This window comes from Dryas octopetala, chromosome 1 (genome assembly GCF_963921425.1).
Source record: "Dryas octopetala chromosome 1, drDryOcto1.1, whole genome shotgun sequence".
NCBI classification, from domain to species: Eukaryota; Viridiplantae; Streptophyta; class Magnoliopsida; order Rosales; family Rosaceae; genus Dryas; species Dryas octopetala.
Window position 1 is genome coordinate 29,049,379 of NC_141366.1, and position 110,639 is coordinate 29,160,017.

General features: G+C 36.7%; 4 protein-coding genes and 1 long non-coding RNA gene across 5 annotated transcripts; 2 read left to right on the top strand and 3 right to left on the bottom strand.

The window, feature by feature from the left end:
• Positions 1-33,452: 33,452 nt before the first annotated feature.
• LOC147299571 (uncharacterized) lies at positions 33,453-35,326 on the bottom strand. Its single transcript, XR_015120015.1, has 4 exons — positions 35,155-35,326; positions 35,022-35,067; positions 34,491-34,574; positions 33,453-33,897 (listed from the first exon to the last, which is right to left on the bottom strand). It is a non-coding gene; the product is annotated as an uncharacterized LOC147299571 (long non-coding RNA).
• A 10,449-nt stretch (positions 35,327-45,775) lies between these two features.
• Positions 45,776-57,932, bottom strand: LOC147299572 (Adaptin family protein). The gene is made up of 10 exons (XM_086250888.1): positions 56,881-57,932; positions 56,526-56,741; positions 56,310-56,420; positions 56,024-56,221; positions 55,769-55,900; positions 54,635-54,691; positions 54,408-54,524; positions 52,106-52,183; positions 50,211-50,354; positions 45,776-47,422 (listed from the first exon to the last, which is right to left on the bottom strand). Exons 1-10 carry the CDS (start codon positions 57,667-57,669, stop codon positions 46,334-46,336), a joined length of 2,931 nt encoding a protein of 976 aa, XP_086107014.1. The 5' UTR covers positions 57,670-57,932; the 3' UTR covers positions 45,776-46,333.
• Positions 57,933-80,210: 22,278 nt separating this feature from the next.
• On the top strand, positions 80,211-80,772 carry LOC147299573 (Photosystem II 5 kD protein). The gene has a single exon (XM_086230136.1). The coding sequence runs from the start codon at positions 80,302-80,304 to the stop codon at positions 80,635-80,637; it is 336 nt and encodes a 111-aa protein (XP_086086262.1). The 5' UTR covers positions 80,211-80,301; the 3' UTR covers positions 80,638-80,772.
• Positions 80,773-83,240: 2,468 nt separating this feature from the next.
• On the bottom strand, positions 83,241-88,317 carry SIR (sulfite reductase). The gene is made up of 8 exons (XM_086255976.1): positions 88,026-88,317; positions 86,391-87,173; positions 86,013-86,309; positions 85,608-85,805; positions 84,403-84,537; positions 84,171-84,287; positions 83,903-84,061; positions 83,241-83,731 (listed from the first exon to the last, which is right to left on the bottom strand). Exons 1-8 carry the CDS (start codon positions 88,200-88,202, stop codon positions 83,525-83,527), a joined length of 2,073 nt encoding a protein of 690 aa, XP_086112102.1. The 5' UTR covers positions 88,203-88,317; the 3' UTR covers positions 83,241-83,524.
• Positions 88,318-90,877: 2,560 nt separating this feature from the next.
• On the top strand, positions 90,878-92,349 carry LOC147299575 (uncharacterized). The gene is made up of 2 exons (XM_086231190.1): positions 90,878-91,826; positions 92,147-92,349. The coding sequence occupies exons 1-2, from the start codon at positions 90,878-90,880 to the stop codon at positions 92,179-92,181; spliced, it is 984 nt and encodes a 327-aa protein (XP_086087316.1). The 3' UTR covers positions 92,182-92,349.
• Positions 92,350-110,639: the final 18,290 nt, after the last annotated feature.

Below are 110,639 nucleotides of genomic sequence, written 5' to 3' on the forward strand. Positions count from 1 at the left end.
GTGCAGTGTAGTTATTTATGTTTTGCAGGTTAAGCAGTCTTAGGAGGCAATGAGGAGAAGTCGAGGTAGTGGAACCCATTTTAATTTGATTTAAACCGACTTTATATCATGAATTTTATATAAATGTTTGTGGGCTCGTACTCTGATTTATTATAAATATTTATTTATTGTGTTAAGTGTATGGCTCATTGTTTTGAAAAAGGGCTTGAAAGGCAGTGTTTCAATATTTTTACGGGCCCGAGGTTCGGGACGCTACATGCACATGAAACTTCATGAATATCCATATAAAAATCGGGACCATCGGTAGCCAGAGTTGGCAAAAATCGACGAAGGAAGTTTCAGCCACCTAACCTTCTCGGCTTCGATCCATCATATATGGTGGTTGTTTGGATAATCTAAGTTAACAGAGAGGTTGACGCCATTGAGAGGAAGAGATCCATGTGGTAAGAGGTCGCAACGTTGCCGAAAAAGGGAGATCGCCGCTGGTGGTGCCGCGATTTTTAACAGGACCGCCCCCGGATTCCACCCTGAAACCCAGAGTAGTCCTGCGGGATCCAATGTCAAGGAAAAATCCTACCGAAAATTTGGCAGAACCTCCCATGAAAATGGACTAACTCAAAATTTATGAAACCTGAAAAAAAAAAAAAAAAAAAAAACCACTTCTAATATTCATCAACTACCTCTACTGCAACCAATAGGGAGTCTTAGACTCATCAAATAAAATAATCCAATCAGAGTCCAAGTATGGTTATCAGAGCTACTATTACAACAAGTTTTACAGTAAAATTAAAGAAACACTCTTAATGGAAATGATGCCTACAAGATCCGAGGAATGAGAAGAGAAAAATATGCCTCGACGTGTATGGCTCAACCTCCACCACCGCTACTACCTGGGGGGAAAAATTTAAAACAAGATATAAAGGAAAAACATGAGATAAACTCAGTGAATGGACGAGTTAAGAAAACGAAACACAAAAATTATTTATTCTTTCAGAAGTCTTAAAATAATAATCTCTAAGACCTCACATCGCTCCTTCAAATCCCCTAGTTTTAAAACTATTTTCGATATCTCTTCTCAAATGTCAAAGAAACTATTTAAACACAAGATAGAAGGGTTAAACAAGTAAGATGTCATTCTTTGAAAAATTTCTAAGTAAAAGTATTCTGTAGCACTATATACTTATGTAATAGAAAATCCTTGGAAAGAAGAATGAAGTTTCACCGTACTCACACCCGTAACTGCAAGCAATTTCCTAGCCACAATCCCGCGCATGGGCAGACTCATACCCTAGCCACAATCTTGTATAGAAAGGTTATTTCGCACGAGCAGACTCATATCCTAGCTACAATTCCGTGCAATTTACATAGGCATGCTCATGCTATCATACATGCACGTAGAGGGGCCCCCAAAGGGCGAGGCATCTCATCACACGGCTTAAAGCCTATGTGTATACCGAGATGGGTCCCAAAGACCTATCTGTATCTCAATCTCGGAAACGGGTACTTATACGATAGTTTTAAAAACACCTTTTACATCCTTAAAATACTTCTGAGATAAAGATTTAGCCATTTTTATTTCCTTCCAAACTCTCTTTAACAATCCAAACTCCAAAGTGTCATTTCTTAAATCACGACGTCAAAATCAACATAAATATTCAAAGGAAACGAATATCCAAGACATATGTAATCTTTTCACAAACTAAGTAGAAATTAACACACGCCCATTAAATTAAAAATTTCTTCAATAAGAAATTTACATATAAAAATACATTTAAATATTACTTGATCACTTAAAATATGAAATCCAAGATAGGCGCAATCGGACCTACATGAGTGATTAATTATGAAACTTAGAATTTAAAAACTCAAGATTGACTCCAATTTAAAACATAGAGATCAAATCACATAGTAAAATATAATTTAATAAAAATCAAAGTCCACTCACTAATTGGGAAATTTAGCTTCGATCCTCCACCGAATCAGCCACGGTTGTCTCACCTATAAAATAGAACCATAAAGATATACCATTAGTCTATACTCAGCCACAAAAGAGTGTGTGTGTGTGTGTGTGTGTGTAAACGAACCTAATGTCCCACCCAATTTACATTCTTTACAATGGTTAGATAAATTGCTTTCTCTAAAGCTATAACACTCTCAAACTTATTCCCAAAACCTGCCAGGCTCAACCTAGCGTCACCCAAATATCCAAAATTAGTCCTATACTTAAAAGAAAACTGTTTGGGGCTTAATTCAATTGACACGTTCATCCTAGAGTAAGATCGGTATCAATGACGTCTTAAATCTTAGTCCCAAAACCACTTCGGTTTCTTCGACCACAAACCCTAAAACCAAAACCAAAACCAAAACCAATAATTCACTCAAATATTGCCCAAAAATGATCCAACAATCATGAAATCACAATGTGGTTAAAAACCACTGTGGTTGCCGCCCAAGGTAGCTGCCCCAAATTTCAAAATTTAGCCAAAATTGTCAAAATTTCTCAAACCCACTCAATCCTTCAATCTTAAACCACAATTGAAGTTCCTAGGGATGAGATTGTTAGATAAGATAACAAGAACAACCCTCTAATCTGAAAATTTAAGAAAAACCCAAAATGACTACAAAATCCCAAATTTCAACTTTCCACAATCACTCAAAATAATCAGCCAAGACATAGGGAAAAGGAAACTCATACCTCAAGGAGAAAACTTAGTAAAAATCTTGGAGATTAGAGTGACATTTGACCGGAATTTTTGAGAACAATGCCGGCAGGTCTGGGGGTTTTTGGGTTGTTTCCGTGACCCAGAGGAACTGCTCGGTGAAGGAGGAGGGCTAGGGGTGTCGGCCGGCCTGAGGGGAGGTCACCGACGGCTGGTGACGGTGAGAGGTGGCCGGTGTTGGTGATTGGTAGTCGCGCACAGAGAAGCTGGAAAAGAGAGAGAGAACACAAGGAAGGAGAGAGAAATGAGGTGAAAACAAGGAATAAAATTTCGGGTTTCGAGGAAATTTCGATGGAAATTTCGACGGAAATTTCAAAGATTTTTAAATTTCGACAGAAATTAGACGGAAACGATGGAAATGACTATCAAAATATGAAAATTTTGAATGAAACTTTACTATATGTTTATTTAATATATTATCTACTACATTGATAAAAGACATTGAAGAAACCAAATTATATAGTAAGTTTCATGTGATATAAGATGAATATAATACGCGCTGAAGGTAAATACTATGAAATAAAATTAGTATAATGAATAAATAAAATTAATATATTCTTTATACTTTATAATATATACACTAATCCTATATACTTTATAATCTATACTCTATATTGTTTAAGATATCGTATAGGATATTAGGGTTTAGGCCCTTTAGAATATTTTTAATTATTTTTTATATAAAAATGTATTAGAGTTTATTGGTTTAGGGTTTAAAAACAATTAAACGAAACCCCAAAACGGCCAAACGAAACCCCAAATCATTTTTTTTTTCAATTGCCCAAAAACCTCAAACTATGATATGGTATATGATATTAGGGTTTAGGCCCTTTAGAGTATTTTAAATTATTTTTTATAAAGAAATATATTAGAGTTTTCTAATTTAGAATTTAAAAACAACTAAACGAAATTCCAAAACGGCTAAACAAAAACTCAAACCATTTTTTTTCTTTACAATTGCCCAAAGGCCCAAAACCCCAATCAACCCTAAACCTTTTAATTTTTTTCTCTTTTTTACTTTTTTTTTTCCTTTTTTTCTTTTCCTTTTTTCTTCTTCTTTTTCTTTCCTTCTTTTTCTTTTTTTTTTTCTTCTTTTTCTTTCCTTCCTTCCCTTTCCTTTCTTTTCCCCCGAGACTCCACTCTCCAGTTGCACTGTTTTTCTTCTTCATCTTCTCTCTCTCTCTCTCTTTTTTTTTTTCTCTCTCTCTCTCTCTCTCTCTCTCTCTCTCTCTCCAATCCATCACCAACCCACCCTCACCCTCACCACTTTCTCCCTCATCTTCCCCTGCCGTTGCCCCCCTGCCATTTCCCCCTCTGTCGCCCCCCCTGTCTACCTCTTTCTCTCCCTGCCGCCCCCTCTTTCTCCCTCGATCTCCCCATGTCGCTCCCTGCTGCCGCCCCTCCTCTTTCTCCCTCGATCTCCTTGCTGCCGCCCTGCCACCGCCCCATTTTTCTCCCAAAACCATCTTTTTCTCCCGAAACCCAGCCTCTTCTCCGAAAACCCAGCCTCCTCTCCAAAAACCCAAAAGTTCAAAACCAGATCACCGGCAAAAATTTAACAAATCTAGGTTTCGATTTTGACACCCCACAAAATCGAAATTTAACACCTTGGGTGAAAAAGAGATAAAGGGCTCGGGCCGACTTGAAAAGAGAAAAAGGAAATTTGAAGTTTCCAGAATTTGGGAACTTAACATTTTTTTTATTTGTATAAAATACTAAAATAACTTCAATTTTTTGCGGAAAATCTAACCGTAACTCCAAATAATGAACCGTCTTCACCTACGCGTCCATTAACTCGGGTTCTGTTTAGATCATCCATAATTTATTGACCAAAGTTTTTCTTTTTTAAATCGCCCCTCTAAAATACTAAAATTCTCTTCCAATAATTTTAATAAAACTGACAATTAAACTTGAAAATTGAAGTTCAAATTAAACTTGGGGTTGGGTCGTTACAACTTTGGTGGCCTGCTGCGTCGTCATGGGTAGTTGAATGACTGATCTGAGACCAATGGGAAGGTGTTGTTGATAGCTTTCCAGCGATACCAAGATCGTCAGAATCAGAGGTCGGATGAGAGAGTTATGGCCGGTCAAGGCTTAGCCAAAAAGAGAGAATTGCTAAGAGGGAGAGAGAGAGAGAGAGAGCTGCAGGGGGTCTGAAGGAAGGAGAAGGAAAGTGATAAAGTTCCAGACTTTTGGGTGATTTAAAACCTTTAAAATGCACATTTACCAAAATGCCCCCAACTTCAATTGTCCGTAAATTCATCTACACAACTCTGATTCGCGATACGTTTTCGCCATGCGCTGTGAGTTTAAGTTCTATCCAACCATGTCCGAAATAGAATTTATAAAGATACCTTCCAATTATTTTCCATAAAAACCTAACTTTTATATAAAGGGCATAAATGTCCATATTCTTAACTAATTCACCAACCAAGAATCCGGTTTTGAAAAATGTTTCGACAATTCCTATGCGCTCCTCTCGCGTTGTACCATTTTTCTATTGCTTTCAAACTTTGGGTTCTCAAAATATATTCAAATAAATATCCAAGGTAACCAAATAAATCTAAAAAATTCCAATATATCCTTAAAGGCTTAATTAATTCACTAAAAATCATTTTAACCTCAAATAAATTCTCTATAAACTCCAAAACGTATTATTGTCTCCTAATTAATTTACAAAAAATTTCTTAGGTCCCACAATTCAATTTTTTTTCTTAGGCCCATAAACATTAAAATTTTAAATTCCTAGTAAAATTTGGGATGATTGTTATAAATTCTCCCTTTAGAAAGCCCACAATTGGATCTGTTGACCAAAAAAATAGAACGTATTTGTCCCATGACCAAAAAAGTAGACTGTATTTGTCCCTTGACCAAAAACTGTATTTGTCAAAGCACATAAATATTGTGATTTTCAAGCAGCCCATAAAGGCCTGCTTGAAATCTATTTGAAATGCTTGGGTTGTCAAAAAAATATGCATCAAAGCCACAAAGAAAATCAGAATTTCTTGGAGCTCATTTTCCAGTCGACGAGAATTTCTTGGTCAGTATCTCTCTCTCTTCTCTTAGTGCTTAAGCATGAGAACGTTGCTATATGACAAAGATTTACATGAACCACAACGATGAACTGTGTTTTGGGTCCTAACCGTTGGGGTTGTTTCCGTGATATGTCCAAATAATATTTCTCTTTGTGCGTGTTCATGGAAGTTTCACAAAACTGAAATTATTCAGTGTTGTAAACTTGTAGAGTGGGTTAATTGAGAAAAGTGGCATTTGCAATCAGTTTCTGGGTGTGAAAACGTAGTCAATAACATCTATCTTTAAGGTTCAAAATGATTGGAAACTCTCAGACCCAAATAGTATATTATCAAACTCGAAAGATTCATTATTATTATTTTCTTTATCAGGATTGGCACAAGAGGATAATCCATATGTACCTTTTTTGATTATTTTAAAAAAAGAGTCAGCTCTGACTTTCTGAGAGATCTATTCCTTCCTTCATCACCCCATCACATTATTAATCCCCCTCCCCCTTTTTCATTTACAATTTTAGAAATTTGAAAGCAGAATTGTAGTGGTCGGATTGAGCCTACTTGTACTTTTTATCTCATTAGTAGTTAGTTTAAAACCTACTTGACCTCTTGTGTTCGGAACACAATGAACACTTTTATCTCATTTTCGCTGTTGCAAAGTCCTTCAATCTTCATTTTCAACTAGATAGTTATATGAATGATGTATAGGTATGGCTCTGCTTGATGCTGAGGATACACCTACACGGTCAATATTAATTTATAAAGTATTCAAATCTGAAAACTGATTTCTTTTCGTTTTTTCTTTGATGATCCGGGACATAGTGGCTACATAAAGGCTGATAAAGATTAGATTTCCTCTTCTATGTTTTGCTTCTATTGGTTCAATCTTCCTTCTTGAGTTTTCAATTTTGTCAAATTCGATGTTATTGATTTTTTTGAAGTCTTTTTGTTAATGCATCATTCCAGGATCATTAGGAAAGGATAAGTAGTTAATTCAATGGTTCTTTTCATTTAAGGTGTTTAGTTATGGCTTTTTTTAGACTTCAATGCCTATGACTTGTTGTTGCTCTCATAGTTTCTAACTCATGTATTCACCATGGAGCTTTCCATTTTGTGAACATTTTCTATTCTTTTGTATCAAAGAATGGAACTATATTCTTAGAAAATAAATGTGTGTATTCGTACACTTAGCATGAAAGACTCATTTTTCTTGCAAACGAAATTGAACATGTAATAATATATAGCAAAATTTATGAACTAAAAGACACCAAGATTCTGAATGAGGTAGGCATGCACTCTTCTTTTGTAACATAAAACACTAGAGGTTAGATGGAACACATATGAGAAAATATGATAACTCTTGTCATAATTTTCTTTTTCATTAGATGGGGGCTCCAAGACCCAGGAGCTTGTACCACTCCTAGATCTTCCTTTTTCTAATTTTTTCATGCTACATAGACTAAAGAATGTACATAATATAGCTATTACTTGATTTAAATTTGAGTTGCATGGACACCAAAATAATGGGTTAGGGTGGTAGAAGACGTTATAGTTTCCAATCAAGGAGATGGCTGATTGTACCTACCACTTGTGCTCTTGTTGTCTCTTTTTAATCTCACTTTGGCTTGCTGTCAGCTACATTTTAGTTTTCGTGCTTCCAATTTAGCCTCCTTCTATGATTAAATAAGAAATTATTCTTGGCTTGTTAGGACATTGTTTGAATTATGGGTATGGATCACATAATTTGTAAGTCCTTTGGTCAAAATGATCAAACATAATTCTGTTTTACTGTACTGTATTTCTTTCTGGCTTTATTTGATAGGAGTTGAGCAAACCCTGAAGTTACTTCTAACAAGAATTATTTGAAAGTTTATAGACAAAAAAAGAAGTTGCAGTTCAATGGAACAAAGATCTTTTGCTTCATTTTAAAATTAAATGATTGACTTGCATAATTTATAAGCTTGCCTTTATTTTGGGGGATATTATTCTTTTTACTGATAATCATATAGAAATAGTTGGCATTTTTTCTGTTAGGTTGAAGGGATTTTGGTTTGATTCTTGTTGTTAAACCAACTGAAAATGAATTTTTTTAATCAAATAGAGTAGTATTATTAGGCCATGCTATTACTGTGCATAATATCTTGTTTGTTTCAAACTTGTACGTTAAGGCTCATCATGTTATTTGGTAATTCTTTTTATTAGTTTTGATTGTTATGTTTATGTTCAATGTAAAGTGTCTCTCAAGTTTTGGCATGTTTTGTCGCCATCTTTCTATTTATATTGTTCTTTTTTCATGTTGCCTTCTTTCCATTATATTATTGTCCCTTCTAGGTGTGCAATTTGGTTCTTGGGTACCCAAAGACTTCAACCAAACTGACGAATTTGGGTTGGTTTGGTTTGGATATTTACGTGTGGCTTCAGTAATATGTCTAAAAATACTAGAACCAACCAACTCTTTTCAATTCTTGATTTTAGAGGTTGGGCACCCAAACTCGAAGATAATTAGACATTTTATTTGTATTTTTATATAGTTTGCTAAGTTATCTATACTGTGGTTATTTAAGATATGTAAGTGTGACATGTGTTTATAATTATATTAGTTATAGTTGGAAGACTATAGTTGGCTTCTTTATCTTTGATTAAGTCCATGTTTAATACGAATATAATAATTTTGTCTATATATAATGTTAATAAAAAAAATGAAAGTTTGGAAAACCGTAGAACTCGCACACAAAGACAAATCCCATTTGATCTTGTTTAGATTTTATGTTACTATGGTGTGGTTCTGGGTCCAAAATTTTGAGACTCAAATTAGTTTAGCTCGATTCCAAATTCTCCAAGAACAGAACCAGTTCAACCCAGGTTACACGCCTTTCTTGTCATGTTGGCAAGTCTTTTGGATTTTGGATTTATATTAATTCTTTCATGGATTTATATGTTCTTATAGTTATATAACTTTATGTGTTTCCTTGAAGTTATGGATTTTGGTCATTAAAGTGAAACCTGATTAAAAAAAAAAAAAAAAAAAACTGTTTCTACATTTTCAATCATTTTTGTACTCTTATGCATTATGATGGAAAATATTGTAAACTACGCATGAATCACCACACTTGAATAATTGCATGTTTTTTATTTTTATTTTTTTGGGTAAATAGAATAGTTCTATGTTTCTATTAGAACAAGTCAATGAATTAAATGGCAATTATTAGCATGGATTTTCATAAAATTTACCCTCGTTGTTGATTGGCATAATAATAACTATGAGTAGCCAACACTAACGGCCTATGGGCCGAGTGACACCTCCTCCCTCATATCTAGCAATTCGGGATTTTCTATGGACATCATTAAGGGGATATCTGGCCTCTGCCAAAATCTCTCTCATTTATTATTTTACCTGCCCAGTCCTCTAATGTTGAAGGGGTGCATTCAAGCTTAGTGATTTTAAGCATTTGTCAAGTGTTGTATGGTTCATGATAGGGAATTTCAATGAAAAAGGCTGGACACTTTGATTTCTGGAAGTCAAACATGGCCATTATAGGTACACCCTCAAGCTTACATGGACTTGACCTTATTGTATAGTATCTCGTCTTAATTATGGTATTGGACATGCTTTATGGCCATATCAATGTGGGGAGACCAGTAAGCCTCTATAAGAATGTCATCCTTGACTCAATTGTTCATATAAACTTCACCTCCAATTCTTGAAGATAACCAAATAGCTTTCTTTTCTACTACGATTGACTAACAAGCTTTCTCTTCATCTATGGATGGCCAGCAAGATAATGCTTTTCAACCATTTGGTGAAGCATGGTTTGATGTCGCCAATCCATGTGGAAAAGAATTTGAACTTCCGAGTGTCTGTAGTCCTATCAATCCACGATGGAGTGACAACAACAACTTGGTTTTCTTGCAAGACCAACAACCTCATACTTCTGATCTACTTGATAATTCTTATGAATTAGAGATGATCAGTCCATCTTGTGCTGGAAATCAAGTGGATTCTTCTCCTATCATGGAAATGGTGCCTTCACTCATCAATTGTGTTCCAACGGTTGATCAACAAGAAGGTAGCTCCACAGGTAACCATAAGGTACAATTTCCCCAATTAACTGGTTTGCTTAAATCTGAATTTGAAGGTGCCTTTCCAGAGAGAAATCAACATGTTCATGTGCCCACCTCTGCTAGTTATTCTTGGAAGGGCTTAGATATCAAATTTTCTATGAGAAATCAGGAGTTTCTCGTTGGTAACTCTTCCAACTCACCATCCATTAGTTCAACTGATTTGTTGTGCTTGAAAAACAATCCAACCAATGCTCCCAGATTTTCCAACTCTTCACCAAATGCATGTCAATTAGATTCAGATGGTTGCATCATCAATAATCATGTCTGCTTTTCTAGCTCTGGATGCTCGTCGTCTTTTGGATCAGGTGGCTATCTTCCTGTGAGAAGCCTGGAAATCAGATCTTATAACTTAGCCGATTCACCATCCTTTCTCCCCAATGGCTCTTCTGTTTGGCGGAATCAAGTGGCTTATGCTCCTGTTATGACTAACACATCTGGGACTGGTGCAAATGGAGATATAAATCACGGTCCAAACCCCCTTCTGAATGCTATCCACAATACAAGAATTAGATCTAATGTGTCTGTCCCAGTGGAAAACCATGTAGGACCATCAACCTATGCTCGGTCTAATTGTCACAGTTCAGAAAAGAACCAAGCTTTTGGTTCCAGCTCAATGACTAATGGTCGTTGTAATGTAAAATACATATGCGAGTTGTGTAATAGTCAATTCCCTAACTATAATTCCTATGGAGAGCATATGAGTTTTCATGAAAAGACAGAAATGGTGTGGAGAAACTTGGCCAGCCAAACACATGCCTCGCACATAAACTCCCTGGGGTCAAGTAATTTATCAAGGGAAATCACAGATAAGAAAATTGAAGAAAACAACTCCCAAAATAAGGCGAAAGAGAGGTTGGAGAAGAGTTTTAGGGAGAAACGTTCTCCTTCTGATGAGATTTTGAAAAATGGATGCTATCAATCACACAAGAGATTTAGGGAAGTAAAATCCCCACCAAAGGACATTGTGGAGAACAAAAACTCTCTACTTTGCAAGGTTCAAAAGACAGAATTGTCTTCACCTAGGATTGAGCAGAATGGAGACCAGCCAACATTTGATGCCTGTCAGCAAAATTCTTCTAAATGATTCAACAAGACTCATTAGTGAAGAATCGAAGCAGTGAGCGGATTTTAATCTTAGTGAACATGCTTTTCTTAGTATTTTCTTGTCTTTAGATTTAACGTAGGATGACTTGACTTTAGGTACTGGACCATAATGCCAAGTAACAATCCTTTGTTGTCTTTGTGAACTTTACCTATTTCCTTAATTTAGTCGAGGTTGCTCTTTTTTCCCCCTTTCCCTTTTTGTTTTAAGTTCTTTGGATGGATGTGAAAGTTAAAAATAGATCTTTTTGTTCCAGTTGAAGTTTTCAAATAATATATATTGATTGGTTTCACATTTGAACCAACAAGATAAAGTCGTTCTAGATTCAAATTCCATTTAATATTTTGATGTTTAGACCTGTTTATACTGTGAGTAGTGCATATGATAATATAGCTTGATTGGTTCAGAACCAAAGTAATTGACAGTGTAGCTGATATTATTGTAATTTAATTTTGTATCTATAGTTTGTGTGCATTTTATTCAAAATAATGGTAACCTGTCATTATGTCACATTATTGAGCCCTGTTAATGATATAAGTTGCATATTCCATGATAGCCATAGCAGAATGTTAGTCATAATTAAGACTGGTTCTTATTAACATCTTCTCATAAACTGCATAACATTGTCTTGCGATGGCAGTGCTTATATAGCCTTCCGAAATAACTCATTGCATTTCTTTTCGAATTCATACATGCGTACCTTTTTCAAGTTTTAATATCAGTTAATTTATGGGATTTGCTGACTAAAGTTTTACACTAATGTGGGTTTTTACATAGCTTTTTGAAGAATTTATTATATATTGTATGTTTGAAATGTGTACACACATGTATGCTGTGTGTGTGTTGTCCTGCACAAACTTCAGGTTTCTGAATATTGAAAACTAAAGGTGTTTGTGGTTCTGCACAAACTTTAGGTCTCTAAGTATTGAAAAATAAAGGCTGGCCCAAGCAGAAGGCATCTTCCCTGTACTCAGATAGAAAGCTCAAAATGTTTTGATAGAAGATGACAAGTTGGAAAAATGCTGAACTAGCTTACTGGCATAGATGAGTAAGTGTTGCTTTAGCTCTTCCACTATATTCAGTTGTGAAGGTTTTTTCTTTATGTCAATAGAAGTAGCCTTATTCGACCTGACTGCTTATTAACCCTCTGTTATTAGTGCTTATCCTCTGTTTTATTGTGTATGTGTTATAACAATGTAACTAAACTCGATGAGTTACAGATCTGTCATCAATCTATATTAACTTGGTTTCCATTATTTTTCCCCTGATAAATATCAATATGAAATATTGATTTGAATTTTTCCGTTAATTATGATAATGCCAATTGAAACTGGCTTCAACTGTGCTTGGACAAAATATTTAGTACTCACAAGTCTTGCTCAATTCTTTAATTGGATAGTTCACCCTGATACATACAAAGAAATATGCCCAATATGTCATAAAAATTTATTCTGCTAAATCTGCCAATTAACCCTACTAGAGTTTATCTACTAACATTTGTGTTCAAATCTCATACTATGGGGATTGGTGGGGTTTTAAGCCATTTGCACGGTGGACCGTCAATTAATAAATATATATGTTACTAAAATCTTGAGAAAAATAATTTGCTTGTTTAAAGTTGCCAATGTTTTTTAACTGGAGAATGACTTACCTATTACTATTACGGGAATAGGAGAGGTGGTATCCCTCTTTCTCATTTCTGTCTCTCTCCCCCTCTCCCTCTCTCCTCTTTCTCATTCTCTCAATTTTGTCTCTATCTCTTAGGAAGGATGCCACGTCGCTATCACGGGGACATCACGGGGACATGTAAGTTTTATTCTTTGTAATTTTTGTCAGAGCTAATGTTTAAAAGTTTGCTTGAGATTTGACCTGTGACGAAGTCTCACTTTTAACTATTTTTTGGTTTTTTGTCAAAGGCTAAAAACACTAATGTGGCGGTTGTTACATCTTGCTGTTTCATTTTAATTGGGATGGACATGATTGGACTGGATTTAATGATGTCCTATTTTTAGAATAGTGTTAGCCTAATTTTGGTGTAATGCTAGACTAGACTAATTATTTTAAAATTTATATTATGAAAAAAAAAATAATAATATATTTTTTAAAGGAATTTTTTTATATAATTATTATATTGCCAAGTATTCAATTGAGTAGGTAAATGCTAATCAATTGTATTTTTTTTCTTCATGAAATTTCATTATGAAACTTCAAGATTAATTTATTGCTAATCCTTAAAAATAAATTCAAATAAATTAAACAGATAATGATTCTAAAGTCCATCTTTGGACTTTTAATGATAACTAAGCTCATTTAAAATGTTGCAATGATAAATAGGTTCACTTTGTACAAATAAAGCTCACGTTATATTTTCTTTCGTGTTTTTGGTGTCGAGAGCTTGGCGTGTTTTTTTTTTTTTTTAATTAGGCAAATTGCTACTGCGCAGTGTCAATTAGTAACAGTATAACACAAATGTTTTATGCAATTCAAATAGTTCTGTCGCACAATGACAATAATTGTCATTGCCTGACAGTAACAATTGTTGAGCGCTCAATGAACTGTATCGAGCGCTTGACTCATTAAAGTGGACTGGCTTGTCACCGTGTTATGCAAGTGGGCCACGCCATCATGGGCTTTTTCGTCAGTTTGCCTTATCCTTACAAAAATAAACCCTAAATTAAAAGAAATCGACAATAGGTACACTATAAAATATATGAAATTATACCATACTTAAAATAACATTTCCAAAATAAGAATTCGGCTAATATGAGAACAAATTAAACTACCAACAATACATAACTAGACATACTAGATAACATAATCATAACTAGACATAACCAATATCCATAACTAAGTCGTATTTAGATAAGAACACAATATAAATAGTTAATATCCTTCACGAGCCCTTCTCAGTAATCTCTTGACAAACACATCTCCATCAACAAACCTTTGAGTAAGTTGAATTAGTTTGTGGTCAAAGACGTCAATTTGATTCTCTTAGAAAACGCCATTTTCTGAAGTTCATTGACAAGGCTACCACCATCTACATTTTCATTGAAGAAATTATTATGTATAACTGATACAATGCCACGTAGTATAACCAACTTACATATTATAATATGAGCAGAAGTTATTAATACTATATCCTACAAATATAAACATATCGTCCAATAATATCCTTACATGTTAAATTGGTATATCGATTATACATTATCATTGTTGCCTAAAATATTGTTTGTAGCAATTCGGCAGGTTTAAACATGTTTTGCATTGTAACAACCACATCACCCATATCACTTCTTCCTCTTTTTCTCACTTATAACCGGTCTAGATATTCACAATTTGGAAAGTGATTGATTTAAGAAAAACTTCCCTGCAACAAGGATATGGTGTTATCCCAATCCAATAACATAATGACACCTATGTTTTTATACTTCATCATTGTTGGAACCAAATTTATCTGAAGGTGACAATTTGCAAACGAAGATTATTCTTGATGATTTTGAAAAGCCTAGACTCCATCTTCATTAGTTGCTCGCGATATTTGATGGGGGGTGTACTTGCCAAAAACAGTTTGATGCCAAAGTCAGTAAAATTCCATCAGATCCCCCTCCGATCTTTCCTCCTAATCTCAAGGTATTTATAGGCTGATCATGCCTTATTTTTCCCCCATCCCACACCTTGTCTTTCCACTTCCCTTGCCCATTAATCATGGCTTTAGTGGAGATTTTGGTGGGATTAATATGTTGTGGTGGGAATCCCACGTTCCCACTCCTTTCAGCCTTCATCAATCATCATGTATTAATTAACTTACCTGCTTAGTGACTCTAGACCTAGCTAGGCTCATCCCTTGGGTGGCCTAATTGGTTCTAGTATGATTTATTTCCTGGCCTAGAGGGATCATAAAACCCACCTGGGCCCTAGTACATTGTGGATTATTTTGGGTCCCACAATGCCCCATTTTCTCTCTTCATACACACTCTCAAGTATGGAGAGAGAAAACCACATATGAGTAAAAAATAATTCGTAAATAAACGAGTACCTTCTCGAGCTTGCCTCCTAGCATTTGGGCATGCACGTCATTTTTTTGGACTCGGACTCGGGCCGATTTCTCCAATCGATACCCTATGTATCTTTCTCCATTCGATGCTTCCTTTGTGACTAATCTAGTTTGCGAGCTGTTCGTATCTTTTTATGTTCGTACTTTCCAACTTTTTTAGGGCGTTCTCTCACACCCTTGAAATCAATCTTTAACCTTCCTCCGTGCCACCCGTCAAGGTGTAGGACAATTTTCGTTTATTCCATGCTTCGCTTTCTCTTCGAAGGTGAGCTTCTCGCCTCTCGAAGTTGCTTTCCTCTTCGAAGGTGAGCCTCTCATCTCTCGAAGTTGTCATTCCTCTTTGAATAATAAATAAAGATGCATGTTTATTTATTTTTATCGTTCGTTCCGATTCGTCATTCCTTGCATATTTTTTGTGACACTTAACCTGAAATATCATTAAAATTTTTCTTTATTGCATATTTCTTCTGACATTAAACCTGAAATGTCATTGAAATATGTCTTTTTCTCATTTTTGTACGATTATTATAAAAAATAAGTCTTATTAATCAACCTTCCCAAATAATCATTTTCCATGCCACTTAGCCTGAAGTGTCGGTCAAAATAAATGTTGTAGGGTAATATGTGTTTTCACAATATGATCAGACTTGGTCTCCATCTCACTCGTTTATGCAATTTAATCAATTGAGGCTTGTTATATCAATCCTAACTAATCGAATAATTAAACACTCCTGTATTATGCTATTAATCAATCCAATAACATGCAATATATATCAATCCGATAATTAATCCAATAACTAGTCAATTAATCATGTATTATGCTATTAATCAATCGAATAGCATGCAATATGAATTCAATAATTAATCTAAAAGCATAGAATCATGTCTATGAAAAATAAAGAAATTCTTAGCTCTTGGATAAAGAAATTCTTAGCTCTTATTTTCTATCCTCGTTGAGATTTCAGTCGATCCCACCACATGAGCTCTCTGGGATGCGCTTCAACCATTTGCTTTGATTCTTCCTCAGCCATAATTTCATAACCACAGGTATGCCCCATGTCTAGTCAAATGTTTTGTGAAATCTGTACTCAGCTTTTGTTTAGTTTCACCATCAATGTAACGCCCTGAACCTCGGGTCCATAAAAACCATGAACATCAAACGTTTAAACCTCTTTCTCTTTTAATGAGCCATGTACATAAACATAAATAAATACATTTCTTTTAAATAAAACATTTATGCAAAACCACTGTATTGAAAATATTTAATCAAATCAAATGGGTCCCACTGCCTCCTCGGCCAGCTTAACCTGTAAAACATCAACAACCACACTGCACCATATCCATGGTACACTGAGTCATTCAAACAAACAATCTAGTAAGCTCACTAGAGCTTGTATGAGTGAAATGACCTAACAATCATCCTCAATAACTATAATCAGAATAAACCATGAATAGAAACACTTAGGCATAAATAAACAATCCTCATATGTCCATACTTCCTTAATCACATAATATTTCAATCATCACTTATTCAAACATCAAGATAATCATAATTCCTCAAATTCACATAGAATTCCACCAATAATAATAAATCATTTTGGCAATTCAAATGCCCAAAAGTCAACCATTAATCTCAACATCAACCATTCACATCCTAATCAATAACCTCTTTGCATAATCACCATCATTTTCATCTTCATGATTCAAGCCTAAACTTTACCAAATCCTAACAAACAATGCATACAAGTAACCAAACAAACAATCAAACTATCTAATTTCACTCACAGTGCAACCACGTGAAAAGATTGAAATGCCCTTGGACGGCAACACGCTCGGATTCCCAATCCGGCAGCATAACCGCATCGAAAATAGAATTCTCGAGCCATGTACCTGTTAAGATCAGACAACCAACAATTTATTTCAGATTTCACAAATTGGCCGAGTCGAGCAGTCAATCAGAACACACGATGGCTGCTCGGCCCCAAACAACACACAAACATCAACAAAAACTCACCAAAAGAACATAGAAAGGTTCTTAGGACTTCAATTGGGCAAAAATTGGGTTAAACAACCACTAACCCATCGTCAAAAATGGCGGTTCCGATGGTGGCAACAGTGACGGAGGGTGCGGATAACCTGGAAATCAACAAATCAAGTCCCAATCAACTCCAATTTGATGAAAAACAGATCAACTTGGTCCAATTTAAAGAAAATCCGAAATGGGCATAGACCCTAGAAATGGTCCAATTTCTCAAAATTGACAAGCAAGACCAAGGGGGAAAGAAAGCCCATACAAGGAGGATCAATTCTTGTAACTGGGTCGACGGCCAAATCTCGCCGAAAACGGCCGAAATCGGCGGCAGAAGCCGCTAGCCTTGATGGCTTCGAATCGTCGTCGAGGAGCGTAGCGTAGTGAGAGGAAGAGGATCCAATAAGTCCGGCGTCGCGTCTTGGCCAGAAAAAGCAGATCGCCGGCGAGAGTGTCTTTTCTATCTCGCGTCGATTCTCCGTCTACAGTGGTCGGCCGGCAAAGGGGAAGGCTGCTAGGGGTCGGCAACGGCGAGAGGAATTCGCCGGTGCCATCGCTGTTCGTTGGGTGGCCGGACGGTGAAGCTGGCGAGGAAGAAGGTGGGCGGAGATGGAGGAGAAGAGAAAGAGAAGGGAGAGGTCGGGGAGAGATAAAGGGCTGAGTTGTTTTTTTCTAAAAAACTTAAACATAAAATTACGCAAATGCCATTTACTTCTAATGCCCGTAACTCTCAAACCGTAACTCCGATCGACGCACGATTCACGTCTATGGACTCGTGGACTCGAAATTTTTCCAATAGGCCCAAACTCGAAGTCAAAAGCCCATTAAATAACAAGTCAACCTTTTTGGTCAAATCCAATTTAAAACAAAAATTAAAATTAAATCAAAACCTTTTTATTTCTCAAATAAATTCCCAAAATCTTTAAAATATTTTTCAAAATAAACCTTGGAAAAATACGGGGTTTCACAATCGACCATGTGAGCTGTAAGGTACCCAAATATAAACAGCTAGTATCTCCCTAGTTGTAAGCCATGTAATTTTTTTCCAGCAATTTTCTTGTCAATAAGACCAAGCAAGATATTATCATAATCATATGAGACTCATATATGAGAGTTTAGCATGCGAAATTTAAAAATGGTTGCTCTAACCTAACACTCTATTCTTCATTCCGAGAGTTTGGTTATATATTCTTGCAATGTGCTTTAGGATTCTCGTAAAGCCTTTAGACAATTTTCTATCCTCACACAGTATTGAAACCTAACTTATTCATAATGCAACAATAAATGCATCAATTCTTCCTTCAGATGCCGGAGAAATTGAAATACTAGGCTATGAATGTGATAACTTATACTCGATGTATTCATATAGCGCCATTAAAGAAAAGAGTATAAAAAATTCTTATTTGTATATACGGAGGCATCAATCCGAGAGGAGGTGCCTTGACACCATGCCTTGCTCCTTGTAAAGCTGCAACTTTATTGTTATTTGCACGCTTCATTTTTGTCTATAAGAGTGTTGTCAGTCCCTCAAATTATTTCCAAACCTTCTCGGTCGGTTCTTGGAATAATGGCCATAACTTGCATCTAATGACTATGCTCTTGTAGCAAAATATTGCTACGTTAGATCAATCAAGGCAATTTAATTTCCTTCCCATATATTGTTATGTATGAATATATATATATATAGGCTCCTTTTATTGAGATATACCTCAACTTATTTATGTTGAGGTATACCCTATTAGGGCCCACACGAGTCGTTTTGTGTCTATTCGAACTGTTTATTTTTTACATCTCCATTGATAGATCATCCTTGCAAAAAATTAGCCAGATCAGAAATCATTGCCTATCTAACTTTGATCAAATAAATGGATGAACCAAATATTTTTGATGAAATCGTCTATTTGTTTTATAAAAGTTAGATAAGCAAATGATTTCCGATTTGGCTAATTTTTTACAAGGATGATCTATTAATGAAGATGTAAAAAATAAATGGTTCGGATTGACACAAAACGACTCGTGTGGGCCCCAACAAGGTCATACCTCAACATAAATAAGTTGAAGTATACCTCAATAGAAAGAGCCTGTATATATATATATATATATAACAAAAAAATGCAATCCATAAGAACACAATATGCGTTTTGAAGCCCCTGTGTATTTTTTATTCCTTGGGGAGCTACCTCATGTTGGCTCCAGTGCATGCTTCTATAGCATCAGTTTTCCTTCTCCTGCCTTTCATCTTCATGCTTAATTTTAAAAGCATACAGGTAGATTAAATCAAGAATAAAAATGGAGCTCAAATTTCAATTGGCTTGTTATTCACTCCCTATCATATGCATATTTATGTGGTAAGACACCAATTCTGATTTTGGCACCAAGAAAGTATATCTTTCGTGTTTCATGCTATATTCCACTTTATACCAAATGCCTTTCAATCATAAATGCATGTTATTTTTTCTTTTCAATTTTCAGAAAAAGAAGTAGCTGCACAAATTAATCATGCATAGGTTCTCTACGACCAAACATATATATTCATCATGTATAGTCATGCACACGATATACAGAGAAGTAAGGAAATTAACCATTTTCTTGATTCAATCCCATCCAACAATTCTTGCTAGGCATTTTTATCAAATGTCTTTGTAACGACCCGAACCAAATTCCACTAGAAATTAAATTTTTATTTAATTATGGTTTTAAGAGGTTTTTAAAGGATGTTGAATTGTGAAGCCCGTATTTTTTAAAAAAAGAGTTTATTTGAAAAGTATTTTAAAGATTTTTGGGATTTATTTAGGAAATAAAAAGGGTTTTGATTTAATTCTTGGTTTATGTTTTAAATTGGACTTGACCCGAAAGTTGACTTTTAAAATTAATGGGCTTTTGATTTTGATTTTGGGCTTGTTGGGAAGGTCTCGAATCCATGAGTTCATAAACACGAAGCACACATCATTTCGAGTTACGGTTTGAAAGATACGGACATGTGAAATGAAGGGCAATGTTGTAAATTTATAAAACTGGGATTTAAATACCCAAAAAAAAAAACAATCAGATTTTTCCTCGATAAGACCCATGTTGGACTACATAGACTAATCACTTGGAGCCAAATTTTTTGTTCCTTCAGATAAGGCGAAGGGTTATATGGATTACGACGATTAATAGCGAAAAGGACTGACATGTCAATACAAGTAAATTAGCTAGCACTTCAAGAGTATTTGTCATGGACACATAGAATAGTACACGATCATGCACTGATAACGATCTTGACGTCTCATCTTGATTTTTTTATGGACACGTAGACGCTCTCTCGTTACCTATTCGTGACGTATACTTCCGTGGTACAATGATGAAACTTTTAATGGATCACCTAACGAATTTCAGGGCACGTCATCACCATAATTTCAAGACAGGAGCTTGTGGCTCACCTTTGGATATCGACATAGCGACAACCTACCTCAAATTTGTTTGGATCAGAGAAGCGAGGTACTACATATAAGGAGAGATTAACTTTGGTCAAGTCTCTGGGTTGGATCATATATTGGAGGAATCGGCTTTGAAACTGGATAGAAGATTTTGAATTAGAGGGTCACTTATCTTTTATGTTTATACTAAATTTCGAGGATGAAATTTTTGTAAGGGGGGAAGGTACGTTGTAACGACCTGAACCAAATTCCACTAGAAATTAAATTTTTATTTAATTATGGTTTTAAGAGGTTTTTAAAAGATGTTGAATTGTGAAGCCCGTATTTTTTTTAAAAATGGTTTATTTGAAAAGTATTTTAAAGATTTTTGGGATTTATTTAGAAAATAAAAAGGGTTTTGATTTAATTCTTGGTTTATTTTTAAATTGGGCTTGACCCGAAAGTTGATTTTTAAAATTAGTGGGCTTTTGATTTTGACTTTGGGCTTGTTAGGAAGGTCTCGAGTCTACGAGTTCATAAGCACGAAGCACGCATTATTTCGAGTAACAGTTTGAAAGATACGGACAAGTGAAGTGAAGGGCAATGTTGTAAATTTATAAAAATGGAATTTAAATACCCAAAAAAAAAATCAGATTTTTCCTCACTCTCTCTCTCTCCTCTCTCCAGAAATTTCCACAAACTTCTCTCTCTCTCTCTCTCTCTCTCTCGCTCTCTCTCTCTTATTTTCACTCCTCTCCCTGCACCCATTCTCGGCATCTCTCCCTTTTCTCCTGCACCCTTCCCGTGCGCCCACAACCCAGCTCACTGTCGACCACCCCTCGCTGACGCGGCCTCACCGGCGTGACCCCCCCAAGCGCTGACCACTCCTGAGCATTTTTTTTTTCTCTCTCTCTCCCGCACATCTCTCTCTCCTCCCTCGATCTGCGTGCGCACATACCCACAACAGCCACCATCGCCAACACCTCCCGCCGACCCCGACCACCGGCGACCTCCCCCTTTGGCCGACTAGCTCAGCTCGGCCTTCCTCCAGCCAGCCTAGCCACCTCTGCGCGTGAATCCAGCTCGGAAAAGGCAGTTCTAACCGCTGACTTCTCTTCCATTCTCCAACCAGTTTTTCGGCGCCAATCAGCTCCATCCTAGGTGGGTTTCGTTCCTCTCCCTTTGGGCTTTCATTTCTTATGGTTTTGTAGCTCAGAAAACTTGAAATTTGAAACTTGAAAATTTGAGAATTTCAGGCCATTTCGGGTTTTTCTTTAATTTACGGATTTGGGGGCTGTTATGGTGTTGTCTAGGACAGATTTCGTCCCTAGGAGACTCAATAGTTGTCTATGACTGAGAAAATTTGTGGGTTTGGTTGAAATTAAATTTAATTGGTTGAATGTTGGACCGAAAACAGTCACATCGAGCGGCACATGTGGTGACTTCGAACTGTCACTACCTTTTTGCCACTGTAGGTTTATATTAGGACGACTTTAGAGCTGGTTTTGGATCTTGGTTAGGATGTTTTTGGTTAGGCTGAGCCGGGGAGCTTTCGGAGTGTCTATGTAGAAGTTTTGGGTCTACGAGTGGATGTTGGGAATCGTCGAGTTAGATTGAGAGTCGGGTGTGACGTAGGTTGAGCACACATTTACATTTAAGTGTTTTGAGTCGGAAGTAATTGTATTTCTTTGATTGTTTGTTCTATAGGCGACGCGGCTGTGACTCGTGATGATCCGGCAGAGGATTGAAGCTAGGGCTATCTCTGTGAGTGGACTTGGTTTCTTGAATGTTTTTATAAATTCATGGATTTGTTAATATTCAATATCTTGAGTAATTGATTACTGAGTAGTGAGTTGGATTTTGTTTTCTTTAAAATGATTTTCATGAACTTCGAGATTTAAGTCATAATTTTTATAATGATTTTATCCAAATATGATGACTTGTGAATTTGACCTTGATTTGAATTGAATTATGGGTTTTAAATGGTTATTTGCCTATTTAATTATTGGAAAACGAAATATGAGATTTTATCTAGCTTTGAAAATTTGTAAATGAGATTTCCATGTTGAGTATTGACTTAGTTAATTTGGGAATTTTCGTTGTGGAGGATAACTTATTTTGAATTTGAAATTTATGCAATAAGTTCATGGATTTAAAGTTTCTTGGGAAAGTACAATAATCTATTATTGATGGAAAAAATTTTATTTGGATTATGGAAAAATGGTTTTCAAACCACCACCCTCTAGGTTATCAGATTGGATAGGTCTTTGGGACCCATCACAGCACACATATAGGCTTTCGGCCGTGTGTCGGGATGCTTCGCCCTTTGGGGGCTGCTCTGCGTGCACGTGTATGGATTTTACTCCGCACGTGTGTATTGCCAGGATATTGCCTGCACGTGTATGGATTTTACTCTGCACGTGTGTATGGCCAGGATATCGTCTGCCTGTGCGATGCAGAAATTCCGCATAGGTGTATGGCTAGGTTTTTCAGGGTATAAGCATGGTGGAAATGAAATTGTTATTTTCAAGAGATTAAGTATGGATTTTAAGTGAGAAATATCTTTCGAGTTTTATAATGACTTCGATTTTTATTATTTTTATGACTTTGTTAATTTAGATGGTTGGCTATTGAGAAATGTGTTTGATTTATCTTTTCCTTGAGTTCCAATGGTTTTATAACACTCTTCAAGATTACCATTTAAAACTGGGGGATTTCAAAGAGTGACGTGAGGTCTTAGTGCTAAACGTAGTTTTGAAGGACTTTCTAAAACAATAAGTTACTTTTGTTTTCGTTTTCATAAATCTTTCCACTCACTGAGTTATCTCACCTTTTCTCTATTTTGGTCTAAATTTTTCCCCTCAGGTAGTAGCTTTGGTGGAGGTCGAGCCAATCACGTCGAGGCATTTATGTCTATCTTCCTACTCGGACCCTATAGGCGCCATTTTACTTTTGTAAAAGAATTCCTTGTAATAGAATAGTGGCTCTGATAATCACTTTTAAACTTTAAGTTGGTTTTCCTTGAAACTGTTGGGTCTGAGATCCTTTTTTGTTGTGGTAAAGGTGGTTGAAGTTTTTAGAAGTGTTTTTACAGGTTTATAAATTTTTGAGTTAGTCCATTTTAGGGGAGGTTCTGCCGAATTTTTGGTAGGATTTTCCTTGATTTTGGATCCAATACAACTTCTCTGGGTTTCAGGGTGGAATTCGGGGGCGGTCGTGTCAGTCTTTGTATGGTGGGTTGCCTAGTGTTTTACGGAGACGACATCTTGATCGGTTTTCATGCATGCTTTCCACGATTTGGACTCCAAGTTTGCAAACCCGAAATATAATTTTGCCAATTTGCGAGTAAAACCACTTTCTTGAGCTGTCTGCACTCAAATAGCCATAAATTTCCCTAGAAAAATGAAATCTTGAACTGTAAAATTCCTCAAAAAGCTAATATCCATATCTTTCCAGTAGTATATATAAGGCTCATCATCTAGTTTTTTTTGAGGAGGTACAGTTTAATTCGAGAAGTTGCACATGAATTTTTGCTCCAAAAATATCAAAGTGTCATTTTGCTTTGTTTTATTTGGCTTTTTGCTTTGTTTTATTTGGCTTACTTCAATCACAATACAAATGTCAGAATGCACACCAAAAGTTTTATAATCCAAAAACATGGTGCTTTGATTTCACGAAAGCGCGCATGACCCAAAAGCTAATTAATTTCAATCAAATATCCTGCTGTTTAGAAGCCTTGAGCATGCTGTGTGGGTTTTGGTCACAAGTTCTTCTAACAAATATTCAGATGCAGAGATTGCATGTACAAAATCCAAAATTTGTTTTTTTAACATACATATATGATAAAACACACCATGAATTAGATAGTTTGCCATGCACCCATGTCCCATTTTCTCTCCTCATACACGTTCTTGGGTGTGGGAGAGAAAATTGCAAATTTCCATAGAGTTCTCATGTATGTGCAATGTGCTTCCTGGAACAATAAAATAAATTCTAGCAATTGAGAATTAAATAAATTCTAGCAGTACATTAATTCACGTAGCAACACATTGGTTAATCGACCTCTAATATGAACAGATGATAACTTTCATTGTATGACAATCGGATTTGCATAGAGCAACATTCCAAATAGCAGAGATGCATCCATAAATTGAAGCAGTACACATGCATTAATAAATGAATTACCAATCTAAGAACGAAAAAATATGAGAGGTTCTTATCTTTTTTGGAATGCTCATATTGCCTCTTTGTTCTTGTAAAAATCCTGCTCCTGCAGCCTGGGGTGCTAAGTCTTTACTTGGGCTCGGTTAGAGCTGTTCGAGATTGGGCTTTCCCCATTTTTTTAATTCCTTGTGGAGTCACCTAGTGATGAGTTATGACTCTAGTGCATGCTTCCTGATGCGCAAGCTTGGTGTGAGCTAGGTCTAAGGCGTAAGTGCATAAAACTATTGTCCCTCCAGATGTGCTCATATGTCAAGTAATGTAAGGCTGCATATGGAACAATTTGATCAACACTGGCTCCATTTCCTTTGTAGAATCCTCGATCGAACACCTTCATTCTTTAGTAACCTCTTCAAAGATTAACATACTCCGAGAGAACGGAACTTTGTTCTTGTCTGCAAGAGTATTTTGGTTCGTTCTAGTGGTGCAATATATAGTAGTCTTGGCGAATGCCCCAACTGCACCACTGACAATTAACTCCTTAACATAAACAAGCATACTATCAATGTATGAGACCTCTGGGCCTGTCGATGAAGCATCAACTAATTTTGCCACATTTGTTGACAAGCTAGACTTTTGTGTAGAACCCATCTCAAATTACTCCAAATAATAGCACTAAAACAGCCAACACCTTTGTGGTCTCAATATGTTTTTATTATTGTTGATGCTGAAAAATGGTAAAGCAGTCAACGTCGAATCGAACCAAGTGGACCTGTTGACCTCCCACTGAGTAAATGACACGTCGAAGTGGGGTAGGAACAGGTAGCTAGGTCTGACTAGTGAATAGTAGAGAAAGAGCAATATTCAAAGCACCCTGCGCAAGTACACAAAAGTGAGCGAGAAGGGCACCGATGTGGTACCGGCTGAACCTCCTCCGACGCTTAAGTCAGTATTCAGAGAATCTTTGAGCAGAGTGAGTGAATAGTATAATATTGATTGAATTGTCCTTTTGTGACAAGAAAGTACCTCTTTTATAGTACTTTTGGAAGAGTGTCAACCAATCCGGTGATGACACATGTCCCTTGTGATAACTCGCACTGTAGGAGCGCCACGTGTCACCTGTCTCAAGGATCCGAGTGAGTTGACAGGGGTCGGGGCCCATGAGGCTTGAGCTTGGGAGGCCGGAGCCTAGGGGGCCGGAGCCTAGGAGGTCAGGGGCTAGAAGCCCGGGAAAGGCTTAGCTTTTGGGCCTAGGAAGTCGATGCCTAGGAGAGGCTTAGCTTTTGGGCCTAGGCCCAAACAACATGTTGTTAAGTCTTGTGTGACTTGTCGTTATGCCCAGATGATTCATCATACGAACAATTACCCTTTTTGCAGCTTGAAGAACTTTTTATCCCATCTATCTCTCGAAAAGCAAAAAGAAAAAGGCCTTTTGTTCAAAGGGCAGGTCAAATGGCCTGAGAACACCTAGAAACGATTTGGTTACGTTCACAAACCGATCCTCCTCTTTAGTGATAACAAGATACATTCAAAGATATACAGCTGACCAAAGCAAGCAGGCCAAATGCTCAAAACCTCCTTCAATTATAACAATGCTCCCTTGAACCAAATGAAGGAAAGAAAGTGGCGTTCTTATCCTTTCTAATGGGTCTGCCTCTTGCTCATTAGTGAGCTCAAAGGTCAATCGAGCTCGTTCTGAACTCTCCCTCTGGGCTCGTTGCAGAGGGCGAACTCGCAGCTCGTCGAGATCGGCGCACAGTGGATCGAAGCTCGCAACTCGTACTTCACCACGACTTCTTTCATGTCAAAGATCGGAGTTCGTCATGGTTGGAGTGCGCTAATCGGGCTCCTCGTTCTTTGGGTCGAAGCTCACGGGCTGGAGCTCGCATAAGAACTATGTCGAGCTCGCAGGATGGAGCCAGTCACGTCAGAGATCCTCTCTTAGAGTTCGCGGCTCCACGCTGAGCTCCTGCAAATTCGGAGTTTGCAGGACAGGGTCACGGGTCGAGCTCGCAGGCCGGAGCTCGAAGTCAGTCACGCCAGAGCTTCTTCGGGTCAATATTTATGTGAATATTTATTACAAGCAGCCACCAAGTATATTTATTGTGCGTCACGATTCACGAACATAATATACAATTGGAGGATAACATATATTGCAAGCAAAATATATTTATCCCGAGCAGACTATCCTTTATTTTATGTTTCCTTAATCAAATATGGTACATAAACATGTGCTATAAATTGACGAGCCTCCTGTTTTCCTCCTCCCGTACCATTTGTTGGAGCCAAATTTCTCCGAAGGTGACAATTTACCAACAAAGATTATTCCTAATGATTTTGAGAAGCCCATACTCCATCTTCATTAGTCATCCACGAAATCTGATGGGGGTTGTACTGCCAAAAAGACTCTGATGCCAAAGTCAGTAAAATTCCATCAGATCCCCCTCTTTCCTCCTAATCTCGAGGTATTTATTGGCTAATTATGCCTTATTCTTCCCCCATCCCACACCTCGTCTCTCCACTTCCCTTGCCTGTTAATCATGGCTTTAGTGGAGATTTTGGTGGGATTAATATGTTGTGGTGGGAATCCCACATTCCCACTTCGTTCAAACTTCATCAATCATCACATATGAATTAGCTTACCTGCTTAGTGACTCCAGACCTAGTTGGGCTCATCCCTTGGGTGGCCCAATTGGTTCTAGTGTGATTATTTCTTGGCCCATAGGGATTATAATACCCACATGGGCCCTAGTCCATTCTGGATTATTTTGGGTCCCACAATCATATAAAAATTTTTCTAATTTCAAAACAAAAACTCTCTTGGAATGTCAAGTCAACCCCTATCCTTATTATAGGTAAGTTTTTCTCTATTGATATTTGTGATCCCTTTACAAGACTTGCCACATGTCACAATTTGACTGGTGGTAATTTTTCGTGGTCATCAATTGCCCCTTAGTCCCTTAGATAAGTTTGTGAATCTGTGGGACTAAATTGTCTTTTTCATTTCTACCCATTATTAGCTGCAACATTTACCTTTTCTATTGAGAAGAAAATCGTTGGATTTTCGAGATGTGACTCTGCATATTCCATGAAGTTTCTTTTTCATTCTCTATAAATAGGAAACATCAAATATGTTTTTCCTTATCAAAGGCTTTTACGAATTTCTGGATTTGAGATATTTTTCCGTTCACTTGCATTCTTTCTCACTTTTGATACCTTTGCACAGTCACAAATTCAAAAACTTATTGTGGTCTTAAATTTAGTCACTATCACAAAGTCATTGATTTTACTATTATTTTTTGAAATTGAAATTGAAATTGTTAATTTTCATTTTGACACTTTATAGGAACTAATGACAGTGTCAACAAGATAACAAGCAGAAATATTATTTTTAAAATTGAAATCTATAACCATTATCGTTTAACTACAAACTTAAATTCAGTCACTGCATGCAGTCACTATTTTGGATTTTCATTGCTTTGGAATATGAGCTTGTTAAGTTACGTTTGTACACTTTTAGCATCTAAGCAAAAGTCAACATAAAGTATTAAAATATAGTCATTTTAGCCATTGAGTGTTGATCTACTTCGAATTGAAAAATATTGGATTGAAGTTTTATATGTGTAATTTTATTATTTTAGCATACTGTCAAACAATCACAAACTAGTTTTGTTGTTTTCGTACACTGTCATACAGTCATTGTTTCGGTTTTTTATACAATCACGACTTGTTGTTAATGTTTTTGCATTTTTTTTTTGTTGGTTTCAGACACTATGATACAGTCATTTATTTGGAAAAAATGAGTTTATAATTATGACTATTTGATCATGTTAATTTTTTAATTTGTAATTTAGATTTAATTTGTTTTTTGCTTTTGATTCTAAGTCCAATTTAACTTCATTTTGAGTTTATAAGGGTTTTAGTGGTGGTTGTAGGTTTTGTAGGGTATAGAATATGCATGTTAGAACTTATGGCTTAGGGTTTAGGTGAAACACAAACTTAGTACAAATTTAAATAATGTCTCTTTAGAATTGGGGTTGAAGGTTTAGAAATGAGGTTTAGGGTTTATAAATGGGGTGTAGAGCTTAGATTGAGGTTATGGAGCTTATGGCTTAGGGTTTAGGTCTCGAGAAATTTATCTATTAATTTTCATGTATTGCCATTGTTGGACAATGCCTGTTTTTTTATATGCCTACTTTTTTTAGTGCTTTGTGCATGTTATTAAGTTTTTTTTAAGGGTTATAAATTTACTTTTTGTGAGCTTTTATTTTAGGGTTTATCTCCCAGCTTTTGGACAAAACCCAAAACTTTAGAGCTAAACCCTTATTCAAAAGTTACACACAGTCACAAATTAAAAAAAATTACATGCCTTTTTCTATTGCATTGGTTTCTTAATTAACAATGTAGTTTTGGATGCTAGATTTTACTTGACATAGAATTGGTTGGTTTTTTCTCTTTTCATTTTTGGATATATATTATGTATCCATTGTCATTTTTAATTGGTTTTATGCTTACATAGTTTCAGATTATGTCGCTTGGTGGAGAAGAAGCGAACAAAGGTACGCTCACTTGCTGTCTTGTTCTCTGCCGTACTGGTGACTGATTGAGTTTATATTAGAAATTAATTTTAAAATGATTCTGATGAGGCTCAAATTCACGTAAGGATGACACGTCAGTAAATTTGGTGGATTAACTTGTCCAATTGCTACTTGGTCTCTTTAGCATTCCCTACAATCATCAACAATTGAGTTCTACGCACTCTCTGTGAGGTTGTCCCTCAAAGGGTCTCCGATGCTTAAGTTAGTAATAATTTTACTGTTAGTTTGGATCTGTTACCTTTGTAGTATTCTAGTTTCTGCTTGACTTTATACTGCCAACTTTGGGTAGTTAATCCCCGAAAAGATGAGAATAACCTCCCATGAATGAACTATCGAGGCAGTTAGTTGTTTAAACCTTTGAATTTGCGAGCCATTTTATGGCTGTGCTGAATACCAATCGGGCTCTAAAGAATAGTCAAATGGGCTTTTAAGTACTTAAATCGCCCACTTAATAATAAAAAAGAAATATGGCCCATTAGTTACCCCCCCTGCTTCCTTAATGCTCGAAGCTTTAAGGGAGGAGTTTCAACAATTGCAACATTAAACTCTCATAAGACAAAATACCAAACTTCAGTCTTCCCTGGATTCATCCAACATTCCCTCCTCCATTTCAATCACTCCTCCAAGACAATCCGACATCGAGGTTTTAGTTGTGTCGAACGCAATTCGACCTAAAAAATATCCGCTTCTAGGAATAGATGGAGTGTTGAGCCATGTGACAAAAGAGGATTGTAAAAACCTCAAACGTCTTCACCGCCCCTACAAAATCATCTTCTCGACCCCCGGTCTAAAAGCCAGGTGCCTTTATTTTTATGAAAATGCCATATGCTTTTTTAAACAACCTTTTGATTTCAGACTTCGCCTTCCCCTTCATCGTAGAATTTTTGTGGTACTTCGACCTTCCTCCGACCCAACTTGTTACCAATAGTTGGAGAATTTTCCTTCATATTTTAACTTGTTGGAACCTATTTAAGGGTAGATATAGGGAGAATAGGAAATAAGTAGACCTTACCATTAGGGAGATTATGTACTTTTATAACCTTAGCCCAATGAAGAAGGCCGCTGGATGCTTTTGGTATCTAACCCCTAGAAAAGGTCGGTCTCTTATCATAGACAATCCACCTTCAAACCACGATTGGAAAGAACACTTTGTTCATGTGAATGGTGATTGAGAATTTAGGGATGATGATTTAAGGATTTTTTGATCCCTCAAAAATGGAATTTCGAGGGGATTCCCGAATGTAGGAGAGCTTGCCCTGTTATCAATAAGGATGAAGAGAAAATGATTCAAAAAGTTACAAGTCTCAAGGAAATTTCACCTGTGGGGAGCAGTGTTAAGACTGTGGTTGCCCAAACCAGCCCTGGTTTTAAGGACATTGCTGAAAAAACTGAAGCTATAAGCTCGAAGACCACTGGTTCTCCAAAAGAAACTAAGGTTCCAATTCCCCTTTCATTCACCACTAAGAGACTTATGGTCCTATTGAGTTAAGTGTTAAAGAGAGAAAAGGAACTCCAAGAGGATCCCAGCCTCCTAATGCCCTTGAAAAGGTTTAAAAACCTACCTACGAAGAAGATCGTAGCTCAGGAACCTTTTCCCAAGGAAAAGAGCCCTGCAATGGATATGCAATATGTGGGTATGGAGAGCAACCCAGCTAGCCCCTATCCATTCTTCAATCGAGGAAACTCTAGATCATGCCAAACGTAGTCCTAAACGTAGCCCCTTTACCATTGACACCATTCACAAATAACACAGTCCTGACATTATCAGGTATGGGGTACATGCCTACCAACTTGACAGAATTGGGCTCCATTGAAGATTGCTATATCTATCATTACTATACGGCTTGCATGTTCCTGATTGGGAGTACTAAATTCCTACCGATTCCTCCTCTGTTCCAAAAACATTTCAGTAAGTTTTGATCATTTCTTAATTTTTTCCTTAACTTCTCCATAAAATGTTGTGACTGACTTTTTCGATTTTATCTCCATTTGGAAGGTGAAATTTGGAGTAAGGCCGGGGTGAGACAGGACCAGCTTGTAATGTTGTTGGGATGATTGATAGTAAAATATTGGGTCTTCAGCATTTGTATAGAAGACCAATATATACACAAACAGAGCAATGCAATATCAACTCCCCATATTATGGCCCATTACCTACTGATGCTCCTACGTAGTGCCAAGCCCCTTTTGACCTTGAAGGACTTTTAAGGTATATCTTTGCAGTTTTTTCTTTAATTGTTGAATCCCATTACATCATTTTCTTGAAAATATGTCTCAATTTTGTGCTTACCTTCGTGGTTGCAGCTCGATGATGGCTATTGTTACCAACTTGGTTGGTTTGCACTATGGCCACATCACTAGTCCGAATTGGAGGAGGATGTTTATGAAGATGCCGTGTGCAAGAAAAAAAGTGTGGCTTAATAGCCTATAATCTCTTTTTATGGAGAAAATGTTGTTTGTTTATAGTTTTAGTGTTCTAGCGTTGGACTTTTGGGTTTGTAAATGGGATTTTGGATTGTTAGGGTTTAAATTGGTAGTCCAGCTTTATCTTATAATGCAAATTCCTTTGAATTGTAAAGCCAAATTGTTCTTGTTGACCATGTTCTTGGGTTCTACTTTTTAATGTAATAGGTGTTGAGAGGTTTTTTTTTTTTTTTTTTTTTTTTAAATGTTAAAGATGTAGCTGTCGTTATATTGCACTATGTTTAGAATTGCAGAACTTAGGTAGTCGTCTTTTACTTGTTTCATTGTGACATGGTTCTTGAAGTTGAAGATGATCTCATTATTTAAGTTGTACATTATGTTTCATAAACAGCATATATGCATGTGGAAACTATTGATGCAACCTGGGAACCAAACCAGGCCCTGGTTTTTGGATTTCGGGCCCCGAGAGTTGAGTATTGAGTCTTGAGTTCAAACTCTAAGTTTAAATCCTAATACAAATAACTTATTGAAAACAAAAATATATTTTTTAAAAAAATCAACCAAACAAGTTTTCTAAAATTTAAAAATAGTTTTTAAGTTACATACCAAACAAGTTTTTAAATTTTAAAAACTAGATTTAAAATTTCACATTTTAAAAATGGATCCATATTTTTTATTTTTATTTTTTATTTTTGAATTGGATACCAAACAGGGCCTTAATTTCATCAATCAAATTTTGATTTGTGCACAAAATCATTATTTGGATCCTTTACATAAATCATATTTTGCCTCTACAGGCCCCATCTGAGTGGGCTAACACTCATGCTCTTTTCCTAGGAAAAATCTAAGGGCCTGTTTGGTATCTAACTCAAATTTTTTTTTTTTCAAAAATTAAGATTTTTTTTAAAAATGTGAGTTTTCAAAATCAATTTTTTAAATTTGAAAACGTGTTTGGTATGAAATTTGAAAACAATTTTTTAATTTAAAAAATGATGACATCTAAAAAAAAAAAGGAAGTGTAAGAAAAAAAATGACAAAAACGATGTTTTATCATTTTTAAAAAGAGGCATTTTTTGAATTTTCTTTCTAAAAACTGTTTTTAAAAATGGTCTACCAAACACGTTTTCTTAACTAAAACTTATTTTTTTATTTTTAAAAACAAAAAATAGTTTTTAAATAGAATACCAACCAGGCCCTAAGTTTTAACCCAAGTTAAGCCCAAATAGCTGAGCTTTATTCAAAGCCCATTTTCCTTTTAGGCGGGAATTATTTCCCCATTTTAAAAAAAATAAACCGACCCCTTCAAAGATAAAACGTGGGTTCAATGTTTAAAACCGTCACACCTTCAAGTGGTTTTCATTGGAATTTAACGTTACCTCGGACGTTTGGCGAGGAAAGAGGTGATAGTTAATGACCGCACCCTTTTTGTTTCAAGTGAGAGATCGTGCCTTGGTATCTATAAATACCAAGCTTTACAGTTCATTTTTCTTCAATCAGTCCTTCTGTTTTTGGAGAGAGAACTTAAGAAAAGCTTTGAATGGGCAGTTCCTTAAACAACACATCCCACATCCTCCATGCCTGGAATCCTAAACTCTACTTCCAGCCTCTCCCATGAGGTCTTTGTAAGCGAAGTTCCACCTCACCCCGATGCGCCGCCTCTGACACGACAGGTCCTACAGGACCCAAGTGTCAAACTCTAAGAATGACGAGGATTGGATCCATATATGGTTTGGCGGCTGAAAAAGCTGCCACCTTGGACTCGGTTCTCAAAGCCTCGAGGAACTGGAGTGACATGGTGAACAGTGTCACGCCCCGAAACCCAGGTACGTAACAGAGGCACCTATCTTGCGAATACCAGAGACTACAACAACCAATCCCCCGGTGTTATAATCCCAAATATCCACAAAATAGGTTAAGCCTTTTGGTTTAGTAAAAATGGGTTGGATCAGAGTGCTTGAGTTTGCAGCGGAAAATTTATTCAGAAATAGTTAATTCATAATTAAACCAACCCTCGGAGCTACTATTGTTTAGAGTAACTTCAAAGAAACTGTTTATATAGACTCGATAATTCAAAAGTAGACAACCCAAGGACTCAGTGTATATACAAGATATGACCAAGGGTATATAAAGATAGTAAAAGGACACCAAGGACCTGCCCAAGGAAATATACTGACTAAACAGGAACACAGGAGTTGACAAGCTCGAGACCGCACCACCACCCCTCAATCGAGGCCGTCAAAGTCCACACGCGCAGCACCTGAGAGGGAGAAAAACAACAATGTAGGGGTGAGCATTACATACGTTCATTGCTCCCCCTCAGGGAACTCCCTACTAGGTTTGAAAAATAGTTTGAGATAATTTAAAATCAAATGCACAACACAAACCAGTTGTCAAGCTTTGTAAAACGAGTAGCATGCTCATACAATTTTCAAAATACTGTTTTCCGGGCCCAAGTTCGAAATCATACCTGTTGACCAGCCGTTAGGGCTAACTACCCTCTCACAAAAACATAACAAAGTCCTGCAGTCACTTGACCGGGACAGGGTAGCGAAAGTGGCCATTTCATGGTTATACCGCCTAGACTGGCCTCCCAAGAAGGACAATCGACCAGTCCGTCCGTACAACCCCTCATGAGGTTTTGGGGATCGAAACCCAGGGTCTACCGTAAGGGACCTTTCACTCTCAAGTCAAACACAATAACAATCTCACGAGAATATGCATAACAGTCATCATTCCCATCATCATAAAACCAAGCAGATATGCCAATCAAAAACATGCATCTTTATCACACAGTATTTATTATATAGTACATGCAGGAAATCCACTAGTCAGAGTGTGTTGTCCCCCTACCTAGGGTCCAAAGCGTTTGCTTGTTTTCGAGTACAAATCACAATTTGCCACGTCGCAACGATCTCCTTTAGGTAACTGGAGTTCCTAGTTTGACAACAACTGGTGTTAAAAACGGTCTTCACGTAAATCGATGACCTTGTCTGTTAAGACCAGGTATAATTCAGAGGTTTGGTACTAGCGTAACTGCTAGGCTTCTCTAAATTCTTAATCCGATATGACCTTGCACCCCGAGGCAAACAGTCATGTCAGACCGTGTGGTTTCTATATCTATTTTAATTTATTGTCGAGGAGGTTGATCAGATATGAACCTACAACGTGACCAGGTCAGTGCATGGGGAAACTGAGGGAGCTCTGGCTCAGTACCCAACGCCTGTATGCTCATGGACTGACCTTAGTCATCACGTTATTTGGTTACCACTGATATGGCCTCAATATTTATTAAGTTCATTTGATAACAACAGTTAAACGGCGTTTCGTCTATAACCACAACTTAAATAACAGTAGGTTAAATAAGCTGGGTTGAGGGTATACCTGTTGAAGACTTCCCACGGGCAGAGTCTCGGTACTACTAGACTTGCTAAGTAATAAGATTAAAATAGCCTAATTAACAAGAGATTAATTTAACGAAATTTTGGCAGAAATTCGACAGGGATCAAGAAATTACCTATGGAGCTCAGAAATGATTTTTTTAAAACTTCACCAAAACATAGCCTTCACACTACTAGAATTGAAGAGCTCGTCGCCACGATCGCGTAGGCGAAATCGGATCGTCGATCGGAGCTCCAGAACTCAAGATAAACTCAAAACAAGATTGAAGAAGAGAGAAAGGAGGAGAGAGGAGAGAGAAGCTCTCTCTTGGGAAGCGTGCGGCTGAATTGGTGAGGGATCAGCTGGGATGTGCGGCACTATTTATAGGGAGAGTGAGTGAGTCAACTCGGTTGACTCATCCGAGTTGACTGGGTTGACTCAAGTCAACCGTCACAAAATGGGTCAATGGGGAATTGACACGTGGCATGTGCACTTACACTTGGCTGCACATGCAGCCATCAGATCTTGCTGCCATGCAGCGATGGATGCTCCAGATCGTGCCACGTGGCGCGATCTGGTGATTTCCTATTTTATTTTCTTTTTCCTATATTCTCCAACTTCAAAAATTAATTAAAAAATAGCTCGGGACTCAGAAAAATACCCCGAAAAATACTACGGACTCGTATCGACTAGTACTAATTAACTATGAGGTCAAATTACCAATTTGCCCTTTAGAAAAATTTCAAAAATTTCAAGCTCCACAAACTAAGAAAATTTAGGAAATTCATAAAATAATCTCCCGGACTCGGAATAATACGAGACTTGCACCGTTGGGTTCGTGAGTAAAAGTACTACCTTTTAAAGTTCTAACTTGGGTCAAAACCCTAGTCAGAATTGGTCAAACAAAATTAAAGCTCAAGGTGAAAAAAATTAGATTTTCTAACAGATAAATTCTATAAAACCTTTTTTGAAAATAAGGAAAAATCACAAAATAAATTTGAAAATTTCCGGGTCTCACAAACAGGCTCCAAACTGAACTGCTGGAGGTTTAGAGGCAACTCTATGAGGCTCGCTCTGTAAAGATTATGGTTGAAAGTGATTTTCAATTATTAATTCAAAGAAGGTTACATCCTTATATACAATAGCAACCCTATTCTTGTTCAACACGTCTACTTAGAATAGGAAACGTATTCTCTATATTTTCTATCCCATATACATAAAATCCCTACATTCAAGGGATGTCAATCACTTAGAGTCTTCTTCCTCAATACTCCCCCTCAAGTTGGAGTGGATATTGATGACACCCAACTTGTGTAATAGCATTTTGAACTGTTTCAAAACCAGTGGTTTGGTGAAGAGGTCTGCTGGTTGCTCACTGCTTCGAATGTACTGCGTTTTGATTACTCCACGTTGCACCTTCTCTCTTACAACATGACAATCAATTTCGATGTGTTTAGTCCTCTCATGGAAAACCGGATTTGATGAGATATGAATTGCTGCTTTGTTGTCACAAAATAACCTGGTGGGTTTGCTCTGTGGAACATATAGGTCTCGAAGTAAGCTGCGAAGCCAAGTTACTTCATAGCTTGTGGTGGCCATCGATCTGTATTCTGCTTCAGCGCTGGACCTAGACACCGTGCTCTGCTTCTTTGACTTCCACGAAACAAGAGAATTGCCAAAGAAAATGCAGTAACCCGTGGTGGATCTTCGAGTATCTTTGCAACGTGCCCAATCAGCATCACAAAAAGCTTCTAGTTCAAACCGTCCATAGGAAGGCAAGAGAATTCCTTGCCCTGGAGTATGCTTGACATACCGTAATACCTTGTATGCAGCTTCTAGGTGCGGCTTTCGAGGTTTATGCATGTACTGACTTAAGACATGCACCGAATATGCAAGATCGGGCCTGGTTATGGTTAGGTATATAAGCCTACCCACGAGCCTACGGTATTGAGACGCATCAGCAAGCTCAGTTCCTTCTTCATGTGTCAGTTGCAAATTTTGATCAAAAGGAGCTTTCGAAGTTTTAGCTCCCAAGAAACCAGAGTCTTCTAGGATTTCCAATGCATATTTGCGTTGGCTGAGTACCATCCCTCTGTCCGACCGTGCCACTTCTATGCCAAGGAAGTATCGAAGTTTGCCCAAGTCCTTTAACTTGAAGCACTTTGCAAGAAAATGCTTTGTCTTCAACAAGTCCTCTAAATTGTTTCCTGCCACAATCACATCGTCCACAGATACTAATAAAACTGTACACCTTCCCTGCTGGTTGCGGACGAATAAAGAGTAGTCTGCCCAAGATTGACGAAAGCCGCCGGTGTGAAGAGCAGCGGAAAGTTTCAAGAACCACTGGCGGGAAGCCTGCTTGAGTCCATACAGCGACTTGTGCAGACGGCAGACATTGTTCTCCCCCTTTCGTCCAAAACTAGGAGGAACGTCCATGTAGACTTCTTCAGAAAGATCACCTTGCAGGAAAGCATTGTTAACGTCTAGTTGATGAACATGCCAATTTTGCATAGCAGCCAAGCTGAGAAGAACCCGGACTGTAGTCAATTTTGCGACGGGTGCAAATGTCTCGTGGTAATCAATCCCTTCCACTTGACTATAGCCCTTTGCGACGAGTCTTGCTTTATACCGTTCAACAGTTCCATCAGGGTTGTACTTCACCTTGTATACCCACTTACATCCAATAGCCTTCTTCCCGGGTGGAAGAGGAACTATACTCCAAGTCTTGTTGAGTTGGAGAGCAGCAATCTCATTGTTCATGGCCTCACGCCATTTTGGGTCAGTGGCAGCCTGAGAAAAAGTGTGAGGCTCTTTGACAAGGGAAATGTTAGCCACAAAGTTTCTATGATCCTATGAAAGCTGTGTATATGAAAGAACCTGAGCAAGAGAATGATGCGTACCAGAGGAACCTTCGGTGCTCGGAGACGGTGACGATGGGGAGCGGGAAGGAAGCTTGGCCTCAATATGGTAGTCCTGCAACGTAGTGGGTACTGTGGTGGCGCGGCTAGACCGTCGGGGAGGCGGATTAGGCGCTGAAGTATTTGGTGGTGGCACAGGAGGATGTGGAGAGATGACTGTGGATGGAGATATGTCTGGAGATGGGGTGTTGGCAGTGATGGGTGCGTGTGGAGTAGAAGAAGAAGGTGTAGAGAGATCGGCTTGGAGTGGAGTTGGCTCAGGAGTCGGCTCAAAAGCATCGTCCTCACAAATAGGAAGGTTGTGGGAACTGATGGGCAAGGAGAGAGGAGTAAACCTAGGTGGAACTGATTCGGAAGATAGACTTGGAGTTGGACTAGGGAACTCATGCTCAAAAAATATGACATCCCGAGAAACTAGTGTTTTCTATTCTTCAATGCAGTAGACTTTGTACCCCTTTTGATTACTAGGATATCCTAGAAAAATGCACTCCCTTGACCGAGGGTCAAATTTGCTCGGTTTGAGTGGATGAGAGGAAACAAAGCAGCGACATCCAAAAACTCGCAAATGGGTATAGGTGGGTGCTTTGTGGAAGAGTTTTTCGAATGGAGTTTGTCCTTGTAAAACGGACGATGGGGTACGGTTAATTAAATAGGCAGCAGTGAGTATGGCATCACCCCAAAATTCTTTAGGGAGATTGGATTGGAAGAGGAGTGCTCGAGCTACATTGAGAAGATGACGATGTTTGCGTTCAGCGATACCATTTTGTTGTGGTGTGTTAACACAACTTGTTTGATGCAAAATTCCCTTTGAAGAATAAAAATCAACACATTGAAATTCCGGACCATTATCACTCCTAACAATTTTAACTTTGGTATCAAATTGTGTTTCAACCATGCAAATGAAAGAAATGAGTAACTGCCTAGCTTCTGATTTGTGATGCATAAGGTAAACCCAAGTGCACCTTGTGTGATCATCAACTATAGTGAGGAAATACTTAGCACCAGAAATAGTGGGAACATGGTACCCACCCCAAATATCAACATGAATTAATTCAAAACAACTATTACTAATAGAAGTACTCAAAGGAAATGGATTGCGAGTTTGTTTGGCTAGAGGACAAATGGAACAACGACTTGAATCACTAGCTTTATTATGCAAGAAAGGAAATAACGATGAAACTTTGCGAGAGGGATGGCCTAATCTTTCATGCCAAGGTTCTTGTTGTTTGGTGTGGACGACGTTGCATGTTCCTTCCTTAGGCATTGTGAGACAGTAAAGCCCTTCCCGTTCAGCTCCCGTCCCAATCACCGCGCCCGAGCGAAGGTCCTGTACAAAACAAACTCGTCGAATGAATATAGTCACGTAAAAAGAATCCAATACTAGCTTGCTCACAGATATGAGATTCAAGTAAAATAGGGGAACACATAGGACGTTGTGGAGTGTGAAGTTGGGTGAAAAACGAACTGTCCCAATATGTGACACGTGCAACCTGGTGTTATTAGGTAGACGCACGCTGCGATTATGCACCACTTTAGCATGGGTGAGTAAATCAAAATTGCATACCACATGATCACTGGCACCACTATCCAATATCCATACTACTTGCTTATTATTTTGTGAAACTGCACAAATTGTACCTGACATCTCCTCATAATTTGGAATGTTACCGACAAGATTTGTGGAAGAAGAAGTTGATGAATTCAGCATCTCCAATAGGTGTCTGCCTTCATTGGAATTACCAGCCCCATTCTTGATCTTGTTTAATAGCCCAATCATTTGTTGACACTCCCCTTGTGAAAGAGGAAAGTCGGTCATGTCTCCTTCTTTTCCTTCACCAACGAAATTGGCCCTGGACTTGGAGTTCTGTCCTTCTCGCTTCCCATTATTTGTGGTTTCCCCCATCAGCTTCTTTCTCCACCTACAAAAATTGTAGGAATGACCAGTTCCTTCACAGAAGGTACACGTTAGGTGTGCTCTACAGTATTGAGTATCATGGTTGTCCACTTTGCACTTTTCACACCATCTTCTTGCTCTTGTGCCTTCTCGAGTGAACCGATTCCCTTCTCCTCCAGACTTCTTGACTGCAAACGCAGCACTCTCAGTTGCAGCAGTTGGCTTGGTACTTGATACCTCCAGTTGCTTCTCATGTCGCAGTGCTAAAGAATATGCCTTGTTTAAATTGGGAAAAGGTTCCATTCCTATAATGTTGCTTCTGGTCTGAGCAAAATTATCATTTAAACCCATTAGAAACTTCAATGTCATCTGAGTGTCTACATAACTCTTCACAGCTTCATTCGCATCACAAGTACAAGCTGGAAGTTTACAGAGCGCCTCCTTTTGATCCCAGAGGCCTTTAAACTTCGTAAAGAATGTGGTTACGGAGCTCGTTCCCTGTTCACAAGTATATATGGAAGATTCCAGTTCATAAAGAGAGACTGTATTGACTTGAGCAAATCTCTCCTTTAAGTCATCCCAAACAGCTTTGGCAGTCTTGCAGTGAATCACACTTTTTGAAATTTCCTTCGACATCGCAGCTATAAGCCACGATTTTACCAGTGTGTTGCATCTCTCCCATTGCAGCTGCTCGGGAGGGTTGTGAGTTGGTTTCTCTTGGGATCCATCAATGAACCCCATCTTGTTCTTAATCACGAGAGACATTTGCATCGAACTCTCCCATGTCACATAGTTATCTCCTTCCAGAATTTCAGCAAGGACAGTCCCTGGCTGATCCGAAGGAAGGATACATAGTGGATGATTCGAATTCTCCCAAGGCGTTTTGGACTTTGATACCTGAGACTCGGATTGAATCACGGCTTTGGATGCATCCTCTTCAGCCATTGGGGTAAGATTTTTGTTTCTCTAGGGTTTTTAGAATTCCAGGTCTCAAGAGCGTAAGTGCTCTGATACCATGTAAAGATTATGGTTGAAAGTGATTTTCAATTATTAATTCAAAGAAGGTTACATCCTTATATACAATAGCAACCCTATTCTTGTTCAACACGTCTACTTAGAATAGGAAACGTATTCTCTATATTTTCTATCCCATATACATAAAATCCCTACATTCAAGGGATGTCAATCACTTAGAGTCTTCTTCCTCAATACGCTCCACCACTGCTCACCTTCACGGGCTTGTTTTTTTTGTTCTTTCTTTTGTAGGATGGTTGTAATGAGCTTCAGCTTTTTAAATTATGAAATGAAACTTGCACTTATAATTTATAATATTGAATCGTACAATAGGATTGGTACATTGAATGTTCTTCTTATTGATACAACTTCAGTAAGTGCATTACATTCCATGGCCTTGGCAAATTAATTCCATTCATGTCGATCAACCTATATGGTCTTTTTCCCAAGTTGCTCCCAATTTTCCTTCCTCTGGGTTTCTTTTGTTAGGCATCACTTCTCGGAGAACTAAGTCACCGACTTTGAAGCGCCTAAGGCTTGACTTTTTTTAGAATGATATTCCACTATCTTTTGCTTAAAGTATGCTTGTCGAAGCTATGGTTTTTCCCTCCTTTCCTCAAGAAAATCCAAGTTCATCCGTAGAGCTTCATCGTTTCTCTGCAAGTCAAGTTGTTGAACTCTAAAGCTTGTTGAACCTATTTCCACGGGAATTACACCTTCAGACCCATAGGCCAGCATAAATGGGGATTCTCCTGTTGGGGTTTTCTCTGTAGTTCTATAAGCCCAGAGAACATGATCAAGCTCGTCTGCTCAATATCCCTTTGATGATCCTAGCCTTCTTTTCCTCGGCCTCCTGCCTCATCTTTGGCTAGTAAAAACCTTTCCTTAATAATTTAAATGCCAGAGTTTTCCCACTAAAATAGGCTCCACAAACGCCCTCGTAACTCAAGCTTTTTCATGATTGGTTCTCATGTCCTGAGTAACGTTCCGCTCACTCCTGGTTCTTATTTATGTGATACCTGAGTAACGTTCCGCTCACTCAAGCTCTTATTTATGTGATACCTGAGTAACGTTCCGCTCATTCCTGGTTCTCATGTCCTGCATGAGATGAATGAACTTGAAAGACCTTTAAATTCTGCTTACAACGTTCTTATTATTAACGTTGTTTTTGTTACCGTTTGTCATGGGCTTGGGTTTTGTTTACTGGGCTGAATTTTGGGTTTTACTTCTTTTTGGGCTTCGCGTGAAGCCCAAACTTCTTTTTACTTCCTTTCTGTGGCCCAAATTCAATGTCCCAAATGAATTTATTGTGATAAATTCAAGTCCCACAGCCCCTCAACACATGTGGCCCACCTCATTGTGAGAGATGCCCCATGGAAGACTCAGGTGTAAACTAGTGAATATGCACCTGGAATAATTGAGAATGGCCTTGAGAGCAGCAAAGAGCACTAAGAGTAATTATATTATATCCCATTTTTTGGAATTCTAATTTTTACTTTTTTATTTTGTGTCAATGGTGACTATCATAGTATTTTCAAAAATTTTATTGACTAATTTGTAATATTAAAAATATTTATTGATTTTTTTGTAATTAACCCTAATTTTAATTTATAGTTTTATATTGTTATATAATTGTAAGTTTGTAATATAATACTTGCTATTTGCTACTGTATTTTGAAAAGGAAAAAAATAATTAGAAAACTTATAAGGGAAATGGAAAATACAACCCACACTTGTCATTGCAATTGTTTGTGTGAAATCTTTTTTTTTTTTTTTACTTATAAGGTTTTTTTTGTACAATAAATTATTTCAAAGCCTATTTTACAGCCCTTAATGATAAATAAATCTACCTAAAAGGTTGCAATGACAAATATGTTCACCTTTTTACAAAGAAGCCCATGGTATAACTTTCTTCGTGTTTTTGGTGCCGAGAGATCAACGTTTTTTTTTTTTTTTTTGTCTGAAACTGGAAAAATTGTCATTGTCCGATAGCAGTAATTATTGTCACTATTTTGACAGTAGCAATTACTAATTGCCAATTTTACATTATAACACAAGTGTATGTGACTTCATAAGCTTGAATTTTGTGTTATATGTTGATTTCATTAGATTTTGACATGTTTATGTCAGAAAAGATATAAGGTATATCTATAAATATTATTTTTATGCAGTTCAAATAGCTATTGTTGCACAATGGCAATAATTGTCACTGTCTGACAGTGGTAATTGCTGAGCATTCAGTGAGTTCTATGTCGCGCACATTTCATTAAAGTAGACCGGGCTTGGATGTGTATTGTAGCGTGTAGGCTATCAACCATATTTTTCAAGTAGATGTAAAAAGAAAATAAATAAAAACCCCTTTTTGTAATTTTTTTGATTTTTTTCGGCAATTTTTTCCATTGGAAATTTCGAGTTCCCTTAGGTGACGCTCACGTCCGGAAATAATTTTTTTCAAGACTTTCTCCCCTATGTTGAACTTTCCCGTCTATTCCAAAATATGGCCCTCGCTCTCAAGACTGTCAAAGATAGCATCCATATGGTTAATTTTTCGCCGAGATTTCGAAAATAAATTTCACCCATTTTTCATCCACATGGCATTGACATTTCAACAAAATATGGGTCCAGCCACACCACATAAGCACCATGTAGGCAATTCCAACAGAAAACTAAACGGCAAGTGTCATTGATACCTGAGATGGAGTTCTAAGTGATAGAGTGAGTCATAAACTTCCGAAGGAAAAATGAAAAAAAGATCTCTCATAGGGCATTGGTATAAATAAGTCCCAAGCATATGCATAATATTCACAGTTAACTCATTGACAAAATTTAGGTTTGCACCACTTGACAGTACAGTTAAAGATTAAGAGACAATAAAACTTTACAACGCCAACATTCCAAAAGCTGGTTTACCATATTTGTAAGCAGTAGATTTTTCAAAGCTACTATTTGCACACTTTTTTTTTTTCTTTTTGCACACCATTTTTCTCTTTTTTCTCTCCTACACACCCCACACACTCACTTCAAATTCAAAACCTTTCAACACACACCTAACCCATTACCAAAATACCCCCATTTCATTACACACTTCATCTTTCTCTGACAACAGTCAACACACACCAACACACACCCTTCATCATCTCTCACAAGCTCTCCCTTTCTCTGTCAACACACACCGTGTCACCCCCCCAACCATCTCCCTCTTTCTATCCTCTTCTCTGCATGAAGCGCATCACCACCACGCAACACCACCCCGCACCACTCTCTTTTCCCTCTCTCTCTCTTTTTCTCTGCATAGCGCGCAACACCACCTCGCTCTCTCTCTCTCTCTCTCTCTCTCTCTCTCTCTCTCTCCTGTTCTCTGAATGGCACACAGCCACCACCACCACCTTCTTCCCCCTAACAGAGCCAAAATAGCCAAAAACAATTGGGCGCAGGTGGTTCGGTGGACCAGTGTCAAACTCGTTGATTTCGTTTGATAGGTATCCGCCGAACAAACCTAGTGTATTCGGTAGGTACCTGCCGAACAAAACCGACGGGTTCGGCACTGGTCCACCGAACCACCTGCGTCCAATTTTTTTTTGTTATATGCTTGGGCAAGAGGAGAGAGGAAAGGAGAGAGAGAGAGAGAGAGAGAGAGAGAGAGAGAGAGAGAGAGAGAGGAAAGAAGGTGGTGGTGGTGGAGGGGGGGTGTGGTCTTTTTCCTTGGGTTTATTCTTATTTTGTTAGTAGGGGTGTGTAAAAAAAAAAAAAAAAAAAAAAAAGTATGCAAATAGCAGCTCTCTTAATAAATGCATCCTCTAATTCACAAGATTATTAATAGTCCTTTAATTATAAGGTACTAACAAAGCAAAACATTAACCAAAAACACCTAATCTATTTCTATTAACTTGCAAACACTTTCCACCGACTAAAACATAGCATGACACCTTCCAAAAGACCAGCATCAACGCATCACCAAAAGAATGGAAACTGAAACTGCAAGTCCGCAACTCCAATAAATTGCAGTTAGTAACTGCAACTGCAAGTCTGCAACTTCAATAAACTATAGTTTTAGTCACTTTCAGTTCCAGAAACTGCAGTTTATGCAGTTCCCAGTTTTAAAACTAAGTTAAACAAAAAAAATCAAGAACCTGTTAATGATAAGGAAGGCACGGGGGTGGAGTTGGCTTCCCCAATAACTCTCTAGGCATTGTTATAGTGAGGAACTTGGCTTGTTTTTCGGCAACGTCGCGACAAGGCCGGGATCAGAGTCAACATCGAGGCTATCGGGTCTGGGGGTTGTTGGGTGTTCCAAGCTCACAGGGATGAAGAAGGAAGAAAGAGGAACTCGGGGGTGGTCTTCTCGTCACCATCCATGGCCGAACACGCACACATATCGTCGAGGAAAGTTGCAGCGAGGGAAATCAAGAGAGAACAAAGAGAGAGTGTTTGGGGAGAGAGAACAGAGAGAGTGCTTGGAGAGAGAGAAAGAGAGTGATGAAAGAGAAGATAAATTTTAAAAATAAGGGAGAGAGAGACATGTTAGAGAGTTTAAGAGAGTTTAAGAGAGTTTTTAAAAAATTAAAAAATTTGCAACCATTGGATTGCTTAGATGGCTAAGATGGAAAACCTGTACCAAACTAGTACTAAGAAATAAGTAACCAATCCACTCTCAAAGTGACATAATTGTTAAATATTATAAATACGTGTACTACATGTTACAAACAAGTAAAGTGTAACAATGAGTAATTATTTCTTATTAATATAACTATCTCCTAATTGAATATCTTGCTTTCAATCATGCAATTAGAAACTTAGAATTGAGTTGCATTCAATTATGCAAAAATGAGATAATGAAAATAAGGGATAAGGAAAAAAAAAAAAAAAAAGTGAAAAGAAATGGCAAGTAGGGAGGAAAAAGAGTGTTGAAACCCCTGCAAGCAGAAGACATGGGCATAAATACAACAGCTTCTCGATGGGTGCAGATCACCCAAAGCTCATTATTATTGTCATCATAAGACTGGTTGCTGCTATAGACGTTGAATGTTTAATTCCACCAAAAAACTAAGAGGGCATTCTCACAGTCAGAACGACAACTACAACTTACAATGTGAATGAAAATATATATCCCTATAAAAGAACGAGAAAAATAATTCACAAAATACAGCATTATTATAACAAGACATCGCAATACATCTACACAGCAGTGTAAATGCAGACAAATATGCACGGCAGAACCATATGACCTTGGAGCACTCCCAAACCCCATTCGCCGCAAGGTAAAAGCTCTGCATTGATTTTAGCTCAAAATAGCATCCAAATGCATCACCAACTTGGTTATATTCCAACAAAGCCGATATTGTCCAACAAATACAAGCCTATACCCGATTTTTACCACCACTCATGGAGATTAAATCAGTCCATATGGCCAGCTGCTCCAAAAGACCATGCACAAACCACAAAGCAATAATCTCGAGCAATCATGATCTAGATTTTGCCATGGAAACAGTTTAGCCGAGCAAATCTCTAAACAAGTTGGGATTCTGACTTGTTGGGGTCACGCCCAACTGCCTTACAAGTGCATCCTTCTCCAACGAATCTTTAGGGTTAGGACCTTTATTAAATTGTGTTACCCCACCTTGAGCAGTCCTTGTAGCATCTGATAACTCAGATGTAGGATTAACATCATCCCTGTTGGTTGGCAAAGGATTCCCAACACTGCTACTGAACCCACCAACAGGTGCATCTGCATATAATGCCATAAGATCAGGCGCTTTAGAAGAACCTGCTGCACCATTATTCACAGCTGATGTAACTTGGGTTGGATCAAGAAGCCCTTCTAACTGTTTGAAAGGATCCACAGATGGTGCAGTACTAGTAATAGTTGAGTCACCAAAGTCAAGCAAGTCTGGGGCAGGTTCATGATTTGTCTTCTCCACTGCAACTTCATTGTGTACAGCTGCTGTCTTAAGTGGCTGAGACTTCTCTGCAGCATGGCCACCTGCCCTAGACACCTTATGGTTGGCAGAAGAACTCCTCTTCTCAGTTTTTGATGAACCCCCAAACAGCGAACTGGCAAGCTTCTGCTTTTCTGGAGAAATTTCAACCTGTGGCTTTCTCGAATCATAAGTATCACGTGCTTTTGAATTTGAAATGCTCACGCCATCTACTTGTGTGAGCCCATTCGTTGTTTTGTGGGAAGTAGAATTTGAGGTCGATGATTCAGAAGAGTATGTTGGCCTACCCCATTTTTTTTGAACACCATCAAGTCGTAGCTTAAGTTCCGATGATCCTGCATCTGACACAGATGGCAATGATGCAGCCTGGCGGATCTCCCTAGCATAAGATGGTTCGGGCACTGGAACAAGTTCAGTTGAGGTTACAACTGCAGCTGGAGGAACTCTTGATGGGACCGGTGGCTTTGGAAGCTCATATGCCTCAAACCTAAGACTATGGGTTAAAGCTTCATGCTGATCTTGGCTTCTGAAGTCGCTGATATTTAACATTCCTGAGCGCTCATTCTCGGGAATATAGGGTTGAGCACCATTATCTAGTGCCTGCTGGACGTAGCCATTGAGGAATGAGAGGTTTTTATCAATCTGCCAAAATAGACATAGGAGAAGATGTTCATATTTCCGCATTAGATGATATCAGGATGTAATAACATAAGCACTTATGTAGCATCACAAAATAGTCTGTATAGATAAGAAATTTTCTTATAAACATGAGAAAGGTGAGTCATTGGACTGCAAAGCACCTATTTCATTTAGATTAAGATCTTGCAATCCAATAGCTCACATTATACTCATGCTTATGTATGCTTACATTTCTCGTACTTATGTGTGCTTACCTTTCTCATTATTATAATGCTTTTATTTTTATAGAAAGCAAGACCTTCAAGAAAAAGAAGAGGAGGGGGGGGGGAGGGATACAGGAGATGGACAAGTCCATCTAAGGAAAGCCTACAAAAACACTAAACAAACATAAAAACAGTCAATGCGAAGCTCCCACCCAATGAAAAGAGGAGATTTTCTTTATTGTGGGATATAATTGAAGGGATTTGTTTAAGAGCTGTAAGATGAATTGGACAGATAGATTTAAAAACCCAACTTAACCCAGATAAACCAGTTTCAAAATCAAATGGGCTTATAATTGAAAAAGAGAAAACATTGGTTTCAAAGAGTATGGAGGATAGATGGCAAAAACCCATTCTTTTCAAAATCTATTTCTTCATACGCTATGGCACAGCTCTAGTCGGTGTTCAAAGAATATGGAAAATCATACAAACAAACTTGGTTGCTGGGTGCTAAGGAATTGTTGAGAAAGAAAAGCCACCCTGCAGCTTAAAGTAGGTAAGTAATTTTGTCTCACCTGTTGAATGAAGAACATAACCTTCTGGCTTTTCTACGGTGTGATTGTGCAAAGAAGAAGGGTATTCAACAGGTTATTTTACTTTTTATCCAGGTTAAGCTGAATTTTTGAATCTGATCCATATGGCTGCTAAGAAAATTCCATATATGAGGTAAATTAGAGCCCGCAATAGAGGAAACTCCATGAAAAGATACCTCAATACATGTGGCCACCTAACAATGTAAGTATGTAACTGATGATGGTCAACTGCTTTTTGCACTACTAACTAACCAAAATCATTCTCTTCATCCTCAAATTATTAAAGGGGAGGATCCTACCACAAGCCAAAGACCAGAAAAGAATGCCACTTTGCCTGGTCCCTCATTAATGTCTTTTTATTAGCTGGCTGTACATTTAAAAGAAAATACCACTTATGCTCTTGCAATTATTAAAGTACAAAATATATAATTACTAAATTTTCTCAAACTTAAACCATAACATTTATTATACATGTCCGTTTAGCATAAAATTGGAATTTGATGAAAGCATTTGTCAAGAACTATCAAGCAAAACCTATCATGGATATAAAATTGTAAGAAAAGAAAAAAAAAGAGTGAAGCCAATGTATTGAATCGTGAAAATGCACCTGTGGAACATATACCCTGAAGAATAAAATATTTCTTAAAATTTTTTTTTTTTAAAAAAGCTAAAAAATAAGAAATTGAAATAAAAGAGAGATGAGGAGGGTGGTGCCCCACTGCCGCCACTGTTGGGGCACCACCCTCTCTCTTTCTGTCTCTCTCTCTCCCTTGAGAGAGAAATAAAAAGAGAAGGGGAGGGGGGGGGGGGATTGGAAGCAGTCACCAACAATTGGGGAACAAGACTACCAGTCGAACTCAAGACTTGGACTTTTAGTTGCACCACAAAGCCAAAAACTCCCTCTCTCCATCGATGACTGCATCTCTCCCACTATGTTAATTTCACAGAAGAGTCTAGAATAATACTAGACTCCTACCTGGGCTGAGATTTTTGTTTTTACAAAACATCGGATTGCGCTTTTCTTTTGTTAAAGAAACATGAAATTTATTATAAATTTTATATAAATCTATTCATACACACAAAAAAAAAAAACTACACATAATTAAATACTGTAGCACAAAATTCCAAAACACAACTAAAAAAAGAATTGATACACTTAAATCAAATTAATAATCCTTTTGTTAAATTAGTATCAAATTAACAATGCTTTTGATACACATAAACAAAGTTTTGTTAAGTTTAGTTAAATGAATAAAAAAGTTATTATAATTCTATTTCATACACAAAAATAAAAAACAATAAATATAATACCAAGTGTATACATTTAACTTCTTTCAGAAATATATAGTGGCACGCACAGTTTCACTCTACAAGTCATATATTTATCATTAACGTATTAATATGAAATTTAACTGTTTAATAGATGGATTGATGATTGATTTAACCTGTTTCATATATATATATATATATCACTATTGTATTAACATATGAAATGTAAATGTTTAACAGACAGATTGATGATTGATTTAACAGTTCCTAAAGCTTCATTTAAAATTCCAAGTTTTTAAGAAAATAACTACAATTTTAATCGACGGTCATTGATATTGATGTATCCGTAAATTGGAGTACAATATTTTCATCCTTGCTTGCAATTAAGCAAATTAGGATTTCTTTTTCAAATAAATTGACCGAGTGCCAACATGGCAGGCATATTTCAGTCTTGCATCTGCATGTGTAGCACTTTAGGGTAGCACAAAAAGACCGAAATAGCCTTGCATGTACAGGCCACATCCGCATTCTGCCAATTAATTTAATGGAAATTTTGATTTGGCTTAACTGCAATCATTAATTAACTACAACAAAATTGAAGTTACATGGAGCGGAGTGGAAGATGAACCAAACTATAGGGCCAAAATTGTAATTTAGCCTAATTCTTAATACTAATAAGGCAAAAGAAATAAATAAATAGTGCAAGTAGAGTGTGCAATTAAATATGACCTCAATGTCTTCACAACTTGCGTCCAATGGCATAATACTGTCAACAGCATGAGCATCGAAGGTAATGACAACTTGCAATTCATATGCACGCTGCTGCAGATCGGTTGAGTGAGAAGCTAATAACTCTTCCACCAAAGATTGACACTACAAGAGGACAAAGATAATTAATCTACAGATATTTCCATGAGGATCCGAGACAAAATGAACATGATAACATTGTGCTTAAAATATTAATGAGATGAACATGGGCATATAAATGTGATTTTTAATCAGCAAAACACCCATCCAACAATATAAAGACAGATGCAAGGATTAGTAGGTAAGACAATTGTTCGGTTATGCATTACTAACAACCAACCTCTCATGATTGCACAAAATACGTAAGTTAGATAACCATATGAAAGGCAGCTATCACGCCTTTAAGAATTTTAAGAAAATGGCAAATCTCAATAGAAACTCAGCTTTATATATTGAGACCATACCAAATTAGATGCAGCCATGCAGGAAGCCATACCAAAGTTTTTGGTTATAATTGAGACCACCAAACAACATGTATTTCAAAGCACATTCAGCTCCTATAAATAAATTATAGTCTAAACAAAATGCTAAGACTTTGGCCTGCAAGTATTGAACAGAAAATCAATTTTAATGTAGAAAGATGTTAAAGAGCCCAAATATTTTTTCAATTTTTATCCCAACTCTTCCACATGTGGTGGGACCCAATATTGCAGGAAGCTGTACCAACATTTTCGTTATAAATAATCTTTGGTAAACATTTTTTTATTATTATTATTATTTTTTTTTTTTTTGTGGTAAAAATAACTTTTTTATTCTATATTGAGAACACATATCACCATGCATTTAAATGCTCATGTAGCTCATACATATTGAATAAAATGCTAGAATGTTTACCTGCAAGTATCATACAGAAGGTCCAATTTGATTGTAGGAAGATGCTATGCGGTTCAACTAATTTTCTAACTTCTATCCAAACTCTCACATGGGGTTAAAGATATCAAACAGGCTGTGCCGGACTGACACATTTAAATCAGACTCCTTTGTGCTCCATGCCGGTGCTGGTTCAATTAACACTTAGTTCTTATTGTGTATGGTTTGCCTTATCAAAGTCTACTTTTTCTAACAAACAAAAAGTGCTGCTTTAGAAACAAAATTTTTCATTTCATTAATCCGATAATGGACCACCAGCCTCTTCTTCCCCTCCCACACGATAAAACCCAAGACCCCTATTGTAAATTTTAATCTTTCAATTTAATTTTTACTAAAAGATCAACAAGCTAACATATCTTATCCTATAACATATAAAGCAAAAAAAAAAAAAAAAATGACATAAATTCCAAAAGAAATGTTACAATACTGAAGACAATTGATGGTAGTAATGTATTGTCTTTACCGAAGGAAAAAACCCAAAAAAAAAAAAAAAAAAAAAAAAAGGATACTAGTAGAAAAACAACTGATTCAATTATGCATCAGATACAGTGCAGAAATTAAGACTTTCTTGAACAGACAAGAAGTAGAATCTTATCACTCTAGCAACAAAGAAGGTAAAGAAAGACAGTAAAACCCTTCCTGGACTTACATAGTCCCTACAATAGCAAAAACCTAGAAGATGGCGCCTTTCTAGCGCCAAGACCAGCATGCTAGAGAAAACTGGGTTGCAACTCACTATTACCAATGAGACCATCCTCTATAACCTATTTAATCTAAACAAAAAATGATACCCAAAATTGATGATGACCAGAAAAAGAAAACTAAGTAGTAACTCAACATTATGCTACAAATATCAGATCGTGTTCGAATGTAGGCAGACACTTCAAGCATGGAAATTGGTATTGATGTCAAGGTGAACTTAGTTTTAAAGAGTTCATAAAATGCACCTCAGGTAGCATATCCACTTTTCTCTGAGCCGATATTTCAAATGCATATATTTTCATGATTGCTGTGACAGCATAAGCCTGTAAAAGAACATACTCATTTCAGTTTTTACAAATAAAAGATATTTATAAACACAAATAGAAACAAATAAAAATAGGTTCTTTCTTATGAATAGATAACCAAATATGAAAACCAAGAGAAGAAAAGTTCAAAGAGTTGAAATACCCATAAAGTACAAATAAATTTCATTCACTCATATATCTTTGTTAAAACTCCAAGAAAGGAAAATAAAAGTTTAAATTCAATGGAAAATAAAATATGGTCATTGTTGGGAATAAATCCCCTCACCACGACAAATAATAATGATGGAAAAATAATCAAGCCATGATGATTTGAGCAATCACACAACCACACCAAAATTACGTGGTTGGGCAAAATTTGCCTACGTCACCAGAGAGTATTCACCTTTACTATGAGAGAAAGAAACTTGTACAAGGCATTTTCTTATTAGTTAATCCCAAACCCGAGCCCTAGGATACACCCCTCGTACACCCTCTCTCAACTTCCTTGTGATTCTAGTCGAACTCCACAACAGCAAGTTGATGAAAAATGCCTTGTTCCCCCTCCTTAGATAGCCTTACAATGAGGCTAATATAGGGACCATTAAATCCAGTGGTCAGCCTCATTAAGCCACTCAATGAACCAGCCATCAGTCAAACACCAATGCAAATTCATTGATCATGTGCTAAACATTGAACTGACTAATGCAGTAATCACCAATGCATTGCACATTTCCAAGAGCATACCATCCACCTTGAATAAATGCATTCATTATGTGCTGAATTAATCAAAAGCCACCACTAAGGAGGGATGCACATGGAGCCCAACAGTCCTGCTTATTTCTAAAACTACGCAGAAGACCCTACTTAGTTCAACCAAAGAAACAAAAATCGTGAAAATTACATTTTAACCCAACAATTTAAAAATAGATTTTTTAAAGGGCCCGCATACATATGGACCACAACTGGACCGTTCCTAGCCATGACAGGGCACAATTCTTTTTCCTTTTTTTTTTCATGTGTGTGTTTGATGTGCATATGAGGCACATCAAGCACATGCCCATGTCCACTTGTCAATGACACCCCAGCTAGGAGATGTTTGTGCGTCGCGGAAACAATTTGTATTGTCTACATGTCAGGTAGGGTCCCTTTTTATAGTTGGACAACAACTTTCATTAACAACATGGATCACTGAAGTGGCAGCCCATCTCTGATACTGTCTATGGCCAACATCTTATACCATATTTATAGTCAAAGAATTAAAAGCCTAAAATATTGAGGGTATATTTGAGAGCATAAGCACTACAGTTGCACTTCATGCACTAGACTCATAAATTAACATTAAAAGCCATGTAGAGAATTGATGTCCTATGACCTTTGATATAGGGCCCCGTATATCCCATATGCTACATTTAAAGGCCCAATAGTATGTCCAGGTTTGAAATCAAACGCTAATCCATCATACTGCGCATTTGGCTTCCACAGTGAAGCAAAAATTTAGAATTGTCCTCCAGTTACCAATTTGAAAACAAAAGCTCAACTTCATATGAAACAATAATGAATCTAAAGAATATAGGTCATAACAATTAGGAGTTGAAAAATGTTACCAAAAGGCAAAAGGAAAAAGAAATTCAAACACAAAAACAAAAACAAAAGAAAGCTTAAAAGACCTGATATAAAAAGACTCGTGAAAACTCAAAGAAACAAATTACCAAGACACCGCATAAATGTTCACATAGGAAAAGTAGTCATTAAGAACATCCAAAAAATGAAATGACAATCCAATTGGGTCCAGTTTGAGTTTGGTTTTATAAAAGTTTCTTTCTTTTCGGAAAAATAAAAAAAAGTTTTGTAGACGCTAATATCTTCCCACCATGTATAATTACTATTAACAAGGACCTAAAATTCAAACATATATGGTGGGGAAAAGGAAATGAAAGAGTCATAGCTATATTTAACTTAAACAGCATATGGATTTTGTTTTTTTTTTTTTTTTTTTTGAGAAGACATCTTAAACAGCATTAGGAATTGAAAGCGTTATCTTGATACATACAACTATAAACAGACATCATATACCTAATTTGAGCATGGAAAATCACTTTAACTCAAACTCTCAACAATTACAAATGTCAGATGGTGCAAACTCTAGCTACAAAAAAAATGGAGTTTGAGGGATACTTTTTTTTATGAGTTTTTTTTTTTTTTTTTTTTTTTTTTTTTTTTGGATAAGAGAGTTTGTGGATACCTTGACAATTTCATCATTTGAATATGCCTCTGCCACATCACATAGCTTCCCAATGATATAGGAAGCAGAATACTTTCCATCAGCAGTTCCATATTCCCCCAAAACCCAACAAATAACCTGTAATCACAACTAAAAATTAAGATATCAACAGGAATATTCTTTTAGAAATTTCTACGAAAAGGAAAAAAAATATAGGAAAGGAAAAAAATTGAGAGGATTGAATGTACCTGAAGAAATACAGAAGGAAGCTTAGGCTCTCCAATTATCCGCAAATATGACTCCACCTGCACATAAAGAAATTTTTTGTAAGCATACAAGAAAGGGAAAGAAAGAATGTGGTCTAAAACAGAGAGCAGAAACAAGCATGCACAAATTTTGTAATTGTGTTTTTATTTTATCTGGGGGGAGGGGGATTCGAACTTGGAAACCCTCCCAAAATTGGGGAGAGAAATACCACTAGACTAACAGCTAGTTTGTGAATCCTGTAATTTATAGGATTTAACCAACCCCAGAATGTTTTTCATCACAATCAATGAGCATGGCAGTAATAGGTTAATTTTATTTCTTTTAAAAAGAAACAAACTTTCATTAAAATAAAAAATAAAAATAGGTAAATTGTTTATATCCCCAACAAGGATGTAGACTAAATCTTAACACAAAATCTACCTCTAAGGTCTCAAAGAATCAGGTTATTTAAATAAAATGAGGGCAAAAATAAAATCAGAAGCTCTGCCTCATGACAAAGAAAATAGGTCCAGCGGTTGTTTTGAAAACCAATTCATTGTCTCTACAAAAAATTACAGCATGATTCAAAGTGAAAACTATTTGGCAAGGAAAATCAGCTTGCGGACTGTTGGTGTACGAGGAAGTGGTCATGGTGATTTCATGATGGCTTAAGCTAAGTTGTTGTGTTGTTTCCCCCTATCAGTTCAACGGTAAGAAAGGAGGTGGCATGGGTGTGGTGGGGACTGGCAGGTGAGAGAGAGAATGGGAGATGAGGGAGATAAAGAGGAGGCTTTAGAGTAATTTCATACTAATTAGAACATGTGGTTAGTTACGAATCAATTTGTTGGGGTGACACCTCATCCTCACAACTTGTCTGGGCTTTTCCCGTGAATTGCTGATGGTCTAAGCTAATGGAAGGGACCATTTGACAAACATAAATTTATGACAAACATAAATTTAAGACACATTATTGTTTAAAGTTTTAACAGGAACCTTATAAGTCACATCAAAGTTTAGGGGGACATATGAGATTTACCCTAAACACTTTTTAATCATACTATTAAGTACAGTAGCATTGTTTTATTGATATCGAGTAAAACAATTACAACATAAGGTGCAAAATCATAGTTATTTACCGCAGACGATCTCAACTGACTATCTGCAGTATCATCATCCTCTCCAAATCCCTCAGCAATCAACTTCATCAAGTTATGTGCCACCTTAACATTCACCAAATCTCCCGCATGTTCGAAGACTTTATTCATGGTCTGCAGAGGAAACATATCAAGCATGGAAGAAATTTAAGTTCATACACAATTAAAAAAAAAAAAAAAAGAAGAGTTTAAAAAAACTCTTCCATAATAGAAAATATAGAAGGCAGCATGTATTACCTGGATAAACCATTGATTGCTTGGTGCAAATTGTTCCGCAAGCTCCACACACCGAGATGCTATATATGTTTTGTAATGGTTATCATTAATGCTTATCATGTAATCAATCATACGATCAACAATGACTTCCACATTAGAGGACTTGGTCATCTTATATAATAGTTCAAATGTTTTTCGCTTCAGAGTATCATCTGGGTCCTGCATCATGGACATCAAACTTCATTTATATAAAAAGTTACAGCCATGATTTGAAAACAATCCATCAAACCCAACAGAACTCTCTCACCTCTAAGCAATCAATGACGGCCAGTTGGTGTTGCTCGGCTATCTCTGGACTAATCTTTATCAGTCGGCCAAGGGCATCAATGCCCATATATTTCAAATTATGACTGTCGCTCTGTCCATGAAATATATAACAAGAAATTGGTGTTTAAACTTGTAAACAATCTACCGACTCCATAATTTGCACAAAACAAAACACTGTAAAATACAAAAATCAAACCTTCAAAAATCTTGAGATGACTTGGGCAGCCTGTTCTAGCAACTTAGGATTAGGATATATAGCAGAAACGCAACAAATACACTCATAAAGAACAGCATTTCCAATATTACTTGAAGAATCGCACTTCTTAAATACATCGCTGACTACCATATACATCTTCTCACTCGCTTGCTTATCGCCACTCCCCAACAATGCCAAAATCTTCAACAACCTGATCTGCATGCATTGCAAATTCAATTACCACATTATTTATAACAAACTAAGCTCAAAATAACTATAATTTCAAAATTCATTATTTAAATATATAATATATGCTGATAGGATAGTAAGCTGATGAGCTTCAAAGTAAGTAAACCTGAATGAAGGGCGCCGGCAGCTGATGGTAATCGTAGGCCTTGGGCAACCGGCGCTCGGCAACCTGCTTGAGAATGCTGACAAAGCTCACCACCAAATCCTTATATGGATTGACATCAATGGTAATGAGATCGAACAGCGGGCAGAGCGTGGCACCCATGACTCCCGGATCGTTATCACAAAGCCGCTTCCGGAAATTAGACACGAGATGTGAAACAGAGGACGAGGATTTCTGATAAAAGCGGTGAAGAGCCATGATGGCCTTCTTCCTGACAGCCTCCTTGGGATGGGCCAGAAGGTCCACCACCTGGGGCAAGACGGCAGGCACGGTCTCGTCGTTGATGAGCTTGCAAACGGCATTGAGCGCGGTGCAAACGATGAGGTAATTGTCGGACTTGAGGTCCTTCTGGATGGTGTTGACAATCAAAATGATCAAATCGTGGTCGTCGCTGAGGAAGAGCGAAACGGCGAGGTAACCGGTGCGTTTGAGGACGAGGTTGTCGTCGTGGGTCATCTTGACGGCGTGGATATAGGCGAAGGAGGCGTCGTGGCCGAGCATTTCGACGTAGACGAGGCGGATGATGTACTCCTTCATCTTGCGCTTGGGGATGTCGGGCTCGGAGAGACGTCGTTTTAGGGTTTCGATCTCGTGGAGGACGATGCGCTCCTCTTCGGCTTTGGATCGGGCTTCGCCGATGGACTTGACGAGGTCCAGGAACTCCTTGGATTGCCCGAACCCGCCTTGGGACCCCATCGCCAGCTCTCGCCCTATGGTCTTCAGCTGCTCCATTGTTGGTGCTGGTGCTGGTAATTAGGGTTTTCGGATTGGGATTCGAATTGAATTCCGATTCGAAATCAAATGGACATTGTATTGTACTATGCAGATTACGAAGATGCAAAAATGCAGAAATTTCAAATTATAAATTTACGCGATTTCGAAGCCCAAATCGGAAGCAAGAAGAGGAAGAAAGAAGTGAGCAGATTCAACTCAACGAAAGACAGAAACCCAACAGAACCAAACTCAGAACCAGTAGAAGACACCCTCTATGTTGATTTCGAGTTCACCGAGGAAGAGTCTAGGTTAAGGGTTAATTACAAAATCTCCTCCAATTATGCCGTGTTTGACACTTTGCCACCCAAAAATAAATTTTTTGACACTTCAACCCCACATTGTGTATCGTCAAACATATCAACCCATTTCGTAAAAATTAAATAGGCCATCATTTTTGTTTGATCCGACTTCCGAGATTCTCCAAAAGAAAATTATCGTTGTGTTTATACTTTATACCCTTCTAAGATGGGTTAAGTGAATATTGGGTTTAAATTGGTGTCCTTACTCTTCTTTTCAGCTCATTCTTAATTCATGGACAACTGTTCACCACTAAAAGTGAAAAGCATCTTAGTCAAATATGTGGCTGCATCTTATTGAAAACCTTAAGGGCAAAGTAATTGGACCACTAAAAAAAAAAAAAAAAATCTCACAAGGCAATTTCAAGCATCTTTCTCCAACATACACAACCCAAAAACTCACAACAATGTGAATCTTCTAACAAGTATTTTGCTCCCAATTCCGTCTGGTGGCTCTTATTTCTCAGAACTCTCTTTATTTTCATTTGCATAATCTTTCAAGAACCTTTTAATTGAATTTCCTTATGCATTTGCAAATTTCTTGTTTTTTAGGTTTTCAAAGAGCACTTGTGCTATGTTTGATACTTTGCTACCCAAAACTAAATTTTTCACACTTCACCCCCAAAGTGTGTTTTTTAAACACATGAACCAATTCTGTAAAAAATAAAAATTCAAGGCGTATTAACATCATTGCCCCCTTTAAGATACACTTTTTTTTCACTTTGCCCCCTGAAACTTAAATCATATCAGTTTGCCACATAAACTTCACACAGTTATTGCAAAAGACTCTATATCGTCAACTTTGTCAATTTTTCTGTTAAAAAAGCTGACGTAACGCCTATATGGCATTGGTGAGACCCTTTTCTAGTTATGTAAGATCCATGTGGAAAATTATAAACAATTGACATGGATCTTATTATTTTTTAGTTTAAAAATTTTTTTTTATTATCTTTTGTCCACATAGATCTTACATAACTAAAAAAGGGTCTCACTCATGCCATTTAGGTGTCACGTCAACTATTTTAACGGAAAAATTGACAGAGTTGACGACATAAGGTCTTTTGCAACAACTGTGTGAAGTTCATGTGACAATTTGAGAATATTTAAGTTTCAAGAGGCAAAATGAGAAAAAATGTATCTTATAAGAGGCAATGGTGTGAATAAGCCAAAATTCAATAGGCCATCATTTTTGTTTGTTCCACATTCTCCAAAAACAATTTTATCAATTTGGCTACCATTGTTTTTTAAAATTGATGAGCTGATATGGGGCCAATACCACTTTTATTGTATTTTACAATATAATTATTGTCCATTAGTAACCGTACTCATTATAGAACAATATACATGAAAAAAAAAAAAAAGATGCATAAAAGCGATATTTATAGATATAACTTATATCTCTTTTTTACATAATTGTGATAAAGATTCCTAAAACACAAAAATTTAAGCTTATAAAATCACATTCACCCTAATTTCAACAGTAACAATGACTGTTACTTTTTGTCACTGAGAGCTACTATTAAATAGTAACTAACATCCCATTATTGCGCCTACTTTTTTTTCGTCAATTTTAACACCTCTATTTAAAATAAAAAATAAAAAACATGAGCTTATTTATCATTGTGTGGACATTTTTAACATTTCAAAACATTATGTGGGTTGATTTAACATTAGGAGTATATAATATAGTTATTTATCATTTACTAAAAAATCATTCATTTAAACCTAAAAAACCTGATTAAAAGTTAAAAACGAAACAAAATCCAAAAAAAAAAAACACCTTGATCAGACAACCAACTCTATTAGGCCTTCCACAATGATCTATGATTTATGAGAGCAATGGTGATTTTTTAGTGTAAAAGTAGCCTGATGCTAATATAAATAGTGTTGAGAGTGAGAGTGATACGTATTGTAACTACAGTGATTTTGAGAGTTATTTTATTGTACCTAATTATGATTAAGTGACCTTTAATTTATAATTTATAACATAATTATTTATGAAAATTATACCAATGTCATTATTTTAATGAGGCTTTAATATAAGTCCAATATTAAATATTTTTAAATATTTTTAATATGAAATGCATAAAAATGGTAAATTTCATAAATTATACAATATGAGAAGTACAATTGGCAGTAAATCTAGAACGACATGAAAACAACATAAAATAAAGAGAAAATTAGGTGTAGGTCAAATTTTGAATTGTCATTCAGACTAAAATCGTATAGTTATTTAGATTTGTACTCAAGTCCATATTTTTAGGATAAGGTCCAAAAAATGGACCCCACCCTCATGTAGTTTTTTGAATTTTGGCTCATATTATCTTTTAAAATTAAGAGAATTAACATAAATTAATTTTAAAAATTATGGAAGACAATATTCATTAGGACATCTTTAATTTTACATTTTTTAGTAAAAAAAATTATTCAAGATATATTATTTTTTATATTCTTTAATTTAAAATTTTTGAAGATAGTACCCGTTTAGATATTAATATGAATTAATTTAAATATTTTGTGCTTCTATTATGTGATTCATTTAAACATTTGCATAATCAAACACTAAGATATATTTGATACATTATAACAATGCTAAAAACTAACGCTCCAAAAAATGATATGGTAGAATTAGTACATTTGAATGTGGATAAAATCTAACATAAAGTCGACAAATCATGTGCAAAAATAAGACTTGAGGTATTAGGGTTTAGGTATAGGATTTTAGGATAATATGATAATATTAGAAAAATATAATATAATAATATTAGGATAATATAATATAATAATATTAGGATTATATAATATGATAATATTATGATTTAAATGTCATTAATTTTAGGATAATATTATGGAATTTTTGAAATAGAAAACGTCTGGCTAATATTTTTGGACCTTAGTCAATTTTTATATAACATTATTGTTTTTGTAACGGCCCGACCTAAATTTCACTGGAAATTTGGACTTAAGAAGCATTATGAAAGTTGAGTTGTAGGACACATAAAAGTTTTTTCTAAATTCAATTTGGAGGCAATAATAAAGTTTGGAGATTTTTTGGAAACATATAAAGTAAAGTGAAAATTTTGGGAACTCAAAGTTTGAAGTTGAGGCGAAAGAATAATGGTACAAGTCGAGAGGAGCCACATGAATTTTTGGGACATTTTTTTCGAACCCAAAGTGTTGATGGGTGAATTATTTAAGAATAAGAATGTTTATGAATTTAATAGAAAAGTTTGAGTTTCCAAATGAATTAAATTGAAAAGTATTTTAAAAATTACAATATTGGCATGGTTGGATAGAGCTTGAACTCACAAGCGCGTAGGCGAAAAGAGATCATGAATCGGAGTTACATAGACAAAATTATGAGCAAATAAAGTTGATGGACATTATGGTAAGTTTGTGGTTTAGATAATTTAAAAACCAGCCCAACTAGTCTTCTTCTCCCCGTGTGTGCACACTTCTCTTTCTCCTATATATTAATTTCTCTCCTCTTATTTCTAGCTACTTTGATTGGCCATATCTCTTTCATCCAATCTCCGATTACGGCGATCTTAGTGTCGTTGAAAAGCTCTCGACAACACCTTTCTCCTGAGGGTCTCAGATAACTCATCCGACCAGCCACAATGACGCAGCGATGCGAAACCAATCTAACCACCCCACCGACGATCTCTCATTTCTGGCAACGACGAGACTCCAAACCACCCAAGATCTTTTCCTTTCATCGAGCCCATCCATCTTGTGCAATCACCTTGCCTCAACAACCACCCACAACGGCAAATCGAAGATAAGAAGCTTGAGGTTTTCCGATGGACCTTCGATGTTTTTCGGTGATTTCGGCGGCGGAATGGTCGACCCAGGTGGTTTGAAAGTACTTGGAGAAACCGAATTGGGAATCGGGCCATGAACGAACGCTTTATCAATATCGAATTGACTCTCGGATAAGCTTCAGCTAAGGTCGATAGAGCTTCATCTCTCGGCTACAATAAGTGGCGAACAAGTGTTGAATCGTGAGATGGAAACGAATCCCAAAAAGGATTGGGCATAGCTCAGTGTACAGTGAGTGGACTTTGTTTTATAAATGTTTTTATGAATTCATGAATTAACTCATATTTCATATCATGAGTTTTATTTGAGAAATTATTATTTGTGAGTTGAGGTTTATAGTCATAAAGAGATAAATGTTTAATTATGGTTTTGACATGACACTTTTGGAAGTCTCGATAATTTTACATGCATAGAAAAATTTTCATTCAAAAAGCGTGCATAAGTTTGAGAGGATTTATGAGATATTCTGGAAATCTTTAATTTGCATGAGTTTATAAATCATTTATTTAAATAAACTTTTTACTTTGATTTGAGTTAAGGAATGAGATTTGAGTTCATGGTTGTGGTATATGATTTTCATATGGATAGCTTATGAAAATTATTTCTGGCATTATTTTAGAAGTTTTATTAATAAATTTCCAGTTTCTTGAAAACAAAATCGATCAAGCAGTTTTCATGATTTGAGTATGATTTATTGAACGGATTTATAAAAGAGTTATATTTTCAATTTTTATATGGATGAGTATTTCTGAACTGTGGTTTATTGATATATGGACGATGATTTCAAACCTCCACATAAGTATCCTCCTCTTGATAGTGATGCAGTATCGTACCCCGAATTTTAAGCTTATAGTAATTTTGTTACTTAAGCTTTTCAACTTAGTTCTTAAAGTTTGTTTAAAGGAATTAGAAATTTCCTTAAGTTCGTTTTAACTAACTAAGACCTTGATTTTGGTTTTAGAGTTTAGTTGTGTGGAGTTCTAAGCTATATATTTTTTGTGAATTTCCAAAGTTGGAGAAATTAGAAAAAAAAAAAAAAAGGAAAAAGAAGAGAAAAAAAAATGGACGCTGACTAGGCAGACACCCCCCCCCACGTGGCGTGCTGCCATTTGCCTGACGCGTTGCCCAGTGGGCGCTGACCCAGCATGCACACAAAAGGCTGTAATGCGCCGCCTTATACTGAAGCATGCCTCTTTTAATCTCAGCTACACAACATCATTGAAGATGTTTTAATCTTGGCCGTCGATTTCTTTTGAGATCCGGTTACAACCGGATGGGTCGCTTTGACCCGCGCATTGACCTTTTGACCCGCAACCCTTCTACTCGCCGATTTCGCCCGTATTGTCTCACAGAAAACTTGGATTTGTGATTCGTTTTCCCTCCCTAACCCAGTTCGTTTCCCTCTCTTTGTTTCAGCTAAGTTGTAGTGCATTTTGTCCCACATTGAAAACTTACAACTTCTTCTCACCCTCTTGTGCCTATAAATAAAGACACTTGTACCTCATTTTCACTTGTACCACCAAATAGAGTTTGAGAGCTTCTCACTCTAACTTTGGTTTCCCTTTCTCTCTCTAAAAAAATTATTATTCTTTCAATTCTGGAGCAAGCTCATATTTTTTAGAATCTCTCTTTTAGTAAAATATTTTGAAGTCTTCTCTTGAAGAAGTCCTAAGTTGTAGAGCTTAGTTGGAGTATAGCTAAAGAGGTCTACAACCGAGTAAGTGTTTTAACCTTTTTGATTTATTTTTAGGCTTTAATTTTAGATTTGCATGTTTTGTTAAGTAAGTTGGATTTATTTATTAATTAAGCATGCTTAGTTGTAACCTTAATTTAGGGATTTAATTAAAGGCTAATGGTATGTTAGGCTTAGTATGTTTCTATTGTAAAGATTACGTTGAATTTAAGTTATTATTCAACCTTGATTAATTAGTGGCTTATTTTAGAGATTATGCTAATTAATTAAGATACTTGGATAATACTTAGGTTTGACTTGTTCTAAACTAATTTCCTAGAGTCTTTTAAGGACGTGTGACCTTAAAGGAAGGGGTATGATAAGATCTTGTTGAACTTAACTTTTGACTAAGTTGTCGTTTGTTGGACACTAGGAACACCAGTTACTGAATGATTTCTCTGTGACGTGACAAGAAAAAAGATGAATTCGAGACGAATGAGGATGCATAGTGTCACACCCCAAACCCCAGGTATGCAACAGTGGCACCCACCTTGAATGCCCTAAGGTATTAATACCACTAAATCAAGTATTAATCTCCCAAGAAACCCAAGACAGGTTAAACCATTTGATTTGATAGTACGTATTGGATCAGAGATAATAAATGAATAGCGGAAACATAAGTAAAAATTTCTTTATAAAACCAACCCTCAAAGTTAAGGTAGTTCATTGCAATCTTGAAGAATTAAATAAATTGAAAATACATGACAAATATAGAATAAAGATTTCAAAGCCATGCAAACGTATAATCAAAGTAAATAACTCAAAACCATCTCCAATCAATGGAGGAAAATCAACAAAACATACTCGACACGAGATATCAATTAAATAACAACACTAATTGAATCCAGGAAATTGATAAGTCTCAAGATGTTACTCTGCTCGACCCTCGTCCAAGTTCGTCTTTTCACATGCTCGTACCTATAAAAATATTCAATAAACAAGGAACACAAAAACAATGTAGGGGATAAGCATCTCATACGATCATAGCTTCCTCTCAGGGGACCCTGGCTAGTTTGAAAACCACAAAACTTTTTTAGTGTAAATCATAGTGGAACTCATTTTCTTACGGATCCTTAAATCATCCAAAAAAAATTCTTTAAAAATTTGCTCTAAAATCTTTTTAAAAAATTTATGACTCAACTGTACAACAATATGATTATAAATATGCAATTCATAGCAAATCATTCATACATGATGGTCGATACACGTTAGGTACAACTATGGCCAGCTATTAAAAGAAATAGCATCCATAGTGAAAGTGTCATGGTAAACAGAAATAGGAACTTGCAATTGAGATACCGTATCACTGCCACCTAATCAATCATGGGTCCCTGTTTCGCACAAACCCATGTAGCCACGTATTAGCTTGGCTAAACTCCTCATAATCTACTGATTAATTCTTCTATAAGGTTTGGAGACTTGAACCCAAGGTCACCGACGAGGCTACCTTAACTTTCAAACCCATCATACAAACATAGCATGTTAAAATAATTTAAAAACGCAAACACACACAAGGTCCATAGTCAGGAATGTAGGATAAATCCCCCTGCCTGAAATTCAATGCTTTTCACGTATTAGATACATCCTCACTTGTTGTTTTATAAAACAATTTCAAAGATATGAGCCATTGTAATTCCTTTCATTTAGCTCTCTAACAAGGTCTTACCATAGCGACTTCCTTAGTGAAGGTGAGTGCAGGCAAGAGAGGAAATCCTTAGGGAGATGGATGAGAGAGATGCAACGAATGCAATTGAAGAAGGCATGAGAATGTAAGAGGATGCTGATATCTTTGAAGGGTTGTATGAAGATGGGGAAACTGAGGAAGAGCCCTTGGATGAGCTGGAATATGAACAACCTGTTGATGAGCCCGAGACTGAGAACCTTGGGATATGGTATGGGGAAGAAGGATATGACAGTCCATGGGAAACCTTCCCAGCTGATGAGCCTGTGTGGCCGAGAGGAGAATTAGGATTTGTGGAAAGAGTGATTAGTGATGATGGGAATGACATGAATTCGGTGAGATTTAAGAATGGTGGATATAACCAAGTCTATGATCTTAATGATTTTGAAATGCAAGGAGAATGGGAAGTTGGAGAAAGTTCTTGCATTTCAAGACATTTGGATGATGATCTTTGGAGTTTGGGTGAGAATGAGTAGTTTGATGATAATGAGTGGTTGGAAGATCAATATGGGGAAAGAGACTTTTGTACTGTTGGACATAGATTCCCCATCATTCTCGTGTCTACTTGGGGTTTAGAAGGCAATGGCGAGGAGCACGTTTTTCCCATCACTGATTATCACCACTATTATCCTAACCCTGTGGATGATCCTAGATCTCATGAGTATGTAGATGAGTTGACCATGCTGCAGGACTTGCCTCAAGGACACGATAGGATGGCAGTGTATGCTGGAAAATTTGATGCAATAGCTAGAGGTTTACCTAACAGGTCTTTGAGTGAGTTCGATAAGGTATTCATGTTTGTCATTAGGTTGAACAAGGAGATTGAGGAGAAGGTGAGGAAGCGATACCGACCTCTTCACTTTGACAACATGGTATTCCTTGTCATGGATTGGGAGGATAAGCTACTTCCCAAGGACAAGGGTATTGCCCCAAGTGACCGTAATCCGCCTGGCCCTTCACTTTAACTTCGCTCTTGTTCGGTTAGAACTGGTTGTTTAGGTTGTGTGCCTCTTTTTGGAAACTTTTTGTTGTTGTAAATCCCTTTACTACTCTTTTGTTGAGATCCCCTTTTGTTTTTGAAATTGGAAGTTTCGGGAAGAAACTTTCTAAGGGGGAGAGAATGTGAGGTCTTTGGTACACTTTGTGTTTTGTAAAGCTACTAACCCTAGAGTAAGTTAGTTAGCTCTCGTACTACTTTTGGAACTTGTAAAGAGCTAGGGTTACAAGTTGTTGTGCTATACTTATCTTTTTTTTTGACCAAGTGCTATACTTATCTTATTTTTGTGTTAATTGTTGCCTATTTTGTGTGGGTGGTTCTTTATTTGGTTTTGATTTATGCTTGCTTATTTTTTAGAAAAAGAAACCAAAGCTCAAGACTTAGAAAATCGAGTGATCACTTAGTTGTTGATACAAGAACTCAATCCTACACTCTTAACCTCTTGATTTCGGATTGTATATCTTTAAACTAATTAGGGAAGCCAATTTGGAAGATTATGGAGTTTTGAAATGTTTTTTTTTTTTAATTTAAGGAAAAACCTTAAATTTGTTGTATTTAAAATATAGCTTGTTATATAAAAAAAGTATACACATGTATATATAGCCCAAGGGTGTCACGGCACAAGAGGTTATGTATACATGTTATGCAGCCCTTTATTTTAAATGGTTGGGCTGACTTTTTAAGGTTTTTATTTGAAAGAAAATAATTTTTAAAAACCCATAGATCAGCTAGGGCTTCTCAATTAGGATAAAGCTATGCTTATAGGGTATAATCACATGGGTATTGGAAACTTTAGCCAAGCTTAGAAGAGGAGAACTGTTGAGTGTTTTAGCCACTCATCACCAGCATACACACGCCAAAACATAGCACACGCTACCTTGAAACTCCTCGTTTCCTTCAGAGTGCTCAAACACTGCACTCTCTCTCCCTCTTAAATCAAACCCACATACACTTCTAAGAAACCACAGAAAGTTCCTCATCAACTCTCCCTCTCTTTTCTCTCGACAAAACCCAGTTGGGCTGGATAGTGTAGAACCATCAGAGGAAATCCTCTCCTCTGACCTGCGACCAAGAGAAAGAAGGAAGGAAGCATAGTTTTAGTTGAGTGAGTTCCAACGTTCTGGAGTGTAAATGTGAGGTTTCAATCCCAAGAAATCATCATATTCCTTCAAGTTTCCTCTTTTTCAAAGGAAACCCTCTTGCTTGATGACTGATCATTATTTCTATTCACTTATTTTATTATTTGTGTTTAGTGTTGGGCCTATTTCATAATAAAGAATTAGGCTGTCAAGCCTTAAACTTGGTTCACAATTATTTCTTTGTTTTCCTGTGCACTTATTTCCAATTATTTATTTGTTGGAAGTTTGAGTTTTAGCCTTAACATTAATGGAAAAGAAAAAAACAAATTTCTAAGTCACAAAAAAAAATATTTTGTTTTTAAAATTTAATCCATTAACGTGGTGGCTGCTATGTCTCAAATCTCCTAGGTCCAGGTTTGGCACACGACAAAGGGTGTCTTGGACGAATGGGCGCCATTAGACCATTTTCGTAAACTTTGATAAGTTTTTTAACTACACAATCTAAGCATGATTGAAAGGGAGAGTAGATGTCTCTCTTGATGTAGGTGCATATGACTTTTATTGTGAGACCTTAGAATTTACCGTATTTTTATTTTTTGATTTTTTTAAATAGAATTTGATTTTATTCTTCGAGTTGATGAATTTTTCTATAGTCCAAGTGACTACGATGAGACTTTGGAGGCGTAGAGCTCATTTTTCTCAGAATAACGACGTTTGGTTCGTCGAAATCAGAGTTCAGAAGAAGGAATTACGGATTTTCAAAAGTTGTATAATTGTTTTAAATTATTATTTGATTTTTCGGAATTTTATTGAAAGAAGTTGGATTTTTCACAAAAATTATGGAAATCAAAATAATGTTTTCGGAGCTCAGATGTATTTTTGGTGGATTTTTGAAGTTGGAAAAAATAAAAGAAAATAGAAAAAAAAATCCAGAAATTAGAAATTCACGCGGATTGTTGACGTGGCACAATTTTGGCCGTTCTTCGCACATGATTCGACGCTCTAGAACGTGGCCTAGCGTGTGCACACTTACATGAAGCTTCCAGTGTAAGCGAAATCCAGACCCCTGACCCGTGAACAATGTGGACGACACCGCATCTGGACCGCACGTCGCCGTGCGACATGTCGTTTCTTTCCGATCCGCCCAGCCACACGCGGATCAGTCCGCTCGCTTCGTTTTCTCTCACACGCCGACTAGCGCCTCGACTCGTTTTTCTCCCCCAAACCCGTTTCAGTTTTTCCTTTATCTCACATCAAAAATATACAATTTTTTCCCACTTTTTCAAGTTTATAAATAAAGAACTACCCCCTCCTTTCCACTTCACACCTTCAGCTGAAAATTTTGTAATTTTTCCAAAATTTTCTTGAGACAAACCAGGTGTTGGGAGTCTTTTAAGTTTAAAATATTTCTTTGGGTTGTCTTCTTGGGTGCCCTTAAAGATTTTACACCTAAGAACATTTTAAACAAATAATTTTGGCAATTTGTGGGGAAACTCTGCCAATTTTCTGCTCACCTTGGTAAGATCTTTGGGTAAAACTCTTAAACTCAGTTAAATTATTTTATTTTGAGGTTAATTACTTATTAGGCTTTAATTTCTGTTTTAGCAATTCTATTTTGTGGAGATTAAGCTAAGGAGGTCTACAACCATGTATTTAATCTTTACTTTCTCTTTAAGGTTTTTATGTATGATTAATTAATTAAGTTGAATTTATTAGATTAATTAAATCATGTCTTAAGTTAGATTTATTTACGTAATTAATTGATTAAATTTGGATTAATTATAATTAATTAATTATATAAATTAAATTAGATTATAGAATTGCTATTACTAAAAAGAAATAGTTTTACTAAGAAGCATGGAGTTAAAGTTTAAGTTGAATTAAATTACTTTGCTTGCATGACTAGTCACTCGTTAATTAATCAATCTAATAAATGGATTGAGGCCACCATATTAAAGTAACCGAAAACGTGATGTCGAGGTTAGTATCGACTGCTGTTGCTCTGTCGGCTAAGGATACTGAGACTGTTCTTCCAGTCTCCCATGTATTGACCTGGTCATGTTGTTAGATTTTAATTGGTTAATTTTTAAACTTATAAATAAAACCGGATTTTAAGTAGAAACCCTAAGTCCCAAAAATACAGAGACTTAGTCTTAGTAGACTAGTTTCTGGGGTTTTCTGAGAAGACATGACCGAAAGGAAAGGTCATGCTGAAACTCTGTTGAAATTACCGTTTGACTAAAGTCGGTATTCAGTCGGATTTGGATTTCCAGTTTCCCAGAGAAGGATTTAAGGACATTAGTGCTATGAAAGTGCACAAAGGTTAAGCTTGGACACCAAGTAGGGGGATTCTCACACCCTGACTATTAAGACTATTTTGTGCATGTATGTATAATAATAAATATGCTGCTTGTGAACTCTGCATCGCTTTTATATGCATTGTTGCTTGGATTTGTTGTTATTGTTAATAATGATATGAGAGTAAAGGATCACGAAAAACGATGATCTTGGGTTTCAATCTCATAAACTTCCGGAAGAGGTAAGTACGAAATAGCTAGTCGATTTGTCCTTGAAGGGAGACTAGGCTCGAGGGGTACTACCATGGTAAATGATACTCTCGCTACATTATCGAGTGTGGATGTGGTAAGTGTAGTTGGCCGTTAGTGATCGATCATCAGGTAATGATTTTTTGAGATTTCATGTTTTAAAGAAGTTGCATGCTCATCATCAAAGATTTCGTGGACTTCAACAATTAAACTTTTATATTGGTTTGTTGGTAAATCTTTATGAACTGTTTTATCACTGACTTTATTATTAAGTATTTTACTTACTATTTTCAAATCCAACCAGGGTCCCCCAAGGGGAAGCTATGATCGTATGTGATGCTTTCCCCTCATGAGCTCCGGCCTCTCTATGGCTCAATTATGTCGATTTTGTCCCCTCCGTGCTCGGATGTCTGCAACAGAAGCAACTCTTGCAATGCCCTGTGTATCTACTTCTTTATTAGCAGCAGCTTGGACTTCAACATTTGCATTGTCCACTTCATAAACGACAGATTGGTCAGTCATGTGATCATTCTCATTCCCATTTCTCACCACCAATTGTTCTTCCTCCCCATGGCCCAATGTCGTATCAATGTCTTCAAGTCCATCAGTGTGTGAGTTACTCATCTTGCCTGTCAACAAAGTTTCCAAATTATCCATAAATAATTTAACAAATCTGTCACGAGTAATAAAGTATTATACATCTCTCTTCCAGCCTTTCAAATTAATTTGCACAAAATTCTCTGACTTAAGTTAGAAAGATGTATGAAGCTTCTTGTTTCAGACAGTGAAAACATGACTATGGTTTATGTTTATAATAGTCTAAACAACACAATAAAGTCTTTCATAAGGTTGCATATGCATAATTTGTGATGATATTTACCCTTCTACATATATTTCTATTTCATCTGCAAAATAAAGTTTGACATTAAATGGCATCACAAGTGGTGGAAATAATACACACAGCAGCCTATAAGCTATATGGGCCACATATACTACCAATTTGGGTCATTCAGCTATGTTCATAGCACAACCTCTATGATTTGAAAATTTCAGAGTATATAATGTAGCAAATTAGTAAAGATCAACATAGCAGTAACTAAAGAAATCTAAACATTCAAACTAAAAATACATATCGTTAAAGCAAACAATATTCCAAATGTATAACAGTATAACACTCATAGAAGCTATCAAATATAAATATCATGTACTGCCATATCTGCTGAGTATCACAGCTACCATTGTAATGATGTTAAGGGTGTGGAATTCGAAATCTACAGATGAAAATTGAAAACTCCCTCTTTCTCTCAATCTCCAGTTGAAGGTATAGTGTTTTAAGAAAGCAGTGAAAGTGAATGAAACTTGCACACTTGTAAATGAATCAATATCCTATCCCCTAATTTATACTAATAGTCACTTACTTGTCTAATCCCCAACTTTTGGTAGTGGTAATTTCTAACAATTGACCTTGGGACATGGGATCCCATACACAAATCTCCAAGTAAAAAATCTTAATGCTTTCACCAAGCAGGAAATTGGGAAACGTTTCCCTCTTTTTTAACTAGCCTAATACTTGTTATTTAGAAAACCACACTTATGGTTGAACATCAACTGGGCTAGCCAACAAGATGGCTCTTTCCAATTGATTTGAGACGAATTCCTCTAAAACTCAATGACCCTGTGGGTGATTTCTGGAGGAAAATTTTCACACAGGCGAGAATGGAAAAAAATCATATGATATATTTTTCAACAGGAGGCAATGAAATTTTTTCACACTTATCCATTCTGACTCTTTTTAAATTCACAAAATAATTTTTTTAACTCTCCTAATCTATCTACTTTCTCCTTCTGATCATATTGCCCCGTGATTAATCATGGTTAAAAAAAATCACCCCTCTTCACTAATCTAAACACAAACAACAAAATCATGGTTAAAAAAAAAATACTACAAACAATAAAATCATACATAAGTCATACACTTCCACTACCCATACAAGACTGCAACATAGCTACGTACCAAGTGACGCTCTTGCCAAAAAACACTCATTAGCTATAATATCATAGTTGCTTGATCTTTATTGAACTAGTGGATAATTGCTCATGCATGCGTTTGAAATTAAATTAATGCCATTAATGTTATACTTGGCAATTTGATTTTGTTTACTCCAAGGCCACATGGGGCCAGACTTGCCAAACTATGTGTTGTTGGATGTTTGTTTTCCTTTATTAATATAATAAAGAAAATGCACGTTGCTAATATTGAGGTTAATTTAAACTGTAATTTAATGTCATACATGTTTAGAAGTTATATTTTAACATGCAGAGCGTTAGATAGAGGATGTTATAGTTTAAGTATTAAGACCAACATGCCAATCTTGGATACAACAACATGGAAACTTAATTAAGTGAGTCTCATGTCAGTATATTGATCATTCATGAGCTTATACATCCAGTAAATTGTCTTGATTATACATGGGCACTTATGATAGAAGATGACTAGTCTAGCCAATTTTTATCATGCGAGGGAGTCCCCCAAAACTCATATGTGCCAGGTACATACAAGTTATATTGACTGTCGCCATTGCTAGCTTGTTGGTAGGGCTTGCGCAATCTTATTGTTAATGCCTACATTTTCATTGGACGGTCCAGCTCTGATGTCTTTATGAAAGGTTTCCTCCCGCATCAGGTTGATTGGAGGGGGAGCATAATAAGCAGTATCATCTAGCTCATGCTCAGGCTGTCTAATGCCTTTCCCTTTAACATGCATCTTTAGTAGGCATATTTTTGCTAACAAATAACAAAAGACCTGTTAACTAACAAATTTGGTAATGGATTAAGGGGGGTGCACAAAAATTTAACTCACCAGTCCCATTGTTGGGGTATCTCATTCATAACCTGTGAGTAGCAGTCCACATGTTCACCATGTCTCTCTTGAAAAAGCCAAGCTCAACCGTTGGGTTTTGGTTGGAGCCAGTTTGGGAACATGCATCTTCTGGAGGCGTTTCGTAGCAAGGATCATCGAACCACGGTTTGCGGTAAGCATGGAGGTTTATAGGTGTTCTTATGACTTTGTGAGGCATTCTCAAAACAAGCAAGGAGGTTATGCTACAACTGGCTCTGGTATAAGCACACGATTGTGCTGCTATTATCAGTTTCAAGCATTATATACACATGGTCATTTGCATAGGCATATGCCTTGATATCTAGATATTTTAAAAGTTCTAGTGGCTAGTGTTTGTAATTTTCAACTAAATCTACTTGAGTGTGGTGTTGAATCAAAGTACCTAATACGTGATACAAGATTCCCTAATAGCATAAAGTAGGAATCTAGTGTCATTTCATATCATATCCCTTTGACTGCTCATAGCGGGAAAAACATATCTAATATGCAGCAGGGATCCAAAACCTTTTATCCATGGACACATTAGTAAAACTCATCACAAAATTAATGGTTAGTAAGTCTGGTGAACAAATTATATTTCATGGATAATTTAAACTATCGAATTATCTTGCCACCATCAATTCCAAGCTGCATTCAGATTAGGTAGTTGAAGAACATAATAGGACTTAATCAAATATTAAGATAAAAGACATGAGGTTCAAAACCATTGAATGCATTCATTTTAGATTTATATATAGCTGCCAAATTGGTAGCGTAGGTTCACAAAGTATGTTCATAAGGTAACAACTGGTTGTTGTACAAGCTTGTAGAAATGACTAACCAAATGTCCAAAAAATGCTTAATTTATTCAATGATTCTAGTGCTTCACAAAGTCAGTCCAAAGACTTCATGTCCTTAACGTCTTGGGTGAACCATCATATATAGCATAGTTTCACATATCAATAAAGAGCAAACTGAGTTATACTCTGTGAGTTATGCAGAAAATAGATTGAGCCTCACCACAAGTAAGTGTGAGTAATCAACAATTAATGTCTGAGTAAATGAATTGTAGCTAGATCCAAGAGGTTTGTCACTCTTTCTCATGAGGTGGGGTTAGAGGGCGGTCGATTGTTATGCCATCAATGTCAAGTCTTGGATGAATCCCAGAGTCTGTTGACTAAGCATTGTCCAATCTTTGTTGACCACAATCATCACCCAAACTGATGGTGTTCATGTCATATAGGTCTCGCGCCTGTGTTTTCATTGCCACTTTCCAAGGCATATCCTTACGATCACCAACATAGAAAACCTGCATAGCATTAAAAGCAGGCACAAATGTGTCAGTAGTTTGTAAAAGGCGATTAAAGTTGACCAAGGTGAAGCCAAACTCATCACTTTTAACCCCAAATGTTGTGTCAACCCATTCACAGTAAAATAGGACAACCTTGCGACCATCTTCATACTTTAGTTTTAGGATATCAGTAAGGACACCATAATAGTCCACAGGACCAACTCTTGGATTGCGATCCTTTGCACTAGCATAGCTATTCGTATCTGCAACTACAAATATGCCACTATTTTGATTCTTCTTGCGGATGTCCACTTCTTTGATTCTAAATCGAAATCCATTTACAAGAAAGCTCTTATACCGAGTAGCCCATTCACTAGAACCAATTGACAATGTGACGAGGTCAACATGGACCTCATGATCACCAACCTCATGTTCTTGGGTAATCTAAGATTAAAAAAAAAAAAAACACTCAATGATACATATATAGTCGAATTTTTCTTATTCAACATTAATTTATGTCAAATCCAGATATTATGGTCAAGGTTTACTTATACGTACTCGCTGCTTGAAATACTGAGTGAATGTATTGTCAACATGGGTATCTGTCTCAAACTGAGTTATTCTTTGCCTTCTAAGAGCAGCACAAACACTAGCTCGATGTTCATTGAAACATATATAATGCAGGGAAAATAAAACATGGATAATGACAATGACTAAAATGCACCAACCCAGATATTGTTGTCCAAGAATTTTCAAGTTTATAAACTGAGTGCAGATTGAGTTACCTGACATATGGATCAACCTCATGAAAATTAAACAAAATTGAACAGTGTGCCCGTTCCCACAGAGAATGGTTAAGACATATATCTGTTATGGCACCCTTGTTACTATCTTGTCCATGAAATATTGGAAAACCTTCTCGAACAACGTTCTCACTAACGTATGTGTTTCTTCCAATTTGATTACGTCGAGTATCCACATCTTGTAAGTACATGGAACCAGTGTCGGCTAAGGCCCAAGGCGACCAAGGCACAGGCCTAGGGCCACAAATTTTGAAAGGCCTCACATAGTCTGATAGTCTACTACTCTACTATTGAAAAAAAAAATTTATAATGGAAATTATGGAACTATGGAAGCCTAAAAGCCTCCATCCTTTTCTCTATGAAAAAAAAAAAAAAAATTAGGCCTAATTTAAGCTTACTAGCCTAATAGCCTACATGCCTTATGCCTATAATTAATGTTGCACACGGCACCTCTACAATTAATGTTGATTGAGTGATTGTAGCACTTGCACAGTTGCACGCCTACAATTAAGCATTAGACTCACATTTGTAACTTGTTGTCTATTCCTTATTTCAATTAGACTCTCAAGCTTTCTTCTCTCTCTACATTTGTAACTTGTTGTCTATTCCTTATTCCCATTAGACTCTCAAGCTCTCGTCTCTCTCTCTCTCTCTCTTCTCTTAATCTCTTAATCTCTTCTAGTCTTCTCTATTCTCTTTGTCCCTCTGACTCTCAGTCTCTCAGTCTCTCTCGTCTCTATTCTCTAATAGTCTCAACTCTTAATCTTCAAAGTTCAAACTCAATAGTCAAGACTCATTGCCTCATTGGATAACTGGTAAGTTTTTGCTAATTTTTGATATTTGTCATTCGATTTTTGGTTTTTGGTTGTTCAAAATTGGTGTGTAAATGTGTAATGATATGATTTTTTATACTAATCAAGATTTTTTTCTTCCAAATTGCAGACCCATTTACTTGTTGAAATTGCAGAGTCATTAACTTGTGGAAATTACAGTTGAGCAAGGTTTTATTGTTCTTGTATTTCATTAGTTTTTGTTTGTCACTTGTTTAATTATTAGTATAAATATCAACTATGTCTAGTAGGAAATTTGAATCTAGATATGAAAAACTTAAGAAAAAAAAAATAGAAAAACTAATTCAATCTCAAAAAGGAGCTCTTGATAAGTTTGTTATTAACAATAAAGAACCAAGCCAATACCCAAATCAAGAACCAAGTAAAGAACCAAATCAAGAGCCAATTGAAAAACCAAACCAAGAACCAAGTCAAGAACCACACCAAGAACCAAGCCAACAACTAGGTCAAGAACCAAATGAAGATGTAACAAATATTTATGATCCTTGCCAATGGAAAAACATCAATACAAACATAAGAAATTTATTAGCGGAAAGAGGTCCCATTAAAGACTTTGAATTCAATTTTCCTAACAATGAAAACTCTAGACATTTCTCTACAAGACATTACAATCGAAAATTACCAAATGAAGAAAAACGTGAAAGATCATGGCTAGTTTATTCAAAAGAGTTGGATAGAGTATATTGTTTTTGTTGTAAGCTATTTAATTCAAAGACTAGTAGAAGTCAATTGTAGGGGTGGGTATTTACTACCGAAATACCGAAACCAAACCCGTACCATACCGTACTGTGTCAATGTTATACCGAAAAATAATACCGATTATATACCGTACCGATACCGTACCGTACCGAGTCTAAATCGGTATGGTATAGGTATGAAACTTTCAATACCGTGAAATACCGTACCGTACCGATATATTTTTAATTTAATTATTTAATATATATTTCATTATCATGCTTTCTATACTTGGGTCTGAGTTGCTCTTGTGTTTTACAGTTTTACTCTTCCTTTTGTCATTGTTGTAGTTTCTTTGGCATTGATATATATATATATATATATAGAATGGTGTATGATTTATGATCAGTTGCTTTCTTTTCTAATTCTGTGTTTACACTGGTTGATGATGAATTGGGTTAGAATTATATATGTGCTTAATTAGTCGTTTGATGGTTAATTAAGGATCAATACCATCGGTCATAGTTCACAACAGAAATGAAAGGAACGTACAAGTTGGGTTTTGTTTTATCTTTTGGTTGGGAAAAAGTATTTCTTTTTGGTTGTTAAATATTGGTTTTTTGACAAAAAAAAAAGTTTAAAATGTTGGTATATACCGAAACCATACCGAACCATACCGAATTCATAGAACACTGGTATGGTATGGTACTAGTTTTAAAAATGTCCATACCGTACCGATACCGTACCGAATAAAAATTTCGATATGGTATCGATATGGGGCTCATACCGTACCATACCGTACCGTGCCTACCCCTAGTCAATTGGCTAATGAAGGATGTAAAGATTGGAAAAATCTTAGTGAAAAGCTAAGAAGTCATGAAGCAAGTATTGAACATGTGACTAATATGGGTAGTTGGATTGATTTAGAGTTAAGATTGGAAAAAAATAAAACAATTGATAAAAAATTACAAGAACACATTAACAAAGAGAAAGAGCATTGGAAAAAAGTATTATTAAGAAATCTTGCTAAAAACAGTTTGGCATTTCGTGGAAAAAATGAGAAGATATATCAAGAAAATAATGGAATTTTTTTAAGCTTTATCGAAACAATTGCATAATTTGATCCAACAATGGAAGAACATCTTGAACGTATAAAAATTGGTGATGTTCATAATCATTATCTTGGTCATAACATACAAAATGAATTGATAAACATGTTAGCATGTGCAATTAAAATTGAAACTCTTTAAAAAGTTAAAGAGGCAAAATATTTTCAGTTATACTTGATTGCACACCAGATATAAGTCATCATGAACAAATGTCTCTTATATTACGTTGTGTGGATCTTTCAAAAAGTCCAATAACTATAGAAGAATTCTTTTTAGGATTTTTAAAAGTAGATGATACATGAGGAAAAGGACTTTTTGATGAACTTATAAGTGAAATAACAAATCTTGAACTTAATATTAATGACATAAGATGACAAGGATATGATAATGGATCTAACATGAAAGGGAAAAATCGAGTACAAAAAAGATTGTTAGAAATAAATCCAAGAGAATTTTACACTCCATGTGGTTGTCATAGTCTTAATCTTGTACTTTGTGACATAGCCAATTCTTGTTCTAAAGCTAAAACATTTTTTGGAGTGTTACAACGTGTATATAAATTATTTTCTTCTTCATTTAAGCGGTGGAAATTTTTTGAAGATTATGTAACTAGTTTAATTGTTAAAGCATTGTCACAAATACGTTGGGAAAGTCGTATAGCAAGTGTCAAAGCAATAAGATATCAAGCTCCACAAATTAGATATGCTTTACTCCAAGTAGCAAAGCTTAGTGACTTAGATCCTATATCAAAAAGTGAAGCTGAAACATTATCAACATATGAGATTGAAAACTTTGAATTTTTATTGGGCATGATTATTTGGTATGACATATTATTTGCTATTAACTCTGTTAGTAAAAACTTGCAATCCAAAGATATGCATATTGATGTTGCCATACACCAATTAAAAGGTTTGATTTCTTTCTTTGAAAAGTATAGGAAAATGGATTTGAATCTGCTTTGATTTTAGCTAAAGAGATTGCACTTGAAATAGAAATAGATCCTATTTTTCGTAAAAATACGTAAGGTTTATAGAAATAAAACAATTTGATGAGAATGTGAATGATGAAACAACTGAATCAGCTGAGGAGTCTTTTAGAGTTAAGTATTTTTTAAGCACAAGTTTAGGTAAGGGGATCTGGAGAACCTTTGACTGCAAATTTGATTTTATTAAATCTCTGTTAAAAATACGACATGTGTGCTAATACATGACTTATATGAATTATCATAATTACTTGAGTATAATATTAATTAATTATTTATTATATATAATTATGTGCATTTATTTGAACGTGATCGAAATATGATTCATTGAGAATAGAGGTTACGGTGGCGAGTAAGGATTGGGATTTAAATTTGTTATTTAAGGCTTTTGCGTAGTTGAGTCTAATTGTTGTAAGGACTAGCATCGAGGAAGTCCATGTGCACAATGGCTATGCCGACTGGCGACCAACCGTTACAACAAAATGACTAGCAAAAGGGGAAAATGAGTTAAAAATAAAGAAGTGCAGCATAATATTCATGCATCAATAATATTATTACCTTATATATATATATATATATACAAAAAATGCTCTAGAGCTAACTAGTTAGTAAGATAATACAATACTAACCACTATTTTGGGCCCACTACACAATATGTTCTCATAATTCAAACAATTCATATTTTAGGTCTCCATTCAAAGATTAACCTTGCAAAAAATCAACCAAATCTGAAATCATTTAGCCATTCGATTATCATTACAATCATTTCATTTTTTATTGAAAAACTTGTGTTTGTCCATTTACATGAGCACAATTAGCTTACTAATAGTTGGCTAAACGATTTCCGATTTTGTTACTTTTTTCTAAAGATAATCTTTGAATGAGAGCCTAAAAAATAAACGGTCAAGATCATGAAATTACATTGTGTAGTGGGTTTTAAATGATAGTTAGCATCATATATATATAAATATATATATTATCTGCTCCATGTTGTATGTTTTCACTGAACTTCAGTATAATTAATTTGGTATGATATGGTTTAATGTCCATACTGAGTCGTTGGTTAGAACTCACCCCCTCATAGACTTTGCAAGTACTATGACGAGAGATAGTATGGAGCGAACCAGGAGTAGTTATGATGATTAGGCATGAACCGAGTCGAAGTAGCATTTATTTATTTTTTAAACTGTGAGTGTTGTAAACTACAGAAGTACAACTTATTTTTTTAAATTAAACTTGACTCAGGTTTTGTTATATAATGAAATTAAGAAGTTTATTTCTATTTATTTATTTTCCTTAGTCACATTCTGGTTATATGGGTTAATCCTATAATTAGAGTGTGATTTAATTCACTCCTTAATCTGAGATTTCTTCTTAATCCTAGTGAAATAGCATAAAATGGTTTATCCACATCACCATAATCAAGCTATGTCAGTAATTCACGGAGAAACTAATGAAGATGTTGACGGTATATAACATTGCAATATAAAGCAAACGATGTGTATGAAATTGAAAATTTAATTCTCATCAAATTGAAAAAGCTATATAATTCGTGCAGGCAAAATGTAATTGAGGCTTGTAATAATTATCCCGGAAAATTCATAATTAGTTGGTTTTGTTGCTGAAGAGTGAAGAGGTTTCTCAGCAAGATAAACCAAAACACGTGGCAACAACCCATTTGTGAGAACATTTCTGTTGATAAGGAAATGGATGAGGGTGGTGTTGTTCACTTGTTCCAATTAGCAGCACATTCTCTCCTACACATAAGGCAGTGCATGTGAGATCGAGAATTGAGAGGCAAAAATAAAAAGGAAAGCACAACCAAAAAAGATAAACCACATTGCAGAGATGGCATCCATGACCACCATGACAGCCTCATTCCTGACCTCAACCATAACCAAACCTTCAACTTCATCAACAACAAGCAGCCGCCGGAACCTCATAGTGGCCAAGGCCTCAAGAGCCCCAGAAGGAGAAAAGGGCAGTTTGGAAATGAACAAGAGCAGCAAGGAAGAGAGTAGCAGTGGGAGGAGGGATCTGATGTTTGCTGCTGCAGCTGTGGCTGCATGCTCCCTAGCCAAGGCTGCCTTGGCTGATGAGCCTAAGCGTGGGACTCCAGAAGCCAAGGCCAAGTATGCTCCTGTTTGTGTCACAATGCCTACTGCTCGTATCTGCCGCAACTGAGAGACCTCAGAGATCACTATATATCATTGATTCACTCAATGTTCATTGGTGGTTGTAATATAATTGTAGAAGCTGTGTCTAGGCTCTTAATTTGTATCTTTTTCTTGGGACAATCTTATTAATCTGCTTTCTTCCTCTTCTCTTCTATAAATTCTTGACCAATTCATATGAGATTATATTTTATTTTGCTTAATTATGTTGCTATAAACCATATAAGATATTGTCCCTTGGTTTGAAATCACTATTTTAGTCCAGTAAACACCAAATTCAGGAGCTTAATTTCTTGAATTCCCTCAACTAAAGCCACATGGTTATTAGTGTTTATGGAATGACCATGGCTCTAGCAATGTGCCAGAGCTTCCTAGCCACCTTAAATGGTTTCTGAAATCCGCCCAAGATTCCCACTCCACTTCCCTCATAAACTTTTACTATGTAGAAAACTTCTGGCCAAGAAAGATCAAATCCAGGTGACATTCTGACTAATAATCAAGTTTCACTAAGGTCAAATTACGTTTTTTGTTCATGTAGTTCGGGTCATCTTTCGCTAAGGTTCTTATAAGTTTAATTGTATTAATTTGTACCTATAATTTTCTAACAGTTGCAACTTGAAGACATTGTTAACTCCGTTACATGCTATTTTCATCGAACAAACTGACGAAATTATAGATGTGTTCTCGAATTGTAACCGATCGAAAACTACATAGACAAAATTAGCACAACTGAAATTACATAAAGCTTTGTGGAAGTGGAACTTATCTCAATTTACAATGGCCAAATTTGGGTTTATACGAATTGAAACTGCTAGTCTGGTCAAAGAATAATGATGGAGAATTCCTCACTTGTTTGGATCGAGCGGTAAGTTGCAGGTCTGCCAAAGCTCCTGTTGGAAGCACGAAAGCTGTCCGGCAAGAAATCACTACAATCTAAGAAGCGAGGAAACATAGTTAAAGTTTGTATCAGGTGATTTATCTACCTATTTAACTTAATTAAAACCAGTCATTAATCGGACCCCAATTTTTTGTTTATGTGATTACTCATAGACTAATCAAACAAACAGAACTCTGACGACACAGTGGCAAAAATCTGAAGACACAGATTGACACTTGTAAATTAAAAATAGCTTTTATAATTAATACAAATCAAACACACCAAAGAATCCAGTGACAACCTATACACTCAGAGAACCCATTACAGTAGGCATCCCAGTGTTATCCACAATTATATTGGTGTATGATTTGCTAAACAGTTTCATATAACATATATCAATATCAAGCATATAAATTCAATGTAGATTTGTGTTTAAAAGTTGAATGAGTCAGTAAACATAACAACACAAAACGGAGACGTAGGCATACAAGATGTTCACCCAGAAAAACCATAAAGGGTAAAAACTGGGGGTCTTTTTTAGCTGACCGGGCAATCCACTATAGAGGAGGTTCAATACAAAGGGAGCATACAGCACACAAACTCAATCACTAAGTCCTAAACTAAGTGGCAGCTTCTTACCCCATTGTACAACTTTCAAAAACAAGACAATCAGTCATTCATGAAAAAGACAGCTCAAACTTCAAGCTCATCAACCCATGACACCGATTCATACCAAGCACAACAGATTCTTCAATATATGAACATGATATGAAAATTTGGATTTTTTAAAAATCAGCATTCTCATGCAAAATACATGCAAAGGTTAATGGAGAATCCTTAATCTAAAATCTAAATGATAGTGTTTATAAATATGTGAAAATGATTTAGTACACACTCAAAGCCATTCAGATTTTAGAAGAAAAAAAACAAGTTAAGAAAATCATTTAATTTTTGAAAATCAAAAGCATTTTCTTATTTGAAAGGATGAGCACATACCAACAAAAACCAAGCCCACTCATGCAGCAAGCATGCCCATCTAAAAATTGACGTCTCCCTCAAAAACTCAGCCAAAGGACGCCCAAAATACCCACGACGCACACACCTTTTCGGCTCGTGCCACGTGGAAGAATAGCAGTGGCTGTCCACAAGAGACAAATGAAGGCATATTTTTTTTGTCCTACAGAGGTATCCTAGTACAGCTGAGGATAAGAATGTGGAGCTATAAAATCAATTATTTCTTTATTTTGCAAAATTCAGAAATGAGAAAGAAGATGAATAGTGCTGAGGTGTGTGTGAGTGCGTTAAATGATAAAGCACATGACCTGATGAGATTAAGTCATGAAAGGAACCAGTTCATGTGCTGTGCACATGCATATTTAGAAAACAGGAAATGGGCTTTAATAAACAAATTACGAAATGACCCACTGAAGTGACACAATATTTAAGTGTTAAAACTGTACGTAAAGAAAATAGTGCTTATATTTAAGTCTCATACCTTAGGGTCTTTTCCTTTCAACTTCAAACTTAATTTCTTCAACACAAGTGTTCTTGATCTTTAATTCTAGCCTAGAGCTTGTGAGGGAATAATTAAGAAATAAATAATAATTTTGACAAGAAAGAGCCAATTTCAAATCCTAGAAACTAACACATAGAAACCTCATTCATCCAGCATCTATAGCTCCACCAAATATATATTTTTGGGCTTCAGAGTCCGTTGGAATTGTTGACAGTCTAAATACCCAAAAACGGGCATTTTTATTAAACAAATAATAAATAAGGAACACAATTTTAACCCGCAAATAGGATACAAAATGCAAGCTAGTTATACAAACTCAGGGTTCAAGAAAATGCAAAACGAGCAAAATTTGATACAAAATAACCACTAAATCCAGTATCCTATTTGTTCCTGCTGTTACCGAATAGTAACAGCTTGGAGAGAGAATCGGAGATGTTGTTCCTCATTCACCTTGGCCACTTTGCCCGGCAGCAACAAGATTGCAAAACATTTTTCATGGCAAACTCATTCGCTTTTCCCATTTTGCTGGGAAGCAACAAAATTGCGGATGACTTCCATGGCTAACTGATGAGCATTCTTGTTTTGCAGCCTTGCAAGTTCATCCACGGCATCGTACGTCTCCTTATCAGCAAAAAGCTTCAGGTTGTAACGGGTTGGTGCCAACTCTGGACCATCCCATTTGTCTACCAACTCTTGAAGTTTCTCAAATCCCTGACAAAATATACAAATTAAAGCGAACAATACCTGTCAGCCACCATTGCAACTGACAAATGTTCTCAATATACTATGGCAAGGCCCAAAATTTGAGATACAACAAAATTCTTCCTCGAAAGGCCCAAATAAAATATTAAATAGTATAATATAACTTGTTTCACCACGTACCAAGCGGTTTGTGAAGTCGCCGAATGACTCTTTGGATTGTCGTTTACGTTTCCAATGATAAAACAAAGGTTCCAAAACTTTTTCAAGGTCATGAATCTTAACCTTATTCATGAAGCTTCTTGCTATTGAGGTTTGATTGGGTTTTCCTCCAAGCCAGATCTATTTGAACACAAAAAGTAAACAAATAAAAGCTCAGCTGCTTTCATGTCATAATAATCTACATTTGAGCATGAAATAAAAAAGTGGGATGCGCCAGCATTTGAAATACCTGATAGCTGTTGGGACCATCACCAACTAATCCAAGTTCAGCCATGTATGGTCTGGCACAACCATTAGGGCAGCCAGTCACCCTTATAACCACAGATTCATTGTACTTTAAACCAACCTGAAATTCAAAAGCTATACTCATTACATGTATTCCAATGCCTTACCCACACACGATCCTGATTTTCCACCTTATATTAGTACTCTGCTGAATAAGCTTGTTATTAAGGTAATACCTTCTCAAATACTGCTCGAACCCGCTTAAGAATGTCAGGTATACCCCGTTCAGCTTCAGTTATTGCCAGTGGGCATAGTGGGAAGGCTGGGCATGCCATCGCAGTCAGGTTGAGGGGGTCTACATACCTAGGATGCTGCCACAATCAGATCTGGTCAATATTATGCTCAATTATAAAAATCCATAACCTAGAGATGGTCCAAACAGTTAATTAATAACAAAAAAAGGGAAAATGATTAAACGGATAATTGTTTGCATAAGCCCTGATCACTGTCTGCACTTAAAAAATTCAAACAGTAAAAGTTGGTCTCAGATGAGGATCAAGAAGAGGAAGAATAAAAAAAGTAAAATTCCTTGAGATCATATGGAGCCTACGTCTAGAGAACCCCATTTAAAGAGAGGAGGAGGTTTAACAATTGAAAATCTTGCTTCCATTTTTCTCCGTGGTATCCATGGCAATGAAGTGGACTTAGTAATTATCATGATTCGTCAATATTAGCCTGTTAACTCATGGTCCACTATATCATTGGGATGTCAGGACTCAGTTTACGACCTTATATTGTAAAACTTCACTTTTAAAATACAATAATTAAGAGGGATTTCCAAACTGATCATAATTTCATAGGAGAACCCAGACTTGCTTTACATGTCTCCCCATTAATATATGTTTTGGCAGAAAAGTGAAAATATTTCCTGAAGGCCCCTAGGTGAGATAATTAGTTTATCATTATGCTTGTGGAAAAGTGGCATGTATATTAAATTAGATACAGGAAAAAATTAATATATATACCCACATTTTGTTCCTTTTCCCCGGGAGATTATATTTTACATCAAAAGTGACTTTCACAAAGAAACAAAGCTGAGTATGGTAATAGCAGTAATAACCAGGATATAAGGAACGACTCATAAAAGTGATAAAAGGTTGTAAGTCCTGGTGACATAATTCTGAAATGCCAGTATTGCCTGCAATTATTAATGCTATTTTACAACAGGGTCTAGAAGAAGAAGCATCACCATCTAATGTTAAATAATTAATTGCTATCCATTTTCTAGATAGACAGCACAGCAGGTGAATAAGATATTCCTATCTACTGAGTTGCAAAGGTTCACTTGGCAGTAAAAAATATTTCACAGAATAGAAAGGTAATAGCTAGTACCCACAAGATCGTATCAATGTCTGATGAAGAGGGAGTAAAAAAAACTTACCAGCAGACCGGCCTGTGCAAGAATTGTGGTGATGGGACGTTTCCATGCACTACGAATATCACACAATATGATGTTCTGGTTAGGTGTGAGCCTTATACTCAAATTATACTTTGATATAACCTCTCTTAATGCCTTCTTCATTTTTCCCCCAATACGACCATTATCGACATGAAGCCCACAATATAAACTGCCATCACCCTACCCAAAAAAAGAAACAGAAAAAGTTTAATAGACAGGAAATTAAGCTGGGGAGAAAAGATGGAAATGGAGCCAAGACTAGGCATCAATGTAGGCAGTATGATCAAAAGTTACAAGTTGGTTAGGCCATATATAAAACTGTGAAGACATTGCAAAGTTAAAATCTTGAGACATCAAATATCGTATGTCTAAATCAACACAACAAACCTGCTCGTTCCACCCCAAGTGACTTTTAAATTCCCACTCTGGCAACTTGCGGAAAGGCTCAAATTTCCTTCCATAATATTGTTCAACTACACTTCTAAACTTTTCAATCCCCCAAGAGCTGATCAAATATTTCATTCTACTATACTTGCGGTCATCTCTTCTCCCATTTTCACGTTGTGTAACAACAATAGCCTTGATTGCATATAGGATATCCTCTTTGGGGACATAGCCCAATGGTTCGGCCAGACGGGGGAAAGTGGTTTCCAACCTATGTGTTCTTCCCATACCACCACCAACCTGCAATGGAAATTAAAGGAAATCACATTTGTGGAGAAAATGAATTCAAAACATAAATGTTAGAACATATCTTCATCTTACATATAGGTTGAACCCTTGAGGCTCCCCCTCATCATCAGTAACAACCACAACACCGATATCATTTGTGAGAATATCCACCGAGTTGTCAGTTGGTACAGTAACTGCAATTTTAAACTTCCTGGGCAGGAACTGAGTTCCATAAATGGGCTCGGCTGAATCAGGGAAGTTTGTTCCATGAGAATTATCATTGCGGGCCTTTGTTACTTCGGGAGGTTCTGCGGTCAGGAATTTCTCTCCATCTACCCATACATCATAGTAAAAACCAGACTGAGGAGTCAGCAGTGCTGCAATGTTCTCCGCAGTCTGCTGTGCAAAAAGGTAATCTTTTCTTACTAGTGGAGCAGGAGGAGCAAGAACATTCCTATTAAGATCACCACAGGCGCCAAGCGTTGAACCCATGCTTCTAATGATGCTGCTCATTACAGTCTTAAGGTCCTTCTTCAGAACACCATGGAGCTGAAAAGTTTGTCTTGTGGTCAATCGAAGGGTACCAATTCCAAACTGATCGGCGAGATCATCCATGGTCAAGTATAGTTGGTTTGACACTTTCCCACAAGGGTTTTTGGTGCGGAGCATAAATGAGTAAGACCTTCCACCACGTTCATCTCGGTTGTACTGTTGATAGCTCCCATGGAACTTAATAAGTTGTGTAGCAGCCTCATTTATATTTGGGGCATCTGTCAAAATCTCTTCATTAAGAGGGTATCTTATGAAATTGCTGTGTTCTTTGATTATTTCAACCTTACTCCGCTTCGTCTCAGTTGCAGTCTCCGGCTTCGCAGGCTGCAAAATGAGCATACAGAATCTTTGAAAACTAGGACTTTTCCTACCAAGAACTAACAACAAACAATCTAACTAACATTCAGCATTTTCTGATGAATGAGTTACATAGGAGCCTTACTTTTTCTATTTAATATGTTCTCTAATCAAATGATAAAACTCAACGAAGCACAGTAGCCATTTTATGATGATTTGAGGTTTCGTGTCAAACTTGGAAGCACAGGATGCAAAAAAAAGAGTGTTAAGATTTTATGATCTAATTCATTTGAAGAGACAAATAATCTTGTCACAAAGAATATGCAGGCATGAACACGGTAGGCACAAAATTGGATACCTTTTCTTCTGGAGCACATAACAAAAAGATTTCTGAAAAATCAGGCATAACATTACAAACATAATAAACCAAAAATGATTTAATTCTTCCAATTTAATTAAATAAGTTCTATCGACCCTTGCTTGGAAACTGAGAAAAGAAAAGAAATTTCTAAAACTTTTAGTCACCCATAATTGGAAAAGTAGAGAAAGCAACTTTTTGACAGTGACAGTGCTAAAAATTTACAAAAAACAGCTTGAGAGAACGCAGCCTAAACTCGTTTACTACAGCCACATTTTCCTTCACCAGAATCCAAACAGAAACTGATAGAAATACAGAAACGAAAGCCGATCACCAAAACAACTAAAACAAAATGCTTAAGTTTGAGCACATATTTGTCACAATCTCTCACAAAAACACTTGAAGTTGGTTAATTTATCATATTCCTTTGATTTTTTTTTTTCGTGCAGTTTCTCAGCATCCAAACATTGCATTAACCCTAAACCCTAAAAACAAAACAGAATTGGATGTCGAAAACGCACCGTAGAGACGGCTCGAATGAGCGCATGGCTCGGAGACGAAACCGAGAAGAGATGCGCGTGTCTTCGGCTGAGTGCAAGCGAGTTCGCTGACCTCAGCCCCTGGTAGCTCCCAATCTGAACCTTCGGCTCCCCCAGCACCGCCGTGTTCGCAGCTCCAAACGGCGTCGTCGTCGTCATACCAATCAAAACGACGGCGTTCTCAGAGTAAGAGAATGAGAGAGAGAGAGAGAGAGAGAGAGAGAGAGAGAGAGAGAGAGAGAGAGAGGTGAGTGCGAGGCAGAGAGAGAGAGAGAGTGGTGAGTGCGAGGCAGAGAGAGAGAAACAACAGGAGTTGCGTTGTAGGGATTGAGTGGTGAAGAGCAGGTGGAAGTGGAACCAAAAAAGAAAGGCAGAGAAGAAAAAGGGAAATCGGCTTTTTATTTTTTATTATATTACTTTAAGTCTTTAATTCATAAATTTTAATTATTTTTTTTATTTTATGTTTTTTGGATTGTTGTCGTACAGGGGGTGACGTGCAGAGTCACGTGCCTACCACGGGAACGTTTCTGTTTAAAAGACTGTGAACAGCACTCACGTGCTTCATACGGACGAGTGCGGCGCGTGGAGTTAATCTGACAGATGCGAAACCAAAGTTGGATTCCTGGTGGGTTGGTACATCGAACCTGGACTGGATTCTGGGTTACATTTTTAACCGCGGTCAAATTGGACTGCGGTTACTTTATAAAAAATAATAGTAAAATAGTGGTTTGTAGCAGCCCTACTTGTGAAGAGCTAGGCTCTGATGAGTCCCTATTTGGTCAATGCCTGACAGAACACAATACCAAGTGTAAGACAAACTCTAGCAACAAGAACCATACAAAAACCATAAAAACTCTAAAAGGTTAAATTAGTTATTAAAAGAAAAAAGAAAAAAAAAAAATTTTACAAGCTTTTATTGGATGATGCATTTCAAATTACATATAAGCCAACATCTTGGATTTATCATTTGGATAATAATTTGGAAAATTTAATTAAATGACAGTTTTTTCATACAACTTAAACTATTTTGACCCATCTTGGCCAAAAAAAAACTATTTTGACCCATTTTTAAAAAATTTAGGTTCCGTTTGGAATCCTATTTAAAAACTGTTTTTTGTATTTAAAAACACAAAATTGTATTTAAATTTTAAAAATGTGTTCGGTAAACTATTTTTTAAAAAGAATATCTGAAAAAAATTCAAAAACAACCCCTTTTCTAAAAATGATTAAGAATAATGCTATACTTACCACATTCTTGTACCACATTTTTATACCATCTCACGTGTCATTACTTTATTGGACAGAGTTTTTCTTTTTCTTTTTGGGTTTTTTATTTTATTTTTTAGTATCTAATGTATGAATGTCATGTAAGTTGCCACATAAGGTGGTATGAAATTATGGTATAAAAATGTGGTATATCTAGCACTACTGAAATGATTAAATATCGTTTTTCAAATTTTTTTCTTTTCTATGTCTGCTTCGCCACAAACTCTGTTTCATCTTCCTCTGTGTAGTTGGCCAAAAAACACAGCAAAATCCCACACTTCCATAGACAGAGACAAAGAGAGAAAGAAAAAGTAGAGAGAGAGAGAGAGAGGAAGTTTCAGATCTAGAAGCAAGCAAAATTATTTTCTGTTTAGCTGCCGAGAAAGCCATAGACAACTTGCCAGTTACCACCCTTGGATATTTGAGAAGAAATCATCGTTCTGCTTTGATGAGAATTGTTCATCACCCTGTTTATAAAAATCGTTCTGCTCTGTGCTTAGTTGAGTGGATAATATGAATTAGGAATTTACTTGCTATTTCATACCAAACAGATATTTAAATTATAAAAATTGTTCCTCAAAAATCATATTTTCAAAATGAATCATAGTTTTTTAAAATATTTTTTGAATTAGATACCAAACGTGTTAAATTCCTAGTTTATATGGGTTTTCTTGTAATTATAGGAATAGATGTATTTGCTATTTAGACCCTCACTTGTACAGGTATAAATACCTTTTTTATGTGATTAATGAAATAAGCTGAAATTATTAAACCCTAAACACATTGTTTGACATGGTATCAGAGCCACCCAAACTCCTATTCGTCAGACTTAGGTTTTTGGTGGTGTGTTAGGGTTGATCTTGATTTGTTTTTATTGTTCCTTGCGTGAGAATCTCTGTGTAAATCCTTGTTGCTGTGTGCATGGGATTATTTTTTGCTCTTGCGTGACTTATTCCGCTGACTTATTCCGCTGCTCTTGAGTGTACTGGCGTGTTGTGGATCTGTTCAAACAGAGAAGCATCAGAGACGCCTCCATCCTTTATCTCTCTTCACCGGAAACTCATCTCTGCTCGTGCCCGCCTGTGCGCCGACGACCAGTCACTGTGACGATGATCACCTCCTCCAGTGACGCCGACTCCTTCCGGTGACGCGACACCGCCCGACGCCGATTTCTCCAGTGACGACGCCTGTGCGCCAATCCCTTCCAGAGACGACGCCGAGTCCTCCAGTGACGCAACGCCGCTCGCTCGCCTGTGCGCCGACCTCCCTTTCTATGCGCGCCGACCCTGTGCGCGTCGACCAGTCGCCGTGACGCTGACCAATCTTTTCCAGTGACGCCAACCACTCTGCTCGCTGGTGCGCCGGTTACTCACCGTGACGCTGCTCACTGTGACGACGCCGCTCGCTGTCTGTGCGCGCCGCTGTGACGTCGTTAGCTTGCTGGTCTGTGCTCGCCGCCTTGCCGCCTCTGATTGCAGTGACAGTTGATAACTTGCTGCCACTTAGTCTGCTCTGTTTGTTACTGTACCCGTGACTCATTGCTTGGTTGCTCGCTGTTTTTTGGTATCATGGCCGACTCTTCCAAGACTGATGGCAAGAAGGCTGAATTGAGTGCACCTCCTACACTTCCTCCGGTTACTTTTAATGACTCAGTAATCACACCAGAAAAGCTTGATGGCACGAACTATGGTGAGTGGGCTTTAAATGCACAGAATAAGATCCGAGGCCGGAAGCGCTGGGGTTTAGTTTTAGGTTCACATCCTATGCCTACGGATCATGATTCACCTGAATTTGAGGCCTGGGAAGATGAAAATTGCATGGTTAAGTCTTGGCTCTTGGATGCAATGACCAAGGATGTGCGATCATTGTTCATTCGTATGGCGACAGCCAAGGAGATATGGGACGCTCTCAAGAGGCAGTATTCCGTGAGTCAGGATGGTTCCAAGGCTTATTCTCTCCATTGTCAGGTTATTTCCACTCGTCAAAATGGTCGAACTATTATTGAATATTATGGTATATTGCAAAAACTTTGGCAGGAGGTGGATGCAATTCAACCTTGTCCTATGGAATGTTCGAGAGATATTGGGTTGTATAATGATATTGTTAGTGCTAATCGGCTATATGTTTTTCTGGCTGGACTTGATTCGCATTTGGATAGTGTTAGAGGAAGGATTCTTGCTACCTCTCATCTGCCTGACCTTCGTACTGCTTATGCTACAATGTGTGCTGAAGCTAATCGCCAGGATGTCATGCTTGGTGGTCCTAATAATACTAGTATGGCCATGGTGGCCAAACCCTCAAGTGGTAACCGGTTCGGGACTAGAAAGAATGAGACTCGGAAATGTACTCATTGTAATGGTACCAACCATGTGGTAGAGAAGTGTTTTCAACTTCATGGGTATCCGGAATGGCATCCGAAAGGCATGAAGGCATCTCCAGGGGACTCTCCTTTTAAGGCTACCCAACCGGCTCCTAAGGGAAATTTGGTCAATACTTCTATTTTTGCTGCTAAGTCAGGTATATCTTATTGTGCTTTGCGTACTCCTGCTAATTCTTGTACAAATACATGGATAATTAACACAGGTGCCACCGATCATATGACTTGTGATAGATATGCATTCCAATCCTTGTCATCTAGTAGTCCTAAACCATTCATTACTAATGCCAATGGTGTGTCTTCTCCAGTCCTTGGCATTGGAACTGTGTCTGTTTTGTCTCTTACCTTGTTTAATACCTTGTTTGTTCCGTCCTTAAACTGCAATTTATTGTCTGTTAGTCAACTAACTGCATCTCGTGGTTGTGTTGTTGTTTTCTTTCCTACTCACTGTATTTTTCAGGATATTCATACCAAGGAGAGGATTGGCAGTGGTAGGAGAGATGGGGACTTGTACTATCTGGATGGTGATACTTTGGGTCTGGATGGTGTAAGTCAGGCTCATCATGTTAGTGGTGCTCAGTTAGTTGCGAATAAGAAGAAGATCTGGCTCTGGCATCAGCGATTGGGTCATCCTTCGTTTAGTTATCTAAGGCGGTTATTTCCCTCATTGTTTCGTGGTTGTAATTTCCAGGATTTCCAATGTGAAACTTGTGTGTTGGCTAAGAGTCACCGAATAGTGTTTTCTTCTAATGATAATAAATGTGGAATTCCTTTTGGTTTGGTTCACTCTGATGTTTGGGGACCTGCCCCTCTTTCTACTTGTAATGGCGTTCGATGGTTTGTCACGTTCATAGATGATTGCACGCGTATGACCTGGATTTATTTTCTTCATAATAAAAGTGATGTATGTGCAGTATTCCAATTGTTCCATAAGATGGTGAAAACTCAGTTCAATCATTCGATTCGTATTCTCCGCTCGGATAATGGCGGCGAATATGTTAACAAAGAATTGACAGATTACTTTGGTTTACATGGCATTATCCATCAGACATCTTGTTCTTATTCTCCCCAACAGAATGGGGTGGCTGAACGGAAGAATAGACACTTACTAGAGGTTGCTCAATCATTGTTGATTGGCGGTCGGGTACCGACCTTCTTATGGGGCGATGCCCTTAGCTCAGCCGTGTACTTAATTAACCGCACTCCATCTAGTGTTCTCGATTTTGGACGCCCATTGGATGTCCTTGCTGATTCTTGTGAGCTTCCGTCTATTTTGCATTTGGAACCTCGAGTGTTTGGCTGCGTTGTGTATGTCCATTTACATGGGCATCAACGTACCAAATTGGAGCCCCGAGCTTTGAAATGTGTATTTGTTGGCTATGGTCGTGCTACTAAAGGATACAAGTGCTATCATCCTCCGTCTCATCGGTTCCATGTCTCTATGGATGTTACATTTCATGAGGAACAATTTTTTTATGAGTGTTCCGCACCTTCCCTTCAGGGGGAGAACGTTGGTGAAGGGTCAAATGCCATAGATATGGAGTTTTTCAATGGTTTCAGGTTACAGGACAAAAAGGACGAGCAATGTAGTATCGAGCGCTCAGTGGGTACGGTGGGTGAAATACCTCATCTGGTAGATCAATCTTGCTTACCTACAGACTCGGCGGTGCAGTGTGACAGTGATCTTTTTGACTCTTCAGTGTTTGGAGGTTTGTTTGATGATAGTACAACTCTCAGTCCTCATACTTCACCACTGATACAATCTTCTCCAGAGGCGTCTCATGAGGTACATCCTATTTCCCCTTCTTTTTCTGATGATTTGAGTATCCAATCTGAGTCTGAGCCTGACACCTCTAGGTATAAGCTTCCACATAGGTCAACCCGAGGTATTCCACCTACATCTTATGAACCAGATCCTAACGCCAAAGCTAAATACTCTATAAATAGTCATGTGTCTTCGCATAGGCTATCCGAGTCATATAAGTCATTTGTGCATCAATTATCTTCTGTATCTGTCCCAAGAAATTTGCAGGATGCTTTAGCAGATTCAAGATAGACTAAGGCAATGGCAGAAGAAATGGAGGCATTGGTGAAAAATAGGACTTGGGAGTTGGTTCAGTTACCTAAAGGGAAGAAACATGTGGGATGCAGATGGGTCTATGCGGTTAAACATAGAGCTGATGGTTCCATAGAGAGGTATAAAGCTCGGTTGGTTGCCAAGGGGTACACTCAGTCTTATGGAGTTGACTATCAGGAGACATTTGCTCCAGTAGCAAAGTTGAATACTGTGAGGGTGTTGTTGTCTCTAGCTGCTAATCTGGAGTGGCCTCTTCTTCAGTTTGATGTCAAGAATGCATTCTTGCATGGCGATCTTGAAGAAGAGGTCTATATGGATCCTCCTCTTGGAATTCCTGAACTGGAACAGTCTGGTATGGTGTGCAGACTAAGAAAGGCATTGTATGGCCTAAACAATCACCTAGAGCCTGGTTTGGACGGTTCTCCAAGTCTATGAAAGCTGCAGGCTACAAACAAAGTAATTCAGACCATACACTATTCATTAAACGAAGAGGTAACAAGCGTACTATACTCATTATATATGTGGATGATATGGTTTTGAAAGGAGATGATCAGGAGGAGATGGCCTTGCTACAAACTTACCTGGCTTCTGAGTTTGAGATGAAAGAATTAGGTAACCTGAAGTATTTCCTTGGGATTGAAGTAGCGAGATCTTCAAATGGGATTTTTTTTGTCCCAGAGAAAGTATGTTCTTGATCTCTTGACAGAAACAGGTATGCTTGCTTGTAAGCCTGCTGCAACTCCTATTGAGCAGAACCATAAGTTGTTTGAAAGCTACAATTCTGCTCCGACTGACAGAGGAAGATATCAAAGACTTGTGGGGAGATTAATTTATCTAGCTCACACTCGACCGGACATTGCCTATGCTGTTAATGTGGTGAGTCAGTTCATGCATGACCCACGGAAATTACATATGGATGGAGTTGAACGTATCTTGAGGTATCTGAAATCCACACCAGGTAAAGGGTTGTTATTTAGTAAACATGACCATTTGGATGTTATTGGATTTACAGATGCTGATTGGGCGGGATCAGCAGATGATAGAAGGTCTACAGCTGGGTATTTCACCTTTGTTGGTGGTAATTTAGTTACTTGGCGAAGTAAGAAACAACAGGTGGTGTCTAGATCCAGTGCCGAAGCGGAGTACCGAGGTATGGCAAATGGTATTTGTGAGCTCCTGTGGCTGAGGAGGTTGTTGATAGATTTGGGGTATAAACCCAAGGTCGCTATGAAGTTATTTTGTGATAATAAATCTGCGATTGAGATTGCTCATAATCCGGTTCAACACGATCGTACGAAGCACGTGGAAATTGATCGTCATTTCATTAAGGAGAAATTAGAGGCTAAGATTGTTGATTTCCCTTTTGTGAAATCTGAAGACCAGCTGGCTGATGTTCTTACCAAGGCTGTGTCGAGTAGGATATTTGATTGTTCACTTATCAAGTTGGGCATGTGTGATGTTTATGCACCAACTTGAGGGGGAGTGTTAAATTCCTAGTTTATATGGGTTTTCTTGTAATTATAAGAATAGATGTATTTGCTATTTAGACCCTCACTTGTACAAGTATAAATACCTTTTTTATGTGATTAATGAAATAAGCTGAAATTATTAAACCCTAAACACATTGTTTGACAAAACGGGGCCTACTTCTCTAACTCTTTTTTTTTCTGTGAATTGTCTATATACCCTTCATATACACATCAAGATTCAAAAAAAAAAATTTCTCACTTTTTCTCGTTCTCTCCTTCCTCCTCTCATTTTCTCCTTCCTCCTTCCTCCTTTCCCAGTCACCAAATTTGCGCCCACCTCCCGCAACCAAACCCACAGCCCGCGCCGCTCGCCCACCGCCCACCAAATCTTCGATTCAGGTTGATTACAATGGTTTGAAAGGGTATGTATAATAGCCCAGCCAATTGTTCTTCTTTTTCTTCTTCTTCAACAACAAGCCCAGATTTGTTCTTCTTCTTCTTCTTCGACCCAGCAGCAGATTTATTCTTCTCAAATTTTTTATTCTTTTTTTTTTTTTTTTTATAAGGATCAGAAGTTGATGACAATGGTTTGAAATGATATGGTGTTGTAATTAATTGTTTGGCAGCAGAAGTTGATTGTCCATGTTGATTAGTCTTTGGCAGCATAAGTTGATTTATTGAAGAATATATCGTAGGTCAACTTGTATTTTTAAACTACAATTAATATGAAATTATATTATAATGATTTAGAGATTTAGTTTTCAGATATGGTGTTTATGGTTTAGAGATCTAATTTATTTTACTTTAAATCACGTTGAATGATGAAGTTTAGATCTGTATTCGGACAAAGAAATTACAGATTTTCAAAGTTAGATAATTGTTTTATATTATTATTTGATTTTTCAGAATTTTATTTAGAGAAGTTGAATTTTTCATGAAAATTCTGGAAGTCAAAATAATTTTTTGAGGCCATAAGAAATTAATACTCAACCTCATGAGTCTGTAGAAATTTTTGGGAGATTTTTCGGAACTCGGATGTATTTTTAGTGAATTTTTGAAGTTGGAATAAAATAAAAGAAAATCCATAAATTATAAAAAAAAAAAAAGGATTGCTGACATGGCGCAATCTACACCGTTGATCGCGCCAAATCAAATGCACCAGAACACGGGTTGGCGTGTGATCACTCACATGCTTGTTTCTGTGTGTGCGGAATCGCATCCGCACGCAGGCGCATGACACGGACAACGCACGATCGTGTCCGTCCACCCCTGAACAACGTGTCGTTCACCTGGAACCCAGCCCATCCACACGACCCGTCCTCCCGCTTCGACCCGATCTGTTTCCTCTCACAGCGCCAACCCGCGCCTCGACCTGATTCGCTCTTCAGTCCCTATTTCACTCATTTGAGCTGATTTGTGAGTGGGAACTTGTCCCACATTGAAGAATAAGGAAGTCTCTCACCCCCACAAGGCAATAAATAGAGGACCACTTCTTCCTTACTCCTCACACCAAAACTTTATGACTTTTCCAAAGTTTTCTTGAGATAAACCACTTGTTGGGAGTCTCTTTAGTTTGAAATATTTGTTTGAGATATTTTCTTGGGTGCCCTTAAGGATTTTGCACCTAAAAATATTTCAAGCAAATAATTTTGACAAATTGTGGAGAAACTCTACCAAATTTTCTGCTCATCTTGGTAAGTTCTTTGGGTAAGACTCTTGAGTTCGGTTAAAAGTATTTTATTTTGAGGTTAATTACTTATTATGCTTTGATTTTTGTTTTAGCAATTTTATTTGTGAAGATTAAGCTAAGGAGGTCTACAATCAGGTATTTAATCTCTACTTTCTCTTTAAGGTTTTATGCATGATTAATTAGTTGAGTTGGTTTTATTAAATTAATTAATTATGTCTAAAAGATGAATTTAATTATCCATGATTAATTAGTTAAGTTGGATTTATTAAATGAATTGATCATGTATAAATTAGATTTAATTACATAATTAGTTTATTCATGTGAGATTAATTATGTAAATCAAATTGGATTATAGAATTGCTATTACTAAAAGAAATTAGTTTTACTAAGAAGCTTGCAAATAAAGTTTAAAGTTGGATTAAATTACTTGCTTGCATGACTAGTTACTCGTTAATTAATCAATCTAATAATGGATTAAGGCCACCCTAAAGTAACCGAACACATGATGTCGAGGTCAGTATCGGTTGCTGTTGCTTTGCCGGCTTAAGGATATTGAGACTGATCCCCCAATCTCTGTCGTATTGACTTGGTCATGTTATTGGACTTTAATTGGTTAAAATTCCAAACTTAATCGGACTTTAAGTAGAAACCCTAAGTCCCGAAAATACAGAGTTTTAGTCTTAGTAGACTAGTTTCTGAGATTTTCTGAAAAACATGACCGAAAGCAAAAATCATGCCGAAACTCTGTCGATTTTACCATTGAATAAAGTCGGTATTTTGTCGGATTTGGATTTTCAGTTTCCCAGAGAATGATTTAAGGACGTTGGCACTGTAGAAGTATAGAGAAGTTAAGCTTGGACACCAGGTAAGGGGATTCTCACACCTTAATTATTAAGACTGTTTTAGTGCATGTATGTATAATAATAAACATGTTGTTTGTGAACTCTACATTGTTTTTGTATGCAATGTTGTGTGGTTTTGTTGTTGTTATTGATGATCTGAGAGTAAAGGGTCACAAAAAACAACGACATTGGGTTTCGATTCCCTAAACTTCTGAAATGGGTACGTACAGACAAGCTAGTCGATTTGTTCTTTTGGAGAGGCTAGATTAAGGGGTACTACCATGGTAAAGGATACTCTCGCTACATTAGCAAGTATGGATGCGGTAAGTATAGTTGGTCGTTAGTGATCGATCATCAGGTAATGATATTTTGGGATCTCATAAATGTTTTAAAGAAGTTGCATGCTCACAATCAAAGGTTTTCGTGGATTTCAACGATTAAACTTTGATATTGGTTTTTTGGTAAATCTTTATGAACTGTTTTATCACTGGCTATATTAATTAAGTATTTTACTTATTAGTTTCAAACTCAACCAAGGTCCCTTGTGAGACCCCGTATTTTTCAAAGATTTATTTTAAATATTTTGAGAATTTATTTTCATCATTTTGGAAATTTATTTGGAAAATAAAAAGGTTTTGGTTTAATTTTTAATTTTTGTTTTAAATTGGACTTGACCCGAAAGTTGACTTTTAAAATTAATAGGCTTTTAATTTTGACTTTGGGCTTGTTGGGAAGGTCTCGAGTCAACGAGTTCGTAGACACGAAACACGCGTAAATCAGAGTTACGATTTGAGTTTTTCAGACCTCCAAAGTGAGGGGCATTTTTATAAATTGTATCAAAGGGTTTTAAAACCCTAAAAGTCTAGAAAATTCTTCATTTTCTCTCTCCTCTCTCACACATCTCTCTCTTGCCCCGATTCTCTCTCTTCTCTCTCCCTCTCCAGTCACTCTCTATTTCTCTCTCTTCTAATCCTCGTCGTCCGGCAAGGGATGGCGGCAAAACCATCCGCCCCCTGCTCGCCTCCTCCCCCTCTCTCTCCCATTACTCTCTGTTTCTCCGGCCGACTACCCACGACGAGGAATCGACGCAAATCAAGTTCGGCCAGCTCGGTGGCGATTGGTTGATCACTTGGGTCTTCTCCCCTAGTCGCAATAAGTCCATGGGTGGTTCTCGATTGTTCATCGGACTATTGTAGCACGCAAATCGAAGCCACAGGGCCGATCGTCTTCTCTGACCAGTTTTTGGCTTTTCCAAAGGTGTTTTCCGTCGAGTGAGGTATGGTTTTGACTCCCCTCGACCTCCTCTTTGATTCTGTATGCTTGGTTTGAGCTGAAACTTATTCATTTGAAAAACCCAGTTTTGGAGCTCAAAGCCACCGCGGGCTCCTCCGTGTGTGGTGGTCGGTAGAGCTGTTTCCACTCAATTTATGTCATATTTCCATTTATCTATTGCTTGTGAGTTGTTGGACTGAATTTAAGTTTGTTTTGGATTAAATTTCTCTGTCTAGGTCATGTTTTGCCACTGCCACCGCTAGCTCCGCCACTTGTGGCGGCGGGTTGGTGGTTATTTCTTCCGTTTCTGCCTCTTCGGAAGTCCCATAAGCCAAATTCCTTGTCCAGTGACGTTTTGGGTGAGTTTTGTGGTATTTTGTGTGTTGTTTGGAGTCGGGCAGCCACCATATGTGGTGGTTACCACCCGTTTCGGTCGTTTAATGGCCTATTTGTTTTTCTAGTTGGTATTTATTTGGTTTTCTGGTCTTAACAGGTATGCAGGCTCGGGAAATCTTATTCCCGATGTCGTCATGCTGCCGGATTTGATATCCAAGCAAAGGCGCCATGAAGGGTAATTCGGTCTTTTTACGTGGTTAAACCGTGAGTGAAATTAGATAGATGATTGTTTGTATTGTGTGCTTGTATTGCATTGTTTGCTAGGACTTCGTAAAGTCTAGGCTTGAATCTTGAGGATGAGAATGTTGATGATTTGCCATGAGATTATGGAATATAATGTGTGGTTTGGATTATCGTGAATCAGTTGGAAATATGGTATAGGCATATAAATTATATTTGAGATGAATGGTGGGTGATTAAGCTAGAATTGTTGGAATAATAATAATTATTATTGATGAGATTTGATGTGAATACGAGGATTTATGATTATCTTGATACTTGGATCATTGGTGATGAAATATTATGTGATTGAGTAATTATGAATGTTATTATAGATTATTTTTTAGTATTGAAATTGATGAATTATTAAGGATAATTTGTTAGGTCTTTTCACTCATACGAGCTCTGGTGAGCTTACCGGGTTGTTTGTTGAATGACTCGATGTACCATGGACATGGTGCAATGTGGTTGTTATTGTTTTGCAGGTTAAGCATGTTGAGAAGGCAGTGGGGAGAAGACGAGGTAGTGGGACCCATTTTGATTTGTGTAATTGGCATGTTTTTATACAGAGGTTTTACATAAATGTTTTTTGGCTCACACTCTAATTTATTATATGTATTTATTTATTTTGTTAAATGCATGGCTTATCATTTGAAAAAGAGGTTTAAATAGCAGGGTTCCAGTGTGTTTATGGGCCTGAGGTTCGAGGCGTTTCATCCCCCGAGGGGAATCTATGAATGTATGTGATGCTTACCCCCTATGCTGTTTGTTTTGCTTTTTCATGTGATTGCAAATAACGTCTAGGTTGACGATCTTGATTAATCAGTTGGGCGATGCACTCGTATATCTTGTTGGGCATCCTTAGTCTTCTTCATGTTTAACGTGTTGTTTTGTTGGGTCTTCTACCCGTTTTATTACCTATCGTTTTATCCAGTTGTAATTACTCAAAACATCTTTTTGGTATTCGGTTGGTATCTTGTTTTGGGTTTTGTTTCACAAACATAATCTTTACTAATGACATGTTGTGTTAAGGGTTATTTTTGTAAAACTCTAAGTACCCTACTAAGTTGGCTTATTTTAGTTATGTTTTGAAGTATGTTTTTATGATTTCTGCTGTTTACTTTATTCTCTGATCCAATCCATTTTCCATAAAATAAAATGCTTAACTCGTCTTAAGAAACTTAGAATAGTGATACTAAGGTATGATATCGTATTATAAGGTTCTTGGGGTGGGTACCTCTGCTAGGACCCCATTTTGGGGCCTGACAATAGCACTGTCTAGCGACCACAAATTCCACAACATGTACCTGGCGACCAAAAATTTCACAACAATCAGATCTGAGTTTCTTCAACAATTTGATGTAGCTGGCTCTGTTCATGGTGCATATCTGGGTTTAGAGATGGCTCTCTCCCTGCCCTTCTTTTCCCCCTCAAAACCAGATTTAGATTCAATGGAGATTCATTGCCAGATCTTGATTCATTGTATAGATGGAGTAATGGGGTAATAGATTAGCTCAAGTTTCTTGTTTCGGTTGTCGCTCTTCATGGCTGCTGCAGGAAGAAGGTGGAGGAGCTGGTGGAAATTTTTTGTGAATTGTGTGGTAGGCAGGGTGTTAAATTTCGAAGTTTTCGGCGAAATTTTGATTTTTTGGGGTGTCGAAATCGAAACCCATATTTGTTAAATGTTCGGAATGATTTCGTCGAAATTGTCAAAATTATTGAAATTTTGCCGAAATCGTCGAAATTTCGGCAAAATTTTCGGCGGTGAGAATTTGAGATCTGGTTTTGGGTTTTTGGAGAAAAATGAAGAGGTGGCAGGGGGGAAATCGAGGGAGAAAGAGGGGTGGCGGCAGGGCGGTGGCAGGGGGAGATCGAGGGAGAGAGAGGCGAGGGCAGGAGGCGATGGGGCGAGGGCAGGGGGCGACGGCAGAGGGGCGACGGGGCGAGGGCAGGGGGTAATGGGGAAAGGGCAGGGGGTGACGGGGAGACGACGGGGGGAGATGCAGAGACAGAGAGACAGAGAGGATGAAGAAGAAAAACAGGGGAGTTGGTGACTTGCTGGAGCCTCGGGAGAAAAGAAAGGAAAGGGAAATGAAGGAAAGAAAAAGAAGAACGAAAAAAGAAAAGAAAAAAAGAAAAGGAAGGAAAGAAAAAAGAAGAAAAAAAAAAAAAAGAAAAAAAAGGAAAAAAAATTAAAAAGAGAAAAAAATTAAAAGGTTTAGGGTTGATTGGGGTTTAGGCCTTTGGATTAATTGTAAAGAAAAATAATAATTTGGGGTTTCGTTTAGCCGTTTTGGAGTTTCGTTTAGTTGTTTTTAAACCCTAAACTAGTAAATTCTAATATATTTCTATATAAAAAATAATTTAAAGTACCCTAAAGGACTTAAACCCTAAAATCATATATCATATCCTAAACAATATAGAATATAGATTATAAAATATATAGGGTTTAGTGTACATATTATAGAGTATAGATAATATACTAATTTCATTTATTCATTATACTAATTTTATTTAACAGTATTTGTCTCCAGCGTGCATTATATTCATTTTATATCACATGAAACCTACTATATAATTTGGTTTCTTCAATATTTTTTATCAATTTAGTAGATAATATGAAAAATAAAAATATAGTAAAGTTTCATTCAAAATTTTCGTATTTTGATATCAATTTCCTTCAAATTTTTGTCGAAATTTAAAAATCTTCGAAATTTCCGTCGAAATTTCCATCGAAATTTCCTCGAAACCCGAAATTTTATTCCTTGGTGGTAAGTTTTTAAGAAAGTGGTTAAAATAGCTTAAGTTGGATGAAAAAAGGTTATTTAATTAAATTACCCTAATAATTTAGGGAGGCTATAATCGCACTCCCGTTTTGGTCATGTACACTCCTCTTGTCTTTTTTTTTTTAAAAAATATTTATGTATTTATGGATTTTTTTTTTGTGCATTTTTGGGTCCTTTTTTTTTTGTTGTTTTTTTTTTGTCAAGCCCTTTGTAGGCTTTCGTTTTATGATGTTAAATTGGCCAGGTAGTTTAAGTGTGTAGATTTGGGCTATACTTGTTGGTCCGTTTGCTCTAACCCTTTTAAGTTCCTACAATTTTTATTTTTTTTAGAAATTTTATTCAATGACCTTTTTAAATATCAGTTAATTATAATTAGATCCAATTTTAGAGGGTCATTCAGATTAAAACCATATAGGAATTTAGATTTGTTCTTAAATCCAATTTTTAAGGCTAAGGTTCAAACAATGGATTTTTAAAATTTTTTTGACTCATATTATCTCTTAAAATTAAGATAATTAATATGAATTAATTTTTAAATCATGAAAGATAATATCCGTTATGACATTTTTAGTTTTTACATTTTTTAATTAAAACATTCAAGATTATCTAGTTTTTATGTTTTATAATTTAAAATAATAAAAGATAATATCCGTTTAAATTATACAAATATTAAAAAAAAATGCATTAACCCACAAAATCGAAAATAATCAAACAAGTAAGAAAAACAAGTATATATAGGTACATTTCAATTGTACCAGTACCTAGGTTTATATATATATAGGTATATTTCAATTGTACCAATACCTGAGTTAGTATATATATTATATACATATTCGATTAAGTACGTACCAACGAACATGCGCACCTAATTCGAACGCTCAGTTTCCAGCGCCGATCGCTCGGCCATGTTACTTCTTTCCTTGAATTTTGAGGATAAGTCATCATCTTTTCACTTCATCCCCTCTTAAGGTATAGAATGAGCTTGGTGGAAGCGTTATGTTAGGGTTTAGCTTTGGGATTTTGGGTGGACCCAAAATTCCAGAGCTAAACCATAACATAAATGCTGACAAATCATCGATCAATTGGTACAATTGAAATGTACCCATAAAATTTTTTTTCCTTGTTTGATTATTTTTTATTTTGTGGCCTAATGCATTTTGTTAGATTTATATAATTTAAATCTCACAATTAATTTTAAGATATTATAATATAAAAATAGGATAATATTATGATAATACTATGACAATATTAAGATTTAAATATCATTAATTTTAGGTTAATATTATATACTTTTTAAATTAAAAACATCTGAACAATATTTTTGGACCACAATCAAAAATAAAAAAGCATTAAGGTATTAGTTTAAAAGAAGAGAGAAAATTGACCGGCCTGTGAAGCACCCTTAATTCAACTAAACTTTTTTGACCCTCTCTCCAAAACTTACTTTTATGACCATTTATATATGAAAATGTCGACATAGTCCACCATGTGTCGACGAAAAATTCGACAAGTTGTTGCACCTTCTTCCTACAGTAGCCAAACTCTCCTCCACCTTCTTCATGCAGCAGTCATGGAGAGCCACTACTACAATAATATAAATAGACGACACTATCTACACAACGGTTGTTTTAAAACTGTTGTGTAGTTTTAAAACATAACAGTTTTTAAAAAAACCGTTGTATTTATGCATGAAATACAGTGATTTTTTGTGAGATAGATTTTATGAACTTGCCTAAACAACACTTATTAGTCGTGACCGTTGTGTATGCGAAAGAAAATGAAAAAAACCGGTGCTACAGTATTTTAATTAATCCTCTCGATCTGTGTCCTCCTCTATCACTCACTCTCAAACTCTCTCACCCCTGGATATGCTCTTTCTCTCTCTCTCTCTCTCAAACCCTCTCAATCTGCTCTTCACACCCTCCCTCGATCGACCTCGCCCTCGCCCTCGCCCTCTGACCTCACCCTTGCCCTCGACCTCGACCTCGCCCTCGCCCTCTTTTCTTTCTCAGTCTCGATCGTCCTTACCATCGAAACCCAAAAGCTGCCTCTCACCTTGCCCTATAGTTTAATGGGTATAAGCAAAACAAATTCCAATTACAGGTAATCTCTCTCATTCTGATTTTTCTCTTTGATTACACTTGTGGTGATAAATGGTCAGTGAGGGTTTTGTAGTCTCATAACCTGGGTCCGTTTGCCCACCATTTTTGATCTATGCTTGGATCTTCTGTTCTTTCTGGGTTTCTCTTAGATCCGGTGATGAACCAAGGTCAAGAGCGTCGTTAAATACTCCTTCATCTCTTTCTCTCTATGTCTCTCTATTTCGTTTACTGATTCAAGGTTAGGTTATTATTATTTTTTTTTTTTGAGTTTCAGCATCTTTTATTCTTTAGATGTTTTTTTATTTTCGTTTTCTAGGGCTTTTGATTTTCATTTTTAGGGCTAAGTTGTGATTTTTTTATTTCTGAAATTGGAGAGGAGAGGCTATATGGCGAATAGAGTGGACCACGAGTACGACTATCTGTTCAAGATCGTGCTGATCAGAGACGTGTGGGCAAATCGAACTCTATAGACAAGTTCGATTTTTGGGTTTTGCTTAATCTGCTTGTGTTTAATCTTATTGTGGAAGCTGATCGGTGAGTTTTGAATATCTCTGTCTCTGTGTCTCAAACTTGCACTCAGATCAAGCCCATCTTTTTTATCTATTTTTTTGAGCTTAGAGATGCTTATTTGGGCTATCAGATTTGCTTGTATTCGAAGAACAAATAACAAAGAAGATAACCCATCTCAGCATTTGAGTATCTCGTTTTCTCTCCTTTGTGTAAATTGCATTTTATTGGGCTTGTTTACTGGGCATTTTTCTTCAGCAATGTAAGATTAGGAGATCTGTGTGTTCATGAGTGTGCTCTGCTACATCTCTGCAAGTTTCTAAGGTTTTTACACATGTGCTTTGCTTTGCTATTCTAGTTTATTGTGGTTTTACTAGTCTGAATAGAAGGTGTATTGGAATTTGCAATGACTTATCCATATTTCTCTCTCTTTAGCTGGTGACACAAATGAGGAGGAATTCTCTGTTCTTTTGTGAAAGGCGGTGGTGGGTTTTGGACTGAGGAGGGTTTGAAATGGTTGGAAAAGAAAACCTCAAGACTGAGGACTTGAACTTGTGCTTTGAGAAGCTTATGATGGTTGGTGGAATTGGTATTGGTTTTGGTGGTGGGAAAGTGAAAATGGAAGGAAGGGTGATCACTGATTGGAAGGATATTCCCATGGAGCTCCTTCTGCAATCCTTGCACTTGTGGATGATCAGATGGTCATCATTGCTTCCAGAGTCTGTCGTGGTTGGAGAGATGATTTTTGCTTGGGCCTTACTCGTCTGTCCCCCTCATGGTAGATGTTTTTCTCTCTCTATCTCTTTTCTGCTCCTAATTTGTTTGTTTGCTTTTATTGTAGTTTGCTGCTTGTATTTGTTAATTTATAACCTATGACATCAAGAAGTAAGCATGAATTGTTGCAGTGGCATATAAATTCCCGAAAAATTGTCTTTGATGATACAAAGAAATATTAAGTCTAGTCTCACTTCTTTGAGTTGGTGAAATGGAGACTTCATGATTGAAATCTGAAAGCAGCGGTTGGAAAATGGAGGACTAGCTAGATGGTGATAAACAAATTATAATAAAATAATAGGTTAAATAAAGGTTAAGAAGAACATGGTTGCAAATTGGAAGTAGCAAGAACCCCTCTCCTCTAATTTTGAAAGCAAGCCAATTCCTTTAGACAGGAGGGAAAGAACACTAACAAAGCAATCACGTAGGCAAGATCACTTTACGCATGTCTATTTTTCATCTTTCTGATCTCTCTTTCCTATCTCTTTGTTCAGCAAATATATATTTGGTGAAAGCAACCACTTACTTACTCATCTGCAAGACTATTCTCTTTTGGGTTAACTTGATCTTGTATCTACTTTTGGGCTAAATTGAACTTGTTTGCCATGCGTATGTGTAGACTTTGCAGCACCTAAGAAAACTTACAGCATTCATTGCTATGTGGGGACATGGAGCAAGAGAAATAATTTTTTATTTGGTAGTTTAATCCCTTTCACATGTCCTCTTTTTGCTGACTTTGAATTTCCATACTTTTCCTTTGTCTTATACCAACAGTAGCTGACCCTTTTCATTAATTTGCAGGTGTCAACTAACTCAAAAGGAATTCAATACCCCCATAGTCCTCCACGTGAGACTTCAAAGAGTGAGGTTCCTTTTCTTTATAATCGACATAATTTCTCCATCCATTTTTTTTTCTTGTTGTCTTTTTTTCCCCATTCTCTAATACATGTTTTTTTTTTGTTTCGGCAGGGAGGGAAGAGAAGAGACCATCTTCTTGATTTATTTCTCCAGGTGCCGACTGCCTCTTTTTTGTTTTGCTATTTTTTTTTTTTCACATGACTTTGTTGAAAGCCTGCTCTTTCATCTTGCTGCAAGCCACTCCAAAATCAAGACTTAAGGCACAAAGAAAATGAGTCACTCCTCTTTTATCTTGATGGATGCAATCCCTTTTTTATTTTTTTTTCTTTTAGCAAATCACAAGACTAGCTTGTGTTATTTTTCTGCAGGAAAGGTGCCGAAGCAAGCCATATCTCCTTTGGAATTTAAAGTGAAAGGTCAGACCTCCATATATATATATATTCATATGTATCTATACATCCAAGAAAAGCATGTGTATTCCTCAGTGGCTTTTGTTATTTGAATTGCCTTGTGATTTGGAATTGTGCCAGGTACTAATGGCAGCAGGGGATACATTTCGAGCAACTGCCTATGACTAACTGAAGATATAGGCTAAGAGGACTGGGTGTGAAATTTCTTTAGTGGAGGTTAAGAATGATAAAATTGATGGGCCATGTATGCTCTTTTAACTTTACAAGAAATTGGACATCTATCAATGTATATCAATGTATGCTCTTTTCTCTTGGCTAATTTCTACTCAAGTTCATAGTGATTTAGATATAATACTTAAGATTATGAATTTCGGTCCTAATTCTATTGCTTATACTATTTAGGGCATTCCTCAACAACCAACCCACAAGGAGTGTGGCTATTTTGTTATGCGGTTTATGAAAGAGATAGTTAAAGATGAAGGATTAAGCTTTGCTACTAAGGTACAAACTGAACTTGAAATTTAGACTTAATTTTATACTATTTGGAATGTATATATACTAGGATATATATATATATCATGGGAAGTTTGAAATTTAATAAGCTGAAAGGTTAATTGCATGTGGGGCAGATTTTAAGTCCTAGGTAGCATTTGGCCTAGACTTAATTGGGACAGATTTTAAGTCTTACGCACATTTGCATGTGTTCATAGTAGCATTATGAAAACAAAGAAGTTATTAATTTAGGTATAAAAGAATATTATCTGTTAATTATTTGTAATTGTTGTCTCTCTTTCTCTTCAATGACTTTTAGTTTTAACTTTTTGTTGGAGGGTCTAATTGAGCTTCTGCAACTTGATGCCCTGCTAGTTTCCAAGTCGCTTGTTCTCTTTTATTTTTGATTTTTTTTCTTTGGTGTATTTAGGTTACTCATTTTACATATGCTTATCATTTGTTGTGTTGTTGTGCACCTTTGATAGTTTATTTTTGAAAATCCCACCTTTCTTTGGGTCATGCAACTCTTTTCTTGGACCTATGCTTAGATTTAATTAGCCTGTTTGTTTTGTCATGTTGACCAATTGATTGGTGACTTACACTTTGATGAAATTGATTAATTGGCCAGCAAATTTCCTGAATTTTTGTAACTTCTAAACAGATATTGGGGTTCACTTTTTTTGTGTAGTCGTCATAAGTGGAATTAAGCTCTTTCATCTAATTAAGCTTGCATGCTAGAATTATTTCAATCTTACCAAATCAAAATAGACCTTTGAACAATTTCCTGCTGTCTACTAAACTTTGCTCAAGTTTGAATGTTGAATGTTGGTATACTGCATGTGTTAAAGTGTGCATGTTTCATGGTGTCATGATAACATGATGGTTTGGCTGCAACCTCATTACACTTAGGACATGTTTCATTTTGTTTAAAATGTGGTTTGGATCAATTGTGTAAAAACCCTTGTTAATTATGATGATAATGGATTAACTTGATGGTTATGACAGGTTAATTGTTTTTTAAGTCAATTAGATCATTAATTTGATGGTTGATGATTAACTTGATGGTTATGGCAGGTTAATTATTTTTTAAGTCACTTAGATCATTATTTTGATGGTTTGTTCTTGCTTTGTATGTTTGTTCTTTGGTTCAGGGGTTTCCCCTGCTCCTTTTTTTTATTGATTCATTCAATTACTAAAAAAAAAAAAGGTTAATTAAACAATAATGTTGAATTTCTTATTGGTGTATTCCCTTATGTTAATCCCTTTGTTACTCCATGGTTAATTTCAGTGGGAAAGGAGAAAGGACAACACCTACTCACAGGACCAGATTGATGAAGTACGCGCTGAATGGGCAGGCTTTTTGGTGCGCTATATGTAGATCCAATACGTACTCCTCACTTCCCTAAGTCCGCTGGCTGGGTTTAACAAGCATTTTTTGGTAAATATTTTGTATAGCTAACTGGCTAGGCTGTGTAGACATGCAATATTATGATGGGAGCAGTTCATTGACTAGCTAATCTTGCAAAGTCAGATATTTTGGTATTTATATGGCTGACTTTGCACGATTACATAGGTTAGACCATGTCATCCCTAGCTTTATAGTTTTTGTAATCAACAAGTACTTTTTGTAGTTATCAAGTTACTTATAATTTTTTGGGCTGTACATTAATTGGCAAGCGATGTGTGAATGGGTTTGTTATCATGATCGACTTTGTAAACTCCAATTCCAATTAATGAATTCATGGATCTTTTTGAGTTACCAATATTTGTGGATTACTTTGGATGCAACAAGCAGAGATTTAGTGGGATTTAATTCCAATTGGATATGCAAGCAGGGAATTAATGGGGATTCAATTGGATGTAAACAGGGATACTAAAATGTGAATCAAACAAACAACAGTTTTCAATTTAAAAAAATTATGTTAATTAATCCTAGACAACGGTTTTAGTTAAATAACCATTGTATAACACACCTACTAACAACAGTTAAAACGTTTATTAACCAAAAAATTGATGTGTATCGTCTATCTATACAACATTTTTGAAAAAAAATTACTTGTCATACGCATAACTTAACATCACATATAGTTAAAAGAAGTTGTGGAAAATATGATTCCCCAACGGTTTTAAGATATAAAATGATATGTATAAGTAATTAAAATAACATGTTTTAGTAAAAACTGTTGTTGAGTTTCTCATGTACAAACAGTCATGCAAGTTTTATACTTAATTATGTAACGGTGTTTCTTAAAACGAATGTTTAATAATACTTTGGACAACATTTATAGCACATAAGTATTGTCTAATCATTACTAATACAATAGTTTTGTATATGTAAACGTTGTGTATTAGGTTTCAACACAACCGTTTAAGATGAATATCATGCATTTTGGTGGATACTAGACAACAGTTTTAAATTATAACTGTTGTATTAATACCTTAAGACAACAGTTTTTTACCGTTGTCTAAATATACTATAGATGTCACTCGCCTAGACGACGAAATTTTGGGCAAAAAGACAACGGTTTTTCACCGTTGTCTATTAACTTCATTGTTGTAGTGAGCGACCTCCACTACTACAAAATAGCAATCAGACAACGGATAATCACCGTTGTCTAAGTTTATAATTTACCGTCGTCTAATCGAGTGTTGTCTATTCATACCCCCAATAGACAACGGATAAAATCCGTTGTCCTGGTGCACCTACACAACGGTTATAGATGTACCACCGTTGTATATACAACCTTTAAAATCAATGATTTGGAAGATACCGTTGTTGAGTGCCAATTTAAACATCGGTTTATATTTAAAAACCGATGTGTATATATATGTCAAACAACGGTTATGTTAAGTAAAGAATTGGTTTTACAACTATTTTAGGTAGAAACACGAGGTGAAATAGCCAATAAAACAACGGGTTATTGTTCAAAACCGTTGTCTAATCTATTGAATAATATGTGTATTGCCATGTCTATAGGTTTTTCAAACTACGGTGTTTTATATGAAACCGTTGTATTCATGCATTAAGAAAATTAAATATTAACCATATAACCGTTGTA

What these genes read in the sequence shown, in the direction of transcription:
- LOC147299572 (XM_086250888.1), bottom strand. Translation starts at nt 57,669, where the DNA reads ATGGAGCAGCTGAAGACCATAGGGCGAGAGCTGGCGATGGGGTCCCAA. An exon ending in TTCCTTCTGTATTTCTTCAG is followed by an intron (nt 54,525 to 54,634) that starts GTACATTCAATC and finishes TTGTGATTACAG; the next exon opens with GTTATTTGTTGGGTTTTGGG. An exon ending in CAAGTTGTGAAGACATTGAG is followed by an intron (nt 47,423 to 50,210) that starts GTCATATTTAAT and finishes CTATTTTGGCAG; the next exon opens with ATTGATAAAAACCTCTCATT.
- LOC147299573 (XM_086230136.1), top strand. Translation starts at nt 80,302, where the DNA reads ATGGCATCCATGACCACCATGACAGCCTCATTCCTGACCTCAACCATA.
- SIR (XM_086255976.1), bottom strand. Translation starts at nt 88,202, where the DNA reads ATGACGACGACGACGCCGTTTGGAGCTGCGAACACGGCGGTGCTGGGG. An exon ending in TCATTCGAGCCGTCTCTACG is followed by an intron (nt 87,174 to 88,025) that starts GTGCGTTTTCGA and finishes CTCATTTTGCAG; the next exon opens with CCTGCGAAGCCGGAGACTGC. An exon ending in ACTTGGGGTGGAACGAGCAG is followed by an intron (nt 85,806 to 86,012) that starts GTTTGTTGTGTT and finishes TTTTTTGGGTAG; the next exon opens with GGTGATGGCAGTTTATATTG.
- LOC147299575 (XM_086231190.1), top strand. Translation starts at nt 90,878, where the DNA reads ATGGCCGACTCTTCCAAGACTGATGGCAAGAAGGCTGAATTGAGTGCA. An exon ending in TATTTTTGCTGCTAAGTCAG is followed by an intron (nt 91,827 to 92,146) that starts GTATATCTTATT and finishes TGTATTTTTCAG; the next exon opens with GATATTCATACCAAGGAGAG.